At 41.0% G+C, this 144,179-nt stretch overlaps 2 protein-coding genes across 2 annotated transcripts in view; one reads left to right on the forward strand and one right to left on the reverse strand.

Annotated features, from left to right (window-relative positions):
* Positions 1-10,263: 10,263 nt before the first annotated feature.
* mphosph6 (M-phase phosphoprotein 6) lies at positions 10,264-51,988 on the reverse strand. Its single transcript, XM_078544561.1, has 5 exons — positions 51,816-51,988; positions 29,432-29,544; positions 18,524-18,614; positions 16,370-16,467; positions 10,264-11,376 (listed from the first exon to the last, which is right to left on the reverse strand). The coding sequence occupies exons 1-5, from the start codon at positions 51,864-51,866 to the stop codon at positions 11,241-11,243; spliced, it is 489 nt and encodes a 162-aa protein (XP_078400687.1). The 5' UTR covers positions 51,867-51,988; the 3' UTR covers positions 10,264-11,240.
* A 75,701-nt stretch (positions 51,989-127,689) lies between these two features.
* Positions 127,690-144,179, forward strand: part of cdh13 (cadherin 13, H-cadherin (heart)) — a 1,028,759-nt gene continuing 1,012,269 nt past the window's right edge. The window contains exon 1 of the mRNA XM_078544562.1: positions 127,690-127,835. Coding sequence (XP_078400688.1) covers positions 127,791-127,835 — 45 coding nt within the window. The 5' untranslated portion in view covers positions 127,690-127,790. The remainder of the gene's footprint in view (positions 127,836-144,179) is intronic.

Genomic DNA, 144,179 nt, shown 5'->3' on the forward strand with positions numbered 1-144,179 from the left:
CTTCTTGAGTGTTGTTGAAGCTGCACTCTTCCAGGTAAGTGGAGTGTATTCCATCACACTCCTGACTTGTAAATGGTGGAAAAACTTTGGAGAGTCAGCTAGTGAGTCACCCACTGCAGAATACCCAGCCTCTGACCTGCTGTTGAAGCCAGTTTTGTGACACTGGTCCAGTTAGGTTTCTTACTCTGTATGGTCCAGCTGCTCAAAAGTTTAACCAACTGAATATTGCAGAGTCTGGAAAAATAATTTGAAACCGAGAGAGCTAATAAGGAAGAGTAAGAGTCTTAGATATTGCTATGTACAGCTGAACATAATATTGATCACAGATGCAAAATAGTTGCTTCTGGAGACACCAATTTTAGATTCTAGTTAGCACTGCAGAGAAGAGCCCTCAACACCCAAAAAAATCAACTAAATGATCCTATTCAAAGATATTCTAAAGAAAATCTGAGAAGCAAGAATATATCAAACTTACAAAATAAATTTTATTAGGCAATTGAAAGTATGAATCATTGGGATTTACAACAGCCAACTCTCTCAAATTCAATTTTGAGTTTTATCTTTATACAGAGATTAAAATATACATTGTCCAATAAAAACCTGCAACTGTGAAGGCTTTCTTTACATTTTGCTTTACCCCTTATATCAGAGAAAATTACGAGCATAAATAAGATTCTGTTATGACAGCATAAGCTGTTGTCAGCAAATGAAGGACACACAAGACAGAAAGAGATCAACAACTTTGCTTTCAGAAAAACATTGAATACCAAATAAGGGTGACGGTCAGATTTAATCTCTTCGGACTTAATGGTCTCCATCAACACAACATCCAAATGAAGGGCTAATTGCTGTATGTAAACTTGCCAGCGTCCTCCAAAACATACACTGGCAATGCACTTCCATATTCAGTATATGTTAGTAAAATCATAGTTACGGCATTTGGGAAAAAATCTAAGTATATGCTAAATCAGATAACACATGACAAAATGTTAAGCTGATTAAATAATGCATTGTGACAAAGATTTTAGCACAGTTTCACGGTGGCCTTATGAAATTTTCATGCTTCATTCACTTAAACTGTGAAAATATCTAGCAGTTATTGTGTGTTTCCAGACTTCTATTAGATCTGGAGAGAATGTTCTGAACTCCAGAGTAATTGGATGTCACTGATGGTGGTAGTGATGGAGCGCTTTGAAATGACAAATCAAAACCATCACTTAAGAAGCATGTGGCATAATTTTCAACATATTGGTCTAAGTGACTTTCGGAGTGAAATGACAGTAGTTTGCTGAATAAATCTGGTGTCAACATTGCATCGTTTTCATTTTGCATCGAATATAATTAGAAACATTTTATTATATGAATGTTTTAAAATTTGTAAATTAAACTAGATTTGCAACATTTTAAGTGTATATACTGTTGATATTTCTGTCAAATTCCAATTACGAAAAGTATATTTCTTCTGCAATTTCATTTTAATAAGATCTTCAAAATGTAAACACTCAAATCACTTTATGAAACAATAATCTAATTAACATTCAAGCTGGCTTCAGCTGCACTAGAACCAATCTGCAAAGAAACAGAATGCCCACTGAACCCAATCTCTTACCTTTTAATATAATTCTTTTCTTTAATGCATGCAAACAAAATGTATTATGAAGAATTGTGGGATATGATTTATTTCACTTATGCTGCAAACCATGGCTCATTCATAACTTCACCAGTGACTTAGCAGGCAGCCCACTCATTAAAAATCAATGGCACTTGAGTTTCCTAATATATTCTATTTATACAAATGGATAGTCAAAATTAAACTCAATTAAATCAGTGATTGGGTAGCACATTGCATTTTGGGACTTTTTTGGAGACTTGGGTGTGAATTTAATCCAGATCGATGGGGAATTCTCCTTGTTCTGCCAGTTACATGACACTTGAAAGTATCTCCATCCAATTTTCTAGTGGGCACAAAATGTGTGTGGGAGGGATACCAACACAGGCAAGATGTGAAGCCGAACAACCTTTAGACTTTTTGTTAAGATAAAAGCACTCAAGAAAGAATTTATTTTTATTTAACAGTGTCAATTGTCCAATATCAGCAGATTGAATTTTCACTACCTGATTTAACCTCAAGACTCCAACAGTGTACCTAGGAGTAGATTAAAATTAAAGCAATTCAGAAGCATTGTGAGAATAAAGCCAATTCCATCCAATGAGCTTATGAAAGAAGCTCTTTTCTATTAACTTTATTCAAATTCCTTGATGATATCACTGGACTAGTAATCCAGAGACCCAGGTTAATGCTCTGGGGACATGGGAGCTCACCCCTGTCACAAAACTATCATTGATTGTGGTAAAACCCATCTGATTCACTATTGCCTTCTAGGGCAGGAAATCTGCTGTTCTTATCTGGTCTGGCCTACAATGGGATTCCAGACCCACAATGTGGTTGACTCTGAACTGCCCTCTGAAATGGCAATTAGGGATGGGCAACAAATGCTGGCCTTGCCAGCAATACCCACATCTGATGAAAGATTCTTTTAAAATTGGATATCAGATAATGGGATCTTAAAAGATGATTCATGAGAGACTCTCTTAGACTAACGGGGTGTTGTAAATTGGTTAGATTAGTTGAATAGTAGAAAACAATGTAAATAGATCAGTTGTAATAGTTATAATTGGACAGATATGACCTAGAATGTACTTCAGAATTCAGTCCTGAGACACTGATATTTGTTTTCTGCTGGGTAACCACATATGGAGCATTTAGATGTTTCCACTTAATTTTGGATACAACATGGCACATACTTAGCACACTATTATTTCATCTCCAGAATCACAGTTTAAACTGAATGGAACTAATGGAATGCAATCTTTTACAGATGTCTGTAGGAAATCAGTCTCAGCTCCATTCTTAAAGGGTGTGGGAAGTAGTGATTTTCACATTGATGTAATAGAAGGTGCTCTTCTGAAATTTTTGGGCTTTGATCCCTGAATATGAGGTTGAGGGACGTTGCTCAGGCAGATTTGATGAAGCTTACAACTAATGGTGCTTTAATAAACAATGGTCCCAAAAATGGAACAGGCTCTCATTCTCCAATGCTCATATTTAAACACAAAAATGTCAAATGCGTATCTAATTTTCCTGCCACTGGAAGGTTATGTCCATATTTGAAAGAAGGAATAAAAGCAAAATACTGCGGATGCTGGAAATATGAAATGAAAACAGAAAATGCTGGAAAAACTCAGTAGATCTGGCAGTATCTGTGGCGAGAGAAACAGAGTTAACGTTTTGAGTCCGTATGACTCTTATTTAGTGCTAAAGAGTAGAAATGTGATGGATTTTATACTGTTTAAGGGAGGGTGGAGCAGGTGGGACAAAATAAAACGTCAGGGATAGGTGACAGCTAAGGAGAGATTGACAAAGATGTCATAAACACAAGACAAAGGGAGTGTTAATGGTAGTGGTAAAGAGTAAAGAAGGTGCTGATATTGGCATAAAGGCAAGATAGCAGAGGTGTTAATAGCAGAACAATGGTCAGCACTCTGAAAGCAAAACATAAAAACAAGTCACAGATGATCCTGTGGGGAGGGGGTGGGAGAGCGGTTGCGGGGGCGGGTGGAAGTATTAAAAAATGAACAAATAAATAAAATAAGATGAAATTCAAATAAATAAATTAATGAATAAATTAATTAAAATTGCATTAAAAAAAAGCATCAAGATGGAGGAGAGAGTTCATGGTCTGAAGTTGTTGAACTCAAAGTTAAGTCCGGAAAGCTGTAAGGTGCCTAATCAGAAGATGAGGTGCTGTTTCTCCAGTTTGTGTTGGGCTTCACTGGAACATTGCAGCAGGCCAAGGACATATGGGCATGAGGGCAAGGTGGTGTGTTGAAATGGCAAGCGACAGGAAGGTCTGGGTCATGCTTGCGGGCTGAGCGAAGGTGTTCGCCAAAGCTATGTTTAGTATTCCCAATGTAGAGGAGGTCGCATTGGGAGCAGCGAATACAGTAGACCAAATTGAAGGAGGTCCAAGTGAAGTGCTGCTTCACCTGAAAGGAGTGTTTGGGGCCTTGAATGGTGAGGAGGAGGAGGTAAAGGGGCAGGTGTTGCACCTTCTGTGATTGCATGGGAAGGTGCCGTTGGAGGGGGATGAGGAGTTGAGGATGATGTGTGGTGGACCAGGGTGTCACTGAGGGAATGGTTCCTATGGAATGCTGACAGCGAGTGAGAGGAAGATGTGTTTAGTGGTGGCAACATCCTGGAGTTGGCTGAAATGGCGGAGGATGATCCTTTGAATGCAGTGGCTGGTGTGGTGAAAAGCGAGGACAAGGGGGACCCTTGGTTCTGGGAGGGAGAGGGAAGGGTAAGGGCAGAGGTGAGGGACATAGGTCAGACACAGTTGAGGGCCCTGTCAACCGGAGTGCTGGGTGGGGTGGGGGGTGGCGGTGGGGGAACCTTGGTTAGGAAAAAGGAAGTCATGTCAGAAGCACCGTTTTGGAAGGTGGCATCATTGGAACAGATGTGAGGGAGGTGGAGGACCTGAGAGAATGGGATGGGAGTCCTTACAGGAAGCAGGGTGTGAGGAGCTGTTGTCAAGGTAGCTGGTGGGCTTGTAATGAATATTGGAGTACAGTTTATCACCAGAAATAGAGACAGAGAGGTCAAGGAAGGGAAGGGAAGTGTCAGTGATGGACCATGTGAAAGTGATGCAGGGGTGGAAATTGGAAGCGAAATCGATAAATTTTTCCAGGTCCAGACAAGAGCATGAAGTGGCACCACAGTAATCAATGCACCGTCAGGAGTTGTGGGAGGGGGCCTGAGTAGGTCTGGAACAAGGAATGTTCCACATACCCCACAAAAAGACAGGCATAACTGCAGCCCATGTGGGTACCCATAGTCACACTTTTTATTTGGAGGAAGTGACACAAGCTAAAGGAGAAATTGTTCAGTGTGAGAACATGTTCAGCCAGAGGAGAGTGGTGGTGGAAGGGGATTATTTAGGCCTCTGTTCAAAGAAGAAGTGGAGAGCCCTCAGACCATCCTGGTGGGGGATGGGGGTGTTTAGGGATTGGGAACTGGAGGAACAGCACCTCATCTTCCAATTAGGCACCTTACAGCCTTTCAGACTTTACACTGGGTTCAACAACTTCAGACCATGAACTCTCTTCCCCATCTTGACACCCTTTTTTAATCCAATTTTTATTTATTTTTTGAATTTCATTTATTTATTTGTTCATTTTATTATCCTTATTCCCCAACCACCCTCCCCCTACAGGGCCATCTGTCACTTGATTTTATGTTTTGCCTTCACAGAGCACTGACCGTTGTTCTGCTATTAACGCCTTCTGCTATCTTACCTTTATGCCACTATCAGCACCTTCTTTACTCTTTACAATTACCAGTCTCTTTGTCTCACATCCATGGCATCTTTGTCAATCTCTCCTTAGCTGTCACCCATCCCTAACCTTCTTTCTTGTCCCACCTGCTCCATCACCCCCACCACCTTAAACAGTACAAAATTCATCACGTTTCTACTTCTCTTTAGCTCTAAAGAAGTCATACGGACTCATAACATTAACTTGGTTTCTCTCTCCACTGATCCTGCCAGTTCTGCTGAGTTTTTCCAGCATTTTTTTTATTTGAAAGAAGGGCACCCACTTCGTTTCAATTACATATCTCAAACTTCACTCAGTGATTTACTGTTGTTATGTCGACAAATTTGACAAACATCTAACACTCAGCGAAATCCACAATGAGATGAATGATCAGCTAATCTATTTTTGGTTGTGTTGACAGGATGGAATGTTACACACAATACTTGGAGAACTCTTGCATAGCCACTGAATAAAGGATCTTTAGCCTCCTCTAGTCTAATCTGAAGACCATCATCTCTGACAATGCAGCACTGGAGTGTCAGCATAGATTATGTGGAATGGGGCTCAAATCAAAAAGCTTATGCCTCAGAGGGCCAAGTGCAACCGAGCCATGCTGACATGCATGGAAGGGAAGTTCACTTGTTGAGTGGGTGAAATCTGTGTTAACAGATAATGACAAATGCTCTTAAAGGTACATCACCAATGATTTTAGCATTTAGTTTGCAAAAGCTACTCATCAGTTTGCTTCTTTAGAAAACTCCCAGTTGCTCTTTAAACATTTGAGATGTTGACAGTAAAGTCTTTGCTGCATTTACAATACATAAATGCTATTTGAAGTTTCCTACCTTGGTGCAGTTCCCCTAACATTAAGGAGGTAATAGCAGGACAGCTAGAAAATCAATGATCCAATCAGGCAGAGTTAACATGGTTTTGTGAAAGGGAAATCATGTTTGACTAATTTATTGGAGTTCTTTGCGGAAGTAACAAGACGATGGATAAATGGGAACCTACAGATGCGGTATACTTGGATTTCCAAAAGGCATTCAATAAGGTGCCACATCAAAGGTTACGAAACAAAAGCTCAAGGTATAGGCAGTAACATATTAGCATGGATATAGGATTGGTTAGCTAATAGGAAGCAGAAAGTAGCAATAAATGGGTGTTTTTCAGGATGGCAAGCTGTAATTAGTGGAGTGCCACAGGGATCAGTGCTGGGGACTCAACAATTTACAATCTACATCAATGACATGAAAGAGGGGACTGAATGTATGGCAGCTAAATTTGCTGATGACACCAAGATAGATAGGAAAATAAATTGTAAAGAGGATATAAAGCATCTACAAAGGGACTTAGATAGGTTAAGTGAGTGGGAAAACATTTGGCAGATGGTGTATAATATTGAAAAATGTGAACTTGCCCACTTTGGCAGGAAGAATAGAAAAGTAGTATGTTATTTGAATGGAGAGAGACTGCAGAACTCTGAAATATATAAGATCTTGAGGGGACTTGACAGGATGTTTCCCCTTGTGGAGGTATCTAGAATTAGGGGACACAGTTCAAAAATTAGGGTTCTCCCATTTAAGACTGAAATGAAGAGAATGTTTTTCTCTCAGAGGGTTGTTAGTCTGTGGAATTCCCTTTCCCCAAGAGAGCAATGGAGGCTGGGTCATTTAATATATTCAAGGTTGAGTTAGATTTTTGATCGACAAGGGGGCCAAGGGTTATGAGGGATGGACAGGACAGTGGTGTTGAGGCCACAATCAAAACAGCCATGATCTTATAAATGGAGCAGGCTTAGGAGGCCAAATAGCCTACTCCTGCTCCTAATTCTTATGTAATATCTTTTCAGATAAGGTTTATGATTACTGTACCAATAAGTACTAATGATGCTTATCACAATGCAGCATGAACAGGGCAATATTGCCACATTTAACATTTACGAATCTTGTAGCTCGAGTCTTGAAAATAGTTTTTGCGTCTAATTCTATGTGTTTTATTTGTTTTAGAAAATAACAGCCATATCTGTAGAATAGCCAGAGTTAATTTCACAGACTGTTATCTGAGGAATGGTGTTTTGGTTCATCTAAATCATTACAAAAATTGTGATTACTGGTTTCATGTTGATAATGTACTTTTTGTAGCCCTCAATAGCCAGGACAATACTTAAGAAGCAAACTATTTACAAAAGCAAAATAACAGAAAATAAATAAATAATTGAAAACACTTGGCAATTTTGGCAGCATCTGGAAAGAGAAACAGAGTTAATGGTTCAGGTCAATGACCTTTCATCAGAACTCTGTTTTTCTCTCTTCACGGATGCTGCTACACCTGTGGAGTATTTCCAGGATTTTATGATTTTAAGCAAGTTATTTAGTTGGTCCCGAAACTTTTCTACCCTATATATTTGTGTAAAAATTGAATTTTTTAGCAAAAAGTTAAAAGGTCGACTTTTACATGGGTAAAACACACCCACTCGGCACACCTAATATGGCTCGCAGAAGAACTCAGAAGGTGATGGGGAAACGGCAGCCACACCAACTATTCATTGTCTCTCTCCGTTTTTATTAAGGGACCCCACCTCACCCTTGGCAGAGGAAGTTGCAGTGTCGGCTGGGCCTGTGGTTTCAATGCTGCTCAGGGGGGCTGGGGAAGGGAAGGAAAAGGAAAGGCTATCCCCTTGGAAAATGGCTGGTGAAGGCTCCCAGCCCTTGAATTGGGCCTTGTTGCAAGGGGGATTGCACTGAGTCAGCAAGAGCCCAATTGGCAAGGTTTGAGCCATTTTCCCTTCCCACCCCACCACTCCCCAGGAAGGCTGAGGGTGATGATTGAGGACCCAAAGCCTGGGCCTTCATTTATTTAAAATTCGCTCTGGAAGTAAGTCCCTGCGTCCTGTTTGCAAGTACGCTGTTTATTATTCTTCTCCGGTCTATCAGTTTTTCTTCCCAAAAATCAAAATTAATCTACAAGCTTTATGCTTAACTGACAAGTAGGAACTGGAGGAAATACATTAGTAAATAATGAATTGAGGTTTTTGATGTGATTGCTTCAGTTCTGAAATTTTTGGGTTTTGATCCTGGAAAATGTAGGGCTGACCTTTTAAGTCGAAATATGAAATCTACAGTTTTTAGGCCAAAAATTATGGAGTTGACTTTTACAAGATGGACTTTTCCACATATATGGTATGTTTTTAAAGCTAGTAAGTGTATTGTTTCAATTGAGAGCTATGCTGAGCTAAAACAAACTTTCATGGTCAAAGCCATAACTGTTTGTACCAACTACAGTGGCACACAAATAAATAAATGAAAAAGGAAACTACTTTCTCAGGAGTGTGTATTGCTGGTATTAGATGGGTTAAGCAGAGGATAATGGTACTGCTGTGGAAATACTGATGTAAAGGGATTCATGATGAAATGTTGAACCTTGCTCAACACAGGACACTTAACTTAAAAAAATATATATTTTTTGGGAACTTCATGCTCATCAAAATGAGGTATGTAAGAGCTGTGAAGTTTCAAGTACCAAGCACTTCCAGTTATTGCAAGTTTAGAATCAGAAAAAAGTTCATCTGTTGTGTCCCAATATACCTGATTCCCAGTCTATGAAAAGGATCCCAAAATGTAGTAGTGGGACAATTTCAACTCTCCAATATCAGGTTACCACTGGCCTTTTGGTGCAGACTGACAACTACAGATTCGTGCTGGAGGGCCAATACCTAGCATGAGCTGGATTCAGACAGCCAACATAGGAAACTTTATTCCATGAGTCTGGGCTGGACATCAACCAAGGCCCCAGAGGCAAAATGCTTCTGTTTGATTTCCATTTTCTGAATTTTAATAGTTCACTTATCTATAAAAAGTTTTGTATTAAGTACTTGTCACATGTGAAATGTGTCTGGTCCGTAGCATAAATAAATCATTCCTCACACTTCTTGGATTATCTCAAGTCACTATTATCTGTCAAGTTATCTGTGCTGACTTGATTACATTTAAACAAGTCAGAAAACCAACCAAAGTTGAATTAGTAATTCATGAAATCATATTTCTCATTTCCCCCCAACCCTTTCAGTCAAGAATCTAAAAATGAACAAACTGACTTACTTCATTTTTTAATTTCTTCTAATGGCCAAGTTGTTATGGTAGTCAACTAAATAAGGCTGACCACCTCCCCCCCTACAAAAGCACAAGCCAGTCACAAAAAAAAGACTCTGTCATGTCATACCAATGTCATGTTCAAAATCCATCCAGGAAGTTTCTCTCTTTCCTCTCCCTAAAACCTAGCACCCAGGCACTAGAGTTTGGCTCCATGAGTGGAGTTTCCTTTTTTCTTTTAGGCTTGCACTTTTTTTTTTGTCACTATGCAGGCATGACTTCAGTATCCAGCTACATGCTACTCCAGCTCATTGTGAATATCTGATCTGATTTGCAGCCCAATGTGCCCCAAAATCACATCTCCTATGACATAATGCAAATCATGTGCATGCACACAGGCCGTTCATTCTGCCATCTGTTAGCACCAGATGCTTCTTTTGCTGCTGCTCCAGTGGGACAATAACTTCATTTTATTGTTGTTTACTCAATGGAAGAGTAGAATGATGCTGGTGGCAGTGATATGAAAATTGACATATGTCTCCAAATCTCTGAGACTATCATTTAATTTGATGGTCTGAGGTCCTATTTAGATCAAAACCTATAGTGTAAGCTAGGTGCCAGTCCACATTTGTTCCCTGGGTCAATAAAAAGTGCTCTGTGGGGCTGCAATTCGAGACATCTTCTGTCAAAATGTAAGAAAAATGTGTTTTGGGAATTAAAAAAAAAAAATCATTACTAAAACCCTCTTGCACAAGAGTAAAGATCTTTGGTTTGCTAGGAAAAGATTTCATATCACATCTAATAATTTCAGTTCTATTTTTATTTTCTGCTGGTGCAATAGCTCTTCTAAATATATGTTCGGAATCAGTGAAATCCACTATAAATGTCCAGTTTTTCTCTAAAGGTGTTCAAATATTCAGGATTTTAAAAATAAAATCAGATTTCCTTTAATTTCCAAATCAAACTTAAGTCAATCTGGTATTGAATTCTTTGTTCCATTGTATTTTGTGTGTTACATGATGTAATGCAACCACTGTTACAAAGCAGCTTATCCTCACAGATTTGCCATGAACAAATAACTTAAATCTGGCAAAAAAATCTCTCAGTGGGACAATGTGCTCAGAAGAAAATCACAAGCTCTCCCCTGGTACAGAATAACAGACTGACTAACACAAAGTGTATAAATCAAACCTCAGGAACATTTGGAACAATCCAGTCAGTGCATAAAATTCTCATTATCATATTCAAACCACTGACATTCTTTTATGTTTCCTAATGCACACAGGAAAAAGAGGATCTCTATGAGAGAGCAGAAAAAGATACTCTGTTCCACCATAAAGACAAGAATTATACTTTTAGCACATTAAGATGTTACAGAGATATTATCAATAGAAGATCCCTACTACATTTGTTTTTAGAGCTGTAAAATATAAATATATTAAGTTTGCCCTGCTATATACTTAATATGATTCTGTCCCAGGAGAACTTTCTCTTCAAGTCATCTTTGGGTATCATTCAACTGATTTTCACTTGTGCATATATGGCATGTTGTTGAAATGTATTTGAGAATGATCACCATCCTTTCAATACAAGGAAATAGCAGAACCTGTTTACCTTCACAAAATATTTTCATTGCAGCAAGTTGTAATACTTCTAATTTTAGTATGCAAACAAAATTTATATTTCCATAATTACAATAAACAGCCAGCTGCTGCAGTGTTTCAGACAGCAAGTTCATTGCCTTACACAGGAAAATATTTAAAGACACGCTTGTGTTATTTATTCCTGAGGCTTAATGAATGTCTTCTTGACTTTACTACCCCTGGTGCTAGCTTCTGTTTCTTCACTTTGAAGAGCTGATCGATCCCTCTTTTTGGTAAACTTCCTTTTTATGGTTCCCACTAAGCTTTCATATCTGGAAAAGACAAGGTTTGATAATGCTTCACTGAATGCAAATAACTTGCAATGTTAACTATTGCACATTATCCATTAATTTATAGTATTATTTTGAAGCATTAACTCTAAGAATGGATAGGAAAGTTTATGGAGGGAGAAGTTATGGAAAGAAAGACCAGTGAACTAGGTGAAGAGCATGTATGGCAAGTTGAGGAAATTTGAATCATTGACAGTCAAGAGTCTCTCAGAGGACATTCTGAGGAAATAAACACGAGAGGAAATCTGAGTGAAAAATGCAGGGCAAGACTGAGAAAGATGGTTGGACACAAGGATTTTAAAGGAGAGGCAAGAAGGGTGGATCAAGATGAAAATCTAAAATCTAGAAGAGATCAAAGTACAACTTAGTGATAAAGACTACACTGTTGTTTGAACAGGGTAGCTGATACAAAGTAGAGATAGATGGCAAGGCTGAAGTAAAGGGCAAGGCATTGCCACCTCTAAGCCATGGTTCCAAAGCCTTAATGACAATGCAATTATCCACAACAAAGTCAAGGATTGCAAGGGGGCCTTGTTAGTGAGTGAACAAACATTCTAGGGAGAAATAGCAAAAAGAATAGTGATTGTTGATCCACTGACAGAGTTTGTAGCAATGTTTCTTGTAAGGTGTGGGTGTGTGCAGCTACCTGGGAGGTGCCAAGCAAGCGACTCACAATCGCCCCTTTAAAATGTCATGTGCACGGCTGCACAAAAAATAAAGGTACCATGTATTCAATCAATAGGCTGCACACAAAGAAAGAAATTTACAGGGGAGCATTGGTCTGAGGGGTTCTGTGGAAGGTAGTTTGTGGGTTAGTGCCCAACAAGTAAACTGGGCAAGAAGATCAATAAGAGAGGAGGATGGTGCAGTTAGCATTGCTGCTCTTAAGAAAGAAGCAAAATGTACCTCATTGGGGTCTTTCAGAAAACATTGAGAGAGGCTATGAGCTTATTTAAGAAGGATTCAATCATGGGATGGCAAAAAAAGTAGGAAGGTAAAGCAATACAAATGGTTTGCGTTCAGGATTTTAAAAATTCATTTATGGGATGTGGACGTCACTGGCTTGGCTAGCATTTATTGCCCATCCCTAACTGCCCTTGAGAAAGTGGTGGTGAGCTGCCTTCTTGAACCGCTGCAGTCCATGTGGTGAAGGTATATCCACAGTGCTGTCAGGGTGAGTGTTCCAGGATTTTAACCCAGCGACAGTGAAGGGGCAGTGATATATTTACAAATCAGGATGGTGAGTGACTTGGAGGGGAACGTCCAGGTAGTGGTATTCCCATCTATTTGCTGCCCTTGCCCTTCTAGATGGTGGCGATCGTGGATTTGGAAGGTGCTGCCTAAGGAGTCTTGGTGAGTTTCTGCAGTGCATTTTGTAGATGGTACATACTGCTGCCACTGTTCGTCAGTGGTAGAGGGGGTGAATGTTTGTGGAAGGGGTGCCAATCAAGCGGGCTGCTTTGTCCTGGATGGTGTCAAGCTTCTTGAGTGTTGTTGGAGCTGCACTCATCCAGGCAAGTGGAGAGTATTCCATCACACTCGACTTGTGCCTTACAGATGGTGGACAGGCTTTGGGGAGACAGGAGGTGAGTTACTCACCGTAGGATTCCTCGCCTCTGACCTGCTCTTGTAGCCACAGTATTTATATGGCAAGCCAAGTTAAGATTCTGGTCGATGGTAACCCTAAGGACGTTGATAGTGGGGGATTCTGTGATGGTAATGCCATTGAACGTCGAGGGGTGATGGTTAGATTTTCACTTGTTGGAGATGGTCATTTGCCTGGCATTTGTGTAGCCCGAATGTTACTTGCCACTTGTCAGTCGAAGCCTGGATATAGTCCAGGTCTTGCTGCACTTGGATATGGACTGCTTCAGTATCTGAGGTGACGCAAATGGTACTAAACATTATGCACTCATCAGCGAACATTCCCATTTCTGACCTTATGATGGAAGGAAGGTCATTGATGAAGCAGCTGAAGGTATTTGGGCCTAAGACACTACCCTGAAGAACTCCTGCAGTGATGTCCTGAAACTGAGATGATTGGCCTCCAACAATCATAACCATCTTCTTTTGTGCTAGGTAGGATTAGCATGATCAAAGAACTGGAGTTGGGAGAAATAAAAGTTGGCATGACCGGGTTACAGGAACGAAACAGGAGAGAAGGGCGCCAAGAGGAGAAAAGAGAGAAATAGACTGGACCCAGGTCTTGGTAGCCAAAATGTGCAAATAGACAGAGGGAATTCAAATTACACAGATGGGGAGATATATATTTTGGATATAAACAGGTCAGAAAGGACAGCTTACAAGAAAGCTTAAAGTTATAGTCTGGCAACCTATGATGAAACGGAAGTGGACTTACAGACTGAATAAAATCAGCCAGTAAACACCTTGCATTTATATAGCATTCTTCATGACCACTGGACATCCAAAGCACATTACTGCTAGTGGAGTACTTTTGAAGTGTAGTCACTGTTGTAATGTAGACAATACGGTAGTCAATTTTGTACAGCAAGCTGCTGCAAATAGCAATGTGAAAATGAATTGATAATCAGTTTTTATGGTGTTGATTGAGGGACAAATACTATCTAGGACACTAGGGATAACTCCCCTGCTCTTCCTCAAAATAGTGTCATGGAATATTTTACATCTACTTGGAGGATAAACAGGGCCATAATTTAATGCCTTATCTGTAAAACGACACCTCCAACAGTGCAGCAATCCCATAGTGCTGCATGAAGTGTCAAACTTGATTTTTGTGCTGAAGTCCTGGAATGGGACTTCAACCCACCAGCTTTTGACTCAGAGGTAAGGGTGCTGCCAACTGAGCCATGGCTGACACAAGCCAGCACCATTAATAAACCAATGTCCAGGTTTGGAGACAGATGTGAATCCAGGAGCTGTTCAAGGGCAGAGTATCAGTGGACACATTGCTGGTGGAAGAGAGTTGAAGGATATTATTGAGTTGATCATGAACCAGCAGAGATGCAGTGCCTTCAGGTCTTAACAGCATATATCAGAGTATAGAGAAGGGCAGCGGGAATATAACACAAGAATTGAGAACAGTGAACCCCAGGAATCTACTGAAAGGCAAATTTTGGCTCAGTAAAGATTTTTCTTTCTCCTCTAAGCTCAGCCAGTAGCATAAACTAGGGCTGGGGAGATTTAAGTACTGTAGTAAATTTATAGCTTAACTGGTTAAATTACTTGATATACCATAGATAACAGCATATAAGTCGACATGGTATGTAAGACGACCCTATTTTTCCAACACCAAAAATCATGTTTTTTGCATATACACTGGCTATAAGTTGACACCTCCCACCGCCCCTTTCAACCATGATATGTAAAACTCACATTAGCTGTCAGCCTCAATTTTTCATTCCATTTACTGGTGCTTTATAACTGAGCACAAGGGATCAAGCAGGTGATAGTGGCTGTGTTGCATGGGAGTTTAAGGCACACTCATTCTTTGCGTCAGATGCTGATGACATTTCAAAATAGTGACCACCTACACCCATGCCGACAGTTCACTTTTATACTCAGTATACAAGTCGACCCCAGTTTTTGGAGGGATTTTGAGGCTTCAAAGGTCGACTTATACAATGACATCTACGGTAACTACAAATAATTATTGAGCGATATTTCAAAACTTCAAACACTAATTAGTTAAATAAAATACAATAGATATGTAAGGCCAGGTGATGTGTTGCAGCTGTAGCATGTGGGGTCTGGACTGACCCAGTCTAGTGAAGAATGAGGAAGGAGTACCGAAGGCTGAGTGGAGTTAGCGCCCACAGGAAGCAAGCAGAAAGCAGTGATCATTCAGTCATAGAAGCTGGAGGTCACAGAAAAATACCAAAGCCAGCAGAGAAATGGAGTTTGGTCCAAGGGAAAGCAGATTTCTCTTCAAGACCCAATGGAGAAGCAGAAATTGATAAGTCACTGAAGTACAATCCATATGGCTTGCCTCAGCAAGTTTGAAATGGATGCAATATATCTGATTTATAAAATTATGAAAAGATTTAGTACAATAGATTATGAAACTTTCACACTTGTACAAGACCCATTTGTTACTGTACTCCATACTTTGCCAGACAAGCTTCTGAAACCTCAGAGGGATCTTCTTCGAGTGAAAAAAAATATCAAGCAGCTGTCTTCCAGCAATAAAGATTATAGAACAGGTGGTTAATAACCTTTCAATAACTTGCACTATTGTAGCATTCACGGGTTTCAAATGTCCATAAGTATGCTAAAAATATTCTAATGAAGATTAAGACATTTATTAACAACTATATTTTATTTATGAATCAATTATTACATATGGACACGCAGTATGATTAACAGTCCAAGACAGTTCTCTGTTAATAAGTGTAGCATAATGATATTTTGCTTCACTAGAGATATCCAATGACAACAGTGGAGTGTGATACCATTAACAAGAGTTGAAACTATGCAGTACACTAACCCCAATGATCTGAACTTTTAAAAAACAATCTTTTTCTTTAATAGTCTGATTGTGCATAAAGCATCATGAAGAACCGACTGACACAGAAATGGTCAATCTAATCTTCCTGGATGTTTTTTTCATAGACTGAACAATGCATCTCATAGTCTACAATTATTTTCTACAGTGGCAATGTTTAATATCAGACTGATTGCACCAACAAATCCTAACCTTTTCCCTGAAGTTGGGATCACTTACCCCAGTTACAGTTCACTGGTTCACTAATCCTTATCTGTTTAAAACTCCCAATATTTTCATGGTTTATGATTATTGTAATGGTAGAAAAAGACTATGTTTAATTTATATACTGCAACATTCAGAAGCTACTGCGACTTTCAAATGTATCGTTTACCTTAAAATATGCACTACATCTTTAACTTCGGCATATTAAATGTATTCTGTATTCTGTGTCTGAGAGATAAATGCAGCCCAATACATTGAATCACACCTCTTGGAGATATAATAGCTTACCTCCTAGCCATTTCTACATCTGAAACATCTACCTCCATCTTAACGTCTTCGTCAGGCTCTTCATTTTCATTCTGGGAATACATCTGTGCAACTAGTTTCTGGAATAAAGGCAATGCTTATCTATTAACTCTTTTATTTGGACATTTTGCTGAATATGATCAAGTTAGATTGTCTTGAAAATAGGTCATAAATTTCTGTTCTGATTTACTTTCCAAATTTAAAACCAATAGGGAGGCACATAGCAGTTAAGATTTCTAATTTGCTGATACTTGCAGGACATATTAAAAGTGATAGGATGCTCTTTTAATTTGTTCTTAGGACTGCACAGCACTGACAAGGCTCTGTAAATAGTCAAGAGTGCCCCAGTTCATATTGATTGCTTTCATATGGAGTGGCTTGCTCAGCTTCTTCAGATAACATGAATAGTGATCCACAGTGCCAAGACTGAAGTCTCATGTTGACCAGGTGGAGCATTCTAGTGGATATTAGTGAACCAGTTGTGTTTTTAAAACAAACAGCAGCTGTATCACGTTTTACCAGATTTATTGAATTCAATTTCAACTTCAGAAATAGTCTAGTTGGGATGTGAATATATGACCTCTGACTTTCCAGTCAAATATCATAACCACTGCTTAATCTAAACTTACTTTCTTTCACGCATGTTGGTATGTTGTTTGGATGATTTTAGACTAGGTCAGACACACAAGTTACATTCCACATCACCTGCTTATACCTTTTGCTTTTAGTGGCTTCCATATGTGTATCACTGCTACAAATCTTGTATTTTTGTTACTTAATACAGAAGTCCAGCTTTATAAAAAAAATATACAATATTAATGGAAAAAATGTTTGGCACAAACAGTAGCTGCACTAAAAAAAGGAACTACTTTTTCATTTTAAAAAAGTCCTTGGTTAAAACCTTTCTCTGGAAGTACTGCACCCTCTTAACTTCTTGTGTCTCCTTCAAAGTCCTCATTGCCAAGGCACATTGTCTTTTTGCACTGAGTGATCCATGCCGGTTTCAACTTGCATCAAAACGATCTGCCTCTTTTCTGACTTGACACTGACTTTCACCTTGCACATCAACTTCCTCACACAACCTCAAATCTTGCCATCTTGCTTACTGACAAGGTTCTCTCCAATGCTCCCTCACCATGCATTTTCCCCTCCTACCCCCACCAGCTTACCTGCTGCTACTGGCAAAAACACAAACCCTTCCAGTTGCTTATCAGTAACTCTCAAACTCTCTCCTCTGGCCCTTCACCTTTATAGGCCTGCTCAGTAGCTTCCTTCCTTCTGCTTTGCATGGAATCATAGAATTTTAAGGCACAGAAGGGGGCTATTCAGCCCATTATGTCTGTGTTGATTGTCTTGAATGAGTTATTCAAATAGTCCAAATTTTCTGTCCTTACCCTATACCCATTCAAATTTAATGTAAAATGTATATCCACATTACTTTTAAAGGCTATTATGGATTTGGTGACCAGCATTGTTTACGATGTACATTCTATATCCCAACATACCTGTTTAAAAAATAAAGTCCTCTTATGTTCTCCTTTCATTCTTTGTAATGATGATCATACATTTATGCTCTAAAAGCTGCCTCATTGACCAATAGGGAAATATTTGTTTCACCAGTTTACCTCATTAAATCAACCAAATTTTGAAAACCACCATCAGATCTCTCAACTTTTTTTTTTAATTCCAATGAAAAAGGCACCAGTTTCTTACATCTCTTCACACAAGTAAAGCCTCTGATTTCACCTTAGCAAAAGTCTTTGGCACTAGCGCATAACCCTGATTTCGTTTTAAAGTAAGAGTCTCAAAATGAAGCACAATATTCTAACTACGTCCTAATCAATAATTTTCATAGATTTGGCATTACCTCCCCACTACCCCCTTCTCTCCCTCCTGTCCTATCTGAGGGATTTGGAGTAGCATCATAAAGAACTTGAAATGTTGACTTAAAATATTTCAAACACGCCATGCATCCAGCAATGTCTGTTTCATCGCTATTCCCAATTTAACTTTATAACATTCAAATGTGAAATTTACAGAAAATGCTGCATGAAAATGCTGATAAGTTCCTTCAGCACTTAAAAGGCTATGGAAAATCAATACAGACATAAAATTGGATTTCCTGTAAAAACATACCTCTATCTCTGGATTAAAACCTTTAAAGGACATTCGGCCAAACAGCATGTCTTCACATGGCACAAAGCTCTTTTCTTCAATAATGTGACTCCTGAAACATGTTAACAATTTGGTAGAATTAGCTATTGAGGAAAATATTTGAGAGTTTGGAAAATAAAACACCTACATCATTCAATGGACAGAAGTCATGGGTAATCATTTTGCTTTGTGCCGCAGCAGGGTTACTAAAAAATTACACATCGTTGTTGCACAGAAAATAAGTGTATTACTCAAGACTTCTTATTACGATTCTCAAATGTATTACTTCCTTTAGCTGATAAAAAGACAGATAGCTTCATCATCTAAAGGTTAACTTGCATCACTTTACCAATTGTATTTTTTCCTTCCTAAATTATAACAAGAATTAATAAAATAACCTAGACTACCAGGTATGTATTTTTTTTAAAAATACTAATGTATTTGAGTTATTCATTAATCATTCTCATACAGACTGTGCAAGACCAAGGTGATGTATTATCTGTCATACAGGTTATTGCTTTGTAAATTATATATACCAAAACCATGGAATTATAAGGCATTTGCATTTCTTTATGAATGACATGCCAAATATACAATTATACAATAAAATGTCTGTTTATACATTGCTTCTGAAAAATGAATTTATGATTTACATCATTTATAAATTATATATCTTATATATGTATATGCACGCACACACCCACCCGTCATTAGTAGTTAAGAGACAATAAGTAAACTGTACAAAACATTTTCAAATGCATTGAAAGAAAAGTTGTTACTTTTGACAACTAGGACTCAGTCCTTGGTTGTGATGGCATTACCTTTTCCATAATAATCTGCAGTTTACATAAGAAAAAAACAGGGCAGACTAAAAACTTTTCTGGCTATTACCAGATTCTTGAGCTAAATACTAGAAGTGACAGTGCAGAGCTGGCAGACAAAGAAAGTTTCATTATTTTCCACTAATTCATGTCAACGAGCGGTCTCTATTATGTCAGCAGGTAACTGAAATGAAAGTAAATGGGCGAATAACATCAAAAGGACAGTGTTGTAACTCATATGTGACTTAATGTGAAAATACAGTCAACTCTACTATGTATATTTATGTAGCATATTTTACTGAAGAGGGAGAGCTGAACACTGGAAAAGTTAAAAGGGGTGGGCTATTTTTAACAGGCTTTTGAATAAAATGAAGCTAGAAGACAGAGTGGTCTTGGCAGACACCTCCAAGCAACAAGGTTATAGGACAAAAGGACTGGTCTTTCATTGTGGCATTGAGGGTGATGACTGCAACTAGTAATCTTGAGCTGCAAGCTTGGAGCTTAGTTAGCATCAGCAGGAGTGATTGGGACATCAGTGTTGACATTTTCATGCATATACTTTAATTCTCTGGAAGTGCCAATGCAGACAGATAAAGCCACATAAAAAGGTCAATAGAAAATTGGATTTTATAAATAAGGGCTCAGAGTACAAGAGCAAAGTACCTGTAGTACTGATGAGTTTACACAAACATTGGTTAGGCTACAGTTAGAGTATGGTGCGTAGTTTTAGGAGACCTATAATAGAAAGGACATTAAACACAGAGTCCAATGATGATAGCAGCAACAAAGAACTATTGTTATGAGAGACTAGAAATGGTATGACTATTTCCATTGGATTACAGAGGCTAACTGGAAATTTAATTGAGATTTTAAATTGATGAAGTTTGGACATAGTGAAGATTTTCATTTATATATTGCCTTTCACAACTGCAGGATGTCCCAAAGCACTTTAAAGCTGATGAAATACTTTTTTTGAAGTATAGCTACTGTTGTAAGCTAAGCAGTGTGGTGGCCAAGTCCCACTAGCAAACTCCCACAAACAGCAACGTGATAAGGACCCGATAATGCATTTCTAAACGTTGGTTGAGAGGTAAATATTGGCTAGGAAATCAAGGAGAACTCCCCTACTGTGCTTTGAAATAGTGCCACAGGATCTTTTATGTACACCTCAGAGGGCAGATGGGGCCTTAGTTTAACGTTTCAGAGACATAACAGCACAGGAGGTGGTCATGCCAGGTCTTGGTAGAGCAATCTAATCAAATCCATTTGCCTGCTTTATCCCCGTAGCCCTGCAAGTTTATTTCCCTCAAGTGCCTGACCAATTTCCTTTTGAAATCATTAATCACCTCTGCTTCCACCTCCCATGTAAGGAATGAGTTCCAGGTCATTACCATTTGCTGCATAAAAATGGTCTTCCTCACATTCTCCTTGCATCTCTTGCCTAAAATCTTAAAGCTGTGTCCCTTGGTCATTGTACCATCAGCTAATGGGAACAGGTTTTCTTTGTCTATCTTAACTAACCCTGTGATAATCTTGTAAACCTCTATCAAATGTTCCCTCAAACTCCTTTTCTCCAAGGAAAACAACCCTAGTTTCTCCAACCTAACCCTGTAGTTGAAATCCTTCATCCCTGGAACCATTCTAGTGAATCTCTTCTGCACCCTCTCAAGGACCTTCACACCCTGTCAGATATTTTGACAAATCACAATGTATTTTTGACAATACACATAAAATAAACCCCTATTACCGTAAGAGTGAAAGATTTTCACAAATTAAAGAAATAGCTAAAAATTACTAATAACCAATGCTATGAGATCAAGATCCGAGGCTGAAATGAATAAAAGATATTTAGAGAGCAAATGGAGTTGGAACGCTAGGGAAGGCTGTAAGGGAAATAGACCATCTGCTAGGATTCCTGAAAAATAAGGGACACATGTTGTAAGCAGATAATTGTGCATTGACTTGGACATTGTACAACCTATATATTGCTTTTCCATTTTGTTTTAGTTGTACTGATCACTCATCTTTGTATGCGCACCACTCCTGACCTTATGCTCCAGAGTTTCAAGTCAATTATGGCCCCCTTCCCGGATGAATAGTACGCACCGCAAATGTAACAAGAGATGGCATTTGAACTTTGGGATTTTGTTCATGGGAAAATAACAGACTGATTATTAATTCAGCACTATCAAATAACTTTCAACCTGTTTCCCCCCTCTAATGCTTCCACCTCCATCCCCATTCTCATTCTGTGGTTCCAGTGCCCTGATTACATTTCAGAAAGTTAACTCATTTAGCTTTATCCAACTAACCTTGTCAAATGCAAATGTCAACTGGTGAACTTGCATTCATGCCTTTGGGCTATTGGAAGTAAAGCTTTTTGGAAGACGCATATGGAAAAAAATACATGTTGCATTTATAATACAGGAAGACTGCTGTATGGCAATTTCCACAGCTGTCGATTTTATCATAATGCTTCAATTTTGTCCTTAAGCAGCAAACACACCGACCCCAGATAGTTTAGGAAGGAGAAAATAAAGCATATACAAGGAGGCTGGATGGGCAATTTCTTTACTGATTTAAAAGTCTATTATTTATACACTTATATTGGGTTTTCCTGATCTATTTCAAATTTTCTAACATACTCCATCTGAAATGGGAGAAAACCCATTTCATGTTTAAAAATTCTTTGAACAATACCTGTTCTCCACACACCACAGCTTACATAATTTAGCTTGATAAATTGGGGTAAACATCTCAGCTTCTTCCTGAGGTCCCCACCATCATGGATGATAGCCTTCAGCTAATTTGATTACTCTACACAACATTAAGCAATGGTTGAGTACACTGCCTACAGGCAGCAGCAACATTCCAGTTGTACTGTTGAAGACCTGTGCTAGGCCCTGCCCCCATCAAAACTGTTCCAGTACAGCTACAGCTCTGGCATCTACCCAACAATGTGGAAAATTGCAAAGATATGTGTTGTCCACAGAAATTAGTACAATTCCAACTCGACTTTATATCTAGAGGACTTGAGTACGAAGAGTTACAAGTATAGCTGCAACTATACAAAATCCTGGTTAGATCACACCTTGACGACTGCATTCAGTTCTGGGCACCACACCTCAGGAAGGATATACTGGCCTTGGAGGGAGTGCAGCGTAGATTTACCCAAATGATACCCAGGCTCCAAGGGTTAATTTATGAGCAGAGATTACACAAATTAGGAAGAAAAACAACAATGCCAGAAATACTCAGCAGATCAGGCAGTATCTATGGAGACAGCAACAGAGTCGACGTTTCAGGCCAATGACCTTTTAGCAGAACTATTTTTATTTCAGATTTCCAGCACCCATAGTTCTTGTTTTTTTTCACACAAACTAGGGTTGTATTCCCTGGCATTTAGAAGATTAAGGGGCGGGCGATTTGATCAAAGTTTTCAATGGATTCTGGGAAACAGACAATGTGAAGACAGAGAAGCTAATTCTGCTGGTTGGCCCTTTTAAGCTGCACGAATATGCCGCACAGGGAACAAACAGGACATGCACAAACAGTGTCCTCTTTAAGGTGTGTGCATGCGTGGCCACGATCCAATCTTAAAGGGACCCGCAGTAGAAAAGGTCGCCGCACACTGCAAAAAGAAATTAGAGGGAACATTGTTTGGGGAATTTAGCAGTAGGGGACAAAACCTAAAAATTAGAGCCAATCTTTCAGGAGCGAAGTGAGGAAACAATTCTACACGCAAAGGATAGTAGACCTTTGGGACTCTTCCGCAAAATAGTTGATGCTGAGTCAATTGTTAATTTTAAATCTGAGATTGATAGATTTCGGTTAACCAAAGATATTAAGTGATATGAGACAAAGGTTAGGTCACAGATCAGCCGTGATTTTGTCAAGTGATGTAACGTGCTTCAGGGTCTAATGGCCTACTGCTGTTCCTATTATCTGACCAATTTCTGTCCTATCAGCCAACTTCCAATCATCAATACAGTGGTGATAGGAGTTCTATCAAGTAGCACTTACTCACCTATATGCTACAGAAGGTTGCTTACCATCATCTTCTCAAGGGGAATTAAGGACGGTCAACAAATGCTGGCCTTGTCAGTGATGCTTACAACGTATGAACAAATAAAAAACCCTGATCATCAATGGGTTTCATCAGAACCACCCAGCTCCAGATCCCATTACAACTTTGGTCCAAATGTGGTCACAAGAGCTAAATTCCAGATGTGAAGTGGGCATGACTGCCCTTGACATTAAGGCACCATTTGATCTACTATGACATCAAAGAACCCTAGTAAATCTAAAGTCACGGGGCTCAGGGAGAAAACTCTACAGTGGTTGGAGTAATACCTGGCAAATAAGAAAATTCTTATTGGTCAAAGTCCTGGAATTTCCTACTTAACAATATTATGGGAACACTTTCACAACAAGGACCAAAATGACTCACGAAGGCACACCACCATCTTCCCAGAGCAACTGGACATGCACAATACATGCTAGCCAACCAATGACATCCCTACCTACAAAGGTAATTACATTAATCTCTGATCCATCAACAACAAATCGCATTTATATAGCATCTTTAGTGTAGCAAAATGTCCCAAGGCACTTCACAAGAAAGGTATTAAAACAAAATTTGACACCAAGCCACAGAAGATGAAAAAGTTTTGGTCAAAGAGGTAGGTTAAAAGCAGCATCTGAAAGAATGAGAAAGGGGGAGGTGTTAGGGGGGTGGGGAGTGTGGAGAGAGACAGAAAGAGAGGGAAAGAGTGTGAGAGAGAGAGAGAGAGATAGGGAGGTGAAATAATTTGGAGAGGGATTTCCAGAGCTTAGGGCCCAGGCAGCTGAAAGCATGACTGCCAAACTGGGGATGAGAAAGATGGCAGAAATGGAGGAGCACTTTAGTTCTCAAAGGCTTATAGAGCTGGAGGAGATTACAGAGATTGGGTGGGTGGGTGGTGGGGGGAGGTGCTGGAGAAATTTAAAAACAAGGATGAGAATTTTAAAATTGAGGCATTGCCAGACCAGATCATCAATGTAGGTCAGCCCGCACATGGGTGATGAGTGAACAGGATTTGGTGCAAGATACAGACAGCAGGGTTTTGGATGAGATGAGCACAAAGCTATGCAAGGTGGAAAATGGGAGGCCAGCCAGGAGTGCACTGGAGTAGTCATCTTGAGGTAACAAAGGCATGGATAAGGGTTTCAGCTGCAGATAAACAGAATTAGATTGAGGCTCCAAATTGAAACCATCCACCAAGGAAAGAAGCATGTTTTTGATATTCCTCTTATCAATATAAAATGTGGAAGAACATGGTTCTTCCTGTCACCTGCACTGTAATGGGCCTGGGCTGTGCACCTTATTTGGATTTTTAAAAAAAAATTATTCATGGGATGTGGGCATCGTTGGCTGGGCCAACATTTATTGCCCATCCCTAAATGCCCGTGATGATGAGCAGCCTTCTTGAGCTGCTGCCATTTCTGTGGTGTAGCTACACCCACAGTGCTGTTAGGGAGGGAGTTCCAGGGTTTTGACCCAGTGACAGTGAAGGAACGGTGATATGTTTCCAAGTCAGGGTGGTGAGTGGCTTGGAGGGGAAATTCCAAGTGGTGGTGTTCTCATCTGTCTGCTGCCCTTGCCCTTCTACATGGTAGGGGTTGTGGGTTTGGAAGGTGCTGTCTAAGGAGGCTTGGTGAATTCCTGCAGTGCATCTTGTAGATGGTACACACTGCTGCCACTGTGCATTGGTGGTGGAGGGAGTGATTGTTTGTGGATGGGGTGCCAATCAAGCGGGCTGCTTTGTACTGAATGGTGTCAAGCTTCTCGAGTGTTGTTGGAGCTGCACTCATCCAGGCAAGTGGAGAATATTCCATCACACTCCTGATTCATGCCTTGTACATGGTGTACATACTTTGGGGAGTAAGGAGGTGAGTTACTCACCACATTCCTAGTCTCTGACCTGCTCTTGTAGCCACAGTATTTATATGGCTAGTTCAGTTCAGTTTCTGATGAACGGTAACCCCCAGGATGTTGATAGTGGGGGATTCAGTGATGCTAATGACATATTATGTCAAGGAGCAATGGTTAGATTCTCTCTTGTTGGAGACAGTCATTGTCTGGCACTTGTGTGGTGCTAATGCTACTTGCCACTTGTCAGCCCAAGCCTGAATATTGTCCAGATCTTACTTCATTTGGGCATGGGCTGCTTCAGTATCTGAGGATCATGACTGGTGCTGAACATTGTGCAATAATCAGTGAGCATCCACACTTCTGACCTTATGATGGAAGGAAGGTCATTGATGAAGTAGCTGAAGATGGTTGGGCCTAGGACACTACCCTAAGGAACTTCTGCAGTGATGTCCTGGAACTAAGATGATTGACCTCCAACAACCACAACCACAATCATCTTCTTTTGTACTTGGTACGACACCAAACAGCGGAGATTTTTCCTCCCGCCGATTCCCATTGACTCCAGTTTTGCTAGGGTGCCTCGATACCACACTCAGTCAAATGCTACCTTGATGTCAAGGACAGTCACTCTCACCTCACCTCTGGAGTTCAGCTCTTTTGTCCAAGTTTGAATCAAGGTTGCAATGAGGTCAGGAGCTGAGTGGGCCTGGCGAAACCCAAACTGAGCATCAGTGAGCAAGTTATTGCTAAGCTCCGCTTGATAGCACTGCAGATGACCCCTTCCATCACTTTACTGATGATGGAGAGTAGACTGATGGGGCGGTAATTGTCGGGTTGCATTTGTCCTGCTTTTTGTGCACAGGACATACATGGGCAATTTTCCACATTGCCGGGTAGAAGCCAGTGTTGTGGTTATATTGGAACAGCTTGGCTAGGGGCGCAGCAAGTTTGGGAGCACAAGTCTTCAGTACAATTGTTAGAATGTTGTCAGGGCCCATAGCCTTTGCAGTATCCAGCGCCTTCAGCTGTATCTTGATATCACGTGGAGTGAATTGAACTGGCTGAAGACCAGCATCTGTGATGCTGGGGATCTCCGGTGGAGGGCGAAATGCATCATCCACTCGGTACTTCCAACTGAAGTTTGTTGCAAATGCTTCAGCCTTATCTTTTGCACTGAAGTGTTGGGCTCCCCCATCATTGAGGATGGGGATATTTGTGGAGCCTCCTCCTCCAGTGAGTTGTTTAATAGTTCACCACTATTCATGAGTGGATGTGGCAGGACTGCAGAGCTTAGATCTAATCCGTTAGTTGTAGAACCACTTAGCTCTGTCTATCGCTTGCTGCTTATGCTGTTTGGCATGCAAGTAATCCTGTGTTGTAGCTTCACCAGGTTGACACCTCATTTTTAGCTATGCCTGGTGCTGCTCCTGGCATGCCCTCCTGCACTCTTCATTGAACCAGGGTTGATCCCCTGGCTTAAGGGTAATGGTAGAGTGGGGGATATACCAAGCCTTGAGGTTACAGATTGTGGTTGAGTACAATACTGCTGCCACCACCCTGCCCCATGCCCATGCCCTTGATCAAATCGAGGGATCGTCTCCCGCCCCACACCATCCCCCACAACCCCACTACATCAGATGACATGCAGCCAGTACAGTTTTACCAGTCGTGCAGGCCGCCTGTTGGCAGGCCCATGTGGAGCTGGAAAGATTACCGTGGAGACGGAAACAGGCCCTCAAGTGGACGTTCTTTGGCCACTTAAGGGACTCAAGCGGAGGTTGGGCGGGTAGCTCGACCCATGGGCTTTTCTGTGCAGAACTTATCAGTCTCGGCACTAACCCACCAAATTCCCAGGCCAGCCCGCCCTTCCTCGCCTCCAGCAGAGACAGAAGATTCCGCCCTTTGTTTTATCACAAACTGGATGAATGGGGTCTGTTAACTAGTCCATTTGCATTATACCTCCCTCTGTAATCCTTGATGACTGCAGTTCCTTGATAACTTTCCTCTACATGCTTAACAAAGTCTCTGTCACCTAGTAAACAATAAGATCATCAACACAGAGGATTAGATAAATAGCTGTTAGTACTACTACTACAGTACTCTAAAACTGCTTCTATACTGTTACTGTTACAGTTGAGTTCATAGAGATTGTCATCTCCTGGTTCACAAAAAATTGCATCTATAAATCTGCCACTAGGACAAAGGAGTCAGATTTATCAATGTAAATGTCAAGAGCTAGATTATGGATGATGGTCTCCTGATATCTGAAACACAAGTGTACATTATAAATGGTTGTAGATCTTGTGCTGAACTATTTATCTTACACTACCTACAGTTTCATGCTCACTTTGGTTTTGGAGAGCCTAGTCACACTGGTACAACTAAAAGCCAAGTCAAGCTCGTGATGATTTTCTGGTGGTAATGTCATAGTATCACAATACATGCACAAACTGATAAATCTGGAGGAATTAAAATTCCAAACTTCATCCCTGGAGGAATAGCCAACCATTTCAGTGATTATTGAAAATGTCCCTTCCTTAGCCCTGAATATTGCTCTTTGGGATCCAATCTACAAAAAACTGTGTTTACACCCCTATCTAAAATCTGCAGGTTATGTCTAAAACCACCAAATGATCAAGCTAGACAGTAGAGCTGTCATCCTCCGCCATTTCCGCCAACTCCAGCATGATGCCACCACCAAACACATCTTCCCTTCACCCCCCCTGGCGGCATTCCGCAGGGATCGTTCCCTCCGGGACACCCTGATCCACTCCTCCATCACCCCCTACACCTCAACCCCCTCCCACGGCACCTTCCCATGCAACCGCAGAAGGTGCAATACCTGCCCCTTTACTTCCTCTCTCCTCACCATCCAAGGGGCCCAAACACTCCTTTCAAGTGAAGCAGCATTTCACTTTCACTTCCCTCAATTTAGTCTACTGCATTCGTTGCTGCCAATGCAGTTTCCTCTACATTGGAGAGACCAAACGCAGACTGGGTGACCGCTTTGCAGAACACCTTCGGTCTGTCCGCAAGCATTACCCAGACCTCCCTGTCGCTTGCCATTTCAACACTCCACCCTGCTCTCATGCCCACATGTCCATCCTTGGCCTGCTGCATTGTTCCAGTAAAGCTCAACGCAAACTGGAGGAACAGCACCTCATCTTCCAACTAGGCACTTTACAGCCTTCCGGTCTGAATATTGAGTTCAACAATTTTAGATCTTGAACTCTCTCCTCCATCCCCACCCCCTTTCCGATCCCCCCCTTTTTTTCCAATAATTTATATAGATTTTTCTTTTCCCACCTATTTCCATTATTTTAAAATGTATTTCCATCCATTGTTTTATCTCTACCTTTTAGCCTTTTTCGATTCCTTCACCCCACCTCACCCCCACTAGGGCTATCTGTACCTTGCTTGTCCTGCTTTCTACCCTTAATTAGCACATTCCTTAGATAATATCACCACCTTCAACACCTCTTTGTCCTTTTGTCTGTGACATCTTTTGGTTATCTCCACCTATCATTGGCCCTTTATCCAGCTCTACTTGTCCCACCCCCCTTAAACCAACTTATATTTCATCTCTCTTCTATTTTTACTTAGTTCTGTTGAAGGGTCATTCGGACTCGAAACGTTAACTGTGTTCCTCTCTGCAGATGCTGCCAGACCTGCTGAGTTTTTCCAGGTATTTTTGTTTTTGTTTTAGACAGTAGAGCTATTTGACCTCAAATCCATTTACACATCTTCAGTGTTGTCACTGTAACCTTAATTAGGCTGGATTGTTGTACAGCATGCTAGTTTGAAGTCACACACAAATTGCCAACTATCAAAAGTGTTAGCTACCTAACAAAATACAGTGTTGTTTTATTGTTGATACTCAACAAAATTGCATTCAATAGCATCATTGAGAATGTTAAAATAATTTTTTGTTAATAAATTTGTTCACTAAAATAGTTACGTGAATTGTTTAATACCCAAAATATTCATCACGAATAAAAACCAATACTAAAATATATTTTTAAGTCTCTGAACTTCCAAATTGACTACATAATTATTTTTGAATTCCTCAAACTAACCTGAAATTGCTTGGGAAGAGATGATACAACTTTACCCAAGCAGAATTATTAATGAATCCTCAAAGGATTGTTTACTTACTCTTTTTCTTTCAATTCTGGTAAATCCAAATACCAGTGCTCATCACTAATTATTTTCTTTTCTTCTTCTTCCAACTGCTTCTTAGTTTCTGTATCCAAACTCCTTTGCATAAACTAAAAGCAAATAAAAAAAAAACATGAATTCCTCTAAGAAATTAAAATTAAAAGCTTTAATTTGTGGATTTAAAGTACAACAAAGCCAAACACAGAATTAGGAGTGATTTCATGATGATCCATGCCATGTTGTATTCCTATCAATGTCTGAAAGTCAGTATCCTTCATATATTATTTTGACTTCCTTACTGGCAATTTGAACACAGAATATAGCTACAGCATGACCTATGGTAGAAGTAAAACACTGACAAAATTATTAATCTCAAACTCTCTTTTCCTTATTAACCGAATTAAAACTCAATTAAGTAACATCTTATGAGCAGTATAGACTAAGATCACTTCTGAACAGATATCAAAAGTCACAGATGTTGAAAACAAATCAAAGTAATTCAAACTACAGTTCCAGCACAATTTTTGCTTTTTCTAAACTGTAACAGTGTATGTAAAAGATCTCATGGATAATTCAAAGAGCAGGTGAGTTATCGATTCCTGACCAACAATTCTCCCTCAACAAACAGCATCAAAAACAGATTAACTTTTTGCTTTTAACTTTTCACCACCTCATTGCTGTTTGTGGGGCTTCACTGTGCACAAAAACTGCTGCTTTTACCTACAATACGACAATGACAGTGTTTCAAAAGTAATTAATTGCTTGTCAAATGTTTTGGCTGAGCTGAGAGCATAGAAGTTGCTTTTTAAAAGAAAGTTTACCGTCATGTTTCTAATTCAATATGCTGCAATACTGATTATAAAGTAAAACTGTTGGCCGATTTTTCATTGGTTTAATCAACCTATTCTTAATTTCTTATTTTAAAAGCACATTATGCCAACATTTAAGGAAAAATTGAGATTATCTTGTGCTTTATGAAGTGCATGTGATGGTCAAGGAAATTTGTGTTCATGACTCAGTACAGTTTTCAGTGTACTTAAAGTGAAAATCACTGTGCATCCAGACCACAGTAACAACTTACATTAATAAAGTGCTTAAACATTCCAAAGCACTTCACAAAGGCATTATAGAACAAAATACGATACCAAGCTACATAAGAAGATATCAGGGCAAATGATCAAAACCTTAGTCAAAGAGGTAGGTTTTAAGCAGTGTCTTACAGGAGAAAAGTGAGGTAGGGAGGCAGAGGTTCATGGAGGGAATTCCAAAGGTTAGGGCCTTGGCAGCACAAAGCACGACCAACAATGGTGAAGCAATTAAAACTGGGGATGTTCAATATATCAGAATTAGAGAAGTGCAGTGATCTTGGAAGTTGATTACAGAGCTGGAGATTACAGAGATAGGGAGGGGTCAGATCATGGAGAAACTTGAAAAAAGATGAGAATTTTAAAGTCAAAGCATTGCATAACCAAGAGCCAGTATAGGTAAGTTAGAACAAGGGTGGTGGGTGAAAGGGATTTGCTGCAAGTTAGGACATGGACAACAGCTTTAGATGATCTCATGTTTACACAAGGTGAATGTGGGAGGCCAGTCAGGAACATGTTAGAAGAGTCAAGTCTGGAGGTAGTAAAGGCATGGACGATGCAAGCGGGTATAATTTAAAATCGGAGCTAGGCCACTTAGGAGTGAAACCAGGAAGCACCTTTTTTTATTTACACAAAAGGCTGGTTAATTAAAATTTTCAAGATGAGTGCAAATTTTTTTACAATTTGGTATGGCTACCAATGGATGTGAAGCAAATACAGATAAATGGAGGTAACAATGCATGGATGAGGATTTCAGTTGCAGAAGAGCTGAGTGAGGTAGGGACACAGGTGATGTAACAGGGGTGGAATTAGGCGGTCTTTGTCACGACATGAATATGTGGTTGCAAATTCATTTTGGGGTCAAATATGACACCAAGGTTGTGAACAGTCTGGTTCCGCCTCAAAAAGTTGTCAAGGAGAGGGATGGAGTCAGTGGCTAGGAAGCAGAGTTCGTAATGAGGGACAAAGGCAATGGCTTTATTTTTCGCAATATTTAATTGGAGAGAATTCCTGCTTATTCAACACTGGATGTTGGACAAGCAGGCTGACAATTTAGAGACAGTGGAGGAGAGGGAGTGGTGGTGAGGTAAGCTGAGTGTCGTCAGCACACATGTGGAAACTGACGTGTTTTTAGATGATGTCGCCAAGGGACACAGATAGATGAGAAATAGGAAGTGGCCAAGAACAGATCCTTGGGAGACACCAGAGATATTGCACAAGTGGGAAGAGAAGCCATTGATGGCTGTGTTTAGATAGATAAGAATGGAACCAGGCAAGTATAGTCCCACCAGCTGGATGTCGGTGGAGAGGCTTTGGAACAGGATCGTGTGATCAACCTTAAGAAAGGCTGTAGTCAGGTCAAGGAGGATGAGGAGTGATAGCTTTCCTGTGTCATCATTAAATAGAATATTATTTGTGACTTTGATAAGAGCTGTTTCGGTACTTTGGTAGGGGCAGAAACATGACTGGAAGGATTAAAACAGTGAATTTCGAGAAAAAAGGGCACAAATTCTGGAGCCGATACCAAGTTCAAAGACTTTGGAGAGGGACGGCAGATTGGAGATGTTCAAGTCTGTGTCGCTTGGACTTAAAGAAGCAGATATGAGGGCCATATCAGGAGGAGTGGTCAGGGTGAAAGAGTAATGGCTTTAATGTGATGAGCACATCAAAAGTGGAGGTGAGGATATGGTTGATCAGATCGGTAGTTGTAGAAATGTGGTGAGTGGAAACCAAAGGTTAGGCAGTTGGGATTTTTCCAGCCATACATGCAAAAGGAATGACTGGGATGTGGGTGGAGAGCAATACAAGGAAGTAATAAGAGATGAACGCATTTGTGATTGACATGATAGGAGTAGCGGGTCACGTGAGATGGCAAGGTCGAGGGTGACCGTGAATACAGGTGGGGGAGTTTGCATGGAGGGAGAGATTAAGGAAGAATAGGAGGGCTGTAAACATAGAAAAGAGAGAGCATGCTGAATTGAGATGGAGGTCAAAATCACTCAGGCTGAGGGAGGAAAACAGTGAAGAGACATCATTGAAAAAATAGGCATGACATTTGGGTGGCGATAGAGGACAAGGATTTGAAATGAGAGGTGAGAAAGATGGAACTAGGTGAGATGGTGAAAGGAAGAGAAAAAGTGTCAGAAGGGTAGGAGACAGGTCAAGGTATGATTTGATGGTAGGAGCCAGGCCACTGCTACGACGGTCTAGGCAAGACAAGTGGTTAAAACCAAAGCCAGGAAGGGAGGCTTCATTTAGGGGGATGGTTTCCGTCAAGACCATGATGCCAGCATAATCATCCACAGTAAGCTCATGGATTGCAAGGGCTTAGTTCACAAGTGAATGTACGTACATTCCAGAGGGAATTGTGGAGTGGGGAGATGATAGCTGAACCACTGGTAGAGTCCACAGAATCAGCACTGGGCGGGGTGGGTTTAACAGAGAGGAGATTGGCAAGATCTGCCCCCCAGCCTGCATGCTGGGCAAGAAGGTTGTCAATGGAGTAGGCTGAGGCAGTTGTGATTGCTGCTTGCGAGGAGGCAGCAACAAGGACCTGGATGGGCCCTTTAAAAAAATACCAAGAGAGGCACAGAGGGAAACTGCTGGCTTATCTAAAAGGGAGTCCAAAAATGGGATGGCAGCAGGCAAGTAGGAAGGTCGAAGCGTATTGAAGGGTTGGGGTAAGGATTTGGAGAGGGGGGAAATTAAAGTGTGTATAAATGACAGAGAGAAGGGTCTTGGGATGGGTAGAGAAAATGGTAGTGAAAAGAGGGAGCATAATAATAAGGTGGAAATGAAAGTGATGGGCTCGGTGGTAGCCAAAATATGCACATGAATGAGCATAGAGAAAACTGTTACATAGACATGGTAACACAGCATTAATTACAATGCATATATCTTAGCTGCAAACTGAGAATAAGGAGACAATCGGAGAGAGTCCAGAGTTAAAGTCATAAGTTCTGTAGTGGGTTAAAGTTCACATGGGTAGATGGAGTCAACATAGAGCATCAACAAATTGTTGTTCAAGTTCAGAGGCAGGTGGGATGGGTCAAGTGAAGTCCAGAAGCTATTTGAAGGGTAGAGTATCAAATGTTGCATTGATGGAACAATTTCCAATTTGAATGAAGATCCAGGAGGCATGCAGAATCAGTTGCAGGGCAGAAAGATGATGGCACAGTTGGAGGTCACTATACAATCCAGAAGCAGCAGAGAGATGTGCTTCCGTCCAGAACAGAGTAACTCTGGCCAATGTAGCTGAAGCTAACAAACCAGAAGAACTAGTCCAATCATAGGCTCAGCAGGACACTTGAGTCCCTCAGATCCTACATCACAGCAGCAACGGATGAAGGGCTCAAGCTGCTTAAAGTTACTTTAAAATACAATCAAAGATATAGCAGCTGAGGCTTGCAAGACAATCCTGTGTATCCTGTCCAGAAGTCTCGGTGATGTCCAGAGAAGTCCAGGAGTTTGAAGATTCAGAGCTCATTGAGGAAAGCAGTGAGCTGATTTGGTAAGGGGATGGGCAATGGAAGTTGAAACTAACAATTAATTTGAAATTTGGGCTAAAATGCACCCACTTTGGAGCTAGAGGAACTTAAACAGTGGAATGGGGGGTGATTTAGGGAGAAAGGGCCAAGATTGGCAGCAGTTGGCCAAGGATGAATAGAGGTGCACAATGAGGAGCTCCCTAGGGAGCTGACTGCGAAGAGCCATCTTGGGGAAAAAAGTTAATCAAGAATAACTCAGGCGATGCCTGTGAGGATAAGGGATTTTCATTGGGAAGCAGGGGCGAGGGGAAAAGGAAAAGAGATAGAATCAAGTTAAATTTTTTATAACCTTCTGGACATGGAGTATACATTATTACTATGGATGTCCAGACACAGAATAAGGAAAAAAAAATTTTCATGAACTGCATTTATGGTTTAACCTAGTTAAGAATCTGATATTTTTCTTGCAAATCTTGCAAAGATTTTCAGCTGTCTGTATGAAATAAAACTAAAAATTTACAAGAGCAAAATAGTGAAAATGCTGGAAATCTGAAACAATAAACAGAAAATGCTGGAAATACTCAGCAGGTCAGGTAACATCCATGGAGAGAAACAGAGTTAATGCTTCAGGTCTGTGACTTTGATGAAAGACCTGAAACGCTAACTCTGTTTCTCCCCACAGATGCTGCCTGACCTGAATATTTCCTGCATTTTCTGTTTTTAATCACAGAATCACAGAATTGTTACGATGCAGGAGGCCATTCAGCCCATTGTGTCTGCACCAGCTCTCTGAGCATTTTAACTTAGTACCAATCTCCTGCCTTTTCCCCTTAACCCTGCACATTGTTTCTATTTAGATAATCATCCAATACCCTCGTGAATACCTCAATTGAACCTGCCCTCACCACACTTCCAGGCAGTGCATTCCAAACCCTAACTACTCACTGTGTGAAAAAGTTTTTTCTTACCTCACATTTGCTTTTTTTGCAAAACACTTTAAAACTGTGCCCTCTGGTTCTCGATCTGTTTATGAGCAGGAACATTTTCTCCCTATCTACTCTGTCCACACCCCTCATAATTTTGAAAACTTCTATCCAGTCTCCTCTTAGCCTTCTCCTCTCCAAGGAAAACAGTCCCAACTTCTCCAATCTTTCCTCATAACTGAAGTGTTTCATCCCTTGAACCATTCTCATAAACCTCTTCTGCACTCCAATGCGTTTACATCCTTCCTATAGTGTGGCACCCAGAACTGTACACAATACTCCATCTGAGGTCTAACTAGTGTCTTATATAAGTTCATCATAACCTCCCTGCTCTTGTACTCTATGCCCCTATTAATGAAGCCTAGAATACTGAATGCTTTAGAAACAGCTCTCTCTACCCGTCCTGCCACCTTTAATGACTTATGTATATATACATCCAGGTCTCTCTGCTCCTGCACACCCTTTAGAATAGTACCCTTTATTTTATACTGTCTCTCCATGTTCTCTGTAAGTGGCTCTAAATCCGTTCTTTATGTACAACAGGTCAAATAAAATACTGGGGTCAAACTCTTTGCATACTACCTTAACCCTCCCACTTTTTAATTTTTTAAAAGAATACCTAATCTGTTTTTCCAAGCTACATGTGTTTGCAATCCCTCAACTGTTAAACTCATTTTTTCTGTGTCTGCAGACTGATTTGAAAATTGATGGCAAATAATGCTGCAAAAGTGCATAACCTGCAATTAATTTCCTGAATTACAGAAATCTGAAAATGAAAACTGAAAAAGATATCAATCATTTTTTAAAAGGAATCACTAATTGCCTTTAGTTGAACAGCTTCCAGAACGATGCAATCCAACACATGTATATTAGGGAAAAAAGTGCAGAAACTACAAGTTATGCAGCATAAGTAAGGAAGGTAACAAAACCTGTGTGATGCAGTGAGACTTATATCTGCAAGATACAGGCCACATCTACTATCCTTACGGTTAATAGGACAGCAGGTCCGAAAGCAGAATGGAAGATACTGCATCAGTAAGAACGCTACTCGAGTAATTGGCTTTTCACAGGTTAGCATCTGAAGCGTACACATGGCAGTTTTATAAGCCAGGTTAAGTGATATGTAAGGCAGAGGGATACATTCATGTATACTGTGTTTGGAAGGAAAAAATATCTCTCTAAAAATGCAGAGGTTTGAGCAATGCAATAATTAAAAATAATTGACACTATCAATATCAAAAGTATTAAGTAGCTTCATTGTGCAAAAATCCTAGAAATATCCAGCTTTCTTAAAATATGCTATTGCAACAATAAAACATGTCCTACCTATATTAGCATTCGTCCTAGTTTTTGATAAATGGGCATGGCTTTCTGATGCATTCTAAGGGCTGATGATACTAATGTGTTGAAATGCTGATGGCTCTACAATTTCTGTCAAGCAATGTTAGCTTTGAAAATGCCTCATATGTTTAGGACATAAACTTTAATACAAAGCAATTACTGAGCATTCTAGCGTGCATGTAAAATTTATTAGTCAAATGCCACTTTTCAGACATTTAGCTTGGTTAGCAGTCTACAATGAATAAATGTATTGCTTGAAATGATCAAACATCAACTGGACTCTTACTGATTTGAATGATCCAGGAATGACATATAGAGCAAGTAATTTACTTGAGGTCAGTTATGGATAAAATAGCTAATTTGTCATTTCATTGAATTCTCTGCCCATTCATTCTGAGAGAGTACATTTTCATTTTAGGATGCAGTTCCAGAAAGAGGTTGTTCATAATTACAACTGGACTACAAAACCTCAGTCATCATATAATATGGATCAGACAATTAAGTCTTGCATTATGGATCAAGCAATTCATTGCTCATGATATCACCATCTTAAGTATTATAGAGAAACAAGCTTGCAACACAATTTTCCTTTGCATGATTTCAATGTGAAGTTTTGTTAGTCTTCAAAGCTGATTAAAAGTGATTCGTCACCAAAGGCATTATGCTTTCAAAGAATATGGCAAACTTTACCAATCTAAAGCTCCAAAAACAAAAATTTCATGCATTAAGAGTCCTGTAGGACACTTTTTTCATTTTGAATTTGAACACTGCAAAATCAAAGAGCAAAAAATGCTGCAAATGCTCGAAACATTAAACAAAAATCAGTGCTTTGATAAAGGCCTGTATGCCTAAAACAGTAAGTTGTCAGTCGGGCTGTCCATAGATGCTTACGAACTTGCTATATGCTTCACTATTTTATCTTTTTATTTCTAAAACAATAATGACGTGCTTTTGTTTTTTCTACTTGTTACAATTACTGTGCCAATAAGTCATCAATGCAGTTAATTGTGTCACTTCCATAGGCTGGGTGATCTGCAATATCATTAACTACATTTCTGATGATACATGTATCAGTATTTTTTGATGGTAGCTAAGTTCAGATCTCAGCATTTCTCAACTTAAAATTTAGTTACTGGAATTAATTTTTAATTAAAATGGCCTCAGTTGGAATATATTTTTTTCATATTCTTTCACAGGATGTGGTCATTGCTCGCTAGACCAGCAGTTTTTATTGCCCATCCCTAATTACCCTCAAGAAGGTGGTGGTGAACTGCTGCAGTCCATGTGGCACAGGTACACCCACAGTGCTGTTAGGAAGTGAGTTCTAGGACCCAGTGACAGTGAAAGAACAGCAATATAGTTCCAAGTCACAATATTTACAGCCACATGCTGTTCCTGGTCCTCTTCATTGAACATATACTGCATTTGCCATATTGTCTCAACACCTCAAATTACTTCATACCACGAATTGCGTCTTTGGAAGTACAGTAACTGCTTCATAGGCAAAGTCCTTTCTTTGTTAAAATATACATTCAGTATTTAATCAATATACTGTATTTGGTTTGTTCAAAGCTCATTCTCTGCTCAGTGATAGGTTTACTCAACCTCAATATTGGATCATACACAGAAAGAAGAAGTCTTTCCAGGAGATTTAGTTCCAGCTAGTAAACCAACTGTTCAATAGATTAAAACAAAAAACTACTGTGGATGCTGGAAATCCAAAACAAAAGCAAAAACAAAAACAGAATTACCTGGAAAAACTCAGCAGGTCTGGCAGCATCGGTGGAGAAGAAAAGAGTTGACGTTTCGAGTCCAATGACCCTTCAACAGAACTGAGTGTAGTTAGGAGAGGAGTGAAATATAAGCTGGTTTAAGGTGGGGGGCGGGGGGAGAGAAGTTGAGGGTGCGGTGGTTGTAGGGACAAGCAAGCAGTGATAGCAGCAGAGAATCAAAAGATGTCACAGACAAAAGGATCAAAGAGGTGTTGAAGGTGGTGATATTATCTAAGAGAATGTGCTAATTAAGAATGGATGGCAGGACATTCAAGGTACAGCTCTAGTGGGGGTGGGGTGGAAAGACTGACAAGGTATTAGTTGTAGATTTAAAAATAATGGAAATAGGTGGGAAAAGAAAAATCTATATAAATTATTGAAAAAAACAAAAGGGAGGGGGACGAAACGGGGTAGGGATGGGGGGAGGGAGTTTAAGATCTAAAGTTGTTGAATTCAATATTCAGCCCGGAAGGCTGTAAAGTGCCTAGTCGGAAGATGAGGTGCTGTTCCTCCAGTTTGCGTTGGGCTTCACTGGAACAATGCAGCAAGCCAAGGACAGACATGTGGGCAAGAGAGCAGGGTGGAGTGTTAAAATGGCAAGCGACAGGGAGGTTTAGGTCTTTCTTGCGGACAGACCGCAGGTGTTCTGCAAAGCGGTCGCCCAGTTTGCGTTTGGTCTCTCCAATGTAGAGGAGACCGCATTGGGAGCACTTCAGTGGAATGAACAACCACCCTAACTCACTAATGCAAATCAGAGGGTAGAACACTCAATCAGAGCTGGTTCTTTGTACTTCACTCGCTAAATAACCTCCCTAGCTAACCTAACGCTCTAATTGATAAGATGGTCCTAAAGTCAGCAAACAGTGGGAAGTTTACCATTGCTCTGCGATTATAGGCTGTTGGTTTTGGCTGATTAAACTCCAGGGGCCGGATTTTACCATCAGTGAGAAGGGGTGGGGCCCGCTCGCCGATGCGTAAAATGACTCGGGATAACGTTGGGCGGAACCCCCGATGTCACCCCGCCCCATTTACATTTTCAGGAAGGCAGGGACGCAGCAAAATCAGCTGCACGCCCGCCGACCTGTCAATGGCCAATTGAGGCCATTGACAGGATCAATTAAGAACTTAAAAGGACCTGTCCATCCAACCTTAAGGTCAGGCCAGGCTAGCAACTAGAAAAAACATGAAATCTCATCCACCGGTGGGATGAGGTTTCATGTAAGGTTTTAAAAATTTTAATAAAGTTGTTATGGAAATTATGAACATGTCCCAACTCATGCACTTAGCCTCAGGGAGATGAGTGTGCTCTTTTGTGCGCATGCGCGAAAGAGCGCACTCTTGATTTTAGGGATTCCCCCCGCCCGCACAGGGAGCGCATAGCGCTTCTCTGCGGACGTCACGCTGGGCGGGCCTTAATTGGCCCGCCCATGCAAAATGGCGATATAGCCCCAATCGCCGGTGGCGATCGGGTCTGCGCCCACCCACGATTGGATCAGCTCCGCCTGCCCGACGAATGGAAAATTCAGCCCTAGTAGTATTATTGTGTACATTTGGTAATTCTCAAGTTCTCTGTATTTTGCGTATGAGGAGCATGTATAGTCCTTAATGGGCAGACAGAAATCCTACAGAATTAGATAACTCAGTAACTTGAATCAAATACATGGTGATGGGTTTTACAGCCTCAAATACCCAAATGACCAAAAAAATACTTTCGACTATTTAATTTAGTTTGGCATACCACAAATATTTTGCATTTTTCTGGTAACATGTTGTCATCGTACATTCACTTCATTTTTTTTCATTCAGATATGAATAGAAACTTGCTTTATTACATCCAAAGGACATACAATGAATTTGCCTTGAAATGTATTTGCTGTTATGTAGGTAGGTAAATGTAACAGCCAATCTACACAGCAAATTTCCGCAAACAGCAAATAACACAAAACAACCCATCAATCATTTTTAGGGAGAAATGTTGACAGGGAAAATGAGATCTCCCTACTCTTCAAAATGATACTACAGAATTTTTTATGACCACCTAAAAAGCAGATGTCTCACCTCTGATAATGGCTTTATGGCTTTTCAGCCTGTTTAAGTTGACACTTGTAACTCTTTCGAGTTATCAACAGATCACATGTAAATTGCACTATGAAATTGTATCAAGGATTTTGTTTCTGTTGACAATAGCATAGAATCATTGAATATTACAGCACAGAACAAGGTCATTTGGCCCATCAAGTCTGCAGTGATCCTTTCAAAGAGCAATCAGTTAGTCCCACTCCCCCACTCTTTTTCCATATCCCTGCATTTTTTTCTCCTCCAATTATTTATCTAACTCTCTTTTGAAGGCTACTACCAATCTGTTTCCATGAGTCTCAGGCAGTGCATTCCAAATTCTAATCATTCATTGCGTAAAGATGTTTTCTCTCATGTTGTACAGCGAAAGGTCAACTCTAACACTGCTCTAATAATAGCTACTCAGCATGTGGGTAAGGAGCTATGTCATAATGATGTCACTCAGAGAGAGAAGAGTGAGAAGAACCTAAAACAGTAAAACAGCAGTAGCTCTGTCTTAATGTTCTGAAATCTTGTATATAGTTAATTATGTAAATAAAAGTCCTTTTAAGGAAAGATCTTTCCCTCCAGCCAGATCTCTTGCTAGAGACCATCTTCCAAGGCAACCCAATAATGAGACATGTCACCTGTGATACTTTTTATCAATCAACTAAAATCTGTTTTTATTTTGCTTTGTACTCATATTCTATATTGTAATATCAATTTATCTACATACATGCCGTAAAATGACTCAGTTGCGTTTTGCAGAGGAGCTTGGGCAACTGAATGTTGAATGAACAAGAATCAGTATTCAGACAGTCAAAGTAGCCATTCAAACAAAACACATCTACGCTGAAATATGCAAGAATATAAATATATCTAGCACAATTAACATGCCATATTGCATCATGTTCGTAAAATCTAATTAAGTTAAATACTATCACATCCTCTAGAAATGATGCATTAACCCATGGCATATTTTAATGATTGTGAAGTCAAAAGTAAGTGCAACCACAAATATTTTAGGTTTAAACAAAATTAATGACTTATCCCTTTCACCTCTATCCTCAAAAAAAATTGTACTGTAGACATTTTGGACTGTTTTCTCATGCATTTATGCAGCTGTATCCAATTCACACACATAACCTATAAGGTAACCAGTTTATATTGAGATAGTACAGAATTGTAGTCGCCCCATAATCATTAAGTTGCGCGCGAACATTGCAGCCACTTGAGAAGTTTCTAGAATTCACCCTTATATTTGCTGAGATACTTTTTGCCCCTATTAATAAATGCAGTAATTTATATTCTAATGAGCATTTAGTTCAAATCCATCCAATAAACAAACCTTAGGTAAGATTGTATATCAACTCAATTCTATACTTTTTGTAAACTGTGTATGCTTCAAAATATTTGAGATGTACTGCACATTACAAGGAAGAAAATATTTTTCACAAATAATTTCAACTGCATTGAGTACCACAGAGATAGACAGTGATTAACCTGCACAACAAGGGAAATATTGGTAAAAACAAAAAGCTAAAAGCTACTGCGGATGCTGGAAATCCAAAACAAAAACAGAATTACCTGGAAAAACTCAGCAAATCTGGCAGCATCGGCGGAGAAGAAATCAGTTAACGTTTCGAGCCTTCATGGCCCTTCGGCAGAACTGGAGCATAGTTAGAAGAAGGGAGAAATATAAATTGGTTTAAGGTGGGTGGGGGCGGGGAGACACATTGAGGGTGTGGTGTGATGATTGTGGAGATGAGCAGATAATCAAAAGATGTCACAGACAAAAGGGTCAAAGAGGTGTTGAAGGTGGTGGTCTTTGTCTGAGAAAAGTGCTAATTAAGAATGGAAGACAGGATATTCAAAGTACAGCTCTAGTGGGGGTGGGGTGGAAAGACTAAAGGTTTTAGTTTTAGATTTAAAAATAATGGAAATAGGTGGGGAAAGAAGAATCTATATAAATTATTGAAAAAAAAAGCGGGGGGGGGGGGTTAGAAACGGGGTGGGGATGGGGGGAGGGGGAGTTTAAGATCTAAAGTTGTTGAATTCAATATTCAGCCCGGAGGGCTGTAAAGTGCCTAGTCGGAAGATGAGGTGCTGTTCCTCCAGTTTGCGTTGGGCTTCACTGGAACAATGCAGCAAGCCAAGGACAGACATGTTGGCAAGAGAACAGGGTGGAGTGTTAAAATGGCAAGCGACAGGGAGGTTTGGGTCTTTCTTGCGGACAGACCGCAGGTGTTCCGCAAAACGGTCGCCCAGTTTGCGTTTGGTCTCTCCAATGTAGAGGAGACCGCATTGGGAGCAACGAATGCAGTAGACTAAGTTAGGGGAAATGCAAGTGAAATGCTGCTTCACTTGAAAGGAGTGTTTGGGCCCTTGGACGGTGAGGAGAGAGGAAGTGAAGGGGCAGGTGTTGCATCTTCTGCGTGGGCATGGGGAGGTGCCATAAGTGGGGGTTGAGGAGTAGGGGGTGATGGAGGAGTGGACCAGGGTGTCCCGGAGGGAACGATCCCTACGGAATGCCGTCAAGGGGGGTGAAGGGAAGATGTGTTTGGTGGTGGCATCATGCTGGAGTTGGCGGAAATGGCGGAGGATGATCCTTTGAATGCGGAGGCTGGTGGGGTGATAAGTGAGGACAAGGGGGACCCTATCATGTTTCTGGGAAGGAGGAGAAGGCGTGAGGGAGGATGCGCGGGATATGGGCTGGACACGGTTGAGGGCCCTGTCAACGACCGTGGATGGAAAACCTCAGTTAAGGAAGAAGGAGGACATGTCAGAGGAGCTGTTTTTGAAGGTAGCGTCATCAGAACAGATGCGACGGAGGCGAAGGAACTGAGAGAATGGGATGGAGTCTTTACAGGAAGCGGGGTGTGAGGAGCTGTAGTCGAGGTAGCTGTGGGAGTTGGTAGGCTTGTAATGGATATTGGTGGACAGTCTATCATCAGAAATTGAGACAGAGAGGTCAAGGAAGGGAAGAGAAGTGTCAGAGATGGACCATGTGAAGATGATGGAGGGGTGGAGATTGGAAGCAAAATTAATAAATTTTTCCAGGTCCCGACGAGAGCATGAAGCAGCACTGAAGTAATCATCGATGTACCGGAGAAAGAGTTGTGGGAGGGGGCCGGAGTAGGACTGGAACAAGGAATGTTCCACATACCCCATAAAGAGACAGGCATAGCTGGGGCCCATGCGGGTACCCATAGCCACACCTTTTATTTGGAGGAAGTGAGAGGAGTTAAAGGAGAAATTGTTCAGTTTGATTGTTCAGTTGTAAAGGGAAATATTGGACCTGAGATTATGTGGTCTTTATTCAATTTTTTTGAATGCACTAAATAAGCTTTACTACACAATCACAGGTACTTACATGGAATGGTTTAAATTGATATTTCGTGCTTGCTGATGGAAGCAAGCCATCCACAAAATTAGAAGTACAGATGTCACATTCAGCAGTCTGTGCTTACACGCTTGTGTTCACCAGATAGTGAACCAGGATAAAATTTACTTAATGATTAAATGCAGATCATTGTGAAGTTGTAAAATTTTGTAAAAGAAAAGTGAGTAAAAGTATGTCAATAGTCTTAAGAGTGCAGAAGCAGGAAGTGATGGGATACATTCACATATAACTTGGTGCAAGTGCAGGTTGATCAGGCCATTAAAATGAAACAGAATTTTGTGTTAAATAAATAGGGACACTGAATATAAAAGCAAGGAAGTGATGTTGAATTTGTACAAAATATTGGTTGCTGTTATAGTGAAGATATTAAAGCCCTGGTTAGGATACAGAAAACCAAGCATAACTAAAGAATGGAAATCTGTTTTGCACTCTAACCTGAGTGATACATCATAAAACCTGATTTGCCTTCCTACAGCCATCTCATATTGCTTTTGCTTGTTTATCAAGTTTTCTAGTATTACCTTCAAGTCTCCCTATTGATCTGAACCTTTAACAGGAACCCCTGCACAATGCAATTTCCTAGTCTATTTCACTCTCTTCCAGAACCTTCAAATTGGCGAACACCTGAGCAACATGAGTCTTTTAATCATCTTATAATCCTCAAATATTAAAACGCAAACAGGATAGTACCGAGTCACAATTTCCTGGGTTTATGAAGAGGCATAGGAAGTTATGCTAAATCTATATAAAATAATAGTTCAGCTCCAGATGGAGGATTGAGCTCAATTCTGGGCTTTTTAGGGAGGTTGTGAAGGCTTTAGGAAAGATGCAGAAGAGATTTACTAGAATAGTTGCAAGAATGATGAATTACAGTTAAGTGAACAGACTGGAGAAGCTGGGGTTGTTCGCCATAGGACAGAGAAGAGCAAGAGGAGATTTAATAGAGATGTTTAAAACTTGAAGGGTTTAAGTAGAGTAAATAAAGGCAAACTGTTTCCAAAGACTGAAGCACTGATAATGAGAAGGCACAAATTTAAGGTGATTAGCAAAAGAACCAGAGGCAACGTAAGCAAAAACTATTTTACAGAACAAGTGATGAGGATTTGAAGCCTGACAGGTGGATACAGATTCAATGGTAGCCTTCAGAAAGGAAATTGGATGATTAATTGAACAAGGAAAAGGTTTCAGGCTTATAAGGACTAAAAACGGGGAAGTGGAACTAAATGGATTGCTCTTTGAAAGAACTGGCACAGGCTTGATATTCTCCTTCTGTGCTGCACTATAACTCTATGATATAGACAGAGCTAAGTAATCCAACAACCAATGGATCAGATCAAAGCTCTGCAGTCCTGTCACATCCAGTCGTGATTGGTGGACATTTCAACAGCTAACTGGAGGTTTATGCCTCCAAAAACATCTATGGATTCAATGATGGGAGAGCCCAGCACATCAGTGCAAAACGCAAGACTGAAGCATTTGCAACCACATTCAGCCATAAGTGTCAAGTGGATGATCCATCTTGGCCTCCCCTGAGTTCCCCACCATCATAAGTGCTAGCCTTCAGCCAATTTGATTTGATTCACTCCACGTGATATCAAGAAACAGCTGAAGGCACTGGATAGAACAAAGGTATGGGCCCTGATAACATCCTGGCTATAGTACTGAACAGAACTCGCCATGCCCTGTTTCAATACAGCATCTACCCAACAATGTGAAAAATTGCCCAGCTATCAACATCCTGGGGGTTACCATTGGCCAGAAATTAAACCGGACTCGCCATATAAATACTACGGCTACAACAGCAGGTCAGGGGCTGGGAATTCTGTGGCGAATAACTCACCTCCTGACTCCCAAAAGCCTCTCTCCCATCTAAAAGCACAAGTCAAGAGAGTGATGGAATACTCTCCACTTGCCTGGATGAGTGCAGCTCCAACAACTCTCAAGAAGCTCAACACCATCCAGGACAAAGCAGTCCACTTGATTGGCACCCATCTACCACCTTAAACAGCAGTGTGTTCCAACTTCAAGATGCACTGCAGCAACTCACCAAGGCTCCTTCGACAGCACCTTCCAAACCCGAGACCTCTCCCACCTAGAAGGACAAGGGCAGCAGATGCGTGGGAACACCACCATCTGCAAGCTCCCCTCCAAACCACACACCATCCTGACCATTTCTTCACTGTCTCTGGGCCAAAATTCTAGAATTTCCTTCCTAACAGCACCATGGGTGTATCTATATCACATAGACTGCAGCGGTTCAAGAAGGCAGCTCACCACCACCTTCTCCAAGGCAATTAGGGATGGGCAATATATGCTGGCTTAGCCAGCAACGCCCATACCCCTTGAGAGAATTTTAAAAAGCTATGTCCCATCCACAAAAAGCAAGACAAATCCAATCGGCTAATTACCGTCCCATCTGCCTATGTGTGATCATCAGCAAAGTGATGGAAAGTGTCTTTGACAATGCTATCAAGAGGCACTTATTGTTAATTAATTCTGGAGCCAGAAGTAGGAAACCAGACACCAACCTTTCACTTAATACTAGATTTATTTACAGAATGCAACATTACAAATGTCTGCCTCCTCCCAACAAACTCCCAGAAGTCACTCTTTATATCTTTTTTGACACCAATTAAGTGCCCTGTGTAAAAGGGCACTATCAACTTATCGTAACTAAAGCAAAAACTTTAAAAGAAACTTATCAAATCAAAATGTCATCCCCGGTGCCGATGATGCACTCCAGCACCGTTTAAAATAATGCAATCAGGTTCGTCAGGTATAACTTACCTTTACCAATCCATGCTGGCTCTCTGTGGTGGACTGAAAATTTTCAAAGCGTTCATTCATCCTACTCTTCATTACTGAAGTTAGTAATTTCCCAACAACAGATGGCAGGCTAATGTTCAATGATTTCATGTTTTTCTTGCTCATCTTTCTTAAATAGCAGTGATCTTGGACAATTTATAGTTAGACCATCTGCTATGTTCTTACCTAACATCCTTTAAAACTCTGGGATGGAACCATCAAGTCCTGGGGATTAATCACTCTTTAGTGCCATTATCTTCATTATTCTTATTTTACTTATGTTAATTTTGGTGAGTTACTGTCCTGATTTAATACAGTTTTGTGGGGATTTTCAGAATGCAGACCTCTTACTCTACTGTAAATACTGGTACAAAGTTGTCCGTCATTTCCATAATTTCACTGACAATATCACCATTAGCAACTTCCAAGGGGCCCACATTTCTCCTAATCACACTCTACTTCTTAAGGTAATTGTAAACATAAGGACATAGAAAATAGGAGCAGAAGTAGGCCATTCGGCCCCTCTAGCCTTATCTGCCATTCAATAAGATCATGGATGATCTTACTGAGTTTTGAATTCTAAATTCCCATCTACCCCCTCTGATTCTCTTATAAGATTTTATCTACCTTTGCCTTAAAAATATTCAATTACCCCACCTCCACCGCTTTTCAAGGCAGATTGTTCCAAAGTCGCACAACCCTCAGAGAGAAATTTCTCCTCATCTCTGTCCTATAAGGGCGACCCTTAATTTTAAAACAGTGCCCTCTGGTTCTGGACTCACCCACAAAAGGAAACATCCTTTCCACATCCATCTTGTCAAGACCACTCAGGATCTTATATACTTCAATCAAGTCACACCTCACTCTTCTAAACTCCAGCGGAAACAAGCCCAGCCTGCCTAACCTATCCTCATAAGACAACCCGCCCATTCCAGGTAGCAATCTAGTAAACCTCCTCTGAACTGCCTCCAATGCATTTACATCCTTCCTTAAATAAGGAGGCCAAATCTGCACACAGTAATCAAGGTACGATCACACCAATGCCCTATCAGGCTAAATCTGCAAAATTCAGAGTGGCACCCAGTCCTCAGGCTGTTATAGGAGCCAAGTCAAGTATTTGTCAAGTTTAAGTACGGAAATTTCATCCTGAAATAATAACTGGGATATCAAGCAGGTGAAAACACCACACGAGTCAGAAATGGGAAAAATACAATTCTTCTTCTTCTAAAAAGTGAACTTTTTGGTTAAGTAGCTTCCAATTTAATAGCTTCCTAGATGGCTTGGTCCAGGAGCTGCAGCTCCTGGAAGCCCGGGTTTCAGAGCTGAAGCTGCAGCTGGGGACACTGCGGAGCATCCACGAGGTGGAGAGTATCGTGGATAGCACGTATAGAGAGGTGGTCACACTGTAGGCTAAGAGTCCACAAACAGGAAGGGAATGGGTGACCATCCAGCAGAGCAAGAGGACTAGGCAGGCAGTGCCGGAATCTCCTGTGGCTATTCCCCTGAAAAACAGACATACCGCTTTGGATACTGTTGGGGGGGAATGGCCTCTCAGGGGAAAGCAGCAACAGCCAAATTCGTTGCACCACAGTTGGCTCTGTTGCACAGGGGAGGAGTAAAAAGTATGGGAATGTAATAGTTATAGGGGATTCAATTGTAAGGGGAACAGACAGGCGTTTCTGTGGCCGCAAACGAGACTCCAGGATGGTATGTTGCCTCCCTGGTGCTAGGGTCAAGGATGTCTCAGAGCAGCTACAGGACATTCTGAAGGGGGAGGGTGAACAGCCAGTGGTCATGGGACATATTGGCACAAACGACATAGGTAAAAAAAGGGATGAGGTCCTAAAAACAGAATATAGGGAGTTAGGAAGTAAGTTGAAGAGTAGGACCTCAAAGGTAGTGATCTCAGGATTACTACCAGTGCCACGTGCTAGTCAGAGTAGAAATAGCAGGATATATTGGAAGAATACGTGGCTGAAGAGATGGCGTGAGGGGGAGGGTTTCAGATTCCTGGGACATTGGGACCAGTTCTGGGGGAGGTGGGACCAGCACAAACTGGACAGGTTATACCTGGTCAGGATCGGGACTGATGTCCCAGGGGAAATATTTACTAGAGTGGTTAGGGAGGGTTTAAACTAAAATGGCAGGAGGATGGAAACCTATGCAAGGAGTCAGAGGAGGGGGAATCAAGGACAAGAACAAAAGACAGAAAGGGAAATAAGAAAAGTGATAGGCAGAGAAATCAAGGGCAAGAATCAAACAGAGCCTCAGTGAAAAATAGTGGGAACGGGCCAAGTAATGTTAAAAAGACAAGCCTTAAGGCTTTGTGCCTTAACGTGAGGAGCATTCGCAATAAAGTGGATGAATTAACCGAGCTAATAGATGTAAACAGGTATGATATAGTTGGGATTACGGAGACACGGCTGCAGGGTGACCAGGGATGGGAACTGAACATCCAGGGGTATTCAGTATTTAGGAAGAACTGACAAAAAGGAAAAGGTGGTGGAATGGAATTGCTGGTTAAAGAGGAAATTAACGCAATAGTGAGGAAAGATATTAGCTCTGATGATGTGGAATCTGTATGAGTAGAGCTGAAAAACACTAAGGGGCAAAAAACGTTAGTGGGGGTTGTATATAGGCCCCCAAACTGTAGTGGTGATGTTGGGAATGGCATTAAACAGGAAATTAGAGATGCATGCAATGAAGGAACATCTGTAATTATGGGTGACTTTAATCTGCATATAGATTGGGCAAATCAAAGTAGTAACAATACCATAGAGGAGGAATTCCTGGAGTGTATACGGGATGGTTTTCTGGACCAATACGTTGAGGGACCAACTAGAGAACAGGCCATCCTAGACTGGGTATTGTGTAATGAGAAAGAAATAATTGGCAATCTAGTTGTGCGAGGCCCCTTGGGGATGAGCGACCATAATATGATAGAATTCATCAAGTTGGAGAGTGACGTAGTTGATTCTAAGACGAGGGCCCTGAATCTTAATAAAGGAAACTGCAATGGTATGGGACGCGAGTTGGCCATGATGGATTGGGAAACGTTACTTAAAGGGATGACGGTGGATAGGCAATGACAAACGTTCAAAGAGTGCATGGGTGAACTGCAACAATTGTTTATCCCTGTCTTGCGCAAAAGTAAAATAGGAAAGGTGGCCAAACCATGGCTTACAAGGGAAATTAGAGATAGTATTAGGTCCAAGGAAGAGGCATACAAACTGGCCAGAAAAAACAACAGACCTGAGGATTGGGAACACTTTAGAATTCAGCAAAGGAGGACCAAGAGATTGATTAAGAAGGGGAAAATAGAGTACAAGAGTAAGCTTGCGGGGAACATAAAAACTGACTGTAAAAGTTTCCATAGGTATGTGAAGAGAAAAAGATTGGTGAAGACAAATGTAGGTCCTTTACAGTCAGAAACAGGGGAATTTATAATGGGGAACAAAGAAATGGCTGAGCAATTAAGTACATACTTTGATTCTGTCTTCACAAAGGAGGACACAAATAACATACCAGAAATGTTGGGGAACACAGCGTTTAGTGAGATGGAGGAACTGAAAGAAATCAGTATTAGTAGGGAAATTGTGTTGGGGAAATTGATGGGATTGAAGGCTGATAAATTCCCAGGGCATGATAATCTACATCCCAGAGTACTTAAAGAAGTGGCCCTAGAAATAGTGGATGCATTGGTGGTCATCTTCCGAGATTCTATAGACTCTGGAACAGTTCCTACAGATTGGAGGGAAGCTAATGTTATCCCACTATTTAAAAAGGGAGGTAGAGAGAAAACAGGGAATTATAGACCAGTCAGCCTGACGTCGGTAGTGGGGAAAATTCTAGAGTCCATTATAAAAGATTTAATAGCTGAGCACTTGGAAAACAGTGGCAGAATCGGACAGAGTCAGCATGGATTTACGAAAGGGAAATCATGCTTGACAAATCTACTGGAATTTTTCGAGGATGTAACTAGTAGAGTTGATGAGGGGGAGCCAGTGGATGTGGTTTATTTGGACTTTCACAAGGCTTTTGACAAAGTCCCACATAAGAGATTAGCGTGTAAAATTAAAGCGAATGGGATTGGGGGTAGTGTATTGAGATGGATAGAAAACTGCTTGGCAGACAGGAAACAAAGAGTAGGAATAAACGGGTCTTTTTCCAAATGGCAGGCAGTGACTAGTGGGGTACGGCTGGAGTCGGTGCTGGGACCCCAGCTATTCACAATATATATTAATGATTTAGATGAGGGAACTAAATGTAATATCTCCAAATTTGCAGATGACACAAAGTTGGGTGGGAGGCTGAGCTGTGAGGAGGATGCAGAGATGCTTCAGTGTGATTTGGACAAGCTGAGTGAGTGGGCAAATGCATGGCAGATACAGTATAATGTGGGGTTAAATGTGAGGTTATCCACTTTGGTAGCAAAAATAGGAAGGCAGATTATCTGAATGGCTATAAATTGAGAGAGGGGAATATGCAACGAGATCTGGGTGTCCTCGTACACCAGTCGCTGAAGGTAAGCATGCAGGTGCAGCAGGTGGTAAAGAAGGCAAATGGTATGTTGGCCTTCATAGTGAGAGGATTTGAGTACAGGAGCAGGGATGTCTTGCTGGAATTATACAGGGCCTTGGTGAGACCACACCTGGAATATTTTGTGCAGTTTTGGTCTCCTTATCTGAGGAAGGATGTACTTGCTATGGAGGGAGTGCAGCGAAGGTTTACCAGGCTGATTCCTGGGATGGCGGGACTGACACATGAGGAGGGATTGAGTCGGTTAGGATTATATTCACTGGAGTTCAGAAGAATGAGGGGGGATCTCATGGAAACCTATAAAATTCTAACAGGACTAGACAGGGTAGATGCAGGAAGGATGCTCCCGATGGTGGTGGAGTCTAGAACCAGGGGTCACAGTCTGAGGATGTGGGGTAGACCATTTAGGACTGAAATGAGGAGGAATTTCTTCACCCAGAGAATGTTGAGCCCGTGGGGTAGTTGAGGCCAAAACATTGTATGTTTTCAAGAAGGAGTTAGATATAGCTCTTGGGGCGAAAGGGATCAAAGGATATGGGGAGAAAGCAGGAGCAGGCTATTGAGTTGGATGATCAACCATGATCATAATGAATGGCGGAGCAGGGTCAAAGGGCTGAATGGCCTACTCCTGCCCCTATTTTCTATGTTTCTATATAGCTGTTGGGGGTACCCTAATAACATGTGTATATCCACACAGGCACACGCGCGCACAGGCAGACAGGAGCACACGCACAGAGACACAGGCGCACACACAGACAGGCGCGCACACACGCAGACAGACAGGCGCGCACACACAGACAGGCACAATCAGCAGGTGCTGTCCAGGCCCAGGGCCTACAGTCCAACACTAAGAGCTGAAGCCTGCACTAGGCCCCTGCGCCCGCTCACAGCCTCTGAAATTATTTCCTACCTTCATTTTCAGCAGGTTTTTCGACAATTTCATTGCGCTTTCTCTCGCCATTTTGAGGGGACGGGGGGGGGGGGTTTGGCGGGGAAACCAAACAAACGCTGAAGTTTTAACAAACCAAACGGATCAGGCGGCTCTCCCTCCGGCCCCAGCAACACGTTAGCAACAGGCGCGGCCAATCGATCCGCCGCACTCTCGAACCGCCGCAGGCTGGCGAATCGACCGCCGGCCGCAGGATGAGGAGCTGTCCAACTTCTTCAACACTTCCATGTGGGAAACTCACATTCCAGGCTCTGTTTCGGAAAGGGAGACCTTTCAATCAGAAAAAAAAAATCATTCTGCCTGCTTGTTTTTTTTCTTATCCACAAATTCAAAGCAATGCCTCTAGAGCTGGTTATTTTAAAACGTTACTTCATCTGTTTTATAATAATAAAAGGGCAGGATAATAACCCCCTTGATTCTATTTCTTCCCTTTCTAGTCTCACCAGGTCATGCATCTTTTGCACAAAACAGTTGTATGAAATAAGGTAGATCTTCAAATTAATGCAAGCGACAGCGAGTAGTTCGGGTCTGGAATGCACTGCCTGGAAGTGTGGTGGAGGTAGGTTCAATGGAGGCATTCAAGAGGGCATTGGATGGTTATTTGAATCGAAACAATGCGCAGGGTGAGGGGGAAAAGGCAGGAGATCGGCACTAAGCTAAAAAGGCTCAGAGAGCCGGTGCAGCCACGATAGGCCGTACGGCCTCCTTCTACACCGTAATGATTCTGTGATGAGGCTATTTAACTTAACCGGCATAGAACCAGAAAGAAAACATTTACAAAACATTTGAGACTATAAAAAGAAATCCCCATCCACACACTAGAATAGTGGATTAAACTCTGAGGGAGCAATTTTGGGGTCAATTTGACAGCTTTAAAAGGGAGCTAGATTGACACCTGTTGAGAAATTGTTATATTTTACTATGGGGTCGCCTTGCTCGTGAACCGGTTGCACGTTTATGTGTCGGCAAGTGTCGATTACAATATACTGCAGACGCAGAGACCAATATGAAATGAAGCGCAGACTATTTATTTACGCAAACAACAGAGCAGTAACATGATGTGTGCTTCTCCAATCAGACGCTACTCTAGACTAACATTAACATGGTAGCCCACGCTAAACAGCTATTGGGTCTTACAGTCACGTGTTAAATCTGCTCACATTCTCTTAAAGGTGTATTGCACCTCAGATTACCACATGCCTCCCCCTTTACTTGAAAGTACATTTTACAATATATTAACAAATTTACAAAAATGAACTATTTACAAATTCAGTCTTTCAGGAGGCCTTTTCAAATGTGTCAACCGTTGTAGTTCTATGACTTCGGATGGTTTATCTAAGGCCTACCTCTCAGGAGTTATCTGTCCACTAGGCTCCTCAGTAGGAACCTGTAAGTTTGCCTCTTCAACTCTCTCAGGCTCAACGGGTCCTACAGGTACCTCCAAAGCAAGAGGAGTTCCTTCTACCTGTGGTGTAGACTCCAATGGGGATGTTTGGTGCACCTTCTCTTGTGGATCTGTTTCCTTTTTCGTGAGGTGATCTACACGTCTCCTGATTGTCCAATCGTCAACCGATATATGGTAGGATAGGGGTTCTGTCACTGCACTGACTTCACCTGATAGGCATTTGGGCCCATCTCCAGAGCTCTTTGCAAAAACTGTTTCTCCTACAGTGAAGTTATTTTTCATGACTGTGGTAAATCTTTTGGAATTCCCCACTAGTGAATGCCGTTCCATTATCAGACACTATTATCTCTGGTAAACAGTGTATCGCAAAACTCTGACGCAATCTGTCTATGATGGCGGCAGATGTGAGTGATCGCAGCTCGTGTACATCCATCCATTTGGAGTGAGCATCGATAAGTAAGAGGAACATTGCGCCCAAAAAGGGCCCCACATATTCAACGTCGAGGCAGACCCATGGCCTTCCTGGCCATTCCCAGGGATGCAGTGGAGCAGAAGGAGGCAATTTCTGTACCTGTTGGCACTGCATGCAGCTCTTGACCATGTTTTAGATTTCAGTGTCCATCCCTGGTCACCACAAGTAACTGCGTGTCAACATTTTGATTCTGGAAATGCTGGGGTGAGTACTATGCAATTCTATCAATAATGGTTGTCTTCCTCTGGGAGGCACAATGACTCCCGCTCCCCACAGTAAGATGCTATCCTGGCAGGTGAGCTTGCATCTCCTGTTAATATAGGGCTTCACTTCGTCTGACTTTGGCTCATTAGACCATCCCTGCAAGATTTATTCCCTGACATCAGACAAAACTGGATCGTGGTCTGTCCATTCTCTGATCTGTTTGGCATTCACTGGTGATGAATCCATAAAGTTTAATAACATGACAAGTTCTTGAGGGGTGGGTATGCTCACATTGCTGTCCTTTGGAAGTAATTCGCTCAGCGCATTGGCATTGGCAATCTGGCTTCCTGGCCGATGGATAAAAGTATATTTGTAAGCAGCTAGAATCAGTGCCCACCTTTGGATGCGTGCCGAGGCGACTGGGGTTATTGCCTTATCTTCCCCAAACAAGCCTAGCAGTGGCTTGTGGTCGGATACGATGGTGAAGCGGTGACCATGAATGTATCGGTGGAATTTCTTAACACTAAATACAATGGATAAAGTCTTCTTTCTCTATTTGTGAGTATCTTCATTCTGCCACACCGAGTGTTCTTGAGACGTAGCCAATGGGCCGTTCGGAGCCATTCGCTATCCGGTGGGAGAGTACTGCCCCTACTCCATAAGGGGATGCATCGCATGTTAAAATTAATTCTTTCTTTGGGTTGAAATGTACCAACAGGGCTGATGAATGTAGTAACTGCTTTACTGCCGTAAGACCCTGTTGTTGTGGGGCTTGCCAAGTCCACCTGTGGTTTTCCTTGAGTGACCAGTAAAATGGAGCCAGTACTGTAGACAAATTTGGGAGAAAGCTAAAGTAGTAGTTAACCATCCTCAAGAAGGACTTGAGTTCTGCGGTATCTTTTGGGGCTGGTACCCCACAAATAGCTCTCACCTTGTCTTCTACTGGGTGAAGGCCCTGCGAGTCAACCCTATGACCCAGGTAAATCACTTCTTTTGCTCAGAAGATACATTTTTCCCTTTTCAAACGTACTCCTGCTTATGAGAAATGCTTCAATACCTCTTCCAAGTTAGCCAGGTGTTCTTCATCAGTTGGTCCTGTTACTAGGACATCCCTGAAGACAAAGGCATATTTCTGTAATAATTCTTGCAGAACATTCATTCTGAGTTGAAAAATCTCAGTCTACTCCAACTTTAGTTCCTTAAGCCAGTAGTTATGGACCATCCCCTGCTACCACTGTCAGGGGTAGGTTAGCAGACTGGCTTCCATATTGTACTGGAACCTTGCATAAACCCTTTTCTCATGTTTTCACCAGTATATGTTTTTACTCTGGCATCTGAGTTTTCTAGCTTTAGTGAGTGGCCTTCTCCATTCAGATACTTAAACGTGTGTTCCTTTATGACTGTCATGGATGCGCCTGCATCCACCTCCATTCGAATGGGTTTCTGTTGACTTCTACTGTCACATTGATTGGTTCTGTTTTATCCATTTTGAAGCTGGGTAGCGAGTAAATATCTGACTCTGTTTCTTCCGGCTCCTCCATTTATAAATTTCACGACTTCTGCCTTTTTGCTTGAAATTTGGCCTCAATCTTTACAATATCGCATAATGTGCCCATTGCGATGGCAGTAGAAACACTGGGTACAATCATCCTGCAGGGCACCGCTACTTCATTACAGTTGAGTTTTTGCGGCTTTCCTTGGTGTCATTGACTGGTGGTGTTTTGCCTCGTCGCCAGTTGTTATGTTTTACTATAGGGTCATCTTGCTCGCGAACCGGTTGCACGCTTATCTGTCGGCAGGTGAGTTGATTACAATATACTGCAGACGCAGAGACCAATATGAAATGAAGCACATGCTATTTATTTACACAAACAACAGAGCACTAACATAATGTGTGCTTCTCTAACCAGACCCTACTCTGGACTAACATTAACATGGTAGCCTGTGCTACACAGCTATTGGGTCTTACGGTCACATGCTAAAACTGCTCAGATTCTCTTAAAGGTGTATTATGCCTCAGATTACCACAGAAATGTATGGAAATATTTAACTACACAGCGAGATTGCTTTTGGAAGCTAATGCTTGGTGGTGAGGGAGGGAAGTTCATGAAAATGTAGTTGGCAGTAACTCTGGAGAAGTGAGCTTGATTGGCAGAATGGCTTTAGCGTGCAATGGATTTTTGTACAATATTGCCCATTGCAAAGCTTTTATCAATGCCAATTTAAAATTACCAACTTGTTATCAGGAAGGGTATGAGATCATTTTAACAGCCTCTCTGACTTTTTGTAAAGGAGGCAACTGTTTCTCCATTCAGCTGTTCCTACAGTAAACTTGCATCTCCTCACACCATGGCATCATATACCGTTGTGCACATTGGCCCGCATTTTGCAGTCAGCGATGAAGAAAGGGCACTTGCCACTAACAAAGAAAAAAGCTGCCCACAACGATCTAGCGATCGCTGTGGTGTAGTTTCCCCCTTCTTGATGGCAATTTAAGCCTGATGTCAAGTTAAGAGGATCTCTTGGTGTTCAGCAGCAATAATTTCAGCAAGCAAGCAGCCAATCACATTGATAACTGTTGAAAAATTTGACATTCCACAAATATAAAATTAGCTTTTCCAGGTCAGTGAGTATGTCTTGCAGCAATTAAGATGTTAGTATGTGATTAACAATACGGTTACATCTCATTCAACAAGGTGTAGCTTTTTTAAGTGCTTTTACAGTGGAACAAACTGTGTAAGAGTGGAAGCTCTTGTCAATTCAATTGATTTTCATTGGTTACAGACTAGAGGGTATCTCAACTGTGCACTCTCTGGAGAAGTGTGCAATCACCAACAGCAATTTCTAGATTTCCACATTATTCTGCACATGTGCAGTCTCCAGAAGTTGTCATCAGTTTCAGTGGCGTAATGATGGTGAATACCAACAAATTCACCATCATTACCACTGCAAAATCTGGTTCACAATAAGATCAATGAGGACTGATACATTTAGTGCAGAATAAGGACCCAAAGTGCTTCACGGAAGTGTAATCAGTCAAAAATGGGGGCCAAGCTAAAGGAGGAAGTATTTGAAGCAGCGACAAAAAGCTTGGCCTAAGAGGTGGATTTTATGGAGGTCTTAAAAGAGAAGAGGGAGGTAGAGAGGTGGGTATGTTTAGGGAGGGAATTCCAGAAATTGGGGCCGGGATTTTCTGGCCCCGCCATGGCGGGACCTGCCGTGGGGATGCAGCAGGCCAGCGAAAAGTCCATTGACTTTCAGTGGGACTGGACAATCCTGGTGGCAAGCAGGGCCAAAAAATCCCACCCTACAGTCTGGATAATCTTAGGCATAGCCTCCAATGGTGCAGTGAAGGAGATGCATAAAAGGTAAGAATCAAATGAATGAATAACACAATGAAATGCTAAAATTGTTGATTTTAATATTAATTATTACATTTATCTTCATATTTGGATAGTACCATGTCAAAAGAAGAACATGCATTCACAGCTTCAGGGCACCCCGAAGTGCTTTACAGCTCCTTCATTGTTGCTGGGTCTAAATCCTGGAATTCTCTCCCTAACAGCACGGTGGAAGGTGTAGGTACAGCAGATGCACTGCAGCAGTTCAAGAAGGTGGCTCTCCACCACCTTTTCAAGGGTAATTGGGGTGCTGGTTGGTTCAGTTGGCTGGATGAGCGGTGTAGATCAGATTGATGCCAACAGCATAGGGTTCAATCTCCATTCCAGCTGGGGTAGATCTGCCTCCTTGCCCTGCCTGTGGTGGAGATCATGGCGCCTTGGGTCAGACCTGCCTCTGGGCAGAGAACTCAAGAAGAATGAATCCTGGCTGTGCCAGCAACACTCACATTCAGTGAATGAATGAAATTGTTGTAATGTGACAAATCAATGCATTTGTACTGTTGTGATAACATGTGTATACTACATCTTAGGCTTTTGGTTATACAGGGCTACCAATTTCATGAAACTCTGGAGCAAAATTATATTATATATTTATTTTCTTATCATGCTTATGGATTATTCATATAAAGTAAGCCTTGATAAATATTATCTCAAATAATCTATTTCAGTTATACCCATAAGCCTTCACTTTTCCTTACAACTGGCAATGCAACTAAAATCTCTCACCCTTTGAAAACCGATACTGATATGGTAAGCTGGAAAAATTCTCTCTTCACTCCTTTCTACCACGACGACCCCTTCAATTTCTGTTTCCCTGATTCCTCTTCCCCTTCTGTCCTCCCACCCCATTTCACTTCCTTTAGTTCTGGCTCTGACCCCATTCCCTTTTGGATTCCTTTCTACTTTCTATGCCTCTCATAAGAGCATAAGAAATAGGAACAGGAGTAGACCATTCGGCCACTTGAGCCTGCTCCACCATTCAATAAGATCATGGCTGATCTTGTGTTTCGATTTCCACATTCCCATCTGTCCCCGATAACCTTTGATTCCCTTGCCAAACAAGAATCTATCTACCTCTGCCTTAAACATATTCAATGACCCCGCCTCCACCACCTTCTGAGGCAGAGAGTTCCAAAGTTGCACAACCCTCTGAGAGAAAAAAATTCACCTCATCTCTGTCCTAAAAGGGCGACCCTTAATTTTAAAACAGTGCCCCCTAGTTCTGGACTCACCCACAAGAGGAAACACCCTTTCCATTTTGTCAAGGCCGTTCAGGATCTTGTTTACTTCAATCAAATCACCCCTCACTCTTCTAAGCTCCAGTGGAAACAAGCCCAGTTTGTCTAACATTTCGTTATTTTTCTCTTGCCTTTGCCTTCAGTCCCTCTTGCTCCCTCCTGCTTTAGCCTTCTCTCTTTCCCCTCTTTTCCTCTCCTTCTCCCTACCCTCCCTCCTTGCCTTTCTTTTCCACCTCCTCCCTCTTTCTCTCCCTCTGTTTATCCCTCCTCTCTGCTGTTTACAGGTGGCAGCTTCAGACTTATGATTAAGTCATATGAATCCACTGAACTCTTTATTGCCGTGATGACTCCCATTTGTTTGTTACATATTCTACCTCAAATAACACATAGCAGACTATACTTACTGTAGTAAATGCACACTCATTTGACAAGTATTGACTTTAATACCTGTAACTTGTAAAGAATTAGCAGAGTTATATGGAAGACAATATTACTAGGTGGTGAGTCAATTTACATATATCAACCATATTTGTTACACAATGGTAGTATCCCCATAATATAGCTCACAATTAGTCTGGGTGATAAACTGGGGAGCGGAGCAGTTTTTTAGGTAATGGAACAAAGCAGTTTGGTGTGAATGCAAGAGAAAGCCAGGGAGCTGAGCAATCAAGCAAAATGGAGGCTGGAAATCTGAGCTGAAGCAGAATGGATTAAATCAGTTTTCTGTTATCTGACAAACTGGAATTGCAAAGGTAGGTAGACTGAGATCAAGAACAGAAGTGTTCTGAGGGCTGAAGACAGTAATAACTAAATACCTGAGTGTGAGCATGAGAGTGGATCTGTTGCTAAAGCTGAGGTCAAGGGTGGAAGCATTCCTTCGGTTGAGACTGAGAGTGGAAGGATTCGTTGGGCTGAGGCTGGGAACAGAGAGATTCTTGGGGTCTTTTTTTTATTCATTCACGGGATGTGGGCTTTGCTGGCCGGGTCAGCATTTATTGTCCATCCCTAGTTGCCCTTGAGAAGGTGGTGGTGAGCTGCCTTCTTGAACCGCTGCAGTCCATGTGATGTAGGTACACCCACAGTGCTGTTAGGAAGGGAGTTCCAAGATTTTGACCAACGACAATGAAGGAATGGCAATATATTTCCAAGTCAGGATGGTGAGTGACTTGGAGGGGAACTTCCAGGTGGTGATGTTTGCACCTTTCTGCTGCCCTTATCCTTCTAGATGGTAGCGGTTGTGGGTTTAGAAGGTGCTGTGTAAGGAGCCTTGGTGAATTCCTGCAGTGCATCTTGTAGATGGTACACACTGTTGCTACTGTGCGTCGGTGATGGAGGAGTGAATGATTGTGGATATAATGCTTTGTTCTGGATGGTGTCAAGATTCTTGAGTGTTGTGGGGAGTATTCCTCACACTCCTGACTTGTGCCTTGTAGATGGTGGACAGGCTCTGGGGAGCGTGGGGGTGAGTTGCTCACCACAGGATTCCTAGCCTCTGAGCTGCTCTTTTAGCTACAGTATTTATATGGTTTGTCCAGTTCAGTTTCTGGTCAATAGTAAGTCTCAGGATGTTGATAGTGGGGGATTCAGTGATGGTAATGCCATTGAATGTCAAGGGGCGATGGTTAGAATCTCTCTTGTTGGAGATGGTCATTGCCTGGCACTTGTGTGGCGCGAATGCTACTTGCCACTTGACAGCCAAAGCCTGGATATTGTCCAGGTCTCGATGCATTTGGACATGGGCTGCTTCAGTATCTGAGGAGTCACGAATGGTGCTGAACATTGTGATATCAACAGTGAACATCCCCACTTCTGACCTTATGACGGAAGGAAGGTCATTGATGAAGCAGCTGAAGATGGTTGGGCCGAGGACACTACCCTGAGGAACTCCTGCAGTGATGTCCTGAAGCTGAGGTGATTGACCTCCAACAACCACGAACACCTTCCTTTGTGCTAGGTATGACTCCAGCCATTGTTATTTGGCATGTTTGCATTAACACTTTTTTATTAAGTTTTATGACTACAAGCCCTTTTATATAATGTCTACATTGTTTTTCCTGTCAAACATGTCAATATAGTTCAAACTTTCATGCTTTATTTTAGTTGCTCTAGAAAAAAATACAGCCACATTTAAGGTGCTCAACAAGTCCTAAAATAGTGTTAATTTACAGATTGGTGTATGGCTTCTTCTTTCATGAGAAGGGGTTAACTAGTTCAGTGAGGTAGTGTGTTGTGGCTTAGATAGCTGGATTATTTTGTATAACTATCAATATATGTTAGAATAGGTAATAGGGTTGCCAGCCCTCCAGGATTGGCCTGGAATCTCCAGGAATTGCAGATTAATCTCCAGGATACTGCTGTGTGCAACCCTGGAGAAAAAAAAAACATAGGGACAATAAAAAAGATATTTTTTTTCCTTGTCATTTTCTTTGAACATTTCCCTTTACTAGGTATTAAAATTTTGAAAATGGGGAAAGAAAAGGCTGTTTGGCTGACAGTCAAGCATCATCCAATTGGGTAATGAATCTTTTTGCTTTCCAATTGAAGTAAGAAGGCAGTGTGTCACAAGGATAGATGTGACGAATGGCTGGAGCATGAGGGCAAGACATGTGATCAAACCTTGAGGAATACAGTTAATCATAGTTGACAACCCTAATAGGTAATATAATATGGTTTGGAGGCAAGGAGAAACTTTAGGCATCTAATAATCCTTAGATGTTGGGGGAGAAATCGCTAGACATTTCTCTGATGTGGAACTAAGGCAAAGGGGTTAGAGATTCAGCTGATATCCTTTGATTAAGATTCCTTATGCCATTTATGGATTTACCAACTGCAATATTGTTATTACAAGGATGTTTTTATTCATTGTTTTTATTTTGGGTGTCATGATTGGCAGTGCTGGTCAGCATGCTCAACTTAGTTGATGTATAATGGTGCAATTCTTCATCCTAGAGACCTCCTATATGCCATATCCTTGTATGTCCTTCAGTTTTGTAGAGTCATTTTTGTTGCATACCTTAAATAATGGATTAAGGAACAACTAAATTAAGAATATAAATTAGGTTAATTTTTGATGAAGTAACTCATAAGTCATGCAGTTGCTAGTGTGCAGTGTTGAACATACAAGCAAAATATTTCCCCTAATCAATGGTTCCCTGATGTATATATTCCATCTATACTACAAAAGGGAAAGCTATTCAGATATTTGTTAAAATATTTGAAAAAATACTTGCCTTGCAGGTCCTTTCTTCCATCAGGGTGAAGAAGATTATTGGGATATTGCCTTTAAAATAGAAAGGGCTTGCATTTATACAGCACTTTTCACAACCTCAGACTGTCCCAAAGTTCTTTAGAGCCAATTAAGTACTTTCAACGTGTAGTAATAATTGTCATCTTAGAGGAGCACCTGCTGGTTTAGTAATTAGATCTCATTGTATACTTGGTGAATAATATCCTTCCTATTTCTCATCCATGTGCTGCCTCTCGTTAGTCTTATCCAGAAACATGATGAGATTTTAACTCACTTAAAACCCATTCACTTGCACGGAGTTAATTTCGAGGCTAGAATGTCAGGTTCCACACGTACACTGAAGACATCCAGCGCTACCTCACCATCATGTCCCTTGACCCATCCACTGCTTCTGATTTGTCATGCTGCTTGTCTAGCATCCAGTATTGGATGAGCAGAAATTTCGTTCAATTAAATATTGAGAAGATCAAAGACACAGACTCAGTTCCCTAGTCACTGATTCCATTCCTCTCCCTGGCCACAGTCTGAGGCTGAATCAAACTGTTCATAACCTCGACCTCCTATTTTTTCCTTGAGTTGAACTTCAAACACTGTAACTTTTCCCATCACCAAGACCAACCAGTCGCTCCGCTATAACATTGCCCATCTCAACCCCTACCTCAGCTCATCTGAAACAGTGTTTCTGAAACACTCATCCATGCCTTTGTAACCTCTAAATGTGACTCTTCCAATACTCTCCTGGAGGACCCCTAGCCTTGCTATTTGTTCAATTGAGTAAATAGCTGTAAACCTGAGCTCATTCAAAATTTTGCTGATGACACCCTAACTTGCACCAAGTCCTGTTCACCTATTACTTACACCTATGCTCGCTGACGTACATTGACTCCAAGTCTCTATCATTCCTCAGTCTTAAATATCTTATCATTGTTTTCAAATCTCTCCATAGTCTCACCCCTCCATATCTCTGTCAGCTCCACCAAGATCTTTGCATTCCTTCAATTTTAGTCTCTTGCGCATCCTTGATTTTCATCACTCCATTATTGCCGGATGTTCCTTCAACTGCCTAGGCCCTAAGTTCTGAAATTCCTACAGCCTAAAATTCTCTGCAATCTACCTCTCTCTCTCTCCCCTCCTTTAAGATGTTCCTTAAAATCTATCTCTTCGACCAAGCTTCTGATTGCCTGTCCTAATAGCTCTTCATGTGGCTGGGTGTCAAACTTTGCTGATAGTTCTCTTGCGAAGTACCTTGAAATGTTTTGTTACATTAAAGCATCTATATAATCACAAGTTGTAATTCCTATGTTTTCCTTTTTAATTTTTCTCAGTTGTATCCCTTTCCATTTTGCTTTTCTCTCTTTGTAAGGAGATATTTCTATCTACCTCTTTTTCCTTTCTGCCTTTTATGAGTGAGCTCATAATTTTAGTTTCTCCTATTTAGTTGAGTTAAACTATTTCTTTAAATCCCTTTATCTTTCACTACTCATAATGCTATTTTCAGAGCCTATTATTATTTCTCCTGCTGCTAATCTTACAACCAGACCTTTGCTTCACTTTTGGCTAGTCCGTTCAACCGATTTTGTTTCAGCTTTCTTCATTTTCAGCAATCTATATATAAAATATGTTCCCCTGTTAACCTGTAATTTGCAGTCTCCTTTATAGCTTTCTATTGCGTTGAGTACAGTGGTTTTATCTTCTCCACATCATGTGGTCTGGATTGAGTCGATCGTTTGTTAGATGAGATGCAATATTGTATTTGACTCCAAGGGCAACAGTGTTGAGCGACCATTCCACCGTTTCTTTTTTCATATGCACTGTGGAACCAGACAGCAATGTCTTCTCTGATATCCATTATTTGCTGTGTCATTAGAGCCAATCGTTGTGAAGGTCAGTGGGTGCCTGACCCTGAACGAGTTATATTGGACACTAGGGAGATAAAGATTTCTCTAGATTATGCTATTACTTACAGACCCTGAAAAAAAATCAATCAAAATGGATTGATACTAGCAGACATGGTAGGATATTCCTACAGATATTTGAATTGGTATTCTGTTTCTCCTTAATTAGTGCTATTGCAATTTGAAAAAGGTGGCATCCATGTAAAGACGTGCTTGATTCCAAAACCTTTTTCTCAGTTTACATATACATAACAGGGTTAATCAAATTATAATGCATATGTGATGTTATTGTCATGGAAATGATAAAGCTCATTCAATCAAATGAAAAATCAATTGTCAAACATTTTGTCGTGAGGTCAAGATTTCTTCAAAGATTTATCTTTCATTGGCTCAAGAAGGATGGAAAAAATCAGACTATATTTTTAAAGTAGTTTTTGTATTCAATAACAATTTCATGAATATGTAATTTAAGTGCTGACACCAGTGAATTTTCTTTTGCACCCTGGTTTCTTCTATTGCTGTAATTGACATAAAACCCAGTGACAAAGAATGAGATTTGGTGCTCGCCATATTCTAACCACATCTTGACACACTTCCTGCCAAGAAACATATACATCTTTCTGGTGGGGAGTACAGGGAAATAATTTGTTTTCAGGAGTGAAGCTTCTTCAGTTTGTATCTACATATCAAAAGATTAACTACTACAACCATGTAGCCTATGGTTGCTTGGTAGTACAGAACTTGAATATTGCTGAAAAGATAGACATGTTGCTGAAGCTTTTCATCTCACATTCATCAGGATAAAGGCAAGAATACCAAATTTCAAATGATCACAATTTATGTTACAGGAGAAAAGGGTGCTGATTGGTTGGTAAGTCGACTGATTGGCCAAGGGCTTGCAATGGAGAAAGCAACGGGGAACTAGAGGCTTCCCAAACTCCCGGGTAATTCAAAAAAGGTGCAAAGCTTGAACATATTCCTTTTGTTTGCAGAGAACAGATCCCTGCATATGAATATATGATGTTTCTAGCAAGTGTAAATAAGCCATGTTATGAGTTCGACCGATTATCTTAAATTGGTCTGTAGAAGAGTCATACGGACTCAAAACATTAACGCTGTTTCTCTCTCTGCAGATGCCGCCAGATCTGCTGAGTTTTTACAGTATTTTCTGATTCTATTTCAGATTTCCAGCATCCGAAATAATTTGCTTTTTATCGTAAATTGGTTGTTAGTGTAGTTATTAGTGCACTCAGGATTGTTCAGCAAGTGCTTTTCAATCACAGAATTCCATCTAACGTAGGCCATACATCCCAACAATAAGCTGATCAAATCAAACAGCATGTTCCTTTGGTTGTTTGTAATAGGCAGAGTACAGATCATACTCAAACAGCCCACGCTTGCAAAACCAAACTACTATTAGATGTGATTCCCCGATTGGGCAGCACAACCAACTGGCTAAAAGAAGCTTAACATAGTAGAAGATGAAGTATAGAAACTAAGAACATTTTTTAAGATAAAAGACTTCAATCTGAGTAGCTTTTGCAAAGAATGGCTGAAAGCTAGGGTAAATTGTCAGTGTATGATTATCTATTGATATACTCAGGGTCTGAACCTTATGACCAGTGGAAGAATGAAGTGGATATGTGGACATGGGTTACGTCCTTACCAAAGAGAAAACAGGGTATGTATTTGGTATTGGCACTTCCCAACAAAAGTAAAATCGGAAGCAAAGTATTTTGTGAGCTGGAAGCCCATCAATTGGATCTTAGGAAGGTTTGGCTCTTCTATTAGGTTTCATGAATGAAGTTTACCAGAAATATGACCTATTGGATGCCTACTAGGCATGGTCAGACTTTTATAGATTTCAAAAGACTGGACATTCATTCCATAGAGAGATATATATCGTAGACTTCAACAAACTGTATAAAAGATTGCAGAAATTCAATTTGGAGATTACTTGTTCACTGCTTACATTTAAATTGCTGGATTGTGCTAAGATGTTGCATACGGACAGGCTCCTGGTCTTAACTGTGGTTCAGATCTCAGAAAGAGATTCCCTTTTGAAGCTATCTCTGTGACCTTGAAAAAACTCTGGGGAACAGTATGTTCTAACAGCTGTGAGGGCACAAATGGGACATTCCGCAGTCTCACAAAGGATGGAGGAATCAGTGATTGCAGCATCTTGAGATCATCGAAATACTGGACACAGGCACCAGTACAAAGGAATAGTTACTGACAGTAGGAATGAGAATGAAAGTACTTTTAGTAGATCTGGATACCACAGCAGATGACAGGATTAGTGCAAAAATAGTAGGCAAATGAACCCCAGGAATGCCTGGGGAACAGTTTTGCGTCAGGTGTGATGTAAAATGTCATTATGTGATGAGCTGCCCAAAATGGGACAGCAGAGTTCACGAAGTGGCAGATGGCACAGGAAATTCAGAGACGGTAATCATCAGTCAGAAGAATTTGTACTAGTCACAAGAAGCTTTGATCTGGCGATGAGTGCATTAGTCGCAGACTCATTTAACTGTGTGGTGTTAGATGTTGGTTGCACCTCAAGAGTGTGAAAGAAATTGGCTAAAATGGTATCTAGATTCACTCAATAGTGAGGTTCAATGTAAGGTCAGGGATTATGAAAGCTTTATTTGTTTTACTTTCAGGGATGACAACACATCGAGGTCACAAAAAAAGTGGTGATTACATATACAATAGTAAGCCTTGTTATTAATACTGATGTAAGCTTCTCACAAGATACCTTTGCTGTTAAGTAAGCCTTCCTTGAAAAAGGCACAAATGAAACTGGACATGGAGTATGATAAAGTAATGGTTTTTGGAAAATCAGTGGATCTGCAGTTTACCCAGGGCATTATTGTATTCTCTTAAAAAACCTACTGTTCCTAATGAGAATGCGAGAGAAGTGTTAATGGCATCAGATAAAAATCAGGCAGCAAAAAAAACAAATTGTCTTAAAGCTGCACAATTTGCTCGCCCTTCTTGTCAAAAGATTAAAAATCATGCTAAATAATGCAGATGCAGTTGATGGGGCGTATACAAGGCTCATCAAAGAGATTAGTGAAAAATGGGAAACCTGTAGAAAGTATCAGAGGACACCATCACGGCCTGTTGTAAACATTCCATAGGCATGTGATTTTAATGAGATAGTTGCCATGGATCTAAAGGTATGGGACAAAGACAGAAATATTTCCATTTTAAACTTTAAAGACATGGCAACTAGATTCAGTCTTTCTCCAGTGATACATTGGAAAGGACAAAAGGGTGATTGTAAATAAAGTGATGGAGAAATGGATTGGGACCGGACTTGGGGCACCGGCTAAGTTTTTGACTGATAATGGAGTGGGGCTTTGCAATTGACTGGTTGGGTGGGCTATTTAAATGAAGCAACGGGCATAGCAGCTTGGCCTGAGACTATGGCTACCTTAGGTGAAGATGCATTTGGTTATATTTACTCACCCGTATAATGCCTATTCTCACCAATATATAAACAACTGACTAAAAGGTTCTTTTAGTTGGAAACAAAGGAATCACTTGAGTAACTATGGTGACCTTGGTGAATATTTTGACAGCTATCAATGAATTCAGCTCAAAGTGATATTATCCCAGGTAAACCCAAAGAACATGAAATTAGTTACTTTTAGTGATGCTTCTTATGCAAAGTTTCCTGGTGGCTTTTCAAGTGCAGCTGGGTTCATAATATTTTCAGTGGGTAAAAATGGGAAATGTTGCCCTCAAGCCTAGGAAGCTAAAAAAAGGTTCTTAAAAGTACTCCAGCTGTGGAAATACTAGGAGTGGATATGGGATTATATGTGTCAAATATTTTAGGGGAAATTCTATTTAGGGGGTGTATTAAAAACAGTTGCCCATTGAATGTTCCATGGAGAATCATTCCCTATGGGATAAAACACACTCTACAAAATGTGTAAGTGAAAAAAGATTATGGATTGACTTTGTTAGCATGAAAGAAACGTTAGAAGAAAAGGAAATCTCCAAGATCAAATAAGTTGATGTAGGTCATCCATTATCTGATTGTTTCATGAAAAGGAGTGCTTGCACTAAAAGACTATTAGGGGAGCTCGGAGAGTGGCCTCTTGTTAAGGAAAACTTTATAGAGAATATGGAATATAGAAAATCTATTTCTTTAATCTTAGATTTGTTTTGAAATATTGATTGTGACTATTATCAAGCTTTTTAATTAAAAAGAAAGAAAAAAGGAATTTGTTAATTGTATGAATTAAGCTTAAGTGTGTGTGCAGGTGGGGGCACTCATTGGTTAATTACTTGTGGGCCTGGCCAAGTTGACCATCAACAGGTTCATGGAGGTGTCAGCTGTGGCTCAGTTCATAGCATCCTCGCCTTTGAATCAGAGGGTTGTGGGTTCATGTCCCACTCCCGGAAACCAAGAACTGTGATTGTACTCGACAGAGTTGCAATCTGTGACTGTTGATAACTCGAAAGAGGATCAACAGGTCCAGAGAGAGGCGTCAGCTGTGGCTCAGTTCATAGCACCCTCGCCTTTGAATCAGAGGGTTGTGGGTTCATATCCCACTCCTGGAAACCAAGAACTGTGATTGTACTCAAAAGAGTTGCAATCTGTGACTGTTGATAACTCAAAAAGAGTATCAACAGGTCCAGGCAGCAGGTGACCGAGGGGGCCATTCGGTCTGACTGTCTACTGCACTTTCACGGCTATGTTCGCAGCTGGGTGTCCCTGGAGAGGAAGCATGTGGTGTCCACTGGCACCATCGAAGCCTTCTGTGCTGGGGGGGGCACTGCGGGGATTGGAGTGCTTTATTGACCCCTCAAATCACATTTTAATTTGATGCTGTAAGTTTCCTTTAAGATTAGTTTTTCTTTTTGCAGTTCCCTTTATGGGGCTGATTCTTACTTTGTCCCTTGTTTTCTTTAATTTAGTTTAATTGGATGCTCAAAAGAATAAAGAGACATTTAGAATGCTCCTGGGCCTGGTCAAGGTGGCTGTTAACAGGTCCAGGCAGCGGGGATTCGTCCGGCCTGACTGTCTGCCCCTCTTCTGTGACTATGTTCGTGCCAGGGTGTCCCTGGAGAGGGAGCATGCTGTGTCCTTTGGCACGTTTGAGGCCTTCCGCAGCCAATAGGCACGGTGGGAGCTAACATGCATCATCAGCCCTAAGACAACATTTTAATTTGATTTGCTAAGTTTCCTCTAAAATGTTCGTCCTTTTGTTACAGTGCCCCTTTAAGGGGCTGTCAATGAGTTAATTTTCCCCATTTCTTTATTTTTATTGGTGCTGAAAAGAATATAAAGAAACATTTATGTCCTCACCCAGGTGCTCTCAGAGTGTCAGACAGTATGCTTGAGGCCCTCTGCAACTGGTGGGTTTTGTAGGGCCTGGAGTGCATAAGTTTCCTTTGTAGCTTTTGTTTTAGTTGCTGTACTCCCTTTAAAGGGGTTGTTAATCAGTGAATTTGTTGAGTTGTACTCAAAAGAGTAGAAAGAGACATATATTGACATTGGTGGCAGGTTGCAGAGTTAGGAACTGTGCATTAGTATTATCTCACTTTGAATAAATCTAAAACTAAATAAAGATTGACTCCTGGTCTTTTCTTTCACCAACTTGCTATAAAAAGTTTAGCAAAGATGCTTGGTGCATTGGCAGACCCACCAGGCACTGTCCAGTCACTATCAAGGAGTATGGAAGAGCCTGACTCCAAGGTGACCGAGAACATTGCAGAGTTTGGGGCCCATAATTTCAAGGATGGAAGGGGTGGCTAGCTCAAATCCAGAACTACAGGATTCGCCCATGATGCAGCATCTGGTTGTTACTGTCTAAACTTCACTGCAGCACAGGTGGAAGCCACCCAACGTCTCAGCGCTGCAGTGAAGGTCATGAGATGCACGCTTGCAGCCATCAGGGTCTGACTGCTGCCATCATGGCACTAGATATTAGTGCTTAAACGTGCTTGCAGGCTCTCACAGCAGTCCAGCAATCTGTGCTTCAGCAGATTACTAGGATTTCTGATGTGTTGGTCCATAAGAGTGGCAGTGGTACTATAGTGCGCAAACCTGCTGTACTGTCTCAGGATGACAGCAGTTGTGGTCCCAACATTGTCACTTCCCATATTACTGCCTCTTAGCCAGCCAGTCCATGCTGAGGAGGTCCAATCCAAAGCCAGGCCTTCAAGGCCCAAAGCTGCTCAAGGGCATCCTCGAAGTCCATCTGCAGTCTTCCCCTGTGAAATCCAACAGCCTTCCACCAGCCATGCTGCAGCCACTGAGGTAGAACTGTGTATGAACACTAGGGTAGGCAAAAAAAAAAACTGGGAGACAGGCATTAAAGGAATGCACAAGGGTGAATAGTTTGGTTTTATTTTTATAACTGGATGTGTTTTTGGATAAAATGTTAATGAAATTGTTTTTGTTGGTGGCTTTTATTGTTTTGTTGGAAAGGGGATACTGTGATGATACATCTCAGATGGATGAAACAGCGGAGAAAGGTGGATTCATGGAAGTAGGGGAAAGCTGTCCAGGGAAGTGGAGTCTGAGCAGGTTCTCTTGGACAGCCTGCTTGGAGTGACAGGATCCAGGATGCACCTTCCCTGTTGCTTCCTCTCCTCCCAATGTGGCCTCCAGATTGCAGGCAATGGCTGTGCCCTCACAATGCAGATGCTTTGGATGATGTAGCAGGCCACCACAAACCTGGACACAAGCACCATGGTGGCACTTTACCTGGGAAGTCTAGGCATTTGAAGCATTGCCTCAGGCTTCTTATGGTCTGCTCCACAATGCTGCTGACTGTCCTTACGAGGTCAGGTGGTGATGAGTCATCAGCCATGTTTACAACAGGTAGCCTTTGACGCCTTTGGTTCTCCATGCAGGCTCAATGATGGTGGGAATAGCTGACTGCCTCAGAATGAAAGTATCACAGCTGCTGTCAGGGTAGTGGGCATTCACCTATATGATGCACTGTGCATTGGTCGTACATCAACTGCACATTGATGGAATGATAGCCTTTGCAGTTCCTGTATCTCTTCTTGTTGACATGTGGGACCTACAGAGCCAGGTCCATGCAGACTATGGCACCCTGCACCATCACGAATACCACTAGTGTGGGAAAACCACAAATGTAAATGTCACATCTCTTTCCTCCCTCTTAAAGGTTAGGTGTTCAAAGCCTGCACGTTGCTTCACAACTTACTGAACTGCGTACAAGCTGAATTCCTTCACGCAGAGGTAGCTGTTTTTCTCACTGCTAAATGTCACAAAAGATCTCTCCTAAGACTAGAAATTATTGTTGGTGTTATCAGCTGATTAATTCTTAATGCATTCATAACATTCATCTGTCTAGTGCCCACTTGCTGTGCTTCTCTCTACTGAGAGAGAAAATAATGTATTTACCTTTCTTAGCATAGATAGCCTCCATCACTTCCCGGATGCATCAAAGGATGATTATACAGGGAGATGTTGGATATGCCACCTGCTCCCACCTGGAAAAATTCAGTGCATAGAAGCTCAACACCACCTTGACCATTATGGCCACTTGCAACATCATCCTCATCCTGGTGCAAGGCTCTAGGTCATGTTAAAGTAGGTAGTGCAGTTCTGTGGCCACGCCTTTGCTGAACCAGATCCTCTGGCCTCCCTGAATTCTAGCAGCTCACTACAAATCCTCAATCCCAAGGGACTGCCTAAGGAAAAGGTAAGGTTCTAAAACATTATGGCCATGATTTTGCACTCTGTAGGGCCACTGGTGCTGGTGCTACAGAAGACCTAAAGCTGTAAAATAGCATGAGCCACTTCTCAATGGTCACTTTTGGTACATCCCATGTGGTGCCCTATGCTAGGCAGGGCACAAGTGTGGGTGTGATGTGCCACTAAAACATGTTATAGTTAAAGTGAATCAAAAGCACCTTATCTGCAAGTTGGATGGCTGGCCCTTTAACTAACACCAGTACAGGGGTCCTTCATGCTAATGAACACATGTGCAGCTAAAAGCGATTAACACAGGTATTTAGTGGACATGTGCAGACCAAGTTTATGAAACATGTATCAAATCAGCTAGAACAGCTGATTGACATTACAATCGGAGTTCTCCTGAGGTTACTCGCACATAAGGCACACTCACACCTGTGCCCTGTCTAGTATGGGGCACCAAAAGTGACCATTGGGAAGTGGCTCATGCCATTTTACAGCTTCAGGTTTTCCGTAGCACCAGCACGAGTGGCCAAAATCATGGCTGTAGTGTTTTGGAATCTTATCTTCTTCTTAGGCAATCCCTCAGGATCGAAGACAACTTTCACTCCAGTTCAATGGGCGCTGAAATAGCTGATAAATTCAATGCATGATCTGCAGTCTCTGCCACACGTGTGGAAGGTGGTGCTTGAAGGGTTGGGTAGATGGGTTGTTTGGAGATTTGTGCGCTCCCTCTGCATGTTCCCAGTGAAGCCTCTTGATGTGTTTGGTGCTTCTCAAACAAGCCTACTCCATTTTGGTCAGTTACAAGCCAGGTTCTCCCATGAGTCGGCAGGCATGTTTGACCTCTTCAGGGATGCTTTTCAGGACATCCCTAAAGCTTTTCCGCTAACCTCCCGGGAGTCTTCTGCCGTGACTGAACTCTGAGTAGAGCAATTGTTTTAGGGGTCTGGTGGCAGGAAAATTACATATCCAGACCAGTAGAGCTCGTTTTGAGTCTTTAACGTTTTGATGCTGGGCAAGTTGGCCTGGGAAAGGACATTGCTGTTGGACTGGCTTTCTTGCCACTGCAAGATCCTTCTATTCCTGTGGAATCTTATATTGTGAGATACATTTACACCTATATACACTTGGCATCCCATTAAGTGTTAAGCAGAAGTGTGCAATGCCACTTTCCTTCAGTGACAAGGCTTCCTTGAGGAGGGTGAGGACATTGTTATTCCTTTGGAGGGAGTTACAATGTCTTACTTAGATATTCTAAGTACAATCAGATGTCTTCAAGATGACTGCTTGCTTAAAGCAAGGACAAGCATTTCTTTCAAAGTAACATTTTTGTTCTCATTTAAAGGTTGGCTGTTTAAAGCCTGCGACTTGCTTCACAACTTGAACTGTGTACAAGCTGAATTCTTTCATGTAGCAGTAGTTGTTTTTCTCACTGCTAGATGTCATAAAAGATCTCTCCTAAGACTAGAAATTATTGTTGGTGCTATCGGCGGATTACACTTTAATGCATTCATGTGACATTCATCTGTCTGGTATTTAACACAGCCTGGATTATTTTATAGGCCCTGCAGGAGAATTGACCTCTGGATCTTGTCGCTTGTGTTATAATAATATAAAGGCATAAATTGCTCATAAGGAATTGTGCAAACACATTGTGGGTTCATTTATTGAGACTAGGCACATGGCAATATTTATACTGAGACATAAAGATTGAAGTCATTAGAGCTATGTGTGTATGTAGTCTGCTAAAAAGCAAAAGTGAGCTGGATTGTATGATACACTTCCTTTCTAGTGATGCCATGCTGCAACTGCTTAAAGACATATCATAACATCACCCCCCCTTCCTTTTTTAAAGATATTTTCACCCCTTCCAAAGAAGTATAACTATTTACGATACACGTTCAGTTACCATTACACAAGTGTATAGAACAGATGAATCTATGAGTCGCTAAAGCATAGAGATAATCTGCTGGTGCAACCAGATTTTGTAATGGTAACCTGGTTGGGAGGTTTCTTCAACTGCTCACAATGATCTGTGGGATTGGATTCTTGGATGTTGCTCCTGATTGCATTTGGGATCTTGTCCTAGATGCAATAGGTGGTTGAGGATCTGGAATGGACTATCAAATAGTGAGGACGTCGAAGAACAAATTGGCAGGGAAATCACAGAGATGCAAGCATTATAGAGTAGTTATAATGGGTGACCTCAATTACCCAAATGTAGACTAGGATAGTGGTAGTGTAAAGGATGGAGAGGGGCAAAAGTTCCGAAATAGTGTTCAGGAGATTTGTCTACAGCAGTACGTGTCCAATCCAGCAAGAAAAGACACGCTGTCGGACCTGGTTCTTGGAAATGAGGTGGGCCAAGTAGACCAAGTGTCAGTGAGGGAACATTTAGGAGACAGTTATCATTGTATTTTACATTTTAGGATGATGATAGAAAAGGACGATAGGGAATCCACAGTAAGAATAATTAACTGGACAAGAGCTGATTTTGACGGGGCAAGAACAGAGTTGGGCCAGGTAGACTGGAATGAAAGATTGGCAGGAAATACTGTAGCTGAACAATGGGCTACCTTCAAAAAAGAATTGGTTCGGGCACAGTCAAGGTATATTCCATCGAAAGGGAAAAGTAGGCAAACAAATCCAGAGTTCCCTGGATTAAAAGGGGAAAAAAGGAAAAGCACGCTTATGACAGGTGTCAGGTAGAAAATACAATTGAGAACCAAGAGGAATACAGAAGGTTCAGAGGGGAGGTGGAAAATCATATTAGCGAATTGAAGAGGGATTATGAGAAAAGACAGGAGCCAACATAAAGGGAAATCCCAAAATCTCCTATAGACATATAAATAGTAAAAGGTTGGTAAAAGGAGTAGGACCAATTAGGGACCAAAAAGGGAATTTACATATGGACGAAAGGGCCACGGTTGAGGTATTAAATGAATACTTTGCATCCATCTTTACCAAGGAGGTAGTTGCTACCCAGGCCACGGTGACAGACAAGGAAACTAGGAGGGTTCAACATTGAAAAAGAGGAAGCGTTGAATAGGCTGTTGGCGTTTAAAGTTGACAAGGCACCGGGACTGGATGAGATGCATCCAAGGATATTGAAGGAAGTGAGAGTAGAAATTGCAGGGGCACTGGCCATAACTTTTTAGTCTTCCCTAGACTCGGGTGGTGCCAGAGGACTGGAGAATTGCAAACATTACGCCCTTGTTCAAAAAAGGTTGTAAGGATAAGACCGGCAATTAACTTTTGTGGTGGGCAAGATTCTAGAAACAATTATTCCGGGTAGAATTAGTAGTCACAAGGGGAAATATGGTTTGATAAGGAAGAGCCAGCATGGGTTTCTAAAGGGGAAATCATGTTTAACTTACTTGCTGGAGTTTTTTTTGAAGAGGTAACAGAAAAGGTTGATGAGGTTATTGATGTGATGTACATGGACTTGCAAAGGCATTTGATATAGTGCCACACAACAGGCTTGTGAGAAAAGTTATTGCTCATGGAATAAAAGGGGTAGTAGTATCATAGATACAAAATTGGCTGAAAAATAAGGAGCAGAAAGTAATGGTCAATGAATATTTTTCAGGCTGAAGGAAGGGTTGTAGTGGAGTTCCCCAGGGGTTGGTATTGGGACCCTTGCTTTTCCTGATATATTTTAATGATCTAGATCTTGGTGTGCAGGGGACAATTTCAAAGTTTGCGGATGATATGAAGCTTGGGAGTGTTGTGAATTGTGAGGAAGACAGTGTGGAACTTCAAGAGGACATAGACAAGTTGGTGGAGTGGGCAGATAGGTGGCAGATGAAGTTTAATGCGGAGACATGTGAGGTGATGCGTTTTGGTAAGAAGAACATGGACAGACAATATACAATAAGGGTGGAATTTTGAAGAGCGTGCAGGAGCAGAAAGATCTGGGTGTATATGTGCATAGATCATTGAAGGTGGCAGGACAGGTGGCGAGAGCAGTTAATAAAGCATATGGTATCCTGGGGTTTTAGGTCCCACGGAAGGAGGTGCGTCCAACCCAATCGGGCGTAAAATTGCACATGATGACATCAGTTGAGCTTCCTGATGTCATTGTGTACTCACGTGATATTTCGATCGGCGGGTGCACGCGTGTGCCAGAGCCGCAACCACCATTAATTAACAGGCCACTTAAGGCCCATAACAGTCCAATTGACAGCAATTTTTCGTTGCCTGTGCGATTTCGCACTCGTCGCATGGGCAAAACAGGCAGGCGGCCAGCTGACATTTTCAGAAACCTCTTCTACAGGCAGGATACAAAGGCTCAGCAGCAATGCCATTGTGAGTAGTGAGGAGTTTTGGGGATAGTCAGTGCCATGGACGTGAAAGAGGTCTGATGCAATTTTAGATCAAGGATGGGTAGAAACTTCATGTAGAATCAGTATATCTTTGTGTTGACTTGGCATATGCTCCTGTCATGCTTCGCACTTCTTGACAACGACAATGGTATTGTTCATACCTGGCCAATAGCTTGTTTCTCTTGTGAGTCTTCTCATCTGATTTCTGTCCATGTGTGAATGATGAAGCTGAAGAATATCAGGTCACAAAGATTCCAGTATGATGGCCTGCCTGCTTTTAAAATTACTCCCTGGGAGATGCCTAGTTCATCCCGGTAAGACCAAAATGGTCTCACATATTTGTGGACATGCTGAATTGAATCAGGCCATCCTTCAGTGATGGTTTTCTATAGTTTCCGTAGTATGGAATATTTCACTGTTTCTCCTTGTAGCTGCTGATATTTGCATTGCACAAAATGTACCAGGTCAGTTGACTGACTTGCATTCTCCCGCAACCATAATGTTGCACCTTCCTTGAAACTACCAATTTTGTTGAAAGATTCTGTGCATTTCAATGGTAGATTGTGAACTGACCTGATAGGAGTAGTTTCTGAGGTTGATATGCAGTATGATGTCTGACTGATTCCATTGATTGTCACTGGTGCAAGGTCACAGCATGTCAGTAGATCTCCAATTGCCAGGCCTTTAGTTTCCATGGTGTAGCACATCTGTGACATCCAGGAGGATTGATTGTACTTGCACTCCAGGACTATGGATCCTGTGCAAGGAATTAGTGAACCGTTGTATGCTGAAAGTTGCACAGTGGTATGTCTTGTCACGGCCTTCCATGTTTGTAGATACATGTCTTTCAGAATTTGCAGGGACAGTATGTTGGCACTTGCCCCTGTGTCAATCTTCGCCAATAACAAGTAGTTGCCAATTTCCTCAGGGCAGATAATTCAAATCTTGGCAAACAATTTGGATGGTGAGATGGCACCAATGTTTTCCACAAGATTGACGGTGCAAAACATGTGCCCACTGCTCATCGTCTCACCTTGCACATCATCCTAATTTTTTGGTTTGTCAATCGCATCATGTTTATGTTTCTTACAGGATACCAGATGGTCATTTTTATTGCTGGAAGGTATCCGTATTGTTTGTTTGGAGCAGTGCATGGCTCTTTGTAGCAGCATCAACCTTTGCTATGGGGCACTGCCGCTGCCAATGGCCCTTTCTGCCACACACCTTGCAGAATTGCTGGAAAAATGGGCATTTCCTTGGTGCACACAGAAGGCCACACATTCCACATGTGTTGCTTCATTTGGGTGTTTTAGTAAGTGCGTCAACAATTGGGTTATACTTAGGACCTGTAAGCTTCGTTGACCTACGAGGATCACTTCATACTTACGTCCATCCTTGCGTAGTTCTTCGATGCTATACATTTTGGGCTCGCCTAGCAGGTCTTTCTGGAATGCTTCCATGGGAGTGGATGCGATCACCAACTCAACAATTCTGTCTTCTAGCTCTGTGTTTGAAAAATCAGAGCATGTACCTTTTTCTCTCCATCTTTTGATCAAATGGTCTATGGATTCTGTTGGCTGCTGTCAAAATGATATGATCTAGTTGATAAATATGGAAGTTTAACCTGATTCTGAACTAGTTGTCTAATGTAGTCCATATCTTTTGGGATCCTTTAGCTCTTGTGCTGTTAATCCTGATGTGTTCAGCCTGTGTAGACCTTCATTTCCAATTGCTAGGCAAATTTTTAGGGCTTGCTCCTCTGGTTCAAACACAACTGAATCTAGAAACCATAGCTCTGTATGCTGTTTAAATATTTTGAATTTGGATGGTAGGTCAGATGAACCCCAATTCAAACTGGGGAATTTTGTACACATTTTGACAATATCCCTTTGGCCCTCCTCCTCCTATTGTACCTGGAATGAGTGTTGTTGAGGCCACTTCCACTTGCTTCTCCAAGGCTCCACCTATTATAATCACAACCTTCTCTGGCCTGATTTTTATGACGGTTCATCTTTTATTTTGTTTCCCCTTAGACTCTCTCTTGCTTGCTATTGATCCGGCCCATACCCTGGTTACTCACCTTTCTCAACTGAGCTAACCCGGTGTTGGTCCTCTCGGTACGCTGTCCCACTTACTGACTGACAGGCTAAGTGCTGCAATCTCGTCACAAGGGATCCAGCTGCTTACTAGTTCTTTGTTGGAGCACTCTTCCAACACTCTGTCTTCAAAACTTTTCTGCGCAGTCACCATGCTGTGTTCTCAACTCTCTCCGATGGTGCGGCTTCATTGCACTCTGATGAAAATGTTGAGGGCCATCTCATGCCATGTAGCATGTTCTAAGGCTGTTCACCATGTCATACCTGTACTGAATCTTGCTGCCAGGCTGCGCACAATGTCGTTTAGAAGGAACCACTGTTACATACCATGTTGTGTGTGCTATAATGATATAAAGGCATCAATTGCTCAAAGGGGATTGCGCAAACACATTATGGGTTCATTTATTGAGACTAGGCACATGGGAACATTTATACAAAGGCACAAATCTTTAACGACATCAGGGCTGTGTGTCTTTGTGTGTGTGTGTGTGTGTGTGTATGTATACACTCTGAATCATATGTCACATCCTTTCTAGTTCTGTCATGCTGTAATCCCTTAAAGGCATATTAAAACAGATCTCACAAAAATAATTCAGCACTGACCTTTTGCTGGCTTATTGGTTTCCATTGGCTGTGGAACTGATCGGATTGTGCACGGCACAAACTGCGACTAGTTCGAACATAAAATAGCAATTGAATTCTTACTTACATTATAGCCCTCCAGTTTCCATGTACCTGAAACAGCAGGTGTTATGGACACATGGTGGCAGATTCCTTTCAAAATGGTAATGGTTGTATCACCAGTGTTCAATGAGTAGCAAGGCTACAAAGCCCATTGTGAAGCCATTACTGATCCATTATTGTCCGGCGAAAGCTGTGAAAATTAATCTCCTTACATGATGTAATTCAATTTACAGGCATGGTTGCTCAACCAAAATCTAGCCAAAAACACATCATTGTCACACATGGTGATACAACTGGGATGGGAGGAGTGCACAGTTTATCTAGCCCCACTACTCCACAGGTCACCCCGTTAGTGCAAACGTTTAATTCACTCACCAAGATGGCCAATTATTTACCTTTGCTACCGTTCAACCTGGAATAAAAGATAATTAATAGGTTGCTTTCAATAAACTCAGAATGATTGATTTATTATAAAACAAAACTTATTTTTTAAAATAAGTTGCAGGAACTGGTTAATACAATTTGTAATCTGGAGGTGTAACTATCTATGCCTTTCAAAATATCCCAGCACACGCACATGCTTATGCTCAGACACACAAAACAAAGGACAAACAAATAGAGTCTCTCCAGAGATTGACAGTTAAGGAAAAACTTTCTGAAAAGGATCAAGTTTGCAGGGTTTTGACATTGTTGATCTGGTGATCCCTTGTGTGAAGAAAGATTGCTAGTCACAGTAGGTGTCTGGAGGTTCTCACTCACAGAGCCTTGGCTTGGAGGGCAATAGATCCGGATCAATCCTTAGGACCTCCCTCTTGTCTCAGCCACTTGGGATTCCAAACACAGATAAGTTCCACTGAAATGAGGACTCCTAGCTTGATACGGGTAACCACATTATTTCAGGCAAGGAAAAGAGAGCGTGAGTTGGGCAGCTTTCCCAAATGATTTCAAAAAAACAAGTTCGAAACATAAAACTCATCTAAGTCAGGTGATTTCCAGTAAATCACCAGGGCCTTTGCTTTCAATGCAGTGTGTACCATCTACAAGATGCACTGCAGAAATTCATCAAGGCTCACTGGATAGCACCTTTCTAACTCATGGCCACTACCATCTAGAAAAACAAGGGCAGCAGATAGGTGGGAACACCACCACCTGCAAGTTCCCCTCCAAGTCACACACCATCCTGATTTGGAAATAGATTGCTGTTCCTTCATTGTCTTTGGGTCAAAATCCTGAAACTCCCTTAACAGCACTGTGGTTGTGCCTCACCACATGGACTACAGCAGTTCAAGAAGGCAGCTCACCACTACCTTTTCAAGGGTAACTGGGGATGGGCAATAAGTGCTGGCCCAGCCAGAGAAGCCCACATCCTGTGAATGAATGAAAAAAAAAGCAGTTCTTTTCCCAGCCATTAAAGTAATTACAGTTCAAATAAGCAAATAGCTGTCCCCATCACGTGCCATCATGGTCAGTTGGCTGAAGTCAAGTCACCATGCGTCATTTAGATTTTCAATCGGCTGTGCGTCCGCTGAACTGTCAAAGGCCTATTAAGGCCTGTTTAAAAACTAATTGAAATAATAAACTGAGCTGCCCGTTCAACCTTAAGGTTGGCGGGCAGGCGAAGAGCCCAGGCGGCCTTCGCATTTTTCATGGGGCAGAAATATCCCCCCATCGGGGGTGGGGGGGTGCGGTTGTGCACAGACGGGTGGGAGCGACCACGAACCCAGTCGGTGCCCCTGATCGGGAGCGCACTGCCATTTTAAGTGGGCAGACCAACTAAGGCCCGCTCCCGACAGGGGTAAAATTCTTCCATGAGCTGGGATAAGTCTATGAATTTTATGAAAATTTTTTTCAAACCTTTAAAAAACTTAATGAAACCTCATCCCACCTGTGAATGAGGTTCCATGAAAAATGCAAACGCCGCCTGGGCTCTTTGCCTGCCCGCCAACTTTAGGGTTGGACGGGCAGCTCAGTTTATTGTTTTAATTGATTGTTAACTGGCCTTAATAGGCCTTTGACAGTTCAGCGGGCATACAGCTGACTTGGGCACGCGCCCGCCGAACTGAAAATCTGAATGACGTGAGGTGACATCGGGACGCATGCCCAATGTCACCGCGCATCAATTTACACCTCAGCGAGGTGGCCCCGCCCCCGCTTGCCGAGCCAAAGATTCTGCCCATGGGTTTGAAATGAACATTTGATCCTTGCAAAATTCTTAAATATTTGGTTCCAGTGTTCTTCTAGAGGACATTGAGTTACAAACCAGAACAAGTTATATTGCACTAATCAATACTGAGGCCAATTCTGGAGTATGGCATGGAGCTTTGATCATTCTACTCCAAATATATATTATATATTAGAAAGGATTTTAGAAAATAGTGATTTGGGTGAGTAGGACCTAAGTTATAACTTGGAGTCAATAAGGGCTACCAATAGGTGATTGACACCAGAAGTGTTAAACAATTCTAGCATGCTTGATTGGTCAATAAAATTAATTTGGAAACCAAGGACTGAAGAATGAAAACAGAGAACTGTAGTGTCAAAGGATGGTGTTTTTGACACTAAAAGTTCTCAGTTTTCATTCTTCGGTCCTTAGTTCTCTGCATACGTAAAAATTGGAAAGTGCATCTCCGACAGAAAAAAAGAAAAGTTGCAGGAGATAAGATTGTGTGCTCTACTAGCTAGGTATAGGGAAATACAAAAGATGTGTATAAAATGAAGAAGAATTCAATAGGGTCGATACATAGAAGCTATTTCCTCTGGTGGAGGCATCCAGAACAACAAGAACTCATTTTTATATAATGCCTTTAATGTAATAAAATGTCCCAAGGTGCTTCACAGAGGAATTACAAGACAAAATGTAACACTGGGGATTTGTCAGGGCAGATGACCAAAGGCTTGGTCAAAGAGGTATGTTTTGAGGGGTGCCTTAAAGGAGGAAAGTGAGGTAGTGGGACGGAGACGTTTAGGGAGGGGCTTTCAGGGTTTTGAGCCTAGGCAGCTGAAGGCATGGCCACCCATGTGCAGCAACTATAAGTGGGGATGCTCAAGAATGCAGAATTATAGGAGGGCAGAGATCTCAGTGTTGTGGGCCTGGAGGAGATTTTAGAGACAAAGAGGCTATGAAGGAATTTGAAAGTGAATTAAAGCAGTTTTGCTGTTGGGTTTGCAGTAGAATTTCCAGCTTACAGATGGCTATTTCTATAATTTTTTTTTTGCCTTACAACCTTATCTTCTATACTTTTTACGCAGGCCATTTTTGTTTGCTTGTTCTGGATGGAGCAAGACTTGGAGTAGGGTAAGCCTCAGCAACCACCGGTACCTGGACTTCTCAGAAGGCAACAGGTGAGGTGGCACACAGTAGGCCAAACACAGCACCCAGAACCTACAGTCACCTCCTTGGACCTAACTAAGGAGCAGAAGGAAGATGTGCTTCTCCAGACAGGCTATCATAAACCCTTCCAATATTCTGCAACGGGACCTGCCCCCTCCTGGACCAACCGGCAAGAAATGCCAATTGCCATTAAATCACCACAGTCATGAATTTTTATAACCCTGGATCTTTTCAGTCTGCAACAGGGGACATCAGCTACATCTCTCAGCCAACATTTACAACTGCAGTGTAAGTGGCCTGTGCCCTTTTATTGGCAGAGGTGGGCAGTATAGTACCTGCCCCATTGAAATTGGTAGTTAATAACGACAACAGCTTACATTTAAATATCACCTTTTTAATATAATAAAAAAGTCCCAGAGTGTTTAACAGGAGTATTATCAAACATAATTCAGCATTGAGCCACAACGAAAGATATTAGGGCAGATGAACAAAAGATTTGTCAGAGACAAGTTTTATGGAGCGTCTTAGTAGGAGAGAGTGATAGAGAGGTGGAGAGGTTTAGGGAAGGAATTCCACAGCTGAGAGTTTAGGCAGCTGAAGGTGCAGATGCCAATGATGAAGAAATTAAAGTCAGGATGGGCAAGAGGCTAGAATTAGATAAGCACAGAGATCACGTCAGAGCTTGTGGCTTCACAGTGGTGGCTGTTTCCTCACATACAGAGAGTGATTAACTGTACACATATGGCCATCAGGTCACCAGAACACAAATCAGCAACAGAAAAGGATGCCACTGCACCAATGTACAGTTAGCACAGCTGATCATAGGAATAACATCATGCAGGTTTGCACAAGGTACCTAGGTAGCTGCCAGTGTAATTTCATACTCAGACACTCCAACAATCCCCTGCTATTCTACACGACAAGGAATGTGGTAAAATGTTTGCTTGGGGACAAATAATAATGCCTGCATATATGGCTGATGGTATCCCAGTGCAACTCTCCCATTCCCATGCAAAACAGATACAAATGAAAGCAGGCACACCCGGTGCCAGGGTTAAGGATATCTCCTCAGGGCTGGAGAGGAACGTGGAGTGGGACAGGAGGGATCCAATTGTCGTTGTCCACATTGGTACCAACGACATTGATAAGACTAGAAAGGAGGTCCTGCTGAAAGAATTTGAACAGTTAGGAGATAAATTAAAATGCAGAACCTCCATGATAATAATTTTGGGATTACTACGTGAGCCATGGCAAACTGGCATGGGATAAATAAAGCCAAGGAGTTAAATGCATGGCTCAAAGATTGGTGTGGGAGGAATGGGTTTCAGTTCATGGGGCACTGGCACCAGTACTGGGGTAGAAGGGAGCTGTTCCGGTGGGACTGGCTTCGCTTGAACCGTGCTGGGACCAGTGTCCTGTCAAATCAAATAACAAGGGCTGTAGAAGGGGCTTTAAACTAAATAGAGGGGGTGGGAGGGATCTGGAGAGGGGATACATAGGCTTACAAAGCAAAAAGATATGGCAGCATTGCAGGGCAGCTATTTAGGTAATGACACCCAAAGTGTGACAGGAAGGGACAGGGCATACAAACATTAAAAAAAAAGCAGCAAATAGGGTCAAAGGGGGAAAAATTGTAAAAAGGCAAAATTAATGGCTCTTTACATAAATGCACACGGTATTCGGAACATAAAAAATGAATTAAAGGCACAAATAGAGGTTAATGGGCATGATATTATAAAATCTTCATTATGGAGACATGATTACAAGGAAGTCAAAGCTGGGAACTAAATATTCAGGGGTATGTGACTTTTTGAAAGGATAGGCAGGAAAGAAAGGGTGGTGGGGTAGCTTGTTACTACGAGATGGAATAAGTACGATAGCAAGAAATGATCTTGGATCAGAAGATGTAGTATTGATATGGCTAGAGGTAAGAAATAACAAGGGGAAGAAGACACTGGTGGGAGTAGTCTATAGGCCCCCTAACAGTCGCTATGCTGTAGGACAGAGAATAAATCAGGAGATATTGAGTGCATGTAAAAAAGGCAGTACATTAACCATGGGTGACTTTAACCTTCATGCAGATTGGGAAAATCAAATTGTCAGAGGTTGCCACGAGCAAGAATTCATAGTGTATTCAGGACAGTTTCCAAGAACAAAATATTGTGGATCCAACCAAGGATCAGGCTATTTTGGGTCTGGTAATATGTAATGAGGCAGGTTTAATAAATGATCTCAGAGTAAAAGATTCCCTATGAAACAGCGACCATAACATGGTGGAATTTAGCATTCAGATTGAGAGTGAGAAACTCGGGTCAGAATCAACTGTGCTAAACTTAAATAAGGGTAATTACAAAAGAATGAGGGCAGAGTTGGCTGGAGTGGATTGGAAAAGGAGTTTAGCAGAAAAGAATATTGATGAACAATGCCAGACGTTTAAGAAAATAGATCATGATTCACAATAAAGATATACCCCAGTGAGGAAGAAGGATTCTAGGAAGGGGATAAACCAACTATGGTTAACCAAGGAAGTTAAGGATAGTATCAAATTGAAAGAAAAAACATACAACGTGACAAAGATTAGTGGTAAGCCAGAGGATTGAGAAAGTTTTAAAAACCAACAAAAGATGACCAAAAAATAACAGAGGGAGAAAATAAACTTTGAGGGTAAACTAGCAAGTAATATAAAAATGGACAGTAAGGCTTCTTTAAATACGTGAAAAGGAAGAGAGAGGCCAAAGTGAACATAGGCCCCTTAGAGAGTGAGGCTGGGGAAATAATAATGGAGAACCAGGAAATGACAGAGGAGTTGAATAAATACTTTGCATCAGTCTTCACAGTAGAACACACCAGTAGCATTCCAAAAATACTAAATAATCAAGGGGCAAAATGGGGGGAAGAAACAAATACAATAATTATCACCAGAGAAAATGTATGAGGGAAACTAATGGGGCTAAAGGCCGATAAGTCCCCTGGACCTGATGGGTTGCATCCTAGGATATTAAAGGAAGTGGCTACAGAGATAGTGGATGCACTGGTAGTAATCTTCCAAGAATCCTTAGATTCTGGAAAAGTCATAGAGGATTCGAAAACTGCCAATGTAACACCCTTATTCAAAAAGGGAGGGAGACAAAAAACAGGTAACTATAGGCCAGTTAGGTTAACATCTGTCATTGGTAAAATGTTAGAGTCTATTATAAAGGATGTAATAGCAGAGTATTTAGAAATACATGTAAAGGAGGTGATGGTGCAGTGTTATTGTCGCTGGATTAGTAATCCAGAGACCCAGTGTAATGTCTGGGACCCAAGTCAATAAAGGATGTTAAAAATCATACAGACGCTGCCATCTTCACCAGCAGAATCTGCTGCACATGCACCATCGTCCTTGTGGCAGATCTTTTGTTAGTTTGCCATTCCTGCCAGAAAGCACTCCTAAACTATTTTCCATCCAATACCTGAAAAATGCATCAGGCTAAGAAAAAATGCATGCAAATGACTCTTAGCTTATTAATTGGTGATTTCAAAATGGTGGATGGGCTTCCAATTTTGGTGCCTATTTGCCTTCTGTAATTTCTGAGACTAGCATAATAATGTCATATTGCTGAACTGACATCATCATGCTTTATTTTATGTTTGCGTGGTGCGGGGGGATGCCCATCCAATTTGTGGCCATTAAATCCAGCCCAAAGTGTCAAATGTAATAAAGGTGATCAATTTAATGAAAAAACATAATACAATAAACATTTTCCATCTATTTCTTAAACAGGCTATTGATCTATTTGCTTTTCTTTAAAGGAATTTTCTAACTCTGCTACTCCTATGATGTGTTACCCTAGAGGCTCAAGCAGAGCTGACGAAAGGCTACTGTTCCTCATACGGAGTCCTTGACGTGCTTATGTTTGGTGACATTTGGATGCTTCAATCTTCGAGCCTCAGGCTGTTGTTGCCAGGGCAATCTGACCTGACCGGCTTGCTAACAATATGGCACTGAGGTAAAGTACCTCTTTCCTGTCCCATTTCCTCCACTGAGACCTCCAGGGACAGACCAAGGAAGCGGTGGTCTGAGGGAGGAATCTGTGGAGCGGAAGCTCTTCAAGTTTCCTCTACAACCAATAGATATTTCCAAGTTATTCATTGAAAAATGCAACAGGAGGTGCAATCTCACTTTGAGAGATGCATCCCCGCTTTAAGTACAATCAGGAAACAAATCAGAAATTACATGGGCCATGTGGTGGGCTGCCCAATTCTGCAGGAGATTATGAGGGCAGCCCGTTCTACAACTGTTAAGAAAATCTGTGCACTAAAACAGCCTGGCCTCTACACTGACAATGCCATGGGGACTTGGCACCTGCCCCACTCCAACCTCCCAATTAAAATTGGGGCTTAGGAGTATAGCAGAATGATTCCCACTTATTGACATATACCACAAGCAACAAGGGGGAAATGGCAAACTTTATAACTTACAATGATGTAATTTGGTAGAGATAGGGTAAAGCAAAAACATAAATCATTCCAGAATGTTCATCTTTGCCTGAGGATTAAGTACTAAATACGCTGGTACTAGTGAGTGACTGTTCATTTATCTTGCACAGTAGATGTGAAAGGACTCATCTCTTGCACCAAGGACAGAATGCAACATAGAGTAAGACTGAAACAAAATCCTATAGGTTGAGGGGTACACTTCCAAGACAACATAGACTTGACTATGTTATTCTAGTAGACGCTGTCAGACACCACAAATTTGTCAGTGTATGGCAAGAAACTATTCACGAAAAGCTGCTATATTTACTAATGAAATACTAATTAATATCGACATGGGAAATAGACAAAATCATTGGGATTAAAGAAGTGATGCATTGCGATGGAAATAATTATTTTTGCAACGTATAGTTCAAATTACAGCACGATGAGATTAATATTCATTTTGGGACTAATTTATAGATAAGAAATACTGCTTAAGGCCTGTGTTCTATGAGTGAAACCAACTATAATTCATGTGAGGCCTGAAGTGGCACATCTTCTGTTCAGTTATGTCCCTAGTTGTATGAATGCAATGCCACACTGTTTTACATACTCAACAGGTCAGGCAGAATATGTGGAGAGAGCAACAGAGTTAACATTTCAGGTTGATTGACCTTTAGAGGACATCGACTTGAAACTTTAACTCTGTCTCTCCACAGACGCTGCCTGACCTGCTGAGTATTTCTAGCATTCTCTGTTTTTATTTCTGAGTGCAAGCATCCAACAGGATTTTGCTTTTGTGCATGTTGGTCTACATCTGGTTTTCTACTTAAGTGACAACTACATCAGTTGAATATTGCTGAAAAAAGAGACATACCAATATTTTTTGTCTTGCACTCATCAGGACACTTCACAAGAATATCGATATAAGAGGAAAACAACAATTTATACAGTATGAGAAGAGAGTGCTGATTGGTAGAGGCATTGCCATGGAGAATGCACCAATTGATGGTGACTGACAGTTAAATGCCAAGCCTTGTTTGAAATTTAAACCAGGCATCTTGACCTGATTGGTTAAAGCATTGCCTTGAGGAATGAGTCAGCGAATGGCTGTCACTTATTTTGTTTAGCTGAAACAGGCGCAATGTGTGTACATGTTCTTTCTGTCTGCAAAGAACAGGGCCCTGTGTATTAATATATGTAGCTTTATATGTAGCTTCCAGTACAAGCAAATGTTCCACACTGTGAACCCAACTAACAAACTTAAGTTGGTTGTCAGCGTAATGCTGAACACACTGAGGATTATTTAGCAGTTGAATGGAAATGTTTGTGATAAAAGTCATTTGAACAGAAGAAGATGTTTGGATAATAGGTAGCGCTGTGTTTTGAAAGGTCAAATTATTTGCACAGGGGTGAATAATTCACGACAGAAGGTATTTTTCTGTGTTTGTCGGGTGCACTGGTTTGGCTGGGCCCAGCAAATATGAGGTTGGTGAGAACATATGCCTGCAATGAATCTGCCAAATTTTCTCATACAGGCTTACTTTCTTCCTTCCCAATTTTTTGACATTCACTGCTTCCAGTTGATCCAATGTGCCTCGGCACAGACCCAGGAAAATCTCCCCTTACATTAACAATTGGATTTACTGCTTTTGGTTTGCAGATATGGTAGGAGCTGGTGCAGAATAAGAAGTGGATCAAACTGCTTCCTCATCATTAAATGCTGGTCAGGTGCTGGTCTAAATTTGACCCTCTCCAATTATCCAGGAAGTGATATAACCATGACTTTACCTTGTACAGTTTAACACCATATGTAACGCACAAGAATAAAATATTTGAGACAGCTGTGAAACAATGTTGTTTTGCATTAAATATCTTCTCCTGCAAGTGGTAATTTCATTGAAGTGCAGTTCACAGTTGCCAAACATAAGAACATAGGACATAGGAGTAGGGATGGGCAATTCAGCCCTTTGAGCCTGCTTTGCTATTCAATAGAATCATGACTGACCTGGTTGTGGTCTCAACTCCACTTTCCTGTCTGCCCCCCATAACCCTTGACTCCATTGTCTATTAAAAATCTATCTAACTCTGTCTTGAAAAATTAACTGACCCAACCTCCATTGCATTCTGGGGAAGAGAATTCCACATACACATTTCTTCCTAGAGCCTCACACATCAAGTTACACATGTTCACTTCCTGGCATGCAAAATGGGTTTCATGTTGGACACATATCAGCTATCATTATCCTTTTGTGCTTCGGGAGATGGAATAGAACATTGGGCAGCTGTTATTTCATGAGGAAACAGATAAAAGTGCAAGCATGCTGACCAATACACTGGTTTGATTTGTGAGTTGATAATTGAATGGCTAACCCATTAATGAATCATAAGCATAACACCTGAGGGCAGTGTGTCTCCATATTGGAACTGACTTGCAGGAGTCCTTCCGACAGGTGGCAAAGCTTTGCTATTGGCACTAGTGGAAACTGAGGCAGTTGCGCTCATTCACTGACAGGAACATGTGCCAATGTCTGCGCATATGCTGTGAGTCCTGTCCGTCTCTCTGGCATCCTTCTTTCATCTTGTGCCACCTAAACCATGAAATACTGGATTTGAGGCATTTTAACAACAAACTTACTTTGACAAAATGATTGTACTGCCAGGATCAATATATACTGGCTTAAAGCCCTAGGTTGTCTTGTTGAAGATTTATAAATCACTGGTTAGGCTCAAGCTAAAGTTTTGTGTACAGTTCTGGAAACCACATTTTAAGAACAATATCCAGGACGTTGAGAGGGCATAGAGGAGGTTTATCAGTGAAATACCAGGGATGAGGGTGTTCAGTTACGTGGAGAGATTGGAGAAGCTGGGCTAGTTCTGTTTAGAGCAGAAAAGGTTAAGGGGAGGTCTAATAGAGGTAATCACGAATGTGAGGGGTTATTTTGTTCTATTTTCCTTCCATGTCCATTTGGATTGAAAGCAAGAATTCACAGGCATAGGAACTCTAAAATAGCAAAAGATTTGTTGGGGGGGGTGGTAGCATTTAATGTTAACAATACATTTTTAGAAAGATGATAAGTATTGCTGGAAAATAAAGAGACATGTCTAAGCTTTTCATCTTGCACTCATCAGGACACTCCACAAGAATACCAATATAAGGGGAAAACAACAATTTATACTGTATGTGAAGAGAGTGCTGATTGGTTGGCAAGTGAACCCTGGTAGAGGTGATGTCATGGAGAATGCACCAGTGATGGTGACTGACAGTTAACTCTCAAGCATTGTTTGAAATTTAAACCAGGCAGCTTGACCCTGAATGGTCAAGGCATTGCCCTGAGGAATGAGTCAGCGAACAGCTCCCTTTCTTTATGCAACCCCCTCGGTTGGTCACAACAAGGTTAAGTTAAAAATGATCCTTTCCCTCATGGATACATTTTCCCAGTCCAAATGTACTTATGTTTTAAAAGGGGCCAATTTAACCAGGCTGCCTTATGTCAACTATGAGCTACCATGCAATAGCAACATGAGTGGTATTCGCCACTAATAGGATGCTGCCGTCAAGCCAAAAAGACGTTCTGCCAATCACACAAATGAGTAATGTGGCATATGAATTTCAGTGCCAGAGTGATGCAAGGTATGTAGGTTGAACATCCCAAAGACTGGCGGATCATATCAAACAGCATGTCCCAGCTGTTGTTCGCAATGCGCAAGGTGCAGACTGTACCTGACCAGCCCATGTTTGCAAAACTCAAAACATAGAGTCGAACATTAGATGTGATTCCGCGATTGGACAACATTTGCTAAATAATCCTCAGCATGCTAAGAATTACACTGGCAACCAATTTAAGATTGTCAGTCAGGCTCACAGTGTGGCACATTTGCATGTACTGGAAGCTACGTATATTAATACACATGGCCCTGTTCTTTGCAGACAGAAAGAACATGTACATACATTGTGCCTGTTTCAGCTAAACAAAATAAGTGACAGTCATTCGTTGACTCATTCCTCAGGGCAATGCCTTGACCAATCAGGGTCAAGCTGCCTGGTTTAAATTTCAAATGAGGCTTGGCAGCTAACTGTCAGTCACCATCAATTGGTACATTCTCCATGGCAATGCCTCCACCAGAGTCCAAATGCCAACTAATCAACACTCTCTTCACAAATTGTATAAATTGTTGTTTTTCTGTTGTATTGGTAGTCTTGCGAAGTGTCCTGATGACGAAGTCGAAAAGCTTAGACACGTCTCTTTTTTCAGCAATACTCAAGTTCTGTATTACTAAACGACTGAAGTGAAAATTAACAATGTTAAGGTTATTCCAGATTTATTTTATATTTTTGATATTTTGGTTTGTAACAATAGAAACAAATTGTTGAGTCAATTACTAATTCTGCTCATAGTGTTAGATTTGGGATTTTTCCACCAGATATGCTTTTGAATTCAGCATGACTGGGCACAGGTAGGCAGAAACTGTTTGACAAATGGGTCAGCAACCAGATGTCATAGATTTAAAATAATTGACAAAGGAATTAGGTGGGAATTGAAGAGCAATTTCTTCATATCAAGGGGTTGTGAAGATCTGGAATGTACTACCTGAAATTGTGATGGAATCAGATTCCATAATAAGTTTCAAAGGACATGTACTTGAAGAGGATTAATTTTCAAGTTTATGGGCAAACAATCTTGGATGCAGGATTAAATTAGGCAATTCAATCATGCAGCTGGCACTGACACAATGGGCTGAATTCCCCTTGTGGGAAAGAATAGAATGAGGGGACACAATTTAAAACTAAGGGGTCTCCCATTTAAGATGGGAATGAGGAGAATTTTTTTCTCTCAGAGAGTTGTGAATCTTTCAAACTCTTTTCCCCAGAGAGCGATGGAGGCAAGGTCATTTAATATTTTTAAGGCTGAGTTAGATAGATTCTTGACTAACAAGGGAGTCAAAGGTTATCAGGGATAAGCAGAATATGGAGTTGAGGCCACAATCACATCAGCCATGATCTTAATGAATGGCGGAACAGGCTTAAGGGGCCTAATGGCCTAGCCTGCTCTTAAGCTGGACTGACTGCAATGGGATTCACCAGTTGTGAGTTACTAAGGTAAGTACAAGGGGATGTCAAAGATGAATTGTTTGAATGACCAGAGTCTTCAGATTCAAGGATAAACTTGCCATTGTCAAATATTGATAAGAAAAATACAATCTAAAGATCAGAAATTTGAGTGTATCTGATAGACAACTGGTTTGATCATTAACCTGGACAACATTAAACATTATCTTCTATCAAAAGCACTCACTATTACAGAATCATCTGACAATGAAAGATAACCTGAATCTTCTTTTCTACACTGCCAATCATTTCCTTAATTCCTTAGCCCTACCCCCTCCATCCTCATCTCAAAGAATATGTGTGAGGAGGTCATGGACTTCTTTGCTACTATGATTGAGACCAACCTTTTAGCTGCTCCCCTCTTTCCCTTTCCCACAAAACTAGATTTTCTTCCACGTTTCTAACATTCACAATAATGAATCACCGTCTCTCTCTTTCTCTCTAATTTCTCCTCATGTCCTCTCCACTACACCTCCTGCTCCAATTAACCCATTCCCACTAAACTGATCATCTAACTTGCCTTCTTGGCCCTCTTGCCAAGCTGACATTGTAAATAATTCTCTCTTCTCCCTCTCTACCGAAACTGCCATCTTCATTCGCTCCTCAAAAGCACAATCCTTCAGCCCTATGTCCTTGTTAACTACTGCCCCATCTCCAATCTCCTTCGTGCCAAAATCCTTGAAACTGTGGTTGCTTTCCAAATCTGTGCCCATTTTCCTTTTGAATCTCTCCAATCAGGTTTCTGCCTTTGCCACAGCACCAAAATGTCCCCAACCAAAGTCACATGTGACTGACCTTGTGGTTTTGTGGGAGGGCATACAAGTTCCACTTATAGCAGTACCCAGCCATGTGGAATCTGACACTGTAGGCAGAATAAGGAATTGACTCTTCAAATTTTTTCCATTGTTACAAACTAAAGTATCAAAAGTATGAAATAAATCTGCAATAACCTCAACATCTTTCTAAAAATATATTGTTAATGTTAAACACCACCCTGCCCCTCCCCACCACCCCCAAACAATCTTCTGCTATTTTAGATATCCTGTGCCTGTGAATTCTCTCCTGCTCTCATCACAAACGGGCATGGAAGGAAAATAAAGAAAAATTGGAATACATACCACATTTATGGTGCTAGAATGTTCCCTTCAAAATTCAGTTGCAGTGTGCGGCAGGTATCTTTAATGACTTTAAATTTTTTTTGCATGGCTGCACACCTGTTAGTTAGCATGGTACAGGGGCTGTGCATTACCTTCCAGTGTGGTGGCGCACCCAGGCAGCTTATTGGGAATGTGGTTTGCTAGGTGCTTTTTAAACTATCTTTGCATGAAATATGGTTCTAAATAAAGTTTGCCAACAATTAATGTAATGAGTCTTGGTGAAAGAAGAGACTTTTTTGTCGAAATTTTTCGCCTCATACTCATCAGGACAATTCACAAGAAAATACCAATGTCAGGGGAAACAACATATTTATACTGCGTGAGAAGACAGTGCTGATTGGTTGGCAAGTGGACTCTGATTGGTAGAGGCGCCGCCATGGAGAATGCACCAGTGGATAGTGACTGATAGTTAACTGCCAATCAAGTGCATGACATAGTGGTATTGTCACTGACATTTCCAGCAGACCCAGGGCTAATGCTCTGGGGACCAGGGTTCAAATCCCACCACAGCAGATGGTGAAATTTGAATACAATAAAAACCTGGAATTAAAAGTCTGATAATGACCACAAAACCATTGCCAATTATCATAAAAGCCCATCTGGTTTACTAATGCCCTTCAGGGAAGGAAATATGCCATCCTTACCTGGCCTGACCTACATGTGACAGCAGACTGACAGCAATGTGATTGACTTTTAAGCGCCTCCTGAACAAGGGAATTAGGGATACAGCAATAAATGCTGGCCTAGCCAGTGATGCTCACATCCCACAAACAAATTTTTTGAAATTTAATCCAGGCAGCTTGACTCTGTTTGGACATTGCCATCCAGCGAATGGCTGTCACTTATTTTGTTTAGCTGAAACACGCGCAATGTGTGCACATGTTCTTTCTATCTGCAAGGAAAAGGGCCCTGTGTATTAATATATGTAGCTTCCAGTACACGCAAATGTGCCACACTGTGAACCTGGTTGACAATCTTAAATTGGTTGCCAGCATTATTCTTAGCACACTCAAGATTATTTAGCAAATATTGTCCAAATGCAGAATCACATCTAATGTTGGACACTATGTTTTGAGTTTTGCAAGCATAGGCTGATTGGGTATGGTCTATATATATATACCTTGCCCGTTGTGAACAGCAGAAGGGGCATGCTGTTTGATACAATCCGCCAGTCTTTGGGACATATGGCCTATATAACTAGCAGACATAAAGAACACATACACACATTGTGCATGTTTCAGCTAAACAAAATAAGTGACAGCCATTCACTGGTTCATTCCCCATGACAATGTCTTGACCAATCAGAGTCAAACTGCCTGGTTTAAATTTCAAACAGTGCTTCAGAGTTAACTGTCAGTCACCATCAATTGGTGCATTCTCCATGGCAACATCTCTACCAATCAGAATCCACTTGCCAATTGATCAGCACTCTCTTCTCATAAAGTATAAATATGTTGTTTTCCCTGACATTGGTATTTTCTTGTGAATTGTCCTGATGCGTGCAAGACGAAAAGCTTTGACAAAAAATATTCCCTTTTTCAGTAATACTCAAGTTCTGTACTACCAAACAACTAATTGAGCTAAACATTGTAGACACTTCTGGGAAATTTTAACCTCAGAATGTGGGCTTGTTTGTGTGAGGTAGGAGATTAAACTGAAAGATATGAATACTGCCCCAAACCTACCTCCTACCTGATCGCTTCTGGTTTTAATTGAGTCAGGATGGTGGACAGGCAACCAACTAGCTCCAAGGAGGCGGGTTGGCACTTTGATTGTTATAATGAGGCGGTGAGCCTCTTAGTTATTGTTTCCCATTTAAAATGTAACTGGGGATGGCCATGTTTCCTGAGCCTTGGGAAATCTGGCAATCCTCCAGCATTGGCCTGGAGTCTCCAGGAATTGAAAATTAAAATCCAAGATTTAGCTCTGTGAAAGCCTGGATAAAACTCATAGGGACATTAAAACAGATTTTTTGTTGTCATTTTCTTTTTAACATTTCTCTTTACCAGATATAAAAATATTGAAAATAGTTGGGGGGGTGTGAGGGTGCGGGGTGCGGTGGGGAAGGCTGGCAGCCAAGCATCTTCCAATTGGGTAATGAGTCTTTTTGTTTTCCAATTGGTACAGTAAGGCAGCACATCAGAAGGATGAATGTGTTGGCTAACTAATAGCAAGAGCATGGGAGCAAGAAATGTGATGAAACCTCCAGGAATACATTTAATCACAGTTGGCAATCCTACAGCTAAACTGAGATAAGGGCAGTTAGACCTAGGAAGTGAGTGCCTCTTTACTTGTCTACTGCATCCAGTATGCCCAGGCACCTTTCCTCCCACTACCCTTTCAGCCTCCCCCAGCTTTCATCATGAGGCCTCCAACCTCCCCATCACATTCCCTCCTCAGCCTCTGATACTGCCCCACTTAGCCTTCGATTCCAACTCCCATTCTCCAATAAACCTCTGATTTCATATGACCAAACACCACCTCCCTCCCCCCAGAATCCAGGATCTGACCGCCCACCAGACCACCAGCCCCACCTCTACCACCACCACCATTCACTCCACTCACCCCCACCCCCTCCAAAGATACCTGGATATAGTCTACTTCCCTGAGTTAAAAGTGAGATTAGTTCAAAGCTCTGGGAACAAGAAGACATGACACCTGCTTATAGGCACATCTTTTGTTTCTTTGTTTCTTTTCTTGCCCTATCACTGTTCTTTTTGACCTTGTAAGACTAAATTTCCTGTCATCTGGTCTCCCCTGTCATCTACCCTATCACAGACCTTCCTTTTGTCCCTTTTTCCATGCACCCCTTCCTCAAAAACTTATTACATTTCTAACTTCCCAGTTCTAATGAAGGAATAAGACCTTAACTCTGTTTTTCTCTCCACAGATGCTGCCAGACCTGTGGAGTGTTTCTGGCATTTTCTGTTTTTGTTTCAGATTTCCAGCATCTGCAGCGTGCTGCTTTTTGTAAGTTAAAATCCAGCCTTGATACTCAGTGCAGCTCAGGAGCGTATCAAGCTTCTGTTTCCCACAAAGCAGCAAGCCAGTCCCCATTGTACAGCAACTCTGATATCTCACAAAAAGCACATTGTTTATTTGTATTCCCCCTGTGAATACATAACACTGATAACTTTAAGCATTTCACTGTCACCATGTTTTCCTTCACCATCTGACACAATGATGAGCCCTCACTTCAAGTTCTTTTCTGTCTTTTTCTTTAGAAAAAGAGAAATTTATGTACCTCATTTGGCCTGTGGAGCAGCGAATGCTGCTCATGTGATGCAACAGATACCTGGCAGTGATTGAACATGGTGACATATATTACCTCTTTAGATCAGGCACCATTACGCAAAGTGCTGTAAGGCTTTGTAAATATGGTAAATAGTGGAATTTATGTAATCAGTATTTTCTAATGAAACATACTGACATTTTTTGTTGCTATTAAAGGGCATGCCAGAGTCAAGTATTTCTTTTAACACTATACTGAGGAGGAAAAATACAATCCTTTTAGGAAATTAAAAGCAATTCATCCTTAGCTAGAAATGCTTGTACAGCAATAGCAATTATTGATAAAAGCAATTCATGAGGACTCGGAAGGTCAACTGTGCTCTCCTCCGCCGATGCTGCCAGACCTGCTGAGTTTTTCCAGGTATTTCTGTTTCTGTTTTTGTTGTGAATAGCAATTATTGCATTGGCTTTAGTACCACACCAATCTGTCGCAGGCCAGGTGTAAACAGTGTTCTGTTTATTTTTCTGGTCACGATTTTACACTTTTAAATGTTCTGAGAAAGCAGTTGCTCCTGGGTTCAATTTTAAGGTATTTCAAATTTACAGATAAGCAGCAGAGCTGTGAAATTGATTGTGAGCATGCGTAGGTCTCTCAGATGAGCAGTGACCATGCAATTAGATTTGTAACTCACAGCTTAAATGGGGTGCTCTCGCTTTACATTATTTTGCCCATCAAACTTAGACTGGACTCAGACTGGTAACACAGCATAAGTAGAACTTCAATGTTTATCTTTAAAAAGAGCAGAATTGCATTCAGTTCTCATGGGAGGTTTGGCCAGCATTCAGTTCATCACTATATGCAGACCCATGCATTGGTGTGATTCATCATTCAGTCAAATGGACACAGATTATATCACTTTAATTCATCGAGAAGCAGCAGTACAATCCTAAAATCACCTGTTATGTGAGCACATTAAACAGAAAATAAAAAAGACCAAAACTCTTAACAATGCAGAAAAAGTTTGTAACTATCTTCTGTGTTTAGTTGCTTCTTGAAATCCAGGTTGTGTAATTGATAAATTAAGCATCATTCAGTATCATGAATGGCATTTTCCCCTTTACTAAAACACAGTGCAAATTTGATGAACAATTCCCCATTTCCTTTCTTGCTGCCTTGATATTTCAACCAATTCCTGAACATTTCCCCCAATCAAATTGTTCTTTCCTTTTCTCAGTTTCCTAACCTAATTTCAGTTGTAATCCTTGAGTTCATGGGCTTGCTGCAAATTTTAGCATGTCTCAGATTTACCACATGTGCAGGTAGATAGAGCCTTTAAAAAGACCAATGACATTTTGGGTTTTATACATAAGGGCATGGAGTAAAAGAGCAAAAAAGTAATGATAAATTTGCACAGGATACTCGTCTATTTCAGGAGTGCAGTATGCAATTTTGGGCATCTTGTAATAGAAAGGACATTATTAAAGCTATAGAGAACATACAAACATACAAATCAGGAGCAGGAGTAGACCACTCGGCCCCTCGAGCCTGCTCTGCTATTCAATAAGATACTGGCTGATCTAAGTATAACCTCAATATATTGCACAGATTCATCAAGATGATGCCAGGAAAGGAAACTTCTGGTTGTGAGAAGAGAGTTTAGATACTGTAATTATTTCAACTGGGGCAGCATAGGATAGGAGTGAATTTAATGTGAACCATTTAAATTATAAAAGGTTCCAACAGGATGAGAAATAAAAGGTTATTTCCTGTGGTTGAAGAACCTGAGAGGGCATCAATTTGTCACTACAAGAGTAAAGATAGAGATTAGGTGAAATTAGTTGTTACACAGGCTTGTTGGGGATGGGATGTTTTGTTGCAGGGAGTGGTTAAAGCAGATTGTTGAACATTTCAAGGGGAAAATGGATAAATATTAGAAGCAGATGAGATCTGGGACTGAGGGTAAAGGGTAGAGCTTCAGGATTAGTTTTGGATTGTTCTGGCAAAGAACCAGCACAGAATAGATGGGCAAATTACTACTTTGTGTGCACTAAACTACTTCTGGTCTATATTAAATTATTCCAGTGTCATTCCTGTGAGTAAAAGGTTGCCACTAGAGGTGCAGAGCATTCATTTCATCAAGTACATATGCTTTCACAGCACATTTACAAAAACATTCAGAATGTATGTCTGTGAGACTACTATCCGTGCAGTAGTAATTGTGTGAACTGCAGATTCACTGACACAGCTCAGCAGTTTTGGCCATTTTCCCACAGAACATATTTGGAAATGAGGTACATTTAAAAGCAAGAATTTTAAAGCAACATGTATGCACACAATTTGTTTTTAAAGAAATGGTGGTAAAAGATGATTAATATCCCAATGGTCTCGGCATTAAAATTGCAAAGACTGTGAACAATAAACAATTTGTTATCCTGTCCTGGTAATTACACTCATTGAGTTGGGAGATCTCTGATCCTAAACACTTGGCAGTGGTTGGCTGGCATAGGCCCTCCACTTGAGTTATGAACATAGGGAGATTGAAAATGCAGTAAGCTGCAAGGACCAACTTTGCCAGACTTAGAAAGTTAGACTGCAGGCAGATAGTTAGAAGTCAATTTGTTTGAGTCAAGAAAGATGATGTGGAGGAATCATAATGTGTTTATTATTTTGAAGACATATTGTATTGATTTGACAAAATCTGTTCAATTTACATTCCATATGTTCACCTGCTTTTGAAAAAAATACAGCTTAATGATACATATCTGATCTCATCTTCCCATGCATTTTGTTGGTCCACCTTCAACAAGTTGGAGGCACATGCAAAAGCGATTAATTGAATATTAAGTTCAGATCACAGAGGGCTACGATTGTTACATTCCAGGTAACACCATCAGATAAGTAGAAATTCGACATTATGAATTAAGCCTAGCACATGAGGAGCACAGGATTTGCTTACAGCAGCACTTTGATTGATTCCACCATTGGTTGAATTTAACTGGTGATATATTAGGGACAAACAGCATATACAGCAGGAGGGAAACCCCCTTGGAGATGTAAGACATGGGCTATATTATCTTCCTTGCCTTATTTGATGACTGTAGCACTGTCTCCTGCAGGAAATTGCCCAAAGTAACATCAGGGCCATTGGGTGGAAGTGGAAATTGAGAGTGAAACCCAATGATAAAGGACTCAAAAGTAGGATTCCCAACATTATGATAGTGATGGGATGATGGGACGAGGCTGTGCGGTTTGAAAGTAGATGCTGGGCTGGAAGGGGCAAGAACAGGAGACTCAAGTTCTCCTTGGGATGCCCAAGGAGACACTCCTGTTCCTTTTGACCCATGAGGAATACAACAAAATGTTAAATATATGTACTCTTGACAGGTCCCGCTGTCGGTTTTGACCCCTTGTGGGCCTCCTGGTGTTTTTTGGTTAAAATGATGTCATGGTGACAATTACATAATTGGGCTGTAACTTCAAGTATGTCCTTGCCTACTTAGGAAGGCCTCCCATTCTTGTTATGATGTTAGGTAAGATGTTAGGAGTAGAATATGTCTGAAATATGGGTCAACCTCCCTACTATCTTACCTCACCCTCACTCCCTGCAACATTCTTTCCGGATGGGAAGGTGGGTTAACAGCCCCTAAGAAACTATTCAAGGCCAAATGCAAACTTATAAAATGCACCTAGTAACATCAGTTATTGCCATCCAACACAGTGTCATGGAGCTGTTGATGTATATAATATTTTGGAAAATATTTTTCTTTTAAAATAGAGGTTTAGTCTGCGGGTGTGTCTTAATTGGATTAAAGCCAGCTAGTCTGGGTGCTTTGATGGGTGCTAGTTCTGATATGTAAGAGAGGTAACATGCATTTGCATCTTTTGAATAGAGCATTCAAGAAGCGGGGTGAAAACTTGACGCCTATCTAGCAGATACCAAGCCATATGTTTATATTACTAATAAAATTGGTGCTATGAAAGGGGTTTCATTGTTAAAAGCTGAAGTTCAAAGAGGTTGTTGATGAAATGAGAATTAACATTCAATGGGGCTGGTAGGTATAACTTCAGTAGTTTTCGGGTGTGCAGAGCAGAGGCAATGTAAGATCAAAAGGCAGCTGCAAGCCTCCAACTGACTCCACAGTGAAAAGAACCTCATTTTGAACTAGTAAGGTGAAAATGCTTTGCCTGGTGTTTGGTTAAGTCTATGGGTTGCTGTTGCTTTAAGGGAGATTAGTTTGGGAATTTGTTAAAAAGTTATGATAGTAGTAATTTGTAGCCATGTGTATATATATTTTATCTGTGTAAATTAATAAAATGTTTCAATTAGCTTAATGTAACACCTCAAGAACTGATAGCCTGATTCCTGAATTTAGAGTCGTATCTCAAACATAACACTTAAAATTATAGGTTATGACAGTTGTTTAAAGTTTCCCTTTGGGATTTTTAAATAACTCCACTTTACCAACTGCATTGGTCATAATACACAGTCACTGCCATAAGCTTTGATCTTTTCAATCATTTTGGCCTGCACAGATTGAAGATATTTTTCTTGAAAGTTTACATGGTCCTTTGGTCTAGTAGTTGTGCCAAGCTTGTGTTTCTAAATAGAAACTCTAACACAGCTGAAGCTCTGTGTTTCACCCTACAAAATTGTCCACAACAAGAGCAATTATTCCCTGCCGATGACCAGATTGCACGTTGCACTTTCAAAGCCAGTCTGAAAATTTTGCTGAAGTCATCCAAGCATTTCAATAGCTTCTGCATTCAACTGGTAAATTGACAGTTTGCATATTTTCCTATGGCTGCATGGCACTTATCCATGTCCGACACGTTGTAGCAGAACTGCTTTCTGACTCCTTCATTCTCTTTCTTCCTGCAACCAAAATACTTGTGTTGTTTCCAGCAGCTCTCCAACAGAGCCCTGTTTTGACACAATTGTCAAGTTTCTCTTCAACCACACATTCTTTGGTCTGACCAAAGCTCTCTCATCCAAGTACCAGGAAGCCCTTCAGTTTCAGCATCAAGCTGTTCATTGTGAATTTGGATTGCCAACTCTGGTTGGACGTCTCCATAGAGGTATAATTATATGACTTTGCACATCCAACTGCGTTGTCCCATCAACCTGCAAACTTTCTCACCTCTATGTTTTTAAGAACTAATAAATGAATACGTTAAAAAAGGAATTAAAAGAAAATATCCTTCTCCTGAATTGTCTGCAGCAGTGTTCAGGAGAAAAAATCTCTAATCTAGAAGACCCGAGAACAATTCTGGAGGACAGCAACCCCCTACCATGAATTTTCCTGAACACAACGATATCCTAAATTTTCTAGTGACTAAGCCAGGCTTATGTTTCTGTGAAATGAAGCGCACTTTACAGTCTTCTGGACTGAATATTGAGTTCAACAATTTTAGATCATGAACTCTCTCCTCCATCCCCACCCCCTTTCCGGTTTTCCCCCTCCTTTTTGTTTTTTCCAATAATTTATATAGATTTTTCTTTTCCCACCTATTTCCATTATTTTTAAATGTATTTCCATCCATTGTTTTATCTCTACCTTTTCAGCCTTTTTCGATTCCTTCACCCCACCCCACCCCCACTAGGGCTATCTGTACCTTGCTCGTCCTGCTTTCCATCCTTAATTAGCACATTCCTTTAGATAATATCACCATCTTCAACACCTCTTTGTCCTTTTGTCGGTGACATCTTTTGATTATCTCCACCTATCACTGGCCCTCTATCCAGCTCTTCCTGTCCCACCACCCCCCTCCCCCTTAAACCAGCTTATATTTCACCCCTTTTCTATTTTTCCTTAGTTCTGTTGAAGAGTCATGCGGACTCGAAACGTTAACTGTGCTCCTCTCCACAGATGCTGCCAGACCTGCTGAGTTTTTTCAGGTATTTTTGTTTTTGTTTTGGATTTCCAGCATCCGCAATTTTTTTGCTTTTATCTTACTCATTACTGTTTTGACACAGCTTTCTGTATAAGCTACAGGCCACTTAGCAGAGCATCATGTGATAGAGTTTGTAGTGTCTAGCTCTTTGTCAGAACTGTGTTTTGTCACCTAAGTTCTGATTGAGGTGCCAGGCGTTCATGATTTTAACCTTGTTCTTTAATCAAGTTAATGAGAGTGAACTGTGGGATTTTAAAAGCCTTTTGCCAGATCTCTTTGGCTAGTTTTCAGCCTTGACTCAGTGACCTTCAAAATCTCCGTCATGCATTAGAAGGAAAGGGTAGAATGAGTAGTGCCTGGCATTTTAAATTGATAAGGAAGATTGCGCAATTCATGCTGTTCAGGAGAAAAAAAGTAGGTACTTCACACAAACTAGCCATGTCAATTTAATCACTAAAACAGGTCAATGCAGTTCTAATTAGTATTTAAACAAACTGTGAAATTCTTTATCTACAGCTGAGTTCTATTCAAGAAGGTAGAAACTTCATTGCTGTCCGTGAGACGCTGAACAAAATAATGTCTAATCTGATCTTGCCACCAAAAGCTCACTAGCCATTTAAGCAGCAGCAAACACAGTAGCACAAAAGGGAAATGCATTTGAAAGGTAAGTGGACAATGTAAGTTCGAAGAATTTGTGAGTAAAGTGTATGATTTAGCCAGACCATACTTTTAAATACAGAGATAAAAACAAAAAACTACTGCGGATGCTGGAAATCAAAAACAAAAACAGAATTACCTGGAAAAACTCAGCAGGTCTGGCAGCATCGGTGGAGAAGAAAAGAGACGATGTTTCGGGTCCATTTCAGTTCTGTTGAAGGGTCATGTGGACCCAAAACGTTGACTCTTTTCTTCTCCACCGATGCTGCCAGACCTGCTGAGTTTTTCCAGGTAATTCTGTTTTTGTTTTTTTTCATACTTTTAAATATTCCATCCAGTCTGGTTGCCAAGGCACAGGAGAGATGTTCAAGCACTGGGGGCAGTGCAGGGAAGAAATAAAAGACTGACCCCACTTTCAAAGGGCCGGGTTATGGGGAAAGACTGAAGGAACTTAGGCTCTTTAGTTAATAAAAGGGTGCGGCTGAGAGGTTACCTCGTAGAGATGTACAAAATAGCTAATGAGATAGAAAAAGTAAATCTAGGATATTACTTCAAGTTTGATTGTTAGAGGAGGGCAAGTGGGCACAAGCTCAAAAGTCGAAGGTAAAATTTAAAACTGATTTCAGGAACTTCTTCACAGGAAGAGTGATCGACATCCGAAATAGAGTAATGGAAGCATTTAAGGAGCACCATCTCGTCATTATCAAATTGCTGTAGGGGGTCTTGCTATGCGCAAATTGGCTGCAGCATTTTCCACCTTACAACAGTGGCCACACTTCAAAGCTACTTCACTGTCCGTAAAGTGCTTTTGGAGGACTGGAGGTTATGAAAGATGCTCTAGAAATGCAAGTATTTTTGTAACCGATAAATTTTACTATTCGTTCCCTATATCCCCTGGTGGGGGGGGGAAAAAAAAATCTGCATTTATATAGCGCCTCTCACAATCACAGAACGTGTGCCGCCCCATTGGCAGTTTCTGAATTGTTAAATATCCAATGCAATTTTAAAAAGTAGTTCTGGGGCTTGTGATGGTAAGCTACTGTACAAAAACAAACACAGGTGTGCACAGTTCCAGGTCTGCTAAGGACCTCCCCATTATTGAAAACCTTCCTCAGCTCCTCTGGAGGGCGTGAATCTTTACCACATCTCTCAAATGTGAACTTGCACTCAATTTTTTCTCTCTCTCCTGTGTGTGGTAGAATATTCTCCCCTTTTTCGCTGCAAATAAATAATGGGGTCCAACTTTGAGCTGTGTTAAGAGTGTATATATGGAAGCCAATCTCTCGTCTCCACTAGCACAAATTCGCGAGAAGGCTATCGTTTCTGACCCCCAGATAAAGCGAGGGGTTCACGATTGAATCAAAGAAGCAATGTACAGGCTGCATCTTATATTTAGAAAGCCCCCCTTTTGTAATTGTGGAATTAAAAATAAATCTCAATATTTGAGGGAAAACATCGGCTTGGGAATAATATTTTATTGGAATCGTTAGGACCTAGATCTTATTCCACAAGAACAAATTAAAATGACCACGCTCCTTTCCAAAATATGACTAACGTACAACCGTTCCAGTCCTTCTTACTAGCTCTGTAACAGTCCCGACTGTTTGCTGACCCCGTCCTGTGATACAAGTACCTCCCCGTCTCTGATAAACCTGCTCGACGTGCATACAAACTACTGTTTATGTCAATGTCTCCTTCAGTAACAGGGGGTTGCTTCTGAGATACAAACTAAGCTTCGAAACACTATACATAAACGATATATTTTTTTTTAGAAAACAGAATTACAAAAAGAATTGTTTTCACATCATTCAGGACCAGCAAATGGTATCATTCTTAATTCCTGTCACTTGGACCGAATGCTGTTGTGAACTTTAATTCTTTCGAGTTATCAACAGTCACAGATTGCAACTCTTTTGAGTACAATCACAGTTCTTGGTTTCCGGGAGTGGGACATGAACCCACAACCTTCTGATTCAAAGGCGAGGGTGCTATGGACTGAGCCACAGCTGACACCTCTTATGAACTTTAATAGTGCAGTAATTGTTAGAGCTTATGCGCTTCCGCAGGTCGCTGCCAGCACAGAGCACAATGAAGCTGTCTATAAATGTGGCAAAATGCGAGTCACTGGTTACAGATTGGAGACTTGTCCAGATTCCTTGTTACTCTGCAGCAGCTGCTATCAATTGGGAGTCACTGAAAAAAACACCAGTGCAGTGAGGAGGATGTGTTCGCGCCATTTCAACGTGAAGTTACACATCGGTCGGTTGTGCAGTTTCACAGATACACTTTGCAGGCTGCGATGGTGTTTTCTGCACAATATCTAGGGAGGAGAGGGGGGAGGTTGGGAGTAAATCGAGATTAGAATTTTCCACTCTTGAAATAGGCGAACATGAAGCGGTGTGAGATTACAGTTTTTTGTTTCTTGCTCAACAAAAATTTGAGAATAGATCATTTTTGTACAAGATTCCTTCTCGACCTGAATAAAGCATCAAGGAAAGAAGAATATGGGGGATGGGAATCGTGCCAAATTGTTAATGATTTTGAGGCATTTGAAAAAAAAAACTGGTTGACAATTTTGTTCACGCACCAAGTTGGTCTAACAGCAGAGACTGTAATAGCCTGATTTATGTAGAAACCGACTTGGAGAAACTCCCTGGGGCTACGCCATTCCTCTAATCTCTGCCCATACTGAAGTAATATTTATACATACAGCTCGTCCTAGAGACAGTAATTAAGACCACTTCAAATTGATCTTTCAGCAACTGAACGGCACGTTTCTGATATTATGCAAGAAGATAGAGTGCCTCATATAAGTGTTCACTAAAATTATACACCACACCTCCCTTTTTGTTTACTGGTGTTGATGTATTATATATAAATATGCACAGCTCGTCAGACTTTGTGGTTAATAGTTTACTTGCACGGTTTAGGAGTAAGGAATCGGCACAGCGAGTATATTAAAGGGGAAGTAGTTCGTCTTTGTCTTATTACCCAGTTTAAATGAATCATTCTTTTAAAAAAAAACCCAAATGAAAAAGAAAACTGCCTCTATTGGCGCCTCTTGAACTGTCAAACGAGGGAACAGGTGTTTTCTCAGTCAGCAGCATTAATGTTATTACAAATTGGGCAGGATCGCTGTCTTCACAAAGAACCTTACTGTCTCGTCTGGATGACTTTGTGGCAAATCCCTTTGAAAAGAGTTAGCACGTGTACACAAAAGGCGGCAGCGGTTTGATGAAAGACTGGATTTACATTATCAAAGGTTACATAAGAAGCGTGTTTTAAACAAACAATAGATGTAAAATTCTGAACTTTTAACTGCAAAGAGCAAATTACTAATAGAATTTACAAATTTACACCTTATAATGTGGCACAGCTTCAGAACTGCGGTGAAGCACACGATCTAGATTGAAGCTTTAGTGCAGAAGTGAGGTAGTGCATTGCCAAAGGTGACATCTTTAGATTATATTTTAAATCGGGTCTGCCCATTTGGATCCCATGGCAACTTTTCACAAAAAAAGAGTGGAAGTTCTTCAGTGTTCTGGCCAATATTCTTCTCTCAAGTATCATCACACAAACAGATTAACTGGCCAGATGCTTGTTTTGTATAAATTGGTTGACAATTGTGTCTCCATAATAATAGAAACTAGATTTCAAATTCAGAAGTAGTTCATTAGCTGTGAGGCACTTTTGGACATTCTAAGGATGGGAAAAGTGCTATATAAATCTTCCTATCACCCAATTTTTAAAAAAAACTCAGACATGTACTTTGAAATTTGCAGCAGTTTAACTTAAAACATATCACAGCCATAAAACATGCATAAGCTATTTTCTTTACATGGAATTTCCTTAGTTCTCCTGTTTAGGAATTAAAGCTTTGGAGGAAATTCGGATACACATGTAAAAGGGTTTCCACCAATCTTCAGCCAAAGTTACAACACCTGATGCGGAGCCCCACCCCAGCAAATTCTAGCTCCCAATAGACAAAATATATTAATTGAACTAATTATTATGGGTGGGAGTTGGAGTTCAATTAACTTAATTCATTATCCATATTCCTAGTTATGTTGTCTACTCTACCAATCACACTTAGCTTCAAACAATGGCAGCAGAATAAATTTAATGCAATTCGAGCTACTTTTTCAAGATGAAATGTGTCAGATAAAATGAGTGCAGAGGTATAGGTATATTTAATATGATATATAATAGTGATGGATTTTACTTACATGGGCGGCCTGTGCAATATTGGCAATTAATTCTACTTGCATTACATTGGCTCAAGAAGTCCTTTCAAAATAACTTGAGGCTAATCGCACTCCTCATTATTTAAGTGCAAATGCTGCAGCAGCTTCAGGTGAGGACAAGATAAGCGATAAGGGTCATGAGGACTCGAAACGTCAATTGTACTCTTACTTACTCTTATGCTTATATTTCACCCCTCTCCTAATATTACTTAGTTCTGTTGAAGGGTCATGAGGACTCGAAACGTCAACTCTTTTCTTCTCCGCCGATGCTGCCAGACCTGCTGAGTTTTTCCAGGTAATTCTGTTTTTGAACTGTACTCTTCTCCGCCGATGCTGCCAGACCTGCTGAGTTTTTTCAGGTATTTCTGTTTCTGTTTTTGTGCAGAAATCTGGAAGTTGCTTTGTCTCCCAAAAATGAAATCTCACTGCCTAATTCTAATTTAAGCATTCAGTGGTGTGAATTTCTTATCTTGTACTGTAGATACAATCTTCTTTCTGTAACTGAAAATTGTACATTATAAGTGTGGAAACTCATTCCTTCAGGTGTTAATTGTTGAAGTTTCTGTATATTCTTTACATTTTCTTGCTATACATTTTCTCTTAATCCAATCTTTCTTCCCTGTCCGTACGTAATTTGATATTGACTTCACCATTCTAACTTAACACTTCCTTGTTCAGACCTTGCACTGCTCATTTCACAGTCCTTCAATCTAATTAGTTAATGGCTAATTACTTACTTATTCAGTTGCTTGCCCTGTTTATTCAGATCCCAGCACTCTGTAGAAGGCGCTGTGCCATTTCCACTTCAGAATTCTGGCAGAATGCCATACAAATATTACAGAGAATAAGTAGGAAAGGGAAAATTTGACTAACAGTGGGTACAAGACTTTTTTGGTCATTATATTAGTGCAATATTCTGAATAAAATTAAGATGGAAAAATGTCATGGATGTATCTGTCATAAGGTAATACTATCCATAGGAGGGCTTACTTGGCAAAAAGGTGAATAGGCAAGATGCTGAAAAGTCAAAACAAAAATGAAATGAGATTCAAACTGCCATGCAGGAGGGAAGCATGACTTTCAGATAAAATTAAAAAAGTAAATGCCCCTTATTTCAAGTAGAAAAATATTAAAATTAATATATTTGCAGATAGTAATAAGCTATGATAACAGATGACAATAATAGTAATGACATTCAAAAATACCCAGACCAGTTAAGCATGTAAGCTTGAATTCATTCAAACCTTGCTGCTTGTATTCTAACTCGCACCAAATCTCATTCATCCACCCTGCCTGTGCATAACAAAAACAGAATTACCTGGAAAAACTCAGCAGGTCTGGCAGCATCGGCGGAGAAGAAAAGAGTTGATGTTTCGAGTCCCCATGACCCTTCAGCAGAACTGAGTGAAGTTAGGAGAGGGGTGAAATATAAGCTGGTTTAAGGTTGTGGGGGGGGGAGAGAAGTTGAGGGGGGGGAGAAGTTGGGGGGGTGGGGGGAGAAGTTGGGGGGGGTGGGGGGGGCAGCTGGGGGGGTGGTTGTAGGGACAAGCAAGCAGTGATAGGAGCAGATAATCAAAAGATGTTACAGACAAAGGAACAGAGAGGGGTTAAAGGTGGTGATATTATCTAAGAGAATGTGCTAATTAAGAATGGACGGCAGGACACTCAAAGTACAGCTCTAGTGGGGGTGGGGTGGAAAGACTGACAGGGTATTATAGTTGTAGATTTTAAAATAATGGAAATAGGTGGGAAAAGAAAAAGCTATATAAATTATTGGAAAAAACAAAAGGGAGGGGGAAGAAACGGAAATGGGGGTGGGGATGGGGGAGGGAGTTTAAGATCTAAAGTTGTTGAATTCAATATTCAGCCCGGAAGCATATATTGGTTCCCAGTCTGTCAATTCCTCCTTTTAAAAATTTTCATCCTTGTTTTCAACCCCCCCTCAACCCCCCAACAATGGGTCTCATGCCTCCCTATCTCTGCAACCTTCCCCAGCCCTACAACCCCCCAAAATCTCTGTGCTCCTTCAATTCTGGCTTCTTGAGTATCCTTATTATAATTGCTGCACTATTGGCAGCATGCCTTCAGCTATCTTGGCCCTAAGCTCTGGAATTCCTTCCCTAAACTTCTCCTCCACTCTACTCCTCTCTTCCCCTTTTGAGACACTTCTTAAAATGTACCTCTTTGAATAATGTGTCCTAATATCTCCAATGTGGCTCAGTATCAAATGTAGCTTGATAATGTTCTTGGAAAGTGCCTTGGCATGTTTTACTATGTTAAAGACAGTATATAAAGGACAGTTGTTGTTGTTAATACTGAATTGGGTCCAACAAAACAGCCAATTTCTTATGTTGCCCATTGGCTAATGAACTGGTGAACATTGGACACCAGCACTTGAAGGTCACATCCTAAGCCTTTTCATCTCTCTTTTAAGACACTCCATCAAACCTACCTCATTCTCTCCTAATATCTCCTTATGTCAAATTTTGTTTGATAACACTCCTGTGTTACTACGTTTTACTATGTTAAAGGCACTATATAAATGCAAGTTGTTGTTGTTTGCAAGCTGATTATTCATCTCCATTGGGCCCTAGGAGGATGTTCAGGGTGAAAGACCAGTATCCATCTCACATGATGATGTTGTTAAAGTTCATTCTTCCTTATAACACTCTTGCCTTTGTGGAAAAGGCAGTGTCCATATGTAGACCTACATTTCCTGATGTGAAACTTACAACCTTGTGTGATGTTATAGGATATATTCCACAGGAGTAACAATTACTCTTTTATCATGATGTTTGACACTGGAGATTATGTGATAACTCTCCCCCAGCCCCTGTACTTCTGTCCACTTCGAAAGATGCTAAGTACCATATTTATATTGTCAGCTTAAAGAGGGAACCTTATTGGTATGTAAGTTCATTACACAGAAGCAGAAATATGCAGCATGAAGTCAACAGTAAAATGCTTGACTTTATGATCTGAACTGTTTAAAAGTGATGAATAATACTGAATTTTTAGAAATCTTTTCCAGTAATGCTTAAATTGAATTTCTGGTGAAACGTTGTCCAGATCATCTATGTCACAAGTCTCTTTTTGCCTAGTCAATATAAAGACAGGCAGCAAAACAGGGAACGGGAGACCCTAGGACTGGTGCCAAACTATAGTCAGGTCTTTATTGAAGTGGAGGCAGGCTCCTACGCAGAAAAAAATAGGTTATTTCTCAACAGTCAGGGAACAAGAATATTAATTATTTCTACAACTCAATTAAATAAGGTGTGCATAACCATTTTTTAACTGTTGAAACTTTTGCTCCAGAGAAAGGGTCACAATAGGAATTATTATAACTGGTAGATATAAATACCTGTATTCACATATATATTAACATTGAATGAATTCCGAGACTGGCTAAATAAACTTAACTTGATTCTATTCTGAATATATATGGTAACAGTACCAAATTCTAACACCTTTGGTCTGTCCGCAAGCATGACAACACTCCACCCTGCTCTCATGCCCACATGTCCGTCCTTGGCCTGCTGCAATGTTCCAGTGAAGCTCAACGCAAACTGGAGGAACAGCACCTCATCTTCCGACTAGGCATTTTACAGCCTGCCGGACTTAATATTGAGTTCAACAACTTCAGATCATGAACTCTCTCCTCCATCCCCACCCCCTTTCCGATCCCCCATTTTCTAATTATTTATATATTTAAAAAAATATACATTTTCTTTTTCCACCTATTTCCATTATTTTTAAATGTATTCCCATCCATTGTTTCATCTCCACCTTTTAGCCTATTTCGATCCCTTCCCCCCACCCCACCTCCACTAGGGCTATCTGTCACTTGCTCGTCCTGCTTTCTACCCTTAATGTCACCATTAGCACATTTCTTAGCTAATATCACCATCATCAACACCCCTTTGTCCTTTTGTCTATGACATCTTTGGCAACCTCTTCTTTGCCTCCACCTATCACTGGCCCTCTATCCAGCTCTACCTGTCCCACCCCCCTCAATCAGCTTATATTTCACCTTATTTTTATTTTTCCTCAGTCCTGATGAAGAATTATTTGAACTCGAAACGTTAACTGTGTTCCTCTCCGCAGATGCTGTCAGACCTGCTGAGTTTTTCCAGGTATTTTTATTTTTGTTCCAAATTCTAACTGCAGCCTTTCCAAACTAATAGCTGTCTCTAGACAGTTTTCCCTATTGTCTTTCTTACCACAAGGATAAAAGAACGGTTTTAGGATGAAAGCTACACAAAGAGAGTCCTTAAGTCATGTTTATTTATAGTCATACAGGTCTACAGTAAAGAAAAAGGCCTTTCGGCCCATCGAGTCTGTGCCGGTCAAACAAGTACCTAACTATTCTAATCTCATTTTCCAGCACTAGGCCCATAGCCTTGTATGTCATGGCATCGCAAGTGCACATCCAAATGCTTCTTAAATGTTGTGAGGGTTTCTGCCTCTACCACCCTTTCAGGCAATGAGTTCCAGATTCCCATCACCCTCTGGGTGAAAAAATTCTTCCTCACATCCCCTCTAAACCTTCTGCCCCTTACCTTAAATCTATGCCCCCTGGTTATTGATCCCTCCATCAAGGGGAAAAGTTCCTTCCTGTCCACCCTATCTATGCCCCTCAATTTTATACACCTCAATCATGACTCCCCTCAAACTCCTCTGCTCCAGGGAAAATAACCCCAGTCTATCCAATCTCTCCTCATAACTAAAACTCTCCAGGCCAGGCAACATCCTGGTAAATCTCCTCTGCACTCTCTCTGGTGTAATCACATCCTTCCTATAATGCGGATTCCAGAACTGCACGCAATACCCTAGCTGTGGCCTAACCAACGTTTTAAACAGTTCCAGCATAACCTCCCTGTTCTTATATTCTATGCCTTGGCTAATAAAGGCAAGTATCCTACATGCCTCCTTAACCACCTTATCCACCTGTCCCGCCACCTTAAGGGACCGGTGGACATGCACACCAAGGTCCTTCTGATCCTCAGTACTTCCCAGGGTCCTACCATTCATCGTGTATTCCCGTGCCTTGTTTGTCCTGCCCAAGTGCATCACCTCACACTTATCCGGATTAAATTCCATTTGCCACTGATCAGCCCATCTGACCAGCCATCTATATCCTCCTCTAATCTGTTATCCTCCTCATTATTTACCGCCCCACCAATTTTCGTGTCATCCGCGAACTTACTGATCAGCTGCCTTACATTCAAGCCTAAATCGTTTATATATACCACAAACAGCAAGGGACCCAACACCGATCCCTGTGGAACCCTAATGGACACAGGCATCCAGTCACAAAAACACCCCTCGACCATCACCTTCTGATTCCTGCCACTCAGCCAACTGGATCTAATTTGCCAAATTGCCTTGGATCCCATGGGCTCTTACCTTCGTTATCAGTCTCCCATGTGGGACCTTGTCAAAAGCCTTGCTGAAGTTCAAGTAGACTACGTCAGATGCATTGCCCTCATCTACACACCTGGTCACCTCTTCGAAAAACTCAATCAAATTTGGTCAGACATGACCTCCCCTTAGCAAAACCATGCTGAATTTCCTTGATTAATCCCTGCCTCTCCAAGTGTAAATTAATACTGTCCCTCAGAAATGCTTCCAATAGTTTCCCCATCACAGGTTAGACTGACTGGCCTGTAGTTCCCTGGTTTATCCCTTCCTCCCTTCTTGAAGAACGGTACCACATTGGCTGTCCTCCAGTCCTCTGGCACCTCTCCTGTGGCCAGAGAGGTATTGAAAATTATTGCCAGTGCCCCTGCTATCTCCTTCCTTGTCTCACTCAACAGCCTGGGATACATTTCATCCGGGCCTGGAGATTTATTTACTTTTAAGCCTGCTGGACCACTTAGAACCTCCTCTCTTTTTATGCTAATTTCTTTAATTATATCACAGCCCTTCTGCCTGATTTCCATACCCACGTCATCCCTCTCACTTGTGAACACTGACACAAAGTATTCATTTAGAAACCTACCTACGTCTTCCGGCTCCACACACAAATTACCACTATGGTCCTTAATTGGCCCTACTCTTTCCCTAGTTATCCTCTTACTCTTAATGTACTTGTAAAATAACTTTGGATTTTCCTTTGTTTCACCTGCCAATGTTTCTTCATGCCCCCTTTTTGCTCTCCTAATTTCCTTTTTGAGTTCTCCCCTACACATTCTATACTCCTCTGTGGCTTCTGCTGTTTTGAGCCCTCGGTATCTGGCATAAGTCTCCCTTTTTCTCTTTATCCAATCCTGTATATCCCTCAACACCCAGGGTTCCCTGCATTTGTTGGTCCCACCCTTTATCTTTACTAGAATATATTGGCCCTGTACTGTCCCCATTTATTCTTGAATGAGTCCCGCTGCTCTGACGCAGATTTACCTAAAAGTTGCTGCTCCCAGTCCACTCTGGCCAAATCATATCTGATCTTATTAAAATCGGCCTTCCCCCAATTTAGAACTCTGATTTCTGGCCCATCCTTGTCCTTTTCCATAACAACCTTGAATCTAATGAGTTATGATCACTATCCGCAAAATGTTCCCCCACTGATACCTCTACCACTTGCCCGGCTTCATTCCCTAAAATTAAGTCCAGGACCACCCCCTCTCTTGTAGGACCTTCTACGTACTGGCTTAAAAAGCTTTCCTGGATGCATTTTAAGAATTCCGCCCCCTGACTAACCCAGTTAATGTTGGGGAAGTTGAAATCCCTCACTATTACTACCCTATTATGTTTATACTTCTGAAATTTGCCTACATATCTGCTCCTCTATTTCTCTCTGACTGTTTGGGGGCCTATAGTACACTCCCAGCAATGTGATTGCTCCTTTTTTGTTTTTAAGTTCTACCCATATGGTTTCATTTGAGGAGCCTTCTAAGATGTCATCCCTCCTTATTGCAGTAATTGATTCCTTGATCAATATTGTGATACCCTCTCCTCTTTTACTTCCTTCCTTGTTTTGCCTGAAGACCCTATATCCTGGAATGTTGAGTTGCAAACCTGCCCCTCTCTCAACCATGTCTCAGTGACAGCAATGTCATACTATTTCCATGTGTTAATTTGTGCCCTCAACTCATCGGCCTTATTCATCAGACTCCTTGCATTAAAATAAATACCATCCAACCTTGCCAAACTCCCTTGTGCCTTAACTGGCCTATAATTTCTATGCCTTCCAGACCTACTTACTCTCTCTTCTAATTTTGGCTGTGCATCTCCCCCTGCTGAACCTCCTCTCAGGGTCCCATCCACCTGCCAAGTTAGTTTAAACCCTCCCCAACAGCACTAGCAAACCTCCCTGCAAGGATGTTGGTCCCATTCCAGTTCAGGTGCAACCTGCCCGCCTTGTACAGGTCCCACTGTCCCCAGAAACGGTCCCAATGTCCGAGGAATCTAAAGCCCTCCCTCCTGCACCATCTCTCCAGCCACGCATTAATCTGGACTAATTTCCTATTTCTATATTCACTAGCATGTAGCACTAGAAGTAATCCATGGATTACTACCTTTGAGGTCCTGTTTTTTAATCTGCTTCCTAGCTCCCTAATTTCTGCTTGCAGGACCTCATCCCTCTTTCTTCCTATGTCGTTGGTACCAATATGTACCACGATCTCTGTCTGTTTTCCCTCCCCCTTTAGAATGCCCTGCAACCATTCAGTGACATCCTTAACCCTGGCACCAGGGAGGCAACATACCATCCTGGAGTCATATCTACGGCCACAGAAATGCCTGTCTGTTCCCCTTACTATCGAGTCTCCTACCTCTATTGCTCTTGCCCCCCCTTTTACCTCTCCCCTCTGTGCAGCTGAGCCACTCACAGTGCCATGAGCATGGCTGCACGCCCCAGAGGAACCGTTATTCTCACCTTTTTTCCAACACAGAAAAACGGTTCTCGAGCGAGATGCAGCCTGGGGATTTCCTGACTACCTGCCTGACACCTTTCTTCTGACTGGTCACCCATTCCCTCTCTGTTTGCACTTCTGTAAGCTGTGGGGTGACCACGTCTAAAAACATGCTATCCATGAAACTCTCAGCCTCGCGGATGCACCTCAGTGCCTCCGGCTGCCGCTCAAGCTTCGAAACTCAGAGCTTAAGTAGCTGCAGCTGGTGGCACCTCCTGACACATGGTCGATCAGAGCACAAGGAGCGTCTAGGACTTCCCACATGTTGCAGGTAGTACATAACACAGGACTGAGCTACCCTGCCCTGCCGCTAGTTTGAAAAAAAAACCCTTGCTTTAAGTTAAATACAGTAAAAAATGTTAAATTATTTATGTACTTTAAATAAAAACTAGAACTCTTACCTTTCCTTAGCTTAATCTATTTTAAACTGGAGAAAAACACTTACCTTCTACTTACCAATCAGCTCTCACCTTTGTGCTGACGTCACTTTTTGAAGCTTCCCTGCACTCGCGCTGGTTCTGGTCTCTCTGCCGCTGTCTTGTGATGTCACTCTTGTCATTATCAACAAGAATTGACTGCAGGACACTCTTCCCAGACTGCTTCACCGTGATGCTGACTGCAGGACACTCTTCCCAGACTTATTGTGGGGAGGTGGAATGATTATCAACCAGTTGAACCTTGGCATGAACAATCCTTCCATGGCCAACAAGCCCTGGAATAGTGCTTGAACCTGGAGCTTCTGGCTCAGAGGCATGGGCACTATCTACTGAGACACAAAATAACAGAGAAATTGTTTTTGTTTGAGCCATAGTGGAACTCTCCTTCCATCACAAACCTGTCTTCTGCTTCTCAAGCTTTTACTGTATAATTTGAAGAAGGCTCCAAGAATGTTAGATATTGGATTAGATTTCATGATCAGTGGCAAAGAAACAGCGCTGACCACTGCCCTCTAAGAAAGCTGCCACAAAGATCCAGCGGTCTTTGCAGTGTGAATTTCCCCTTTCCTGACATTACTTTGAATCTGGTGCAATGTCAATAGGATCTCTAGGCAACAGTGACATCATCAAACAGGGTAAGTAGCCAATCAAATTGAAGTATTCACAGAGGCAGAAAATCAGGAAGTAAAAAACATTGAATTCCTTCATTTTTAGTTTGAAATTTTCAGGTAACAAAATAAATGGTTGGAACATACACATGGGTTATGGTAGAAGCTAAAACATAATAAGGTTAAAAAATATTATATTAAAAATATTTTAATTTTTATCACGATGAAGAAACTTAATATTCAACAAATATAAAATTACTTGTTCAGGAGCAATGAGTTTCTCAAGCAGTCATTGTGAACTTAGTGCATTGTTAAAAATCCAGTTGTAACTCAATGAACAAGGTGTAACCTTTTCAAGGATTTTTACAGCAAAACTAATTGTATAAAAGTGGAAGTTCTCATCAGGTCAATGATTTCTAATTGACTGCATTCTGGGAGTGACCTCAACAGCGCACCCCCTAGAGAAACAAAGAATCACTTCCAGCAACTTCTGGATTTCTGTTTTGAACTGCATTTGTGCAGACTCAAGAAATTGCTGTCAGTTTCAGAGGAGCAATGACAGCGAATGCTGACAGTGTTGTCATGATTACTGTAGCAAAATCCAAGCCATTGTTTTTTCCCATTGTTGAACACCTCATCAATGGCCATTGATGAGTCCCCCAACTTAAGAATTCACCATTTCCCACTGTTCCATGACTGTCGTCCTCTAAGATGTTTATAGCCTGAGGTGTCGATGACGGTAACTGAGCTGTGGATATATGAAGAAGCAGTTAATGGTTTCAGACTAAAGCGACATTGAAAATGCAGGCAGTGGAGAGCCACATAATGTATGCAGTTCAAGTGTGGTCACACAAGACTTCATTCTGGTGAATTAATGACTTTACAAACTAATATTAGCAAGTTAATTAAGGTAGATGCTATGAACAATGCTTTCAGACTACTCCTACAACGTAGGGAGATTGAGAGTAGTGATTTTTAAACTACTACCAGACTGTTTAGAATAAGCAAACTTAATATTTTTGTTATGGAAAAAGGGGTTATGTTTATCATTCATGTATTCAGACCAATTGCTTGTTTTGCTATCTTAAAGCTTCATCTTTTTATAATGAGTAATAAAAAAAAAACAAATTGAACATTTGAAATTATTCATTTACCATGAATTTTCAGTTATGGGTGATGTTATGAGATGTCAGATATCATTGCCCAGGACTGTTTTGCCTTTTCTGTGTTGAATTATAATCAGCATAGCATGAGGAATGCATGTTTGGAATTGATAAATTACTTCACCAAATTGAAGCATTCCTCTGTAAACTTGTGACATCTTTTCTCTATCCTTTACTGCCTCCAACGCGCAACGTCAGGTTCATCAGAATGCACTTATTACCTCAAAGAGATGGTAGATTTAAATAATACCAACTAATGTCTAATTGGATATCCAATCTTAAGATGGCAGTGACTTAATATGCAGGGCTGTTGGAATTTGCAATGTTCCTACTCAGGCAGCAACTGAATGTGTTTGCTACCCCAGAACAATATAAAATGTCTAAAGCTTGGTAGTCCAAAAAGCAGCCCGTTAATTACAAAGATTTTTCTTTCTAGACATTTGAAATAGATTTGAGCAATCATGCATGGTGAGAATGAATTAAAGTGTCTGAAATTATTCTCCAAATAAAGAGAATATTAAAATGTGAATGCATATTCAAAACAAAATTACTCAATTATAGGACATGTTTGAATAAAGATCATATTGGGAATTTGAGAATGAATTTATAAATGTAACTGCCTCAAATTAAAACATTTTCATTTAGCCAAGCATTTCATTTGATTGACTCTGGACCAACTAAGATTACGATTATATTAGAAATAGCAGAGTTTGGATGAACATCGGGCATATGGATTGAAGTTAAACTTGCACAGTACTGATACCATTTTTGTCTAATTGGACTTCCCATATATGCAGATATTGAAAGTAGGTATGATAATGCAGACACTGAAAGCTCTAAGAGTAGTCTAAGTTAAGTGTTAAAAGAAAAAAACAAGCACTAGGAACAGATCATTGGAGACACAGGGAGGGGGTAATACAGAAATATTTCCATTGACATAAAAATTAGGATATACTTGAATGGATGTATTAAGATGGACACTGGCAACTATTCTATATTTAATTTATGACTTTTGTTCCAAGGCTGCGATAACACAGTGAATTCCCAGTTAGATCTAGAAAATGCCGATTTACCTCAATTAACAATCTTACAATGTTTTGGTTGCAATAGTACATCATAATTTTTGTGTCAATAGAAATATTTGTCTATTTAGTCTTTCCTTGTGTCTCTGTTACTCTGTTCCTTACGTCTATATTTTTTCTCTCAGACTATGCTTGATGCTTTCTTTATTACTCCAGCAACTGTCCCCCTTTGTGTCCTTTTTCTTCAACGATCGCCAATTGCTGCATATTCTTCCAGTAATTTTTCCTAACTTTTTTTTCCTTCTGAAGAGCTGAACATGTATATCCCATCATATGTCTGTCATAGTACAATGCCCTTCTACCTTCAGCACCATCACACAGTGGTGGCTGGCATACCTCACCTCAGCTTGGTGGGATTGCTCTTGCTTGGTCTTTATTTAGTTATGGAATGCTTGGCTCCATTACAAAACTTCTGGAATAAAGAAAGACTTGGCCAGAATCTTGCGTCGATCGGGTGAGCGCACGCCTGACCCGAATGCAAGTGAAACTGCGCGAAATGACGATGGGCATCGCGCATGCGAGCAACTTTTGAGGTCGGTGGATGCGCACGGGAGTCAGAGACGCAATCACTGACAAGAAAAATGGCCAATTAAGGCCATTGTGATGCGATGTCGCATGGGCAAATCAGGCAGGCGGGCAGCCCATTTTTAAGGACACCTCATCCAAGGGTGGGATGAAATGCCCAGGGTGAAATATAATAAAAAACAGCTGGGGACTGATGTTTTTTGAGTTCTGCTGTCAGGTGCTTGGATGTGTTGCACAGACAATGTTTGGTGCAATTTTTTGTCATTTAATCTGTCCAGGTTTGCAGCTCCCTGAGGCAGCTCTGCAGCAGCTGTCTGCCTTCAGGGAGCACTCTAGAAGCGCCCTCCAACACCCTCACTTTGGGAACACCTGCCCTCTTCCCGCATCCCCCCCTCCCCCCCCGCCCCCTGGCAGTGCTGAGGCTTTCTCAGCACGTGTTTCATGCTGGCTGGCTGATTGGCCAGCAAACGTGAAATTGCTTTCGGGGCCGATAGCAGGTGGAAGTACATTTCACATCCGCTTCCGGGCCCGCTGACCTGGCCAAATGTGAAATTTACGCCTTGCATTTATATAGTGCCTTTCATGATCCCAGGACATCCCCAAGTGCTTTTCTGTCAGGCAGGTTCTTATAAACATAGTCACTGTTGTAATGTCAGCACTGCAAACTCCCACAAACATTAATGTGAAAATGACCAGATAATCTGCTTTTAGGGCCATTGATTGAGGGATAAATATTGGCTAGAACACCAGAGGAATCGTCCGCTGCGCTTCTTCGAAATGTGCCATGAAATCTTTTACATTCACCTGAGATAACAGACAGAATTTTGGTTTGACACCTCATCTAAAAGATGGCACTTTCAACAGTGCAGCTTGAACCCACAATTTTCTGACTCTGAGGCTAGTGTGCTAGGGGTGAGCTGTGACTGACACAGGATATAAATGAAAGAAGTACTCCTGCAATTATACAGAGTGCTAGTCAGAACTAATTTCCGGTATTGGGCTTAGTTTTGGGTTCCCAATCTTGGGAAAAATATCCTGATTTGGAGAGAGTCCAACAATAATTTATAGGATGCAGGGACTACAAATTGTGTAAATTAGGGTTTTATTCCCCCAAGATGAAATTGAAATTAAAATTGATCTGACCAGGGTGCTTAACATAACTGAAAAGGCAGGTCTTTAAAATAATGAAGAGAATTGACGAGCAGACAGGAAAAGATTCTTTCCCTAGTAGGGAAAACCAGAAAATAATCATAAGATTAGACTAAACTGGTTAAAATTGAATCCATGAAACAGGTCTTCGTGCAAATAGTTTGAGGATATGGGATCCATTGCTTCCAAAGGCCATAATGGAGAATCAATTGACAAGCTTAAAGTAAATAAGGGAGATGGAGAAAGTATGGGGAGTTCGGATAATCTTCTTATTACTCTGTCTGGGAATTGTCAGCTGATCCTGCCCTATTTTGCCTGATTTAATTTCAGACCTCGTCCATAGGTTTTCGATCCATTTTCTTGTTTCTGCATTAGTTTACCTCCAACTATCTTAAGTATTCGTATGATCTTTGTTTCTCTAATATCTGTAATTGCTTTAATGCTTAGGTCCATTGTTTGACATAAATATCATCTTAGTCATCTAACAGTCTCTTGTTTTTCTTTTGAGCGGTTTATTGGTTTTAATGAAGGATCTTCAGTATCATGTTATTTGTTCTCTTGTTTATCTTTCATTTACTTCTGTTCTTGTGAAGGCCAGTATGCCTGAAACAGCAACTTATCTATGCTCCCCACAGATGCTGAGGGATGTGTGTATTTCCAGCATTTTCTGTTTTTATTTTTGCTTCCTCATTGAAGTTACCATTCTTCAAGTGAAGCAGCATTTCACTTGCATTTCCCTCAATTTGGTCTACTGCATTCGTTGCTCCCAATGCGTTTCCTCTACATTGAAGAGACCAAACGCAGACTGGGTGACCGCTTTGCAGAACACCTTCGGTCTGTCCGCAAGCATGACCCAGACCTGCCTGTCGCTTGCCATTTCAACACTCCACCCTGCTCTCATGCCCACGTATCCGTCCTTGGCCTGCTGCATTGTTCCAGTGAAACTCAATGCAAACTGGAGGAACAGTACCTCATCTTCCGACTAGGCACTTTACAGCCTTCCGGACTGAATATCGAGTTCAACAATTTCAGATCATGAACTCTCTCCTCCATCCCCACCCCCTTTCCGATCCCCCTATTTTTTCCCCAATAATTTATATAGATTTTTCTTTTCCCACCTATTTCCATTATTTTTAAATGTATTTCCATCCATTGTTTTATCTCTACCTTTTAGCCTATTTTGATCCCATCCCTTCACCCCACCCCCACTAGGGCTATTTGTACCTTGCTTATCCTGCTTTCTACCCTTAATTAGCACATTCCTTAGATAATACCACCACCTTCAACACCTCTTTGTCCTTTTGTCTATGACATCTTTTGGCTTTTTCCACCTATCACTGGCCCTCTATCCAGCTCTACCTGTCCCACCCACCCCCACTTAAATCAGCTTATATTTCACCTCTTTTCTATTATTTTTCCTTAGTTCTGTTGAAGAGTGATATGGTCTTGAAACGTTAACTGTGTTCCTCTCTGCAGATGCTGTAAGACCTGCTGAGTTTTTCTAGGTATTTTTATTTTTTTATCATTCTTCCTGTTGGCTTTTGGTTAGATTGTAACTAGACTAGTGGCAGGAGTTTAGGATCCTTGATCTTGTGTGTGTCAGCTTGCTTCATTTGATAGCACTCTGTCACTTGTAGTTTCAAGCATACAAAGATAGAGTAACATAGGGGCTTGTAGGGTCCATGTCCAGGACAAGTATGAAGCACCCACCAGGTTGTGGGTTAGTTTAAGTGCAATACCATGATATGATTTGTTTTATATTAATGCAGTATGCAAACATTTTTCTGTCCTATTTCTTCATGCATTTTGCTACATATTTATTTGGAGGAAAGATGTGGATTTATGTGGCACCTTTCATGACCTCAAAAAGTTGCAAATAAACTCCCAGCCAATTAAATAGTTTTGAAAAGCAGTCACTGTTGTAATGTAGTGAATGTGGCAGCCAATATGTGCATAGCAAAGTCCCACAAATTGCAATATGATAATGGGCAGATAATCTGTTTTAAAATGTTGATTGATGGATAAATATTAGCCAGAATACTGGGGGAACTCCCCTACTCTTTTTCAAAATAGTGCCTTGGGATCTTTTATATCCACCTGAGATGACAGATAGGGACTTGTTCTAACATCTTATCCAAAAAACTGCAACTGCGACCTTGCAGCACTCCTATAGCACTGCACTGAAATGTCAGCATAGATTATGTACTCCAGTCTCTGGGGTGAGATTTGAATCCATAACTTGCTGGCTTAGAGGTGAATATGCTACCAGCTGAGGCACAGCTGAATCAGTCAAACAGATCAGAGGGAGTTGTGATGGCAAGAGGACTATGGAGGGGCTCTGGATGTTCTAGGTTGCTAGGTCCCCAATAATTCTTAATCTCACTATTAGGGTTTGAGTGCATAATCTAACTGACTGTTGTGTGGTGCTAAGGGAATGTTCTATTCTTTGGATGTGATATTAAATTTGAGAAACTGTCTTCCTATTTATGTGGTTTTGGTGGCAACAAAGATCCAAAGCACCACTGGAAGAAGAGCAGGGTGTTTTTCTAATGTCCTAACATTTCATCCTCAACCTCCTCTGCTAATAATAGGTAAAGATCTTATTTGCTGTGCAGAAACTATCTAGTACCTTTTCCTAACTAATAACAGGCACTTCAAAGTAATCAGCTATATGTAAAGCTTTGACATGTTTCTAATTCACTTGAGGAAACACCATATAAATGCAAGTCTACTTATACTGCATATAGATGGAGCATTTGGTCCTTAGAGCACAATTCAACTTTATAATATATTTTCTGAGGACTATAATGTACACACATGTAGCCTATGCCTTTCTGACCTGTAACACTAAAAGTTGGGTGAAGGTAAAATCCTGGAGTTTCCTCCACATTTGTGCTCAGAGACCTGCATCATCTAGTTGCCAACTAATTACATGTTTTAATAGATCATGGAATTTTCAGGCATAAGTAAGTTACACATGTATCTACAACGAGCTACGACTCCTTGATACTTTATGGCTGCCCATGAAGCCTTCTGCTCAAATGAATCTAGACCCACAAAACTGGCCATGGTCCAACTCTCAAATGTGTGCCTCCTCCAATTGCACTTGTTTGGGGATCTTTTGCAGCCAATTTATGGTATGGAAGGAAGCAGAAGTAATTTTTTCTGGTGTTTCATTGCAGTTTTTAAAAAAATATATTTATCCTCTCAGAGGCCTTTTGTGAATTGCCTGTTTCTTTGAATGCATTTTCATGCCATCAGTATAAGTCACTTTAAAAATTGAATAGCATTCCCCCAATTGCATGCTCCCAAGCATGCTCTGCCTGGTATGCAGGAAAAATGGTTAAAGCAGCTGAAACTTAAATTGCCTGCTCTCAAGTATATGCCGTGAGTCTGGCTTTGTTTGACTTTCAGTTGTTTCTGCTGATTTCCACCTAATTTTAAGTTCAGATGCATTCCAACTGAGATTGGGCAGATTCTTGGGCATAGCAGGCATAACTTGACATTGGCAAAATGGGCACTGGGGGCAATTTTGAGACTAGCTTCTGGATTGTACCCAAGAGGAAACTCCAAGTGCGATAATATTTTTCATTACATGCTTTCTGGCATCACCCTGAAAAATTGTGTAAGTACTGTGAAACATTTTTAGTAAATAAGGCTTTTCACCATTGTCAAGTTCAGCAGTATACTAGCCAGACCTCCAAATTGCTTAAAAAAACAGAATGCGGACGGCTCTGATAGAATTGCCCCCCTCTCGCTCTCTCTCTCTCCCTCTTTTCAGACTGGAGTCAGCCTCTGGAACATAATGCCTGCAGGTGTTCGGGCTGCTGACTAGCCGTATGCTATCAAGAGGGAGCTGGATCAGTTCTTGATTGGGACACAGATCAAATCATATAGAAGGTAAATTTAACCTTTATAGATCACACTTAAACCTTGTGGTCTCACCTGGTTCCATATCACCTAATTGTAGCCAGGGTCTCACTTGAAATGGCTTCCCTTCCTGCTCCACACTGTTATCTCTGGTGTGCCCCAAGAACCTGTACCTCCTATTACTTATCTATATACTGCCCTTCGGTGACATCATCCAAATGTACAGCGTTAATTTTCATCTGACTGCTGATGATATCCAGCTCTCCATCGCCACCACTTCTCTTAACTCCTGCACTGTTGCTAAATTATCAGACTGCTTACCTGACATCAGTATTGAATGAGCAGGATTTGTTTTTCATTCATTCCAGCATTCAAAGCCCACAGGATGTGGGCTTTGCTGGCTGGGCCGGCATTTATTGCCCATCTCTAGTTGCCCTTAAGAAGATGGTGGTGAGCTGCCTTCTTGAACCGTTGCAGTCCATGTGGTGTAGGTACACCCACAGTGCTGTTAGGAAGGGAGTTCCAGGATTTTGACCCAGTGACAGTGAAGGAACAGCGATATATTTCCAAGTCAGGATGGAGAGTGACTTGGAGGGAAACTTCCAGGTGGTGGTGTTCCCATCTATCTACTGCCCTTGTCCTTCTAGATGGCAGTGGTCGTGGGTTTGGAAGGTGCTGTCTAAGCAGCCTTGGTGAATTTTTGCAGTGCACCTTGTAGATGGTGCACACTGCTGCTATTGTGTCGGTGGTGGAGGGAGTGAATGTCTGTGGATGTGGTGCCAGTCTGTTTTGCCCTGGACATTTCCTCCATGTTTTTGGTCCCCACTCCAAACTCTGTTCCCTACTACTCACTCCATCCTTCTCTCTGGAAACTGCCTGGGACTAAACTAGTCTGTTTGCAATCTTACAGTCATATTTGGCCCAGAGTTGAGCTTCCAACCATATTCACATCAACACTAAGACTACTTATTTCTACCTCATTAACATCCTTTTGCCACCTCAGCTCATCTGTTGCTGAACCCCTCATTTGTGCCTTTGTTACTTCTGGATTTGACTATTCCAATCCATCCCTGGCCTCTCTCCCACATTCTACCTTCATAAACTTGAAGTCATCCAAAACTCTACTGCCCAAGTCCTTTCTTGTACCAAGTCCCATTCAATTATCACCCAGTGCTCGCTGTCCTACATTGGCTCTAGGTCAAGCAATGTCTTGATTTTAAAATTATCCTGCTTGTTTTCAAATCTCTCCATGGTCTCACTCCTCACTACCTCTGAAAATCTCTTCCAGTTCCACAACCTTATGCGATATCTTCACTCATTTAATTCTGGCCTTTTGAGAACTCCTGATTCTGATCCCTCCGTCTTTGGCTGTGTCTTCAGTTGCCTCAACCATAAGCCCTGGAATTCCTTCTCTCCACCTTGCTTTCATCCTTTAGGATATTCCTTAAAACCGACCTTTTTGATTGAGCTTTTGATGACCCCACCGCCCCACCCCTAACCTCTCCTTATGTGGCTCGGTGTCATGTTTTGTTTTATATTGTTCTTGTGAAATGTTTTGTTTTATATTGTTCTTGTGAAATGTTTTGGGACATTTTATTACATTAAGGGTGCTTTATAATTAGAACAACAACAGCTTGTAGTCCCTTTAATTGAATGAAATGTCACAAGGTTGATTCACAGGAACATTATAAAATGATGTATGACACCAAGCCACAAAAGAGACATTGGGTCAGATGGCCAAGTACTTGGTCAAAGAGGTCAGTTTTAAGTGTCCTAAAGGAGAAATGTGAGATAAAGAGATGGAGAGGTATAATAAGGGAATTCCAGAGCTTGGGGCCCAGACATCTGAAGGCACGACCACCAATGGTGGAACAATTATCACAGAATCACAGAATCTCTCAGTGCAGAAGAGGCTCTTCGGCCCATCGAGTCTGCACCGACACGTGAAAAACACCTGACCTACCTACCTCATTCCATTTACCAGCACTTGGCCCATAGCCTTGAATGTTATGATGTGCTCATCCAGGTACTGTTTAAACGATGTGAGGCAACCCGCCTCCACCACCCTCCTAAGCAGCGCATTCCAGACTGTCACCACCCTCTGGGTAAAACAGTTTTTCCTCACATCCCCCTAAATCTCCTGCCCCTCACCTTGAACTTGTGCCCTCTCATGACTGACCCTTCAACTAAGGGGAACAGCTGCTCCTTATCCACCCTGTCCATGCCCCTCATAATCTTGTACACCTTGATCAGGTCACCTCTGTCTTCTCTGCTCCAACGAAAACAACCCAAGACTATCCAACCTCTCTTCATAACTTAAATGTTTCATCCCAGGCAACATCCTGGTGAATCTCTTCTGCACCCCCTCCAGTGCAATCACATCCTTCATATAATGTGGTGACCAGAACTGCGCACAGTACTCCAGCTGTGGCCTCACCAAGGTTCTATACAACTCCAACATGACCTCCCTACTTTTGTAATCTATGCCTCAATTGATAAAGGCAAGTGTCCCATATGCCTTTTTCACCACCCTACTAACATGCCCCTCCGCCTTCAGAAATTATGGACACAACTGCCAAGGTCCCTTTGTTCCTCAGAACCTCCTAATGTCAAGCCATTCATTGAATACTTCCTTGTCGAATTACTCCTTCCAAAGTGTATCACCTCACACTTTTCAGGGTTAAATTCCATCTGCCATGTATCTGCCCATTTGACCATCCCGTCTATATCTTCCTGTAGCCCAAGACACTCAACCTCACTGTTAACCACTCGGCCAATCTTTGTGTCATCCACAAACTTACTAATCCTCCCCCCCCACATAGTCATCTATGTCGTTTATATAAATGACAAATAATAGGGAACCCAGCACAGATCCCTGTGGTACGCCTCTGGACACCGTCTTCCAGTCATTAAAGCAGCCTTCTGTCATCACCCTCTGTCTCCTACAACTAAGCCAATTTTGAATCCACCTCATCAAATTACCCTGTATCCCATGTGCATTTGCCTTCTTTATAAGTCTCCCATGTGGGACCTTGTCAAAGGCTTTGCTGAAATCCATATAAACTACACCAACTGCACTACTCTCATCTACACACCTGGTCACTCCTCAAAAAATTCAATCAAATTTGTTAGGCATGACCTCCCTTTGACAACGCCATGCTGACTATCCCTGATCAAACCTTGCCTCTCCAAGTGGAGATAGATACTCTCCTTCAGAATTTTCTCCAATAGTTTCCCTACCACTGACGTGAGACTCACTGGCCTGTAGTTCCCTGGCTTATCTCTACAACCCTTCTTAAATAGCGGAACCACATTAGCTGTTCTCCAGTTCTTTGGCACCTCCCCCGTGGCCAGAGGGGAATTCAAAATTTGGTTCAGAGCCCCTGCGATCTCCTCCTTTGCCTCCCTCAGCAGCCTGGGATACAAATCATCCGGACCTGGAGATTTGTCCACTTTTAAGCCTGCCAACACCTCCAATACCTTGTCACCCCCTGTATCAATTTGCTCAAGAACCTCGCAGTCTCTCTCCCCAAGTTCGATACCTTCATCCTCATTCTCTTGGGTGAAGATGAATGTGAAGTATTCGTTCAACACTTTAGCAATGTCCTCTGGCTCCACCCATAGATTGCCCCTTGGTCCCTACTCTTTCCCTGGTTATCTTCTTCCCATTGATATACTTGTAGAATATCTTGGGATTTTCCCTACTTTTACCAGCCAGAGCTTTCTCATATCCCCTCTTTGCTCTCTTATGATTGGGAATGCACACGATGGCCAGAATTAGAGGACCATAAGTTGACCTCCTGGATTGCTTTTGATAGCCTGAGGGGGCTGGAGAGGAATTTTTCAAAACATTTTCCCCCTAAGTATTTTTTTTCATGCCTCTCCCAGGAGATTACATGGCTGGGTGGGGTGTAGGTTGGGAGGTCGGACTCAGTCATGATGCTCCAATTATGGTATGGGGCAGGCTGGATGGGCAGCAAGTCTTTTCCTGCCAGTTAATCTCCTGTGCCATTCTGGTGACTTGAAATGACAGTATATTGTAGCAATGAAGATCATCTTTGGTGGAGGTCGATTAGAGCACCACAGTTCCACACGGTCAGAAGAGAAAACAGCCGGTAGCGGGTTAGCTATACTAAACGTTACCCCACTTCAGGCTGGACATCGCATTTCACAATAAATGCTCGAGATGGTAACCGCATTTCTTCAGCTGCAAGTGTGTTTCTATATTTCCCCCCTAAATGCTTATAGTGGTGCTTTTGTACGGGATCCTCTGTAAAGCCATTGGTTGGAGTCTCAAGTAGCCGCCCAGCGTTTTACTGATGATGCTGCAGATCTATTTGAGAAGTTGGCTGGGTTTCAAGCCAGCCTCAAGCTCGGCTCTATATAAAAATATGCACTGTGCTAGCCAGCGCATGAATGAAACCTGCAGGACCTTATAGTCGGCAGACATGGAGCACAAAACTCAACTGACGCTGGCTTTCCTTCTCGTTCAGGTAAGAAAGGACTATTCTAATACTTTTCAGTTCGTACCATACCTATTTTTTAAAAATACTCAACCAGAGGAAAGATAGAAATTAAAACCGCGAGACGGAATACCCAAGACTAAACAATGCAGTGCAACTGGACTTGATTTTGACAGCCAGTTTAATCTACACGGCTGAAGCCGCTTTTCCCTGTCATTTATACATCTGTAAGAATTCAGCGGCAGTTTCCCGGGGAACCCACTAATGTTTAACCTGGATATTCCTTGAAGCTTTTTATTTGCAACAGGAAAGGGAGGGAGGGGGGGTGTGTGGATAAGTTAAATTACACTTCAGATTTCAACTTCATTGCATTAGAATATTTAACTCCCAAATTTCTAATAAACTGATTAAAAATGTTTTTGTTTAAAGTTTGGTTCCTTTTGCCTGTAAAATTCCCCGTGGATGAAATCATAGCTCTGGGAAAGTGTAACGGATCCACTTGGCCATGTAACTGCTGCTGCTGTCAGTCAAAGCGAGTAACACTGGAATGTTTTCGGATTCGCATTAAAAAGGCGGCGGGCGGGGGGGTGAAAGAGACAGGGGTGGGGCGAAATCAAATGGTGGGATAAACTTCATATACGATTACAAATGCGTGTTTCTGCTCAAGTTGTGTTCTGGTAACTAACGTGTGGCTCTGGTAACTAAACTGGGGGCTGTGTTAACCTGGCGATCAAGGGGTTAACCGGTGAGCGGTTGAGAGGGGGAAAAATATAGCTTACTCTTTTAGTAATCTGAATGTGGGCACAAATATGTAGTCGTGTGTTTAAAATCGAGGATCTGGCAGATTGCGCACGGATAGCACGGCCTTAAGCTTCAGTGTTTAACTGAATGCGTGACTTCTGCTAAATAAAGAGCACGACTCCCATCCCATTTCTACCTGCACCTGTGTTATCGGCTGGCAGTGTACTTATGTCTTTTGTTTTAAATCGATGACCTCTCCCCACTCTCCATCACTCCCTTAATGACATCAATTCAGCCACATACGCAACACCACCGCACCGAGCACTCACTTTCAGGAATCTCTGGGGACATATTTAGACAAACTTGAGAGCGCCTGATCAACAATTGCCTGTTAAAACCGACCTTTAAACAAGTTATTCATTTCCAGCGGAGGCGTTTTTTTCCCTTTAATAGAATACCTACTGTATTATATTGGTCACCCAATAGAGGGTCCAATTGACAAAATTCTCTTATCTTCAATTCCTTTTATTTTTCCCCCCTGCAAATCGAGGCGACCAGAATTTCCGACGACACTCGTGCATGTATTTTTGTTTTGTTGCAGAAACATTTTGGGCTTCCTGGAGTTCTGCTTTGCGCTTTTACTATGTCGGTGTCTACTCTTCACCTGGGTGTGTCAGGCATTGGTAGCAAGGTTTAGGGGGGTGGTTCTGTTCCTTCCATCTGATAGCAGTGTGTGTGTGTCACAGACAACTTCGTGATCCCCTTCTGCAAAGACTCCTAACTGCACGTTCAGTTGGGTCCAGTCCTTCGAGCTTGATGGAGCCAAATGCAGGATATCAAGCCTGATTGCGGGGGGGGCGGGGGAGTTAAGACCTTCATCATTTTCTTCCTTGATGTGAACTTGGATCACATACTTCATCATCTCAGAGAAAGAAAGCAAGTCTATTCAGTCTCACGATTCTCCAGTCCCTTCGCATCCTCCTTCCATTGTGGGAAGGAATGAGACTTCAATGCAAAATATGTTTGCCACCTCTGCGCCGCGCGGAAATGTTCCTTTAAAAAAAAGCAACATTCGGAGCTGTGAAATATTCCATTTGGAGAGTCTGAAACTTGGTTTAAAAATACACTTCCCATTTGCTGCCGGAAGGTGGCGCAGCAGGTTATTTTGGGAATCCTTTGCTAACTAGTGCATTGGTTCACATTCGGGTCACAGTCCTAATCAGGCACTTCGGGGAAACAGGGAATGTTATCCTTCTATAATAAAATATTCCCTTGGTGGGCAGTTACGGTAGAAGCAAAAATAATTAAGGATCATGCTACGTATTAAACTGATCTGAAATACCTTTTGAAATCACGCCCTCCTTTGTCAAAAAGTTGTTTCTTGTGTGCAAAGCTTTGAATTATTCACTTTAGATGTTCGAGTGTGCTTGGAATATAACAGATTTTAGACAGACTTGTGAACTATCTGTTCGGAATTGGGTAGAATTAAGGCAAACGGTTTGAAAACCATGGAATCTTTGCAGTGGGGGAGGAGGCCATTCGGCCCATTGAGTCTGCACTGGCTCTCAGAAAGATCATTCTACCTCGTCCCACTCCCCTGCCTTATCCCCGTAACCTTGCACATTCTTTTGAGGTAATAATCCAATTCCCATTTGAATACCTCGATCGAACCTGTCCTCATTGCCCTTTCAGGAAGTTCATTCCAGATTCCCACCACACTTTGGTGAAAAAATATTTCCTCACATCACTTTTATTCCTTTTGCCAATTATTTTGAATCTGTGCCCTCTAGTTCTTGATGGTCCCTTGAGTGGGAACAGTTTCTCACTATTTACCCTGTCCATACCTCTCAGGATCTTGAATACCTCTATCAAGCCTCCTCTCAGCTGCCTTTTTTCCAAGGAAAACAGTCCCAACCTCTCTAATCTATCCTCATAGATACAGTTCTTTATGCCTGGAATCATTCTTGTGAATCTCCTCTGTACTCTCTTCAATGCCTTCACATCCTTCCTAAAGTATGGTGCCCAGAACTGGACGCAGTATTCCAGATGGGGCCTAACTAGTGTCTTAAACAAGTTCAACATGACCTCCTTGCTCTTGTACTCAATGCTCCTATTAATAAAGTCTAAGATACTAAATGCTTTATTAACTGCCCTCTCAACATGTCCTGTCATCTTCAATGACTCATGCACGTGTACACCAAGGTCCCTCTGTTCCTGCACCTCCTTGAGAGTTTCTCCCGTTATTTTATCCTGTCTGTCCATATTCTTCCTGCCAAAATGAATCACCCCATACTTCTCTGCATTAAACTTCATCTGCTACTTGTCTGCCCAATCCACCAACATGTCTGTTCTTTTGAAGTTCAAGACTATCCTCATCACAGTTGACAACATTTCCAATCTTCTGAGAATCTGAAAATTTTGAAATCATGCCCTGAACACTATAGTCTAGGTCATTAATATATATCAGGAAGAGCAAGGGCCTCAACACTGACCCCTGGGGAACTCCATTGCAAACCTTCCTCCAATCTGAAAAACAACCATTTATCACCTCTCTCTGTAGGAGAGGTAGGATCTTAAATTCAAACACTCCCCATTACAGGTTAAATGTTGGGAAATGTGAATTTAAAATTGCACCACTAACTGGTTTTTCCCTTCTCCTAAGAGGTTCTGTGATCATGTATACATTCTTCAAGTTAAATACAGTATTAAGGTTGAAGTTTATTTAACTTAGCAAGTTTCTAGCGTTTTGATTAAATGGCTGTGTAAAAGCATATCAAGCTAGTTTGTCCTAGTAATTTATATAGAATTTAGAGCACAGAAACAGGCCACTTAGTCCAATTGATCTATGTAGGTGTTTATGCTCCACATGCATCTCCTCCCATCCTACTTCATCTAGCCCTATCAGCATACCTTTCTATTCCTTTTCGCATGATAATCCAGCTTCCCCATAAATTAATCTGTTACCTCAAAAACTTCATATGGCAACGAGTTCCACATTGTAATCACTTGCTGGGTAAAGATGTTTCTTCTGAATTCATTATGAGCAAACTAGGTTGGAAACACAAACGGAATAACAAACAAAATTTAACAATTTAAAAGAAAAACCTCAATTTTAGTGCTGCTCTTGCTTACTAGAGATAGTTGTGGGACATTCCCTTCATCTACTTTCACACTATGTCTTGTCTTATGTTTGGGATGCTATTCATTGCACCTGATACTTCCAATTTTGGCGAATCACACAGCACATGAGGCCATTTGGCCCATCAAGCCCATGTTGGTTCTTTGAAAGAGCTATCTAGTTATTCCCATATAGCCCTACATTGTTTTCATTTTCAAATTTATGAACTGCTTAATGTTAGGTGCAAAGTGATGATGGTACTCCCTATCTACATTATGGGAAATACTAGAAAGATTCATTCATGCTTGGGAGTATTTCAGAAGCAGAATTTACATCAGGCTTTGAGGATATCCAGGAAGTAGAGGGTTCACAAAAAGTAATCAGAAGGTAACAGCCAAGACCTCTGATTCATACGAATGGTTGCTGGAGAAAAGTTTCCGACATAGATAAGTAATCAGAGACCAGTAGCTTTGATGATAGATCTACTAAAGTCAGAAGATCATGGGAGCAGTCAACTGACTTGTAATCCAAAATGTAATTTTAACAAATTCATTGGTTCAGCTGTTTCAACCACCAAAGTGATCTAACTGGGTCCTATGATGAACAATTAAAATAAGAACTTCTAAATTTGCACTTGCACCGAATTGGCTTATTTATTTTCTTTTTTTTAATATATGTAAACTTCAATCTAGATTGCCTTATCAACCTTCATTTTACATGTAGGCTGGTCGAGATGCCAAGCACGATGGTAATTAGGGTTTTCTAGCATTTGCTACATGTTGAAGAGAGCTGTCCCAGAAGAGATGACCTAACATGTACCAAGCCAAAAGCATGACAGTTAATAACTATAACACGGCTAAAGCCAGTGCCACATGTGAGCTATTATTAATAAAGTCTTAGTCTGTAATACTGTGATATCAAGGTGTTATAAATGGAACAGGCTGATGAAACGCACTACATGGATTTTTTAACGTTGAGTGAAATAACAAAGTTCCAGCAATATCCTCGCAGCCTGCTACAAGTTCTACTTCTGAAATACTTTCAAATACAAATAAATTTATTTTGTCAATTTGTTTTGGCATAAAGTATCACTTTTATTTCTAAAAGCAATTTTGCTGAATGTTAATGGAAAACATCAATATACATTTCAGCAACTAAAATCAACAGAGCATAAAGAAAGCTGAAGGAATAAAAAATCATTCAGTTATTGTAGGTAGTAAAATATTGATCACGTTTTCATGTTTAAACTGCTTTGAATGTTTGGGTTCATCAAGGTGAGGCAAAGGCACAACAACATTTGGTGGGGGGGAGGGGAAACTCAGGGGAAGAGGTGAGAAACATGTCAATAATGGGAATTAGAGTTGGGTTGGGAAGCCGGGAATGTAACCCATGGCAAAATTGGGTGGACACATCTGTGAGGAGTGTAAGTGCAATGAATATCAAATCTCAAATCAACAGCTAGGTGCAAAATAAGACTCCCTAAGATGTAGGAGCAGAAGTAGGCCATTCAGCCCATCAAGTCTGCTCCACCATTCAATGAGATCATGGCTGATCTGATGATCCTCAATTCCACTTTCCTGCTTTCCCCCCGTAAAACTTGATTCACTTGCTGATTAAAAATCTGTCTCAACCTTGTTTCTCAACCTTGAATATACTTAACAACCTAGCCTCTACAGCTCTCTGTGGTAAAGAATTCCACAGATTCACTACCTTCTGAGGGAAGAAATGGGCGACCCCTTACTCTGGTCCTAGACTCTCCCACAAGGGGAAACAACCTCTCACCATCTACCCTGTCAAGCCCACTAAGAATCTTATGTTTCATTAAGGTCGCCTCTCATTCTTCTAAACTCCAGTGAGTGCAGGCTCAACCTCTCCTCATAAGAAAATCCCTTCATATCCAAGATCAACCTAGTGAACCTTCTCTGGACTGCCACCAATGCCAGTACTGCCACCAATGCCAGTATATCTTGCCTTAGATAAGGGGACCAAAACTGTTCACAATATTCTAGGTGTGGTCTAACTAGTACCTTGTATAGTTTTAGCAAGACTTCCCTATTTTTATACTCCATTCCCTTTGAAATAAAGGTGAACATTTCATTTGCTTTCCCTATTACCTGCTGAACTTGTATACTAGCTTATTATGATTCATGCACGAGGACTCCCAAATCCCTCTGTGCTGCAACTTTCTGCGGTCTTTCTCCATTTAAATAATATTCAGCTCCTCTATTCTCCCTGCCAAAGTACATAACCTCATTTTCCTACATTATATCCAATCTGCTAAATTTTTGCCCACTCACTTAATTTGTCTAAATTCCTCCGTAGACTCTGTGTCATCCTCACTGCTTGTCATCCGCAAACTTGGTGATAGGACATTCACTTCCCTCATCCAAGTCATTCATATATATTGTAAATAATTGTGGTCCCAGCACTGACCCTTGTGGCGCTCCACTAGTTACAGGTTGCCATCCTGAAAATGCCCCCCTTATCCCAACTCTCTGTCTTCTATTAGTTAGCCAATCCTCTATCCATGCTAATATACTACCCCCAACACCATGGGCTCTTATCTTATTAAGTAGCCGTATGTGTGATACCTTATCAAACACCTTTTGGAAATCCAAATATATTATATCTACTGGTTCCCTTTTATCTATCCTGCTTGTTACCTCCTCAAATAATTCTAATAAATTTGTCGAGCATGAAGCCTCTTCATGAAGCCATGCTGACTCTGCTTGATTGTGTTATATATTTCTAAATGCTCTGCTGTTACATCCTTTATAATAGACTCTAACATTTCCCCAATGACAGATGTTAACCTAACTGGCCTGTTTCTTTTTTGTCTTCCTCCCTTTTGAATAAGGTTGTTACATTGGCAGTTTTCCAATCCCCTGAGATTTTTCCTGAACCTAAGAATTCTTAGTGGATGCACTGGTAGTAATCTTCCATCTTTGGAGCCACTTCCTTTAATATCCAAGGATGCAACCCATCAGGTCCAGGGGACTTATTGGTCTTTAGCCTCATTAGTTTCCTTAGTACTTTTTCACTAGTGATTAATTATTGTATTTATTTCCTCCCCCTCTTTTGCCACTTGATTATTTGGTATTTTTGGAATGCTTAGAGTCTTCTACTCTGAAGACTGATGCAGAGTCTGCCATTTCCTGATTCCCCATTATTATTTCCCCAGCCTCATTTTCTAAGGGGCCTATATTCACTTTGGCCTCTCTCTTCTTTTTTTATATATTTTAAAGAAGCTCTTACTGTCCATTTTTATATTACTTGCTAGTTTACCCTCCAAAGTTTATTTTCTCTTTTTTGGTCATTTTTCGTTGGCTTTTAAAACTTTTCCAATCCTCTGGCTTACCACTAATCTTTGAAATATTGTATGTTTTATCTTTCAATTTGATACTCCATTTACATTTTTCCAACTTCCAAGATTTTGTATTTGTTTGAGAAAATCTTGAAACGTGTTTAATAAATTGTTTTAAAATATAGCTACACACACTCCACAGATAAAGCTGTCTTCCACATCCACTTCTGCAACCCCATGTTGCCCTATCCAATTATTCCCACATTAGAGTACTTTTATACTTCACAAGTGTTAACCAGTTTTAAAATTTCCAACTCAAGCCATAGGGTTATTCTGAATAAGGTTTCAAGTTCTGTACCAATTAGCGCTGAATTAAAGGGAGTTCTATGCTCTCGATCTGTATTCACTAAGAATTAAGTGAGGTTTGTCCCAAACATCTTGACATGGGAGTCTTCCACTGAGCAGAATGAAGGACCATTAATCTGATCAGTCTTAATGAATGTTAACCCAAGTCTTTGTGTGAAAGGAGGCTGTGCCAATCTATTGTCAGTTAGTCCTGTGTAACCCACAGTTTTGAAATAAAATGTTACCTTTCATGCAATTCATTTGGAGCTCTAAGAATACAAACAGAAATTAAATGTTGCTTTGGAATTTTCCTTTCTTTGTAGTTAGCTTAATGTAAGTACAATCTTCACAATATGATCTTTTAATGCGATATACAGTAGTTAATGAGGATATAACAAATGGATATTTAAAATGTTATTTCATACATCAAAAGTTTATTCTTTTGGCCCTCCAGCCATAAGTTGCTGACTCATAGAAATAGATTGGATTGGGATTGTTTATTTACCTAATAAACTTTTCAGTTGTAAGTAGCAAGATCATTAGTGAAATGGGAAGAGCAAAATGGTTTATAACCACAACATTACGTACTGCCTTTAACATAATGAAACATCCCAAGATGCTTCACAAGAGCATTATAAAACAAAGCCACAAGGAGATATTGGGTCAGATGATCAAAAGCTTGGTCAAGGAGATTTTAGGCAGTGACTTAAAAGGAGGAAAGTGAAGTGGAGAGGTGTAGGGAGGGAATTCCAGAGCATGGGGCCTAAGCAACTGAAGGCACAGCCACCAATGGTGGAGTGATTCTAATTAGGAATACGCAAGAGACCAGAATTAGATGAGTGCACATATCTTGGAGGGTTCTCTTCTGCCATTTCCTGGTTCCCCATTATTATTTCCCCAGCCTCATTCTCTCTAAGATGCCTATGTTCACTTTGGCCTCTCTCTTCCTTTTTATATATTTAAAGAAGCTCTTACTGTCCATTTCTATATTACTTGCTAGTTTACCCCTAAGTTTATTTTCTCCCTTCATTTGGTCATCCTTTGTTGGTTTTTAAAATTTTCCCAATCCCAAAGCTCACCGCTAATCTTTGCCACATTGTATGTTTTTTCTTTCAATTTGATGCTGCATTTATATTGTTCCAACTTCCAAGATTTTGTATTTGTTAGAGGAAATCTTGAAAAATGTTTAACAAATTGTTTTAAAATATAGTCACACACAGTCCACAGATAAAGCTCCCTTCCCTTGCCCACTTCTGCAACCCCATGTTGGAGATTACAGAGATAAGGAGGGGAAGACCATCAAGGGATTTCAAAAAAAGAATGGAAATTTTAAAGTTAAGACATTGCTTAACTGGGAGCCAATATAGGTCATCGAGTATGGGTAAGAGGGGAATGGGAGTTGCGAGTTAGGACACAGGACACAGGCAGCAGGGTTTTGGATGACCTCAAGTTTATGGAGAGCAGAATGTGGGAGACCAGCCAGGAGTGTAGTTAAGTCCAGAGTTAACAAAGGCATGAATGAGGGTTTCAGCAGCAGATGAGCTGAGACGGGGTGAAGTCATGGAGATGGAAATAGATGGTCTTAGCGGTGTGGCTTCCTTCCCCATGACAATCAAACCACAAGGCTGTGATCTCTGGGCAGAGTTTAGTATGATTTCACCATCCCCCATTCCAGATCATTCTATTTTACGTAAAATTAAAGGAGATAGTTTAAAACATAGCCACTTTATAATGTCTCATGTTTATAGCAATAGAACTATCACTTTAATATATTTTGTTTATCAGATTTAATTCCTTTTATGGATAATACTGTAATAGAGAACATGATAGCTTGTCCTGGAGAGTTTTAATAATATATTCAAGTTTTCTTTATCTTTAATTACATGAACTATTTATGTTTGGAAGCACCACTGAGAATATAAAAAATGTAGCATTTAACAACTAGAAGCCACTTAATCAATTTTCACTTATATTCTCTGTTAATCAATAGATAGAAAAACATATATATAATATTCAATGATTTTTACTGAGATAAGTGAGAGATGCTAGTACAGTACATTACTGGGAAATAGAACAACACTTTCCATTGTTCAGCATTAGCATCAGCATCAAGCGCTGGTTCAGGCTGCAGCTTAAAACTCCCTCTGTTCTATCAACATGTGCCTTAATTGCAATCTCATGAGCAGACCTTATTTCGCCAATGTGACATTTTACTTTTGCTAGCATCAACCATTCTCATGATCTTGAGGAGTTTGTTAGTTTAATATGGGTGTTCCTAGCAAGACCCATCCCTAATTGCTCTAGAGAAGGTGGTGGTAGCCTTCAGCTGCTGGTGGTGGCCCTGTTATCAAATTAGAGTTACTTTCATGCAATAGGCCCACTAAGTCTGGACAAACTAATTCCACATGGGATTTTAATCTTCTCTGTCTGGGATTGGTTTTACCCAGATTCTAGAAATTAGTGGACAACTTGAACTCACTAGATGGCTCAATTCTTCCTTATCTTTTTAAGGTATATTTTACTTTGTACTGCATATATTCAATGGTTTTTGCCTGTTATGATTTATTATAAAAAGACAGAATATACAATCTTTCATGTTTTTCATTTGTCTGAATTAGTAACATATTTTGTTAAGCAACATTTCACATTGCTTTTACAATGGGCTTTTATTATAAGCATTATCCTTTAAAATAAATGGCCTATTGCATTTAAATATTAAGTACTTCATTAGACCGTTGATGAGGTTCATTACAGCTATTGAAAGTAATTTTTAATACTTTTAGCTCACTCGAAACATGCAATTTTTAAATGTACTAGTCCCTTGAGTTTAATTCTGAGAGTGATGGGGATGCAGCTGTTAAAGTTGTTGCACAGTAATCCATTATAGATCTAGGTGACTAATGACTGGCCACATGAGATTTTTTTTACTGCTGCATGACATAAGATTTAATGATGCTGTGCAACAATAGATTTTAACAGAAAATGATTTGCCTCTTTTGATGATTTACCAGTTTTTACATTTTTCTTTAACCCCTGCAATAACCCTAGTCTCCATGTGGCCTTTCTGCTATTTGATAGCAAACAGGTAGGTTCAGATCCCGACACCAGTTCAGTTCCAAACGTCTTTCAGTGAGTGACTCATGTTGTCACAGGGTATTTCTACTGTAGGGTGAGCTGAAGTACCAAATGTACCCAGAGGTAGGAGCACCACCACTGGAGCAGCTGAGAAGTAACAACATGCAAACCTAGCTATGATTGGTGGATTCTAATGTCAACCATTGAGTGCACCAATTTCCCCAATTCTAATGGAGCAAGAGAATGAGCCATTATGTCCACTGCTAAAAGTCATTTCCATGATTTCATATATTTAAAATATATATATATATTAGCACAAGATATGTCATTGGCATCGCTTCATCTGAGTAAGATGATGGACACGCAGCAAATCAAGCCCGTTGGAGAAGGTGTAGCTTCATATGGTGCACTTTTTGCAAATGCCTGAAGAGACCAATGAGAGGCAGGTTCTGGCACAAGTGCCACATACGAAGTGGTTATCGGGTGTCGTTGTGAGTTGTTGTTTTCAGTGTTAGCACCTGTTGCCAGGTTGATGTAGCCATTGATCATCATGGTGCTGCATGCTGGCCCATAGGTGATATCTCCATTTTCCTCAGTCATCAGCTAGTGTCTCCCTGGCGTGAGCATCAATGTTTAATGCCTTCATGTGAAGCCTGCAAGCATCCTTGAAGCAGAGCTCTGTGTATTCTACTGGTCGTCTGTCTCTGGCTACCTCGCCATGCAGAAAATCCTTAAGCATGCGACTGTCTTCCATCCTGCGAACTTACCTGAGTCAGTGAAGTTGCCTCCTGTTTGAGTACCAATATACCTCAGAGCTTTGGCTTTGAGATTACTGCGAATTTGTGATTTTGTCCTTGCATGAGGTGCCCAGAAAGTGCTGCAAACAATGATAATTCCCCTTTATAATATGTTCAATTCTGATAACTGTGTCAGTAAATAGCATTTGATATTTGTAAATGTGCATCAAGTGCTGAGGTAGTTTTGACTCGAGCCATTAATTGAGTAAGACAAGTGAGTTGTGACATAATTTATCATCTGATCTGCTTAGAAAAGCGTTTTCACCACATTTTAAAATTCAAAATTGTAGGAGCAAATTGTGTAACATGTAGTAAGTGTAAGAATTTGCACCATGCCAACTGACATCCTAGTGCTACAAATTCTTGAGAATATTTAGAAAAATCAGAACCACTCTTTGTATGCCTCCAATTCAAATTTGTGGAACTCCTCGATCAATCTTTTCTTTATTCTTCATGTTTTAAAACCCTAAGCTTGACATTAACTTTTTCTTATCCCTTGTCAATCTTGCAGGCGTCCTGAATCTATTTAGGTCTGATCTTTTTTTTATCTGGGGTAAAAAGCTCAAAGCAACAAAAGACCAATGATGTTTTAATCTGCACTGATGCAGATCTTTCTGGATTCAGCTTTGGTATGAAGCAAATTTCATGGCCGGGATTTTCTGGCACCATCGTGGCGGGACCTGCCGCGGGAGGTTTGGTGGAGATTTGGTGGCCCAGCCAAAAGTCCATTGACTTTTGGTGGTCTTGGATGATCCTGGAGGTGGGCGGGGCCAGATAATCCTGCCCCATGTCTATTTTGTAATGTATTGCTTGTGATATACAGGCTATAATATCACCAGGAATCAATTTAGATTTTCCTCCATCTTCCTTTCAACCATGATAATATCCCCTCCTTGAGGAAAAGTCTAAGAGTTTAACCTATTGGGCTACCCTGCCGTCCATGCAAAGTTACTTGTTACATATATGGTACTTAAACATCATTATCCATGAATGACCACATCCTGTTCACAAACTGTAGTTCCTATTATGTGTTTTTGGTCAATACTTTGTTGACATTTACCCATTGTCTGTTGCTGTGTCAATATTTGCCATGCCATGATGTGGTTGTAGGCTATGGTTGCTTGGTCACTCCACGGAGTTTCTGAAGTCTCATTCTCATACCTAGTACTATCTACTTGATTGATGCCACCAGCAATACACAATTATATATAAATACTTCGTGTTTCATTATGCTCTCAGAAAGGCTAGAAAGATGGCTCGGGTTGGTGATTCTATTTGTTTGTGGGGCTTCAGCACATCTAGGGAAAGGAAAGGCACATTTACTCTGCATTTGGTCTGTCTTATATGACCTGGGATGGCTTGATACCAAGGCTGAGTGTAAACACAATGAACACAGACCTTGTTCAACTTGAAAGAAAATAGTGGCGTCGAGGGATTACGTGAGGTAAGATGTGGCAAATTAAAAGTAAAGGACAAGTCAAGAGAGCAAGGTAGCAATAATGACAATCATAGCGTGGCAGGAAGGGGTCATAGCATACAAACTCAAGGGTACAAAAGCAGATAAGGCCAGAGTTCGCAAAGATAGTAATAAGACAGAACTAAAGCTTGTAGCATTTGTAACAAAAAAGGTGAATTGTCAGCTCAAATATAAATATCCCTTATAAAGATGTGGCTGCAAGGTGATCAATGCTGGGAACTGAACATTCAAGGTTACTTAACATTTCGGTAGAACAGGAAATGAAGAAAAGGACGACATTAGTACAATCGTGAGAAATGACCTTAGTTCTAAAGATCACGATTTAGAATCAGTTTGGGTAGAGATAAGAAATAGCAAAGGGAAGAAGTCAATTGTGGGAGCAGTTTGTAGGCCTCCTAACAGTAATGATGCCGTAAGATGGGGTATACAGGAAGGATTAATGGGGGCTTGCAAGAAAGGCAATGCAATAATAAGTGATTTTAATCTACATACAGATTGGACGAATTGGATTGGCAAAGGTAACCTGGAAGATGAGATTATAGTGTTTTTGGGACAATTTCCTAGAGTAGCACTTTCTAGAGCCAACCAGAGATCAGGCTATTCTAGACCTGGTAGTGTGCAATGAGGCAGGATTAATTAATGACCTCCATAGCAAAGGTGCATCTAGGTAGCAGTGATCATAACATGATTGTATTTTGCATCCAGTTTGAGGGAGAGAAGAGTGGGTCTGAAACTAGTGCTTTACCCTTGTAATTGCCTTTATTTAAGTTTATGAAGATGGAGCTGGCTAAAATGGACTGGGAAATTAGGTTAAGGAGTAGGTTAGTAGAGATGCTGTGGGCAGACATTTAAGGAGATATTTCATAACATTCAGCTAGGATACATTCCAGTGAGAAAGAAAGACCCTAGGAGACAAATGCACCATCCATGGCTAAGGAAGTTAAAGATAGTATCAAGTTGAAAGAAAAAGCATATAATTCTGTGAAGATTCATGGTAGGCCAGAGGATTGGACAGGATTTGAAAACCAGCAAAGAATATGGAGGGAGAAATTAGAGTTTGAGAAAGCTAGCTAGAAGTAAAAAAACAGAAAGTAAGAGTTTCTACAGGTATTTAAAAAGGAAAAAGAGTAATTAAAGTGAGCTTGGGTCTTCTAGAGAGTGAGACAGGGGAGTTAATAATGGGAAATAAGAAAATAGCAGAAGCAGTGAATGGATATTTTGTCTGTCTTCACTGCAGAAGACATAAATAACATCCCTGAAACACTTGCAAATTAAGAGGTGAAAGGGAGGGAGGAACTTAAAACAATTACAATCGCCAGGGAAAGAGTACTGAGAAAACTGTTAGAACTAAAGGCTAATCAAGTCCCCAAAACCTGATGGACTTCATCCTAGAGTCGTAAAACAAGTGGTTGCGTAGATCGTGGATGCATTGTTTGTAATTTTCCAAAATTCCCTAGATCCTTAAAAGGTCCCATCAGATTGGAAAGTAGCGAATGTAACTCCTCTATGCAAGGAAGCAGGGAGACGAAAGCAGGTAACTACAGGCCAGTTAGCCTATCATATGTCATAGGGAAAATACTAGAATCCAAGAGGAGGAGGACATACTATGTCCTGGCCAAAGTCCATCCCTTGATCAGTGCCATCAAAACAGATTAGCTAGTCTTCCATCTCAATGCTATCTATGGGATTACACTATACCTAAAATGACTGCTGCATTTCTCCCATTATAGTAACTGGTATAATGCAATTCATTCTATGCCAAGTGCTTTGGGAAATTTTTGAGAGCAGAGCTATAAAAATGGAAGTTTTTTTTGTTTCTCCTATACACTAGATTATGGAATGTCAAGCCTGTACTTAAGTTAGTTTGCAAGGGCAATTATGGATGGGTAATTAACTCTGGCCTTGTCAGTCACTCTCATATCCCATAAAAACCTTTTAAAAATGTATCCAAATCTGCATGTAAACTTAGTTAATGCTTTGGTAATATTATTTAGCAAGTTGAAATATAAATATTGCTCAAAATACACTGATTTCAAAACTTAGTTACATATTTTAATATTTCTTATTTGATACCTTACTAAATGCAATAGTTACATTGTAGTTTATATATTGCATTTATAGTTTATATATTGCATTTATAGTAGTTTATTAAATATGATTGTGTACTGGATTTAAAATGTCTGAAATATTAAGTTATAAATCTGCCATACATTTATTATTTTTGTAATAAATGTAATATAATATAACCAAATTCAGACATGTAAACCTAAATTTACCAAATTGTGGACCAAGCCATTAAACCTTGACACTTTTATTCAAGATGTGCAAATTGGCGAACTTGTAGCTCAATAGCATGATTTAGCTCCATCTGGCCTGTCCCCACTTCTCACATTGTCACTCACAACTAGTGGTGATGGTTAATTGTAATTCTAATCGTTACTGGTTGAACAACAACAGCTGTGAATGTAGATTTGGTAAAGAGGGTTCAGATCGAATCTTATTAGTTTGTAACCCTCATTAGTAAACCTGATGTTCATTCAGGAGGGCAAACTAATCTCTCTTTCTAACTTGTCAAGAATTAACTAGAGGGGAATATATGTTAAAGTAATTCATAGCTGTAGTATTTTGGCATTCTTTAAAAAATGTAACTTTTGCAATAATTTATGCCAGCCATTATTGTGCATCAGATTTTAATCTAAAATCTGAGTTGTTCCTTACCTGGATTGATTTTGGAGAAGATTATTTGTTCGATGTACATTTAAGTGTAGATTTAGATAGATGTTCACACTGTTAGTATATTGAGGCATTTTCCATTTAAAGATTAATCTTATGTTCCAATTTTTTTCCTAACCTGGAGCTGCAATGAAGAGGGAAAAACAGACTTGCATTTATATAGCGCTTTTCATGACCACCAGAGGTCCCAAAGTGTTTGGCAATGCATGAAAAATAGTGAGAGTTTAAAGTAAAATGGATAGGAAATTGGCTGAAGGAAAGGAAGCAGTGGTTGCTTGCCAGGGAACTGATTGACAGCCTGGAAAATAACTCTCAGCTGAGTGTACAAAAGCAAAAATAGCAGATGCTGGCAATCTGAAATAAAAAGAAACTATTGGAAATACTCAGCAAATCAGGCAGCAACTGTGGAGAAATTAAGATTTCAGCTCGATGACATTATGCCAGAACTGGAAAAAGTTAGAGATGTAACAGGTTTTAAGCAAGTACACAGGCAGGTAAGAAGGTTGGCAGGGGGGTGGAGGGGCGCGTCGGGGGAAGAACAAAAGGAAGGGTCTGTGATAGGGTGGAAGGCAGCAGACATTAAATGACTAAAGGGGTGATGGTACAAGGCAAAAGGAGATGGTGATGGGCCAAAAACATGGGTCCGGAGGAAATGTAAATGGGAGTATCAGTATCATCACCAACATTAGCCGGGGGTGGGGGGAGAAGAATGGAAAGAGTAGTTATGAGCTTAAATTATTGAACTCAGTGTTGAGCCTGGAAGGCTGTGAGGTGCCAGATTTCA

Source organism: Cetorhinus maximus, chromosome 6 (assembly GCF_964194155.1).
Source record: "Cetorhinus maximus chromosome 6, sCetMax3.hap1.1, whole genome shotgun sequence".
Lineage (NCBI taxonomy): Eukaryota > Metazoa > Chordata > Chondrichthyes > Lamniformes > Cetorhinidae > Cetorhinus > Cetorhinus maximus.

Excerpts from the sequence above, each read along its gene's own strand:
- mphosph6 (XM_078544561.1), bottom strand. The coding sequence starts at position 51,866 with ATGGCGAGAGAAAGCGCAATGAAATTGTCGAAAAACCTGCTGAAAATG. Across the intron at positions 16,468-18,523 it reads GTTTTAATCCAGAGATAGAG|AAACTAGTTGCACAGATGTA; the intron begins GTATGTTTTTAC and ends CCTTTATTCCAG. Across the intron at positions 11,377-16,369 it reads GATGTAGAAATGGCTAGGAG|ATATGAAAGCTTAGTGGGAA; the intron begins GTAAGCTATTAT and ends TGTCTTTTCCAG.